A 144,179-nucleotide genomic window follows, 5' to 3' on the forward strand; every position below is an offset into this window, starting at 1 on the left:
GATGGATGTGGAATAAATTACAATAACTAAAAAGTCATTTATGGCCACACAAAAATTACAAGCATTTAATGTATCATACATCTGATGAAGAAGATGTGATGGGGGTACAAGGTGACTTATGTTGAGATTGCCATGTAATAGCTTTTGGGAAGAATGTTTATATGATGTGACAAGTTTGGTTTGTGTTCCTTCAAGTACAAATTTGGTGAGGGTTCTTCATTGTCTCTATCAAATTCCTGTACAAGTGTAAGAGATGGAGGCCTCTTTTGCTCTTACCTACACAAAATGACAAAACCCTTTTAGTGGACAAATTGGGAAAATAAGATTAGAGAAAATATTTATTTTATTGAAAAAAGGTTCACAAAGAGAATTTCAATCATTCCAGGAGACATGCTATATCAAGTGAAGAATCGTCACAAAATAAACACAAACATCTACCTCATGATCATGGTATGGGCATTGTAGCTGGGAGAAGACACAACTATTGTCAAATTGGTCATGGAGACAATCATTCCATGGGAGGCTCTTGGAGTCTTAGATGAGATTTTGGATAAGTTTATTCTAGGAATTGAAATAAATTTGGGAGAGAAACGGGGTGGCCTCCCAAAAATTGAGGGTACAAATTACATGTCCTTTGTGTGGCACTTCAATGAAAGGTTGAGAAATTGATAGTTTAGATTGGACAAAAATGGTGGTTTTCTTTGAAACTTGTGTATTGATTCACTTTCTAGATGTTGACATTGAAAGGATGGAGCAAAATGTTGGATGTATAGAGGAAGATGAGGCCATGTTTTAGGAAAAATGAAGACAGAAGGTGAAAGTTTGAATATGTGAAGAAGATTTTCTAGAGGAAAAATTCAATTTTCTAATGCGGGACTGAATTGGCCAACTGATGCAAGGTAGGGTTACTTCAAGGTGAGAACCCCAAGCTACCCTTGCTAATAGTAACACATGTAAAATTCATCAATTACAAAACAAGGAACGCGAGGTCATATACAACAATTTAATAGGTGTAAATTTAACTTCACATAATAAAACAACAACATGCCTAGTTGTGAGGCCTTCCGGGTTGTGGCCTTCTACAAAATAGGAATTACAATTCAAAGTCCTAGCTTTCATCTTCTATCTCTAGATCTAAATTTTCTACTTGAATATACCATCCTACATCTAGCCAAGCATCTTATATAGTCAACTAAGCCACAAGTAGTCTAGTCAAGCATTTAATTACATTATAGGTCCGGTCTTGGAAGATTAAACCAAAACCCAAGAAAAGGACAACATAATATTGTGTGCACTTAAGGATAGGTCCACACAGGGGTTAGGAGTCGACTCCCAACTACGCAAAATGCCACATCATCACTAAATATTATGTGAACAAAAACATCGTGTCGAGCGTTGGATGGAAATTGCAAGAAATAGAGATCACAAAGAATGTCACAAAACTTGAAGAATGACAAGCATCAAAATGTGTGCACTTAGGAAAAGGATCTGGGATAGGTCCTTGACATGATGTGAACTACGTACAACTTGAAACCAAGAGAAATAATGACTACTTTGTGAACAACATACATGTACAAAAAATAAGATATATATATACACATGTGCATATATATACATGTACATATATATATATATATATATATATATATATATATATATATATATATATATATATATATATATATATGTGTGTGTGTGTGTATGTACATGTGTATATATATATATGACATGTATATATATATACACACACATGTACATATACATATATATGTACATCTATATATATATGTACATGTGTATGTATATACATACATGTACAAAAAATAAGATATATATATATATATATATATACACATATGTACATGTGTATATATATGTACATATATGTATATATGTACATGTACATATATGTATATGTACATGTACATATATGTATATATGTACATGTACATATATGTATATGTACATGTACATATATGTATATGTACATGTGTATATATATATGACATGTATATATATACACACATGTACATATACATATATATATGTACATCTATATATATGTACATGTGTATGTATATATATACATGGACATATATATACATGTACATATATATATATATGTACATGTATACATGTACATATATATATATATGTACATGTGTATGTATATATATACATGGACATATATATACATGTACATATATATATATGTACATGTATACATGTATATATATATATATATGTATATATATATGTATATATATATATATGTATATGTACATGTATATATACATGTATATATATACATACATATATATATATATATATATACATGTACATATGCATATATATATATATACATGTACATATGCATATATATATACATGTACATATACATATATATATACATGTACATATACATATATATATACATGTACATATACATATATATATACATGTACATATACATATATATACATGTACATATACATGTACATATACATATATATATATATATATATATATATATATATGTACATGTATATATGTACATGTGTATATATATATATACATGTACATATATATATACACATGTACATATACATCTATATATGTACATATATACATATATGTACATGTATATATCTATGTACATGTATACTTTGTGAACAACATACATGTACAGAAAATAGGATATATATATATATATATATATATAGAGAGAGAGAGAGAGAGAGCAATAATGACTACTTTATGAACAACATACATGTACAGAAAATAAGATATATATATACATGTGTGTGTGTGTGTGTGTGTGTGTGTGTGTGTGTGTGTGTGTGTGTGTGTGTGTGTGTGTGTGTGTGTGTGTGTATGTATGTATGTATATGTATATATATATACATGTATATACACATATACATATACATATATATACATATACATGTATATATACATTGTATATAGATATACATATACATGTATATGTGTACATATATACATACATGTATATCTATATACAATGTATATGTATATATACATCTAGATATATGTATACATATACATATATATATATACATTGTATATAGATATACATGTATATGTATATATATACATACACACACATGTGTGAGTGTGTATATATATGTTGATACAAGATTTTTCATTATCTCAAGATGCTCCTACATCAAACACGTTGGGTAAGAAGAGAATTAATGTTCACATCATGACTCAGGAGTGTTTTGACCTGAGTCGTAAGATCTAGCTCAACCTATGATATCTTTGAACTATTTTCCACTGAACAAGGTATTCCATGTAGTCCCTTCCTTTGGTGCTTCTGCTTATTCTAGTATTCAAGATCTATTCCATTCCTTCTTCTTTCTTCTTTAGATAATCTAGGTCATTAGTCATCTCACTTTTAGGCTCATGGTACTCAAAGATATTACAAGTGTTGATAATTAGTGAAATATCCATATCTTCAGGAAACTCCACTTCAAAAGCATCCTGCTAGCAAAATTTCTCAAAATTTTACAAGGTCCAACCTTCTTTATCTTCAATTTGCTATATACTCCAACTGGAAATCTATATTTCTTCAAATGAACCATTACCTGATCACATTCATTGAAATATTTATGCCTTCTCCCTAGATCAACTCGCTATTTATATTTATGAGTATTGTGTTGCATTAAGGCATCTCTTACATCATCATGCAAATCCTTTATGAAACTCACAAAATCTTCAACATCAACACTACTCTTTTCTTCCTTACTCAAGTCTCTGAGCTATGAAGTTCCTCTAGGATATAATACTTTTATGATATCAAAAGGTAGCTTCTTAATACATATGTTCACAGAGTTGTATGCAAATTCAGCTTGTGTCAAGACCAACTCCTAATCTGTAGGCTTACTTCCAATGAAACATCTCAACAGATTACCCAAGCATTTATTCACAACTTCAGTTCATCCATTAGTTTGAGGATGAAATGTAGAACTAAACTTAAACTTAGTACCCGATTTCTTCCAAAGTTTCTTCCAAAAGTATCAAGTGAACTTAGTATCTCTATCGGAAATAATTATCTTCAACAATCCATGCAATCTCACTGTCTCTTTGAAAAATAGTTCTGCTATATATACTACATTAGAAGTTTTCTTTCAAGGTATGAAATGTGTCATTTTAAAAAAAAAATTCACTACCGCAAAGATAGGATCAAAACCTCTCCAAGTTCTAGGAAATCCAAGTACACAATCCGTGCTTATATCTTCCTAAGGTCTGCTAGGAATAGGAAAAGGTGAATACAAACCCAAAGTTTGACTTGTTCCTTTTGCTACTTGACAATCTCCATAGCTTTTCAAAAAAATTTGAACATCCTTATACATCTGAGACCAATAGTATCTTTTAGCAATCAACTTCAGTGTCTTGTCAATGCCAAAATGTCTAACAAGTCCATCATTATGCTTCTCTTTAATGATGTTACTCCTCATTGATCCTTTAGGTATGCAAAGTTGAGTTCCCTTGAACAACATGTCATCCTAATTGAAATAATCAATCCACTTATCCTATTCAACTATCAAATGATACTTACAAGCTTTCCACAGTTCAAGGTTAGTTTCATACAAAGTCTTCAAATCATCAAAACCAAGTACTTCAACCTTCATTTATGTTAGCAAATACCTTCTTCTACTCAAAGCATCAACAAATTTGTTTGATTTTCCAGTTCTATGCTTCAACACAAAGGTGAAATTATGCAAATATTCTACCCACTTCATATGTCTCTAATTCAATTTGTTTTGACTTCCAATATACTACAAGGCCTTATGATCCGTATGCAAGACAAATTTCTTAGGTACCAAATAATGTCTTCACTTCTTCAAAGCTTGAACAATAGCATAAAATTCCTCATTATAAATTGGGTATTTCCTTCTAGCATCATTTAATTTCTCTCTAAATAAATCTATAGGTCTTCCTTCTTGAATAAAAACAACTCCAATTGTGTTCCCGTGAGTATTGCAATCTACTTGAAAAACCTTAGTGAAATCAGGCAAAGTAAGTGTAGGCAATTCTACAACATTTTTGTTTTAATGTTTCAAAATTCCTATTTGCTCCTTGTGTCCACTTGAAATCCTTTTTATCTCCTCTCATAGTCTTTGTAATAGGATTACATACTAAGCTGAAATTTTTGATAAACTTTCTGTAAAAAACTTGTCAACACATGAAATGCTCTAACTTCTCAAATAGTCTTAGGTGTAGGCCATTCCAATATAGCTGTTACCTTCTCAGGGTCCATCTTCAAACCTTTGGCTGAAATAAAAAAACCAAGATATACTAGCTACTCTTTCATAAAATAACATTTTTTTCAAGTTAATCAATAACTTTTCCTCTTTTGATCTCTATAACACTTGTCTGATATGCTCAACATGTTCATGTTTGGTCTTACTAAAAATCAATATGTCATCAAGGTATACAATAAAAAATTTCCCCAAAAAATAATTCAAAACTCCATTCATCATTCTCATGAAAGAACTAAGTGCATTAGTCAAACAAAAAGGCATAACAAACCATTCATACAAACCTTCATTAGCCTTAGTAGTATTCCATTCATCTCTTTCTCTAATTTTGATATGATGATATCCACTTTTCAAATCAATTTTGGGAAAGTATCTATCTCCACTCAAACAATCCATGATGTCATCAATCATAGGCAAAGGAAAACTATACTTTATTGTGATCTTATTTATAGCTCTAGAATCAGTGCACATTCTCCAGTCTTCATTCTTCTTAAGTGCCAAAATAATGGGTATTACACAAAGACTCAATATTTCTCTCATCAAACCTCTCTCAATAAGCTCTTGCACTTGTCTATTCAACTCAACATTCTCTATAGGGGTTAGTCTGTGTGTTTCTTTATTTGGTAAGATAGCTCCATGTATCAAATCCATACAGTGACTAATACTTCTCATAGGAGGAAATCTATCAAGTACATCCTTAGAAATAACATCTCAAAATTCATCCAACAAAGCTTTTATCTTAGTTGCATGCTCAAGTTCATCTTGTGTTTTTTAGTCTTCCTAGGAATCAAGGAAAGGCATATGTTTTGTTCCTTCAGTTCTTTAACAAATTGATTTCCATCCACCAAATAAACTCTTACTTCTATACAGTGTTTCTCATCAATTTTCTCAATCAAAGGTAATAAAATATGTTTCTTCTCATTTTCCCAAATAGTATACTGATCCAATCTACCATCATGTAATGCTTGTCTATCATATTGCTAAAGTCTACCCAATAGAATGTGACAATAATTTATAGGCATAATATCACACAAGACTTCATCATATTAATTTCTAATTTTGAATTTTTACAAGGCATTCTTCACTCACTAGCAATTTATGCTCATCCTGAATCCAAACAACATGATAAGGGTTCAGATGTCTCAACCTCTGCAACTTTAACTTGATAAGTAGGAGATATTTTCCACAACAAGTCAAATTTTGATATTACTATTAGGATTTAACTATGTAGTTTTTGAGTCAAACTCATTGACCCATGTTCCATGAGTAGTGATTCACATGTAGTTTCTGAGTCAAAAACTCATTAACCTGTGTTTCATGAGTAGCAATTCACATGAATGTGTTACACTACTCATGAAACACGGGTCAATGAGTTTGACTCAAAAACTACATAGTTAATGTGAATCACTACTCATGAAACATGGGTCAATGAGTTTTACTCAAAAAATACACAGTTAAATCTTGATAGCAATATCACAACTTCAACTTGTTTACTAGTTCCTTAGAAGCCAAGTTATTTGAATTACCACTATCAATGATCACTTTAGAGTACTTACAATCAATTTTATATCTAGTTTTGAATAGACTTCTCATCAAAATAAGTCCATCTAATTTCTCATTTCACAAAAACCTTCTCATCATCAAATTCTCACCATTCTAAAGTTCATTAGGTGTTTTAACAACTTCTTCACAAGACACAACATTTATGCCACTTCCTTGAACCTTATTACCATAATTAGTACATTCAAAAGCTCCATGTCCTTCTTCACAACATTTATAATAAGTACCTTTAAACTTAGACATTTCATCCCTCTTACCATTATCACTATTCCTAGAGTAACCAATATAGCTATGTCTAGTGTAGATACTTCTCTTTCCAATATTATCATCTTTCCAATCAGATTTTCCTTTCTCTTGCACTTCATATTTCTGCTACTTGTTAGAATCTGATAAGATTAATAACCCAGAAAACTAGTGCAAAGAATAAATATCTAAACTATGAATGCAAATGATACAAAATCAAAATAGCATCATAGAGTTAGTCTCCAAGAGAGTAATGCAAATGCTGGAAGCAAAATAGCATTAAGAGGATGCCAAAAATAAGAGATGCAAATACAAGCCAGGTAGCATGCTTATATAGGCTAGGAAGAGGGAGGAGGTGGCAACACCAACCAATGAGGAGCAACCATCTATCGGACTAAAGATAGCAAAGTATCTTCCCAAGATAGCTAATGGATGCTCACATGTAGGAAGGTGACACCTCACAACCATTCACCTAATAAGACATGCTTTATTAACCTAAGCGAGATTATTAAAAGTGTAGGAAAAACCTAGCAAAATAGGAAAAATAAAAAACTACACTAACACTACTTTCTTGAAAGGTTCTACCTTAATTTCTTTGAAATATGCCATCTTTTCCTCTATTTCTTTGATAATGTTTCTCTGCCAATCTTTCTTCACCCTTCAAAGTGCAACGATATGCCTCTTCCATATTGTCCATCTTAACATAATTGATCTCATCTTGAATTGATGTCCACAAATCATCCAGGTATCTAGACACTTTCTCAACTTCATCATCCACATGTCCAGATCTGATATCCAGCTTGTAGAATTACTCAGTATATTCTCTCACACTCATGTCCTTTTGTCTCAAGTTTTACATTTTCCTCAATAGGTTAACTTAGTAATATGTATGGAGAAACTTCTTCATTTTCCCAATTATTTTCGCCCATGTCTTGATCTTTTCTTTTCCTCTCTTCTATCTTTCACTTTACAAATGATCCCATCAAAGTAAAGCGCGACCCTTTGAATTTGTGACTTCTATCTTGAAACCTTCTTGTTATCCAATCAAGTACAATATTAGTCTCAAGTCTTTAATCATAGCAAGCTACTCCAACTATAGGTATAGCGTTCACCCTAGACAAAACTCTCAAAAGTATTTCTTCACCATGTTCATTCCTAGGTTTAGGATTATGATTAGGTGCTACTTCTTCATCATCACTAACATCTTCAAGATGTACTACCCTTCTCTGTATTGTCTCAACAACTTCAAGTCTCACTGCAATCTACCTCAACATGTCCATAATAACATTATTAGTATTTCCTCTACCATGAACAATCTCAACAATAGTTCATGCAAGATTGTAACCTTCTGCCAGTTATAGGTCATTATATCTACCACCCTACAACTAAATTCAAAAAGGTTCTCCACAATCCAAGCCTCAATAAAGAACTAGGCTCTGATACCACCTGACGCAAGGCATGATTAGTTCAAGGAGAGAACTCCAAGATACACTTGCTAATAGTAATACACATAAGCTTAATTAATTGCATAAAAAGGAACATGAGGCCATATACAAAAATTAAATAGGTGTAATTATTTAACTTCACATAATAAAAAACAACATGCCCAATTGTGAGGCCTTCTGAGTTGTGGCCTAAAATAAGATAGGAATTACAATTCATAGTCCAAGCTCACATCTTCTATCTCTAGATCTAAATCTCCTATCTGAATATACCTTCCTACATCTAACCAAGCTTCTCGTAATAAATGATTTTTTTAAACTAAAAGATTAGGGCTAAAAAATGATTTCAAATAAATATGAAAGTAATACTTCAACTATATAACTGAAATAAAATAGGTTTAATTCTATTTCATGAGATAATAATTGAAATAACATTCAACTAAAATAATTGCCAACTAAAATAACTATTTCCTATCATCTTTACTAAAGCAATTTAAAATATTACCATTCATACTATGATATTAAATATTCACAAAATAAAGTAAATGCATATCTAAGGATAAAGGAAGAAACAAACAAAGCTAATTGGAGAGTCTTGAACTGGTTGTGCAAGCCTTGGCTTCTGGATAAGAGGAGAAGAATTAGCTCATGCTTAATGTCCCAACCATGAACCATATCCATCCCTACACAATATTTTGACAATAAAGGCCCTCCCTATCCTGGGGCTAGGCCTGAGGCACTACTAGTCCATCCATCCGAGCAATATCGGTGTCTAGAATATCTACGCAATTATGAATGGACATGTTTGAATAACTGGAGCTACCGACATCATATGATCTTTAGAAGGAAAGCATTTGTTTAATGACCTTGGCCAAGGTTTTTGGATGAGTTTCTAATATGCAATCACCACCGCTTGACTTGACAACAAGGTAAATTGAGTGGACATGCATGAGCTAGTTAATGATTCTTTTAAAAGTAATATATTTATTGTATCACTTTTGATTTTGTTTTCATGTTCTTGTAGATTTTTCTCTTACCTCTTCACCCTCTTTCTTGGTCATCCAGTCGGGTGAGTCCTAGGTGTCAAATCTCAGAATAATTCAACTCTTTTGCTGAGCCTCAACTGGTGTAAAACTATTACAATACTGTCACAATACAATTCTTAAGACCCAAGAACTTCTCTTTAAGGACTTACAAAGAAATAGCTAAAACTTGGAATCCAATTGAAATAAGAGACATCTTAGCATGACATATACAATTGATTCAGACTCAACATTGAGAGATGTACTCTTTGAATGTACAATTCAATATTACAGTAAAACAAAGAATTCATTGACACAATTCTTACTTTTGTGTATTTGAATACATACATATAACAAATATGAATTGAGAAAGTTGACCACATAACTCGATCAAGAGGACGTAGAGCCTAGGCTTGTCTCTGTACAGTTGGCTCTTAGAAGTGCGTATTCTAAAATTAGATAAAGCAATGACTCAGCTTTGTCCTCAATCAATTGCAACAATAAGGATGAGAGAAAGTAAGGGAGTAGAGGTATAAATATAGAACTTAGGTTTTTAGTTCTCTCAACCTGTATTCAAAAGAAGAGATTAGAAGAAAATATAAAGGCTTCAAAGAAGTTGTGACTCTTGGAGCTCAGTTATAAAAAGAAGAAAACTAACTTCTTGAACCACTGATAAATAAAAGATGCAAAGTGTTCATTCTTGTCTCTTATAAAGAAAAAATAAATATGATGAAGAATTCGAAGGTTACTAAATCAAAATAAATAAATTATAAAGTCACGCACACACACACACACACACACACACACACATATTTGCACATATATATGTTATTTTGAATGGTGACATTATATTATTATCATTTGTCCAAGGTTATACCTACTAAGGTATGCATATCCAAATACGTGTATTACTTGGAAGATTATTTTATCTTTATATCTTCTCAAGGTAAACACATATTAGGTATACTTAATTTAATAGATATTAGCTTGTATAAATTAATACTATGATGACACCATACTTTTATACCTATGTGTACGCACTTATTTATATATTATTTGAAGTGATGAGAATGTCAATATAAACCATTAAAGGTATGTACTTGGATTAAGTTAAAATATTTAATGTTTTAATGATTGTCCAATAGCTCATGTGTGTCCAATGATTTTACCCTATTATGCAAGTAGCTAGGTCCTTACCAAGATAGCTAAAGGTCATACCTATCAATCACATAAATGGAATAAGGTAGTACCCCATTCTATAGATCCCATTAAGCAATGCTTCTCCCCTTCATCTACTCCTACAATCACCTATGCAACATTTTCCACAATAATAACAAGTTCCCAAGATAAATCCATATTAACAATTAACATAGATAATAATAAAGAAATTAGTTAATAACCATAATTCTGAAACCAAGCAACTACTAACTACTATCATCAACATATGATAAGTAATGGTTAACAACCATTATTAGTAAGTGGTTATATATAATAATTGATAACAACCAATTTCATAGGAAACAATGGTTACATTAACTACCCTTTTTCACATGAATAGGAAAGAAAAATCCATTCAACTCAATGGCTATAATAATTTTAATTAGGTCAAAATTTTGGGATGTAACATACCCTTCCCCTTATATTTTTATTGTCCTCGATGAATATCACAACAAAACTTAAAAGTAATATTTTTCTAAAACATTACAATTATAAAAGAATCGAAATAAAAAGTTTAGGCTCTAGCCTTGGAGAAAAGATGGGGGCATTTTTGGAAAATCTCATTGTAGTCTTCCCAAGTAGCATTATCTTCTACATACTGATCCCATTGGACCTTTCATTGAGTCACATCTCAATTTTGTAAGTGTAGCTTATGTACCTCAAGTATTCTGAGTGGTTATATTTCCACCACCCTTGGATCTCATACTTGCAATAGGTTCCAGTCAATTATATGATCATGATGAGTGATCTATTTATTAAGATATGACACATGAAAGATGTCATGCATCCTGACAAGAGCTGAAGGTAGGGAAATTCTATAGGCTATAGGGTTCATTATTTCCAATATTTCAAAGGGTCCCACATACCTTGGGGCTAACTTGGCATTCTTACCAAACTTGATGGTACTCTTTTGGGGTTTTACTTTTAGTAGCACCTTTTCTCCTACTAAGAATTCTCTAGGTGTCCTTTTTGCATCTACATAATGTTTTTGTCTATTGTTGGCTTCTTTCAATCTTTGACAAATTTGTATTATCTATTCTTCCATCTCCATGAGCATTTTGGGTCCAACAATTATTCTGTCCTTTACTCGATTCCAACTTACAAGACTTCTACATTTGTGACCATATAAAGCCTCAAAGGGGGCCATTTTAATGGCAGTTTGATAGGAATTATTATAAGAAAATTCCACCAATGGTAGATACATTTCCCACTGGTACTATCGCTCGATATAGTAAACTCTTAAAAGATCCTCCAAAACCCAGTGTACTCTTTCTGTCTGACAATCAGTCTTAGGTTAATAAGCCGAGCTAATATTTAACTTAGTTTCCAATGCTATTAATAATGTTTGCCAAAATGTGGAGATTATCCTAGCATCCCTGTCTAAGATAATTTTCTCTGGAATTCCATGAAGTTAAAAAATCTCTTTCATGAACTTGTGAGCGATTTTTGGTGCTCCATCAGCTAGGTTTCCTGGTATAAAGTGAGCAACTTTAGTCAATCTATCCACCACTACTAGGATGGTGTTGTGTTTGTTTCATGTCATAGGTAATCCTCGTACAAAATCCATGGAAATTATCTACCATTTCCACTCTAGCACTTCATTTGGGTGTAAGAGGCGAGCTGGATAACAATGTTTTGCTTTTACTCTTTGACATTCTAGGCATCCTGCCACACAATCTGTTATCTCTCTTTTCATTCCTTTCCAAAAATATAGTGGTTTTATGTCTAACAACATTTTAGTCACTCTAGGATGTCCCGAATAAGGTGCTAAGTGGAATTCCTCTAGAATCACTCTTCAAAGTTCGAGTTTGTTGGGTAAGTAAATCATGTCATGATATCTTAACAATCCATCTTCTTCCATTCTAAATTCTGAGTACCTAGGATCTTGTGGGTCTCTATTGAGAGCTTGGTTGATCTCTGCATAAAATTTATCATGCTCTAGATGTTTAGTACTTGGTCCCTTAATCTGAAATTTATGATGACCATCATAGAAATATGTCTCCTTCTACTTAAGGCATCTGCTACCTTGTTTTCCTTACCCTTAATATAGTTAATTTCAAATTTGTAATCTGCTAGGAATTCCAACCATCTCCTCTGTTTGGCATTCAGGTTGGGTTGAGTAAAGATATATTTTAGACCACGGTGATTAGATCAAAGATCGAAAGGTTTCCCAATCAAATAGTGTCTCCACATTTGGAGGGCATGGACTATAGTTGCTAATTCCATATCATGAGGAGTGTAATTTTTCTCATAATTCTTTAACTTCCTTTACTCATATGCAATCACCTATTCATCCTGCATTAGTTCACCTCCTACTCCTTCCCTTGATGCATCCGTTATGACTACAAATGTCTTTTGAGGGTTGGGTACTCTTAGTATAGGTGCAGTAGTTAAATTTTCTTTCAAATACTCAAAAGATGAAATTGACATTTTTCAATCCACAAAAATTTCTTTCCCTTCCTTTAAAGTGAAGTGATCAGGTAAGCTATTTTGGAGAAATTTTTGACAAACTTCTTATAGCATCCTACCAATCTTATGAAATTCTTGACTTCTGTCATATTCTTAGGTATAGGTCATTCCCTAATTGCTTTGATTTTTGAAGGATCTACAATTAGTGCTTGGGCTGATATAATATGTCCTAAATATTGGATTTCTTTATGATAAAAAGTGCATTTAGACAACTTCCTGTATAATTTATGTTCTTTTAGCCTTTGTAGGACTTTTTCTAGATGCTCTTGATGTTCTTTTTCATTTTTTTTGAATAGATTAGGATATCATCTATGAAGATCAATACAAAATTATCCAAACAATCTTGAAATATGTTGTTCATCAAATTCATAAAAGTTGCTAGAGTGTTGGTTAACCCAAAGGGTAATACCATTAACTCATAATGCCCATTCTAGTTCTGAATGCAATTTTGTGAATGTTTTCATCCTTGATGTGGAGCTGATGATAACCCGACCTAAAATGAATCTTTGAAAATATTTTAGCACCTTTCATTTGATCAAAGTGGCCATCTATTTTGGGAAGTGGGTATCAGTTCTTGATGGTGACCTTATTGAGCATCCTATGATCTATGCACAACCTCATAGTTTCGTCCTTCTTCCTGATGAACAATAATGGGGCTCCCCAGGGTGAAATGTTAGGTCAAATAAGTTTCTTATTTAACATATCCTGCAATTGTAATTGTAACTCCATTAATTTTGTGGTGGTAATTCGATAAGGAGCTCGAGAAATTGGTTCTACTCTGGGTACCAAATCTATAGTAAATTAAAAACTCAAGATGGAGGTAGTTTGGGGAGTTCTTCGAGAAACACATCTTGGAATTTCTTTAGGTAAGGATATTTCTCTTCGAAAGATTCCTTCAATTTTCCTCTAACTTCTTCGTCTCCATGCGTGGCATCCACTATTTTTCTCAAATCCTCGATCCTTAGTACAAAGATCTCACAATCTTTTCTTCCACATTTCTTGAGTTGCATAGTGGATATCTATCTTGATTTAATTTCATGTATAACTCCCTTAATTCCTACAAGTTTTCCTTGGTCATCCAAATATTCTGCAGTTTTAACAAGATAATCAACCTTGGCCTTGTGCTTACTAAGCCAGTTAATGCCTATAATAATGTTGTAAGACCCCATAGGTGCTACATACAAGTTTGATTCAGTGGAGAAGTTTGGAAAATCAACTCGAGCCTTAAACATGCACTGTTCTACCTTAGCCCTTTACTAGTTTGCATACTCGACTATCCATGGTTTTTCCATAAAACTAGATCTCTTTAGAAATCTACTTAACAGTTTAGGTGATATAAAGCATTTAGAAGCTCTAGTATCAATTAATATAGAAACAGGGTCCCCATAGATCTTACTCAGAGTTTAGAATAGGCCTATCTATTTTTTTGCTTGTTGATTGTCAAGTGATGCGTGAATCCTTTGCTGGTAAATATGCTACTATGGTGGTCAGGATGGCTAATTAGTGTTGGTCTTAATAGGGTATTTGTTAGCATAGTGATCTCCTTCGCAAGTGTAGCATCCTGAAGGCGGCTCCTATCTTGAAGGTGACCCCTTCTTCTCACTGCCATTTCCATTCTTAATTACATTGGGGTTACTTTTAAAATCATTTATACCATTCCCTCTTGGTTCTGCCTTGTTAAATTTGTAATCCTTAGAACTATTTCTTCTGGGACCCAATATCTGTACCTTCTGTATTCTAATTCATTTTCCTTTTGTTATCCCAGATAGAATCATCTCTCTTGATTATATATTCCTGATGAACAACTTTTTCTAGAGCTTCTTCCATTGTTTGAGAAGTGAGAACATTAGCTACCCCTTTGATCCTATTATTCATCCCCATGATAAATTTCCTCACCTTTAGGTTCCTATCTTGTTGGTATGGAGGTACATATTTCAGCAGTTGGGATAATTTCTCCCAATACTTATGTATGATCATATCTCCTTGCTTGAGATTTTGAAAATCCAATAGCTTTTGGTCATAGAAGGTTTGGGGTAACCAGCGGTTTCTAAAGATGGTTACAAACTTCTCCCAAGTAATCTCAGTTGTTTTAATGTTTAGCTCAACCTTGGGGTTTCCCCACCATGTAGCAACTTCTCCTATAAAATGGTATATTCCCTAAACCACCTTTGAGGTCTCTAAAAAATTCCTAATTTCAAAATATTATTCCATTTCTATTAACTAGGCCTCCGCATCCTCTTCGGATTCAGAACCATAATACTTGGGTGGTTTGATCTTCTTAATGTTTGTAGACAGGTCGCTTACTATTTCAAGTTTCTTCTATTTTTTGATTTGGGAAAGTGGGGCTTGAGGGGTTCTCTTGTTGTGTTCAAAGATTTCTGTTTCGGTTCTAGGAGGGGATGAGGATTGCATTTCCTCTTGGTTTTGCCCCATTTGGGCTATCATTTTGTTCATTGTTTTTTCCATATTGTCTAACTTCATTTACATTTCTTACAAAATCTGAAGTAGCAAATCAGTAGGAGGTTGTGGGTTATTCTCATGGACCGTGTGGTGGCTTGCAATGTTCTCGTCGCTGCTCATATTTCCTAATTATTTGATGTGATTTTTTTTTTGCAATATTCTTATGTTAATTTTATTATTATTTTTTAACATGTTTACAATAAAATAATGAGATTGCGAGTAGATGAAACAAATGTATAGACTAATTTATTTAATCAATTTTAATACTTCTATGTTGTATTTACAACAACCTTTATTTACAAAAGATTCCTCTTCGGAGGATGTTTACATTATAGATTCAGTCATTTTGAAATTTTATTTTTAGCATCCTATTCAGTTTCGATTTTGTAAATATCTCACAACATGCAAGATCTATGGAAGTGCATAAGAGGGTTGGCTTGGTGGGTGTTCCAAGTTTGAATCAGTTTGTTTCTGTAGGGTGCTTTTGGGCAGGAGCCCACTTGGCTCTCTCCTTCCTCATTCATTGCAGAGCTTGTTTTAAGGTTTTGTTGTCTTGAGACATGGAACAACAAGTGTAATCATAGTTCAACATGTTCCTAATCAAGTATGGAAAGATGAGATGTCGTGATTTCTTGTAAGGTATCTTACGTACTTGTATCTTGTTACATTTAATCTAAGAAAATATCAGGTTTACTAATCCTACTTACGTATTATGCCCAAGGTTCAGTGTCAAACCCAATGCTCTGATACCATATGTAACAAACAAATTTTCTTAACTAAAAGATGAGGGCTAAAAACTAATTTTAAATAAATATCAAAGTAATACTTCAACTATATAACTGAAATAAAACATCTTTAATTCCATTTCATGAGATAATAATTGAAATAACTATCAACTAAAATAACTGCCGACTGAAATAATTGTTTCCTATCATCTTTATTGGAGCAATTTAAAACATTACCATCTATACTATGATATTCAATATTCACAAAACAAAGTAAATGCATAGCTAAGGATAAAGGAAGAAACATACAAAGCTATTTGGAGAGTCTTGAACTGGTTGTGCAAGTCTTGGCTTTCAGATAAGAGGAGAAGCATCAGCTAAGGCTTAACCTACCAACCATGAACCATATCCATCCCCAAACAATCTTTTGAAAAGAAAGGTCCTCCCTACCCCAGGGCTAGGTTTGGGGCACTACTAGTCCAATCATCCAAGCAATATTGGTGAACTTAGAGTCTCCACATAGTTATGGACATACATGTTTGAATAACTGGCCCTAATAACATCATGTGATCTTTAGAAGGAAAGAATTCCTTTAACAACCTTGACCAAGGTTTTTGGATGAGTTTTTAATATCACCACCGCTTGACTTAACAATAGGGTAAATTGAGTGAACATGCATGAGCTATTTAATGATTCTTTTAAAAGTAATAAATTTATTGTATCACTTCTAATTCTGTTTTCATGTTCTTCTAGATTTTTCTCTTACCTCTTCACCCTCTTTCTTGGCCATCTAGCTGGGTGAGTTCTAGGGGTCAAATCTCAGGTTAATTCAACTCTTTGGCTGAGCCTCAGCTGGTGTAAAGAATATTATAAATTTAGTACTGTCATAATACAATTCTTAACACCCAAGAACTTCTCTTTAAGGACTTACAAAGAAATAGCTAAAATATGGAATCTGATTGAAACAAGAGACGTCTTAGCATGACTTATACAATCGATTCAAACTCAGCATGGAGAGATGGACTCTTCCAATGTACAATTTGATATTATAGTCAAACATAGAATTCATTGACACAATTCTTGCTTCTATATTTTTGAATGCATACATATAACAAATATGAATTAAGAAAGTTGATCGCATAACCTAATGAAGAGGATGTGGAGCTTGGGCTTGTCTATGTACAACTAACTCTTGGAAGTGTGTATTCCAAAATTAGAGAAAGCAACTACTTGACTTTGTCCTCAATCAATTACAACAATAAGGATGAGAGAAAGTAAGGGAGCAGAGGTATAAATGCAAAATTCAGGTTTTTAGAAAGAAGACATTCAAAGAAAATATAAAGGCTTCAAAGAAGTCATGTCTCTTGGAGCAATTATAAAAAGAAGAAAACTGACTTCTTGAAGCACCGATAAATAAAAGATGCCAAGTGTTTATTCTCATCTCTTATAAAGACAAAATAAATATGAGGAAGAATTCAAAGGTTACTAAATCAAAAAGGATAAATTATAAAGTTATACATACATAAATACACACACACACATACATACACACATATCTATATCTATATCTATATCTATATATATTTATTTGCACACACACACACACACACACACACACACACACACACACACACACACACACAGTAATGTCCCCTTTTTAGCATTCATAGCATGATGTTGTCATTAGCCTATTTCCCCACAGTCCCGTAGGCTAACTAGGACATTAAAGGGGCTTAGAGGCCATTTGGCCTAGATAGTTTCAGTTGCAGGTCTTTCTGAGGGGTTCTAGGGCAACTTTGGGCATACTTACTATTTATAGTAAGCATCTTGGACATGGCCGGACATTCAGTCACAGTGGTATGTCGATGGTAATTGTTTAAAATCGACAGGAAAACTTATTTATCATTGATAAGATTTGTTATGCATTGATAAAGCCATTTTATAAAGTTAATTTTAAATATTTAACTTTATTAATGTAAATATTTAACTTTATTAATGCATAGACTATAGTTTGTGGGAAATATTTAAATTAAAAGAGTTCCCTTTATTTTTATAACACATTGGAGATATAAGGTACATAAAGGGAGTTATGTTTTATCCCACATTGAGAAAACGAAGGATTGAGCTCTTGTGAGAACACTATAAAAGAAATGGAAGAGTTTTTTTTTTTTGTATCCTTGGATGAAGATTAATGTTATGTTGCTGGATATCTGATTATCGAGCTTGGAGGACGAAATCCCTCTTTGCTAGCATTCTCTTCGCTGTTGGAAGACACAGTCAGGAGGATCAAGGGTGTTTTCACTTCAGGAAACACGCTGGGTTTCATTTGGGGCGTTCGCATAAAGAAATTTACAAGGGTTTGAGATGCAGATTTGAAGTTAGTTATTGCTATAGTGCCGCATGAACAGTATTTTGCTACAGTCGACATGAACAGTATTTTGCTACAGTATGGTGTGAATAGTGTTGGTATCAAGTTTACTTGTTTTTCTGGCTGATTAGAAGTTTGGAGGGCTGCCGACTACATCTGCAAAATACTACGGCAACTAATTCCAGGTTTCTTCTGTCAAATTTTGATACTTTGCATAATAATTGTTGAATACAAGTTTGAATAGTTGTTGCAGTCTTTAAGGCAGCTGTAAGTGCACATCTACATTTAAAAATCACCCTTTATCAGCAGATTGAAAGAGTTTCCAGATTTTTCATATACTGTTGAATGTGTGCCAAGTGTTTGTGAAAATGTTATGATGTGTATTATGCATTTTAATGTCACTTCATAGTTGTTCGTAAATCTACTCATTGGAAAGCAATTTATTGAGGAAATCAGCTTTATGAGTTTGCATACAAAGTGTTTGACAATATTCCTTAAGTTAAATTTCTACAAGTCAAAGTTCAAATCAGGGGAGGATATTACAAACACACACACACACACACAATTTTGAATGGTGATATTATATTATTATCATTTGTCCAAGCTTATACCTACTAAGGTATGCATATCCAAATACACGTATTACTTGGAATATTATTTTATCTTCACATCTTCTCAAGGTAAACACATATTTAGGTATAAGTATTTTAATAGACACGAGCTTGTATAAATTAATACTATGACGGCACCATACTTTTATACCATGTGCACATACATATTTATGTATTATTTGAAGTGATGAGAATGTCAATATAAACCATTAAAGGTATGTACTTTGATTAAGTTAAAATATTTAATGTTTTAATGATTGTCCAATAGCTCATGTGTGTCCAATGATTGTACCCTATTATGCAAGTCACTAGGTCCTTACCAAGATAGTTAGAGGTCATACCTATCAATCAAATAAATGGACTAAGGTAGTACCCCATTTTGTAGATCTCGTTAAGTAATGCTTCTTCTCTTCGTTTGCTCCTGCAATCACCCATGCAACATTTTCCACAATAATAAAAAGTTCCCAAGACAAATGCATATTAACAATTAACATAGATAATAGTAAAGAAATTGGTTAATAACCTAAATTTTGAAACTAAGCAACTGTTAACTACTATCATCAACATATGACAAGTAACAATTAACGACCATCATCATTAAACCGTTATACATAATAATTGATAACAACCAATTTCATAGGAAACAACAGTTACATTTAACTACCCTTTTTCACATGAACAGAAAGAAAAATTCATTCAACTGAATGACTATAATAATTTTAATTAGGTCAAAATTTTGGGATGTAGCACTTCTTATATAGCCAACTAGGCCACTAGTCAACTAGTCAAGCATTTAGTTACATTATAGGTCTAGTCTTGGAAGAGTAAACCAAAAGCCAAGCAAAGGACAACATAAGATCACACACACTTAAGGATAGGTCCACACGAGGGTTAGGAGTTGGCTCCCAATTGTGCAAGATGACACATCATCACCAAAAATTGCATGAATAGAAACAACATGCCTTGTTGGATAAAAATTGTAGGAAACAAAGATCACAAAGAATGACACAAAACTCGAAGAATAACAAACATTAGAATGCGCACAATTAGGACAAGGATCTAGGATATGTCCTCAACATGATGCGAATTGTGCACAAGCTAAAACCAAGAGCAGCAATGACTACTTCACAAACAACAGACAGGTACAAAAAACAAGAAATATAAATAAATAAATACATAGACACAGACACAGACACACACAGACACACACAAACAGACACACACACACACACACACACACACACACACACACACACACACACAAACAAAGAGAGAGAGGTTAATGCAAGATTACTTGTTAACCCAAGATTCTCTTGCACCACCAACAACAATAGTGGCTTCTAGTGGTACATAACCTTTTCCCTCTCTTTTTTCTCTAGGGGTTTCACATCTCCGTGTTGATGTTTATGTGTACTTGTTTCCTCTTCGAGCTTTTTGGAATGAACTTATTTCCATGCATTTGGATGTGCATGAAAAATACAAAAAAGTTTTTGAAGTTGCACATTTCAAATTTTAAACTATGGTTTTTATTGGTGCAATGAATTGTGGTAGGCACCCGGTTGTTTGGTCTTTTGGGCAGTTTTCAATGGGGGGTTGCCAATTAAACTCAATGTGGTATCTATGTTTTTTTTCTTGATAGTGTGGTTTATGTTTCAACATTCACAAGTTGCAGTCGTACGAGATGCTACAAAGCAGATGCTAGACATCCTTTTTTGTTTCTCTTGTAAATTTGGTTCCTTTTAACTTTTATGTTATAATGAAATACAATTGTAAATCTCCTGTGGGGTTTGGACACTCTTCTTGCAATCTTGTTGTGAAGAACAAATCACATTTCTATAAGTTTTGATTAATATAGGTATGGATTAAGGGTTTCTAATAAATTTCTTTATAGATCCTTATGTTATAATAGGAAGTCTATGACTTTGGAAAGTTTTTTGATGTTTGAAGTAGTTATGAAACCTTTATTGTAGTTACTCTTTATTAATTTAAATAAACAAATTATTATTGAGAAATAAATAATAATAAAATATGACATTATTAAAAGATATTTAAAAATAAAGTATAACTTTTTTTACATGTATTATTTTTCTTGATAATAATATTTAAATATGCATACTTTCAATTTTATGAAGAATTCAAAATTATTATAATTATTTTGTATGGTAAAATTTATACACTATAAAAAGTGGAAAAAAACTTTTTAAATTTATTTTTATAATTTTAAAAATAAATCTATAATATGAAACAATTTAAAAAAAAAACCTATGTACTTAATTATACATATAAATATTCAGAATATAGATATTCAAAATGGACTGAACTAAATAAAATACATACACATGCTATTTAAGAAAAACATGCATTTTAAAAAATCATACTCAATAAATCGCTCAAACAAAAGAAATACTTAAATTGAAAAAAACAATCCATTCAACTGAAAAAATAAATCATACGGGCAGATCATAAATTCTCTATTTGTTGGGCTTATGAATGCAACTCATGAGCAGCCTTGTTGAGCAAGCGAAAATAAATCAAGAAAGTCAGTCATCAATCCAAGCGCCCAGTGAATGAATGCAAGTGATTAGGTAGCAGCCTTGTTGACCAAGTAAAAATTAATCGCTTAAATTGCATTTTCCTACAAATCATGGTGGCCAAAGACCCAGTCCCCTGAACTAAATCGATAGGCTACGTGGCCTTCATCATGCCCTTCAACTTTTATCGCTCATCTTCTCATCTTCCTATGAAAAAAACAATCATGCAGTGATTCCTGCGTTCGACACTATCATCACAGATCATCTATTTTAGAAAATTCTTGGCATAAACCTTTCTGCAGATCATTGCAGAGTTCATGTTATTAATGCAATCTTACCCTCCACTGATAATTGTGAACCTACAAGTATCATCACGGCTTTGCACGGGCAATCACGCTTTTCTCTGAGAAAATCAGAAAATTTATGCAATATCAAAGGAATTTCTAAGTATTGGCTGTCTTCTCCGAAATTTCACGGTGGTCGCGGTGCTCTGCCTTCTGCGGGTGGGCATCCGGCTGATCTCACCTGTTTGGCCGGCGGAGGTCGTTATTTTGGCGGGTACCATTTCTCTGGCTGAAATATGGTGGACATGAGAGCCCCTTCTGACGAATTAGCCGGAGAAAACATGCAGAGAGAGAAGCTAAGAGGTTTGGACTGTTTTTCTTTAAATACCTATTGTTTTTTAATGGTAAATCTAGTACAACTGAATTTTATTTATTTGTATGTCCATTCGTCTTGTTAATTTGGTCTAGTTTATACCCAGTCTTAGTTAATGTTGAGTTAATGTTAAATTTGGTGAAATTGAATTCGGTTCTTTTTACGCCCCATTGGATTTCATGGCGTGGGAAATAAATAAAATTTTGATTTGTTTTGTAGCCAACCTGATTTAGTGGCTACTTTGCTTATATTTAATCTGATTTAGTGTATATAGTGGCGAATTTTATTTGATTGATCTATTCAAATTTTATTTGATTGATCTAACAGCAATTTTAAAAATATTTTATATATTTTTAATCGGTAAAAGATATTTTTGTAATCGGTAGAAAGACTTCAACCTTACAACCCGATAGTACCATTCAGAAACCAGTAGCAACACAGCAACCAGTTACACAAAATGGGGTCAAAATTTATCCCAAACCCCCCTATCCAGCATCTCAATAAATTGCAGTTGTTCATCATAAATCCAAAACCCACCACCTGCCCACCTGCAGATATCTACACAGACACAAAGAGTATCATTTACATTTTTCATAGAAAAGGACGGGGCGGAGGCAAGGGTGATGAATTATCCATTGTGCCTGCACCACCACCACCACCACCACCACCACAACCACCTGATGACTCACCAATCTCCAAAATACCACTACCCTGCCCCATTCGGATAGGAGAAGTTCCAGAAGCTTCAGAAACCTCAGAATGGTGACCACCAGCACCCGGTCCAGTGGTACTCCATGCCCACGAGCCTGGTTCCTGCAAGGAGCTCGTCCACAGTGTTGAGCCTTCCCTTGTCTGCTGCATCCACGATATTGTCCTCTTCCTCCAATGTCACCACTCCTGCCTCAACCTTGGCTTGCCCATCTCCATTCCCTGCTCTGGTTTTCCATGTCTTTCCATGCACCCTTTAGACGTAGCACTCCACGCCCACCAGCCTGGTTCCTGCGAGGAGCTTGTCCACAGCATTGAGCTCTCACTTGTCCGCTGCATCCATGATATCGTCCTTTTCCTCCAATCTCGACACTCCTGTCTCAACCTTGCCTTGCCCTTCTCCATTCCCTGCTCTGGTTTTCCATGTCTTTCCATGCACCCTTTAGACGTAGCCAGAATAGGTCCGGATTCATCCTGTTCCTGGGAATACCGGCAGCCAGCTCTAGGCCCCAGTCATGCACGAAATCCACTAACATGGTCCATGTTCTCCTTGCATAATTCTTCCTTGCGAGAAAATATCCCAAACTCCTGCATGGGGCTGAAGCTAGGAAAACCTACCCAATCTTCATAAGCTGCAATGAATCCCTGCCCAGGCATTGTCTAATTGAGAATTTTGTCAAGCCGAACTTGCCAATTTGGTTTCACACATCTCAACACCATGTGCTTTACTTGCTCTTTGAGGCTGAAATGTAACCCCCCAGCACAAAAGAGGTAGGTGATGTTGGCATTTGTCTGCCTTTTGAAATCAGAGACAACATTTTCAAATCGCAGTACTAACCTAATGGCATTGACGAAAAATGAATGGGTCGAGCTGAAAATATTCCTCAACCATTCTTCAGTTGCTGGCCCTTTGAAAGCAATCTATTGCTTCAGGGCCCCGAAGGCTAAGTTTGCCTCCATTTCTCCATCTGTTTCCCTTTCTAATGTCTTTATTCCATTTTCACAAACCACACAAATGCCATCAAAATGCAAAAAAGGTGGAGTATGTAGATCAATTCTTATGTGTGTGATGCAGGACAATTGAATTTGCTTGTGTCATGTTCCAATAAAATTAATTGCTCAATCTGTCCTTTGTTGTCTATCGACGTGTCTGCCAACTCAACAAGTCACATCAAATCTCCTTATAACAATTGCCATGATGTCACTGTACTGCTCCTGCTATGTCACTGCCACATCGGCTGCCAACTTGGATAATGAATCAGCAAGTGTATTTCCCTCTCAATAGATGTGTGGTATTTTAAAAATTTGAATTTGGCTTAGTTTTCTGCAATGCCATTTATAGCAATCTGAAAATCCCCCTCCAAATGCAAGTTTTCAACATGTAGCCTTTGCGAGAAATTAAACCCTAGCAAGGCCACTTGGACTTCTGGTTTATTGTTGGTTCCTACTCCTCCTGTTTTCTTCTTTGTAGCTATAATATTGCCATAGGTACCCTTGCCTTGCACCCCACACTTGCAGGACCTGGATTGCCTTTGGCAGCTCTGTCAAAATTCACTTTTGTGCATCCCCCATCTGAAGCACTCCATTAAACCTCTTCCCTATGCCCTTTTTGAAGATCAGCCTTCACACACCTGTTAATGGGTAAAAAATAATTATGTATTTTTCAACAGAAAAATCTATTGAAAACTGGAGTTAAAGTTTACAGCAAGATCCTTAAAGGAAAAAATGGTGGCATGGGATTAAACCCTAATTTAGATCTGCAAAACCCCAAAAAAATAAACAATAGAAAATAACATGTGGCCCCAAGAATGGAAGTAGGAGTTTTAAAATTTCTATTGAACTGATAATTTGACATTATTTAAAATATAAGTTATGAGTTCAGCATTTTTGCTTTGAAAGCATACCATAGATAGAAGAGTTCTGCAGAAAACTTGGCTCATCACCTAGGACATTGTGCAAAATAAATGGTTAATGCCTTAGAGATTGGAAAATTAAAAAATCAGAAATCCATTTTGAGCATGAGCAGGAGTCCAAAAGAAACTAAGAATGGTTTCTAGCTGCCCAAAACAAAAACATCTTTGATTAGACAAACCAAGATGTATTTAACGGATGCCAATAAGAAGGCCTCTAAAGCAAACCCTAGGTAAATTGGGTCACATTGGGCTTCACAATTTATTTCCAAACAATTTTAAAACACACAGCCTGGATAAAATTAGATGACTGAAGAGGCCACTTGATATTCAACTTCTGAACCATTGGAATGTGTAAGTCACCTATATTCTTTTTGAGTATCTTAATTATAGAAAATGGCTTTAACATACCATTTCTTGTTTTTCCACCAAGGCCTAGTGGAGCACATGGATACTGCAATGTCCCCAATGGGAATATTCCTGATTTCTATGCCTGTGAACAATAGCTATCAACAAATGTCAAAAACTGATATTAAGAATATAAAAGATCAAGATATCATATGATAATATTCAAATCAATGCATCATAGCATTGTTAATATATGGATCAATACATCATAGCGTCATTAATGTTTGGTTAGATACATCATAACATATTCCTCGCAGCCAAACACACCATGATTTCCTTAGAAACACCTGTAAATGGCAATTATCAAGGCTGGGCGCCCTTGACTTGCTGTGAGCACGGAAGGTGGGCTGACCTTTGTCATACCCCACCAAAGATAAATCAGTTTGCTGGCAGACTCCTTAAAGAAAGTCCCTCTTAAAGAAATTAAAAATAAATTTAAATAGGGGCTGACCTGTGTACGGTTTTATAATAATTTAATTAATTAAAGAGGCTGACCCCACCTTAGAGTTGCACCTTTTGTGTATGGTATAAAAGGGGGATTGGAAGAGGAAGGACGGGGGAAAATACAGAAAAATGTTCATGGATAAAATAGCATATGTAAGCAAAGGTAAAATTCAAGGGCAGTGAGTTAACTGTCAGCAGGGGCAATAATAAATTAGACAGCAATTCTATTTTAGGAAGGAGCAATGATTAGTGTGAACAATGATAAGTTATACTGACAGCAAATAGACCAATAGGATTAGGGTACTTAAATGTAGTGATGGATCTGGAATCTGGATTATAAAAGGATATGGTTAAGAAAGATAGTGGCCATCCCTTAAGAACAGCAACCTGAAGAGCTGTCCCCTTCCAAGAGACATGAAGTTCAAGAAGCAGAGAAGATCATGATGGAAGAACAGCAGGAAAGATGGAAGTACCTACAGCAGTAAGAAAGCATGGAAGACCATTAAGAGAGATGAAGTATATACAGCAGTTGGTGATCTAGTAAAGATTGTGGCACTCAAAGCAAGGAGAGGCATTGAACAGAATAAAAAATAATTGGTTAATGAGATCTGATCTGAATAAGAAATATTCAGGCCATACAGAGGCTAAGCTATCTGCAAGTACTTTGTATAATTTAAATGTGGGGACATTACACCCTTTCATTTGTCAGCTCACCATGAAGTCTTGCTGTCCCCCTTGATCAAACCCAAGAACATGGAAGGCTGGACATTCTTCCAACTCCTGTTCAACTTCATAAGAGCATGAAAGAGGGGTCAACCTTTCATCTCTCATGAACTTGGATGGAATTTCGTCCTTCCTATTTGTAAGACACTTCCACAAATTCAAAATTGATTTCTCAAAGAATTTACCAGATTATTGCTAACTTTGTGACTCTTGTTGAATTAACAGGTTTATTCTTAAATGGCTGCAACCAGCTATTTTCTGCTGTGTCTACTTGTTTTTTATAATCTGAATTTTATTTATTAACTGATGAACTGAATTCTTCTCTGAGTTGATTTTCTTTTCAAATGAAATTTCCCTGTTTTATATCTTACATTTGAAGGGAGACATGTAATGTCCCCATCCTTTTTAGCATCTCAGTGGAGTTCTTAGCCTTGACATTCTCCAAAGGCTAAGTGGAGAAATAAGGAGAAATTGATTAAATTAATTTCTTATAAAGTCATTAAATAAATTAAAAAAAAAAAGGTGACTTTATATTTAATTAATTTAATTAATTGAGAGTGCATTAATTATTGGAAGGGGCAAACTTCTAGTAATTTAATTTTCTAGAAGCATAATTAATTATTGTATTGCAAGAGAGAAGCTTCTAGCGAGTGCATTAATTATTGGAAGGGGAAAACTTCTAGTAATTTAATTTCCTAAAAGCACATTAATTATTGGAAAGGGAGAAACTTCTAGAGAATGCAATTATTAAATATTTTATCTCCTTCTAGAAGGGTGAAGGAAAAGTATAAATAGAGGTGAGAGCTTCATCGTTTATCATCCGATTATTGTGAATTGCATTTGATATTAAGTTGGAAGAAGAAACTAAGGTTTCCGATTTTAGTTAGCCATTGGAGAACGTCAACTCTTCAATGTTGCAACCATTTGAGGTGGTGAAATATCCATTGAATTTAGTATTTAGGAGAGCTTCAATTTAGGAGTTCTATTTGTGCAATTGGAGAATAGATTTTGGCTGCTACAGTACGCATGCACGATGCAGCGCTGTAGTATCTTTGTTTGATTCATTTCCATTCTTGGGCATCACTATTATCAGGTTCCTCTTGTAACTATTAGTAGTTATCATTGTACTTCATAAGCATATGATTTTGCTGTGATAATTCATAATCAAATTTTGGCATTAGTATAGTCATTAATGTATGTCAATTGTTTGTCAAAATGTTAGTTGGCTGTAGGTATGCATTTCATATCTAGTTTCCATGTATTTGCATTGAAAATACCAAAAGAATTGCACTTGCATATTAGTTCATTGTAAGAAGATATTACATTGGTATCAACACTTGCTTGAAAAGTGTTTGACAATGTCAAACAATTGAACTAGAGAAGATTTTGGTGTTTGAAGAAGTTATAACCTATTGGGGTTATTACAGGACACTTCTTTATAAGACCTATTGCTTTTACAAGAATTGTACCCCTTGAGCGCTGCCTTTTTATTTAGTTTTCATTCAATTAGATCATCTCTGCCCAATAAGTAAATCCCATTTGGCCTCCTTTAAATAAATCACTAGTATTTTAATTCCTTGAATCTTGGTCAGCCTCTTACAATGAAATTGTTGAATTTTCAAGAACCAGAATAGCATAAATAAACAACACTTGCACGTAAAGGAGGTGCTTTGGTTGTGCCAATACAATATATGTTGAATAATATATTATAGTCAATAAATGTTGAATAATATATTAAATAGCATACAATATAATTGTACAGTTGAGCTTGTGATTATGACCATACTTAGAAATTAGAATAGTAGATAAAACTCAAAACTTAAGCAAATTCTAAGCCTAGCATAACACACATTAACTCGAACCATAATATTAACCCTTATTCTAATATTAATTGAATCCTAACCCTCACACTATCTTTAATCTATGTTATATGCATATACTCCAAATTGAATTCTATAATTGATCCCTAATGTTAATTCTAACCCAAATTTAATTGCGCTCCTAAATCCCAAACTTTATCTTACAATAGTAATTATAGAACGTAACAAGATATGCTTTGTGTAATATTTTCAAGGGTATAGAAAAAGTTGAAAACAAATAATATACCTAATTTGATGTATTGAGGTTGAAGGGTATAGAAAAGTTGAAAACAAATAATATACCTTATCATTACCTTTATGCTTATCCCTCTTCAGTATGTTATTCTTCTCCTTCTATTGTTGCTTCTCCTTTTTCTCCTCCATCTTCTCCTTCTTCATTGTCTTCTCCTTCTTTTGTTGCTTCCCCTGCTTCTTCTCACTTTCCTTCGTCTTCTCCTCCTTCTAAGCATCAAGTACAAGTGTTGAATACCATTATCACTGAACTGGCAGCCACTGTGAAGAATAAAAAAAATATACCACATCAACTCAATATATATTGTGCATCAAAAAACACCAAAAACCCTAAAACTCATGTTTATGATCCAACATTTTGTTTAAATGTTTTGAAATCATAAGGTCATATCCACTGTCACAATGGAATGCAAAACATATAAGATGCAAGATTCTAATGGAATGAGAAGCAAAGTACAAATACTTACACTTTTCTTTACATACAAATGATTATCTCGTAAGACATAAACCTTGCCATGACTCTACAACCTCAGGGCCACAACACGCATCAACACATATATATGGACTTAAGTAGTTTTGTAGTTAGATAAATCTCCTGAGGCACCCATTTAACAAATTGATCTTAGACATCTAGATACTAATATTCAAAACATATAGACTTAGACTAATATAATTACACCATATATTTAAATCAAGAATCAAAAAGAGCCACTACATACCACTTCTTTTAGACCACAATAATGTCATCAAGTGAATCTTCATACTATATTCTTCATCTATGAATATTAGCAGAACTACTCTCAAAACATAAACTTGCATCACCAAACACATTAGTGTACTCTATAGATACTTAATTTATCTCCTTAGTAAAAATAACATTATTAGACATTACATTGACATCAATGATAGCACATATTGCCAACATATATTTCTTATGGAAAATTACATGGTAAATCAATTGAACCCAACTAAATGAAATATTAGATTCAAGTCAGTGCATGTAAATAATAAAGGAATTATTAATAAAATAAATTAGTTACCTATTCTAATGTTCCTTCTATTAGAATATTTCTAATAATGCTCTATCTATCCGTATCGTATGTAGATAGTTTTAATTTTCTATATTTCCATTTTGTATATATGAGCTTGTAAGCTCTTTGTAATTCATTCATTGATTATTTAATACACAAGATAATCGTTTGATTATTTTATGGTATCAGAGCAAATTCTTCAAATTTTTTTCGAAAAATTTATAATTTCTATTGAAATTATTTGTTAAGATTTTTTGAAACTAGTTTTGAGCTTTCACAAACAACTCAACTAGGGTTTCTGCAAATCGTGGTCCAATTTCTACAAATCATAGTCAAATATGAAAAATTTGTTTTTTTTGGCATTCGACATTGGAAAAACGCGGGTTTTGTTTGAAAAATCATGGCCATAAATCAAGCCCAGTCCATGCGATCTGAGGTTCTGTTGGTATTTGATCCCATCCATGTCCATTTCCGTGGAGATTTTCATGCCTAGCTTGCAGAAATCACAATTTCTTGGTGACATTTTTCATAAAAACGGGTCTGTCTATTTTTTTTGCTCTGAGCCTGCATGTTTGTGCTTTATTGAATGTTCTTCACAACCCACCACATGTCTAAGTTCACAAGAAGTTCTTTGTGAGCACAAACCAGTCATTTTCTGTCTGGAAAAACTTCATTTTTTTGTAGATTCGACCTTTCCAGCAGACGAGTAGGGTTTTGCTTGAAATCGTATTTTTTTGGTCCAAATTTTTTTTTGATTGTAGATTGTTGGTGGGTTTTTCGAGAGCTCAATTAGGTTGTCATTCATTTTTCTGGGTGCCTCAATTTTCATGCCTTAATTTTCGGGCCAGCGGATCCAGAAATCATAAGCATATTCCTTCTGGGTTTTCTGAGCTCTCTTCGGGGTCACTCTCTAATTCTTCTGGGTCTTGTCATTATTTTTGGGTCAGCCTAAACATTGCCTTGAACTTCGTGCAAATGGCATCCTTGACCAACTTGATGCTGGAAAACAGTCAACGGTTTAATGGCACCAATTACAACCATTGGAAGCAGCGCATGTTAACCATCTTTGAGTATCGTCGTTTGGATGCACTTGTTCTAGGTACAAAAACTCGTCCTGCATCCATTGGCACGCCTAATGGGACCTCCGTTACAACAGATTAGGATAAGTTTGATGATCGGAATCATGAAGCTGTTATGCTTCTCAAGCTCTTTGTCAAAGATGATCAACTACCTCAGATTCCCTCTAGCAAGTTGGCGGCAGACATCTGAAAATATTTAAAGGAGCTGCATGAAACATCTGACAAGAGTCGAGCATTCTTTCTGAAGAATCAGTTGTTTTCCATTATGATGGATGAACGTATGTCCTTATAGAAACATCTCACGAAGATTAAGGACATTCATGATCAGCTTGAAGCCATTGGTCGGACAATGGAGGAAGAAGATATGGTAGTTATTACCCTAAAAAGCTTACCAACATCTTATGAGCATTTCATAGAGACTCTCAACATTACCTCAACTAATGTTGATATGAAATTCCTAGAGTTGTGCACCAAACTCCTACAGCAGGATCGCTGGAAGCGGCAGTTTGCCAGCCGTGCTTCCTAACCCTTGTCAGAACAAGCATTTGCAGCTAAGTTTCAGCCATCTCAGTCATCTCCATAGGGTAGTTCGCATCAATCCTTAGGCAGTTTTCAGCAGAAGAGTGTTCAGTGTCATTACTGCCGTAAGTACAGCCACATGAAGAAAGATTGTCATCAGTGACTTGCTTTCGAACAGAAGAAGCTAGGAGGGTCCAATCAGCAGACTGGGATGGGAGGGTCCAATTAGGAGGCCAATGTTGCTGAACATTCTAAGACAAAGGAGTCTGTGTTTTGTTGGTGTTTTTCAACTATTGAATAACAAAGGCTCAATACCAAGATAATAATACTCACAAATCTAAGGATTAGCTACGTCCTATTAACAATTAAGTTTGCATATTATTTGGAACCAATTTCAACAAAACCAAGATTGGCTTTCTACTCTTTAGGCTCTGCAAAATCAAGGTGGGTATACCTAAGGGATAATTCAGAATGAATGCTGTTGTACGAGAATTTTATTAATTTCATTTTGATTCTCATCTTATAATGCTGACACGTATATAGTTTATCCGTTTCTTGACACTTTCAGATGATATACATCCCTTATAAGCAGATTTGGTCACAATTCTTCTCAGATTTGCAAGTATTTTTAACCATAGCAGCCAACTAAAGCTAAAATGTTACATGCAAACAAGTGTTGACCATCTTTGAAACTCTTCAAACAGTAAAATAAAGTTGATGTTGATTTTAAACTTGATGCTTATTTATGATCTACCTATCTGCAGATTGGATTAACTAGATTAGTGCCTATTCCATTGGGATTTAGAGTTTACTCCAATTTAAAGATCTGATTTGTTGCTTTACAACAAATATTATCAGCAATTCTTATTGGAACTCATTCTTATAGACATCCTTTCTATTACCATAGCAATCCCATCAAATTCACAAAAACATTTACTTAATTCATTGAATCAATAGCAATAATGAATTGACGTACAATAAGTGAATTGCATTCAAGTGGACAAGCTTTGCTCATGCAATATCAAAATAACTAGGTAATAACAATGAAGACAAAATTCAGCAAGAACAAATATGGGAATGGGTCAAACTTGTATTAACTTTCTTTGGAAATTGTATACAATTGTAATAAAACTCAGAATTACTCTAGAAAAAGACACACGGATCACATAACAACAATGTATTCTCAGAAAATTTGCAGAGAAGATACATCGTAAAATTTGCTACAATAACTGGACCGAATCATACTCAATATAGACTCAAATTGTATTAGAAATCAGACCCTCCTCTAGCCTTGGAATCTCACTTATGTAATGTGAGATGCAACAAGATCCAGGCATAGAGAACTGACAAATGTCCTTTTACAAATGGTATTTACATACAGCTGTCACAAAAAGACAAAATTGTGTGTAACAGAAAGACTTATACATCATAATATTCTTTTGGTAGGCCCCTCTTCTGTTACATCTTTTGGAATACTATAAACTCCATGATTTGATCCTTTATTAATTTGATTCTTTGGAATAGGTGGCTATCAAGCTTAAAAGCAACGTGTCCTGTTCTGTTGCCTGCAAGCTCACCTCAACTCGGGGGTTCTCACTGTCTTCATCATGAACTGTTAGAGTAACAGTTACATCTGCATCTTCTTCTACCCCATTATCTTCTGCCATCTGTTTTGCAGACAAAAATTGTTCCTTCCATTCGTTGAAAGCAGTGTCATCAGGCCAATCAAAATTTAGGATTTCCCTTTGTAGCGTTATCATAGAATTTCCAACTGCTTCCATCTCAACAAGGTCCTTTTTGATGGCTTTATAAAATAACTGAACTTTAACCAACTCTTCATTGGTCATTGCCCATAGTAAATGCCCATTTTCATTTACAACATTATTCATTCTTTGGCAGAATATTTCATCCAATTCCTTTTTCCACTCTTCCTTTTCCTTTATTCTATCAACCTTTTTTAGAGCACTAGGAAAAAGGTCAAACTTCTCAGCTATGTACTTGGAGAAACAAATTGTCATTCTTTTTTGAATAAAATCCTGTTTGTCATCAAAACCCTCTAGCTTATTTAGCAAATAAAAAATCTTTTCTATTTGGTGACATGGCAGCTGGATGACAGATATGCACATAGCAGTAATATCATTATTTCTTTCAGTCCATTTCTGTACGATAGGTATCAATTTACCTTCATCTCCTTTTATTTCATCCCTAATTGCTGCAATTCTTGCTAACTGATCATAAAATGCTGGCTATTCAATTCTATCTATTAAGTACATTATAGCTTGCCTTATTTTTTCTTCATACTGATTATTCAATTCTACATGCATTGCGTATAATTTATTCTTTTCTTCTTCAAATTCCTCTACAGTGTAGAATTCAGGCCTCTGCGGGGTGTCTGGTATCTCAATAATGGGAGTGGATTTGAATGGTTCAATTGGTGGCCGGGGATATGGTGATATACAATTTTTTGGCTTGCTGGATTCTCCCATCTTTCTCTTCCCCAGTTGCTTGTCCATTTGTGCTACCTGACTTTCTAGCAACTGTATTTGTTTGCCCCTTTCCTCATATGCCTTCAGAACTTCTTCAAATTTAGCATTGAGTTCTAAGAACTTATCCTGTTCTTTTCCAAACACCACATTCCCAAGTTTTACTATTTCTGAAGCCATTCCAAATTTTTTTTGACTACTTAGTTCACCAGCCCTATATACTACAAGAGCACCAGTATGTTCTGCACTAGAAATTTCTTGCATCCTAGTTTTGTCTCTCTTCTCAATTGACCAGATTACTAGGGCTTGGTGGTCATCGCTGAATTTAATTCCCCTATGTGCCTGCAGTATCTCTTCCTCAGTTTTATATTGCACATTTTTCTCTTTCCTAATTGAGTCAAAGATCATAGCATTAGCTATATCCCACTCAAGCAAAATTAGGACCCCTGACTCCTTAACTAACTGCCTCGCGGACTCAGGTTTTAACTGGGAAAAATCACTCAAAAATTTGGATTTTACCTCTTCCTTAATAACAGAGTCTATTGCCAAGTTGCTTCGCTTTTATTTTCTCACATGCTTTCTCAAAATTTCCTATATTTTTACTCCACAAAATTTGTGCAAATGCCCTAGATTTAACAAAATGTTCATTATCAATAAATTTCTGTGAAGCTTGAGCTATAATTGGGTCTATCTCCTTACCTTGATAATCAACAATTGTAAGGTCTAAGGAGGGTATAGGAGGCTCTTGAGGCACTTCTCTTTCCATGTCTGCAGTGGTAACAATTACATCCCCTTTTTTCACCAATCTGTCTCAGCTGCTCCCTTAAGGATGCTTCATCATCTATTCTGATTGGGGTTTGACTTGGGGAGTACTCTTCTACATGAGAAGAGGATCCTTGTTCCAACTTTTGCCTCTTTGGGGCACTAGCTGCAGGTGAACTTTCTGGCCTTGGTCTTCCATGAGGGGGAACCTATTGTGTGTTTTGAACTATCACATACCCAACCCTCTTCTGCAATGTATACTGACCAGGAGCAACTATCATTTTGTTGTTTATTCTTCTCTGTACCTCTGCAACTCTGTCAGGATAGGCTTTGACACATGTAGCCTTCTTCTCATTCATGGTTTGCATTATTGCAGCAAAGTTATTCATCAACACATGCATTTTGGCTCCCCAATATTTTTTATCTTTTAGAGGATCATAGTTAGAGTCAAAAGCATTAATGAATTCCAAAGTTTTATTGAATACTACCCATTTCTCTTTCCTCACCTCTTGTTCCTGTAAAGAAAAAATATTCCTAATAATATCTTCAGGAAAATACACCTGCTGTGTCATATGGGTAGCTTTTGTCCTTTCTCTTAGAAGATCAAAGAATCCCTCTGGGTCAATATACCTTGCATGGGATTCTGCCATGTTGTACTTGTTCAAAAATAAATTGAGATGTCTCCATCCTTTTCTTACAAAAACAAAATCATGTGCCAGAGTAACAATTGGGAAGAAAGTGCCCTTACCTTTACCAATCATATCTCTTTCCTCAATAGTCCCAATCTGCCACAATAATTCTGCTATCCCTATCTTCAATGGCACATGGAAAGGTAGGACATGGGGCTTCCCCAAAAAACCGTATACTCTGATCACTGTAGAAACATTCTATGGGATTAGATCCCCCCAATTGTGACTAACCAAAAGCCCTTTTGCATGGTCCTTGGGTCTGACCAATTCTAATAGTGATTGCGGGATTCTAGGGCTATCCCCTTTCAAAAGCACTCTAAGCCTAGATGCAAAATACTTGTCAAATCTTACAAAACTGGCATTCCTGGCCTCCCAAGTCATATCAACACTCCACAATTGGACTGGATTCTTTTCACTATCCCTTGTCAATTCCAATTCAATACCTTTAGAGAAAAAGGTGACTCCCTTAAAAAGACATACATGCACGAGTAGGGAGTACCAACAAAAAGGTTTGTTTACCTCCCCTTTTGATATTCCTACTAGTCCATTGTGAATTTCTCCTGCTAGGAGAGAGGCAAAATCCAAAATATTGCTCATTCCAAACTATAATGTTTGAGCCATGGTAAGGACCATAGAGCCTGGGATGTGTTCCCCTTCATCCATCCCAAAGACATGGCAGACGGAAAAACATAAAGCTTGAGCCCTAGGATTAAAGTATTTCCTCATCAATGGCTCTGGAGTACTGGGTGTGACCAAGGATAGTGTACTAATCCTGGTGAAATGTTGTTGTAGAGGCCCTGTTCTTAGGTACACCCTTTGTGCATCATACCATGCTTGAAGGTCATCCATGTCAATGATCTCATGCACAACACGGTTAGGGTTGAGGTTGAAAACCTCCCTAATCAATTCAGGAGAAACCCTAAAAAGATTTTCTCCAGCATAGTTCTTCACAAATCTAATAATGTGATCATATTTCTTGGCTAGGTCAACCAATAGATTACTGTCAAAGAAAACCCCTGGGACTACTAACATTCCAATGTTGAACTCGCAGACATTACTTAAAAGGGTATCTAGTTTTCTTTCAAAAAACCATTTTTTGAACCATTCTAAACCTCCCATGGAAATCTGGGCATCTCTGTAATTATTTGCCTTATCATAGGAACCCTCTGCAACTATTAACCTAGAGTCCTTCGGAATGAACTCCCTTCCTGCTATTATTTCATGCACAGATGGGGGAAATTGCTCAAGAAAATCATCATGAACAGACCTCTTAAGATAGTATGTCTAGAAAATTCCTTTCGTGGAGGCATTTTCAAAACCCTAAGCTCTACACAACACTAAATCCTTGATTTTCAGAAGTTGCAAGGTACTTACCCGCTGAATTGTGCCTCTTTTCTGTAGAATTTTCGCTGCAATTCACTGAATCACCTAGTAAAAGTGTGTGCCCTAGTTCTGGAAATTCTTTGCACTCTAATAACCTTTCACGATTTCGTGGTTCAATAATGATGAATTCGTGAATTATATTCATGCATGGAGATCACACGAATGAGCTCTGAGCGACATTAACTTCCATTAGCCGTTATTTCCATGTTGCATTCAAATTTGAATCTTATCTGTCGATTTCATTACATCGGACAACCCTATTTCAAAAAACAAAATTGCTTTATAGCTTTAAAGATTCGGCCATGTGTGCCAATAGTGGCATGTTGTGATGGTTAAGTTGTTGAGTTGTTATCCTTGCCATCAAGGTTCAAATCTAATGGGGATGAGCTCCCCCATTTGTGGCTTCATTGGTTCATAGCTCCAGGTCAAAGCGTTTACCCCTCTTTAAAAAAAAAAAAAGATCCGGCCATGTGTCGAATAGGCGCTTCCCTGCATTATTTAAATTTCTTGCATTTTGATAATGTGGGCAAGCGCCGACTGTTGATCTTCCCTCAGATCAACAGTCAGGAAAATAAAGCACTTTACGACAACATGTGAGAAAAATGATCCAATTGGCGCAATAACTCTTCCAGCCTGTCACACATCAGCAAACCTTGGTTGCAACTGGTCCCACTTTGCCATGTGTCAAGTTAGCGCTTCCCCGCATTGCTTAAATTCTTGCATCTTGAAAATGCAGGCAAGCGCCAACCCCTGATCTTGGTTAAATCGACGATCATACAATTTTGTACTGCTATAACACCCAGTCAACTTCATCAACCAATAGAAAATCTCCACGTGAAGCAGTACATTCTAACAAACTCCACGCAAGCAGGTTCCTTATTATCTTCTAAAAAGGTGGGTTCCTTGATGTCACATTTGCCACGTGTCAGGCTGGCGCTTCCCCGCTTTATCTAACTATTGAGCACTTTCATAATATAGGCAAGCACCAGGCGTCGATCTTTGAAAGATAAACGGTGGCATAACCTGAACATTTTGACAATCTGAGATAGAAGCGATGACATCATTAAGGACACGTCACTAAGGTGCTTACCCGTTTTATTTATCTGTCGTGCAACTTCACCAAGCGGGAAAGCGCTGTTCGTTGATCGAGTCAAGATCAACGGTGGAGCCAAGCGATGTTATAGGAAACCATGTCAGCATAAATAGCTAATGGAATTTTGACACCTGTGATACCGAAGGAGAATAGCTGTCAGCAGTGTTGGTTTATCTCATGAAACGCAGTGCTGACATGATTGTGTGCTTCCCCGCATTGTTTAAAATTTGAGCATCTTGATAATGCGGGCAAGTGCTGGCCTTTGATTTTGCACAAATTAACTATCACACAAACTTGTATCCTTATATCATCTAGTTAGCTAACTTGACCAATAAGATGTCACCTTTTAAATGAACGTGCTTTGACAAGTCTGACAGTGGCATAGATTGCATTATTAATTTTGAGAATCTCCGCACCCATGACATCATTTCCAACTTGGCATATACATGTCATGTTCCACCAATGAATGCGTTCCACTTAATCAAGACTTTACAACTTGGTGTGACTCAACAACCTTCTCAAAGCTTGGTCCTACTATGCCACGCGGTGCATTGGCACTTGCCCGCATTATTTAAAGTTTGATCATTTTCTTAATGCAGGGAAGCGCTCTCCGTCGATCTTACAAAGATCGACGGTGAGTCAAAATCTTTGCCCATTAGGATCCAATGAGCAATGTCGACCAATGAAATACGTTCTCTATGCTCTAGCTCATCTAACAATTGCCATGAAGAAATGTCATTATTGCCTTTGACACAGTGGGTCCATGACATCACTATGTGCTACGTGTCTTGTTGGCGCTTCCCCGATTTGTGTAACTGTCGTGCACCTTCTTAATGCGGGGAAGCGCTCTCCGTTGACCTTACAAAGATTGACGGTGCATCATAATTGATGACAAAATGATAATTTCATTAAAGAGCCAACTAATAACATTGCAGGAAAATTGAACATGCGCTGACAGGCACTGACAATTCTACACATGGGTTTGAGAAATTTGACAGTCTATGATTTTGTGGCGCACTGAGGTTCCAACATTAGCAAGGGCTATTTGGCGCAAAGGCGCTTGCCTGCATTATTTAACGTTCTTGCATGTTCTTAATGCAAGGAAGCGCTAGCCTTTGATCTTACAAGATCAACGGTTAATCAAGATCTTGTTGCAGTTAAGGTTCTTAAATAAACAATTCAAAATAGTAATTGTGATTAAAAACTGGGTTAGCAAGGGTTTATCATGCAAATTTGTATAGTAATGCTTGCAACATGAAACTTTAGGTCAAATTTGTCTCGCCAAATGTTTTTTGAAATATTATTTTCAGAAAATTTCAAGAGCTAGAGCAAAATTGAATAAGGCTTTAGGGTTTTCTCATGAATCTTACCTAGGGGCTTGGTCAAAATTCAAGACTTTAAAACACACACTTAGGGTTTTTGACTGTTGAATGCAACACAGCAAGAATGGTGAAAAACTAGGCCAACATGTTCTACGCTTTTACGGCTAAAAGCCCTTCCGACTCAGCCCGATCCTCTGCTTGGTATATTGACTCTAGTGCTTTACGTCATTTCTCTCATCGGCGTGATTGGTTTACAGATTTCTATGCATATAGCAATTCAATTGTGTTTGGTGGAGGAGAGGAGTTCAAAATTATTGGCAGAGGAAATGGTCAGATACAATTTGGTGTGTGTCAACTCATCTTTCTCAATGTTTGCTACGTTCATGGTATGACACTCAATCTTCTCTCTGTGAGTCAGATCATCAGAAATTCTCCTTAGTTGGATGTGGTGTTCAGTGCCCACAAATGCTCTGCTATTGATTGAGAGACTCGTCTTATTATTGCTACTGGTCTAGAGGATCATGGCCTATATTGGCTTACGGATACTGGTGATTCTCCTGAAATAGCTATGGCAGCTCGTGATTTATCTCTCAACACTTTGTGGCATCAGAGATATGGACATCTCAACATCCAGTATCTCTCTCAGCTATCTCGGGAGGTACTTGTTTCTGGATTACCACTGATTCAGCCGCAACATCTTGGAGTATGTGACGCCTATCAAGCTGGCAAACAACATCAGACTCCCTTCAAAGATGGAGATTCTTGGCGCGCCTCTCAGGTACTTCAATTACTTCATGCTGATATTTGTGGTCCTATGAATACATCTTCAGTTATTGGTTGCAAGTATTTTTTGCTTATCGTTGATGATTTTGGTAGAAAAATGTGGGTGTACTTTCTTAAGCAAAAATTAGATGCACTTAGTACATTTCAGAATTTTAAGTTGTTGGTTGAAAACAATAATGGCTGCAGTATCATTTCGCTTAGAATAGATAATGGGGGGTAATTTTATTTTCATGCATTCTTCGGTTTTTGTGATGAACATGGCATCAAGTGCCAATTCACCACACCTCACACTCCTCAGCAAAACAGTGTTGTTGAGTGTTGCAATCATACGATTGTTGAGATGGCTCGTTTTATGTTACAACACAGGAGTGTTCCTAATAAGTATTGGGCAGAAGCAGTGTTTATTGTTGTTTACCTTTTGAATCGTTCTCCTACTCAGGCTGTCAAGAACAAAACTCCTGAAGAATTGTGCTCTAGTCGTAAGCCCAAGATCAACCACTTAAAGATTTTTGGCTCTCTTGCCTATGTTTGGATTCTTGATGCTAAATGTTCCAAATTAGATTCCAAGATTTAGAGACTCATGATGATAGGGAATAGTGACAACCATAAGGCCTACAGATTGATAGATATCGACACCGATCATCTTATCTTTAGTCGTGATGTTTTTGATGAAACTCGAGGACTGTTTCTGTCCTCTTCTAAGCAATGTTTTGAGGAACAACCTCACAGTGTTTCCCTTCCTTTAGCACCATCTGACGGGCATAATGATATAGATAATGCCTGCTCTGGGACACTTGATGTTGATCCTGTTGAGATTCCTGCGAATGATTCTATTGTTGTTGTTGCTCCTGAACCTCTTCTAGCTCCTCCGGAGTTCAGCTCTTCTACTCTCTGATCCAAATGGTTGGTTAAAACTATTAGTGATCTAAGGGATGATGAGCTCATCGAAGGTAGAGTTTCTCGAAATAAGCACAAACAAACAGTTAACTTTTCTCTTATGGCTAACATTCATAGTGTTTATGAGGCTCAGACTTATTCCAAGGCTAAAGGTATTCTTGAGTGGGAATAGGCTATGGAAGCTGAACTTCAAAGCGTTTACAGAAATCAAACTTGGGTTCTTTTTGATTTTCCTATAGGGAAGTAGCTCGTTAGCTGCAAATGGGTATACAAGATCAAATATAAAGCTGATGGCACCTTAGACAAGTATAAGGCTTGTCTTTTTGCTCAAGGGTTCTCACAAAGGGAAGGTATTGACTATGAGGAGACTTTTTCTCCTACAGTTAAAATGAGTACCATACGGCTTGTTCTTGCTCTAGTAGCTCAGTTCGGTTGGAAAGTTCATTAGATGGATGTCAAGAGGTATTTTTTGAATGGTGACTTAAAGGAAGAGGTCTACATGACACAACCTTCTAGATTTAAGGTTGCTGGTCAGGAATACAAAGTTTGTAAACTTGTCAAAGCTCTCTATGGTCTGAAACAAGCTCCTCGGGCTTGGTACATGAAAATTGATAAATATTTAACCGAGCATGGTTTTCAGTAGAGTCCATCGGATTCAAATCTATATATCAAACATGTAGGTGATGATGTCTTGTTTATCGTTGTTTATGTCGATGATTTGATCATCACTAGAAGTTTAACACATTTGACTGCGGAAATCAAACAGGATTTGTGCAACACTTTTGATATGACAGATTTGGGACTCTTGCACTATTGTCTAGGAATTGAGGTTTGGCAGACTGAACATGGTATCTTTCTTTCTTAGTACAAGTATGCTAGAAGTCTTCTAGATAGGTTCAGAATGCAGGATTGCAAACCTACTCTCTCTCCTATGGAACTCGGGCCCAAATTATCCGCTCAGTCTGTTTCACCTGTTGTAGATGAATCCTTGTTTAGACAACTAGTGGGTAGTCTCATTTTTCTTATTGCCACCGGACCTGACATTAGTTTTGTTGTAAGCTATATCTCCCTGTAATGTCCCTAGTGGACTAGCTTAGATTGTCTCCTCAAACTTGAATGGATCCAATAATGCAAACAATAGGTTATTTCTAAAAGTTACATAAATTTATGTAATTGGTTATAGAAATTTGTTAGACAACTCTAGGGTTTGTCCGAATTCCTTTATAATAAACTTAGTTGCTGGACTTCTTATAGAGGGAAAGCAATATTAAACAGATCTTGTGAATACCCCAATTTGATATGGTTGATGGCAATTATCGATGAGATTGTGAAGTTGTTATTCTAAATGAGTTCTTGATTGGTACTTGTATGAATGCTCTTTTTCTATTTAAATATTTATATTCTCTGATGGTATACTGACAACTAGTCTGGACAATATCCCAATTAATAATTATTCTCCACGTTGTTTTAGTATTCTATTTGTTTGACTGCCAGTTTAGACCACTTTTCCAAGCACGGTAGAAGAAGATATTGATTCGGGTATGGATAATATGAAGACCTATTCTGATATCTAGAGGATCCGACTGGTTTAGAAATGGATTCAATGCATTGTTAATACCTTGGTTGTTGATTATGAAATACTAGTCGATTGTAAAACTTGATAATGGAGTGTGAGTCATAACTATGTGTCATCTACTACGACATATCTGTGCGACCAACTCTAGCTTCTCCGATGTTTGAAGAGTTAGTTTCCTCTTCCTTGTATTTCGTTGATCCAATTTTGTTGTCACTGCTGAATATTGATTATTGCTACATATGCCATTGCACTTGACCTCTTAGCGGAAATTATATTCTGTTTCTACCGACTTTCCTCTATGTTCGGTGCCCAATAGATCGTGCTCTATTTTAATTGCCTTCTTTATCGCTTGGATATCTTTTATTTGGTGATTCTCTTATGTGCATTGAAGCTGCCCGTATTGATTTTCTGAAACTGTCTAATAATCCCCTATCATACTTGTATGATCCTCTAATATATGTGTGAGCTATGAATGGAGAGGTGTGATAAATAGATGTGTCCCTCTATCCCTTCGTATACTCATAATGATGATTGTCGTTAGTGATATACAACTTGTATCGCATTGTAATGTTCCTTTGTCCGCATTTTGAATTGGATATTTTGTTTGCCAACATCGTGCTTTTGATATGCGATTCCACAACATTGACTCTTCTTGCTGAAAACAAGATTTTTCAATATACTCTACACCATGATTATAATATAATATCAGGATTATTATTATATTTTCTTTTATTGATTACATAATGTTGTTCCTTGTAACTGTAGTCTTATTATATTGTTATTCATATTACTATATTGGTTGACATTATAAATTATGTTATAATATTAAAATATTATATTATTTTATAATGACATTAAAATTGTATTCGAATAATGAGTTTAGCTATAATATTGATATTTTTAATTATTTATCTATATTATTTAAAGTATATTTTATTGATAATATTGTAAAACATTATCTTTGTTATATGCTAATCATATCTTATCAATTTTTTAATTAATAATTGGTCATAAAGATATATTTAGTTGTAAGGATATAAATTTATTATATTATATTATATCATATTATTGCTATTTATTAATCATTTAGATATTATATTTATTATTTAAATATTATATTGTGTCCTTCAATTAATTTGACCTCGAAGATTGGGGATATCACAGTCCATCCCACCCGAAATTGCTTGTCCTCAAGCAATTTAAATCTTCAATATGAGAGATTGTGTGCTATGTGGATATCCACTTTGATGATCTTGCAACAATAATTTTAACTCGAGATTAGAATGACGTATATTAAAAAATAAAAATAAAATAAATAAATTATATTACAAATTACTAAGAATATTTCAAAGAAAAGAAAAACTTATCTTGGATGTATTAGGTATTTCCTGCTCCTCCTTTGGTCCATGACAAGCCTTGACGAGTAACCCTTATAAATTTTGGTAGAGTCTTTATCTCTTCCCAAAATCTCTAAAATATTTTCTTTGTAGTGGGGTGCCTTAGTGGTTCTCCCATAATCATAGTGTAGTAGGGTGCCCTATTAGCAGTTCTTGTTTCACTATCACTATGATAGAGTGCCCTCAACGGTTCTCCCTCAACTATTCCTGTGATAGGGTGCTCTAGTGGTTCTCCCTTGATTACAGACTAATAGGGTGTCCTAACCATGGTTCTCCCTACATACCTCTGCAATAGGGTGCCCTAGCTATCCTCCCTTAATTAATTCTGCAATAGGGTGCTCTAGCGGTTCTCCCTTAATTAAAGAGCAATAGGGTGTCCTGACCACGGTTCTTCGTACATACTGCTGCAATAGGGTGCCTTAGCTATTCTCCCTTATTGTCCTCTTAGGAAGGTGCTAACAATAGGGTGTCATTAGCAATTCTCCCTTAATTGCCACTCTTTCCTTTTATTTAATTTAAATACTAAACTTTTATTAATAATCATAAAAATATGTACATATATGTATTGTTTGATATTTACCCTTCCTAAAAAGTTGAGCTTCCTCGAAGCTTCAATGATTCTCTAGTTCCACATCCTCTTTTGATCACTGTTCACACTCTTGCTTTGAAGCCTCTTCATTATTTATTTTGTGCATTGCTTCTATTTGATGGAGTTGACTTTTCTTGTCACATTTATGTCCAGGTCCCCAAGGGCCTTTGCATCTAAAACATATGCTTTTCTTCAATTTATCCTCCTTTTGCTTTTTAGCCTCCTTACTCTGGCATTGGTGTCCTCTGCTCCATTTCTCTTTGCAAAAATAACATTTTTTCTCCTTTTGGTCTTTGCGCGAGTCTTCATTTTTATGCTTCGTCTTAGTCGAGAAATTCTTAGATCTTTCTTTTGATGAATTAGATTCCACTTTTCTAGCCTTCTGAATGGCTTCTTCCATCATTTGAGGTTCTAATGGGTTAACTATATTTTTGATAGAATCCTTTAGGCCTTCAACAAATAAGTATGTACGCCTCTTTTGAGATAAATCTGGAACCATGACTGCAAGTTTTTGGAATTCATTAGAGAATTCTTCCACTTTTCCGTACTGCTTTAAATGATTAGTTCTTTGAAGTACCATTCAGGTTCAATTGGGCTGAATCATTTGATAAGTTTTTGGGAGAATTCCTGATATGAGTTTATGTTTTGATGTCCTAAGGAGAGAAACCCATTGTGCCACCATTCATGTGCCGTGCCTTCTAAGTGGAGCATAGCAAATTGGAGTGCGTCTTCTTCCGTCATTGGGCTAAGAGTAAAATATGTGTTAAATTTTTGAAGCCAAGCATGGGCTGTCATTTTTCTTGACCCATTAAAGTTGGGCAATATCACTTTGTTTACCTTGTGTTTCAGATCTTTATTAACATATCTTCTTGTTCTTTTAGGAACTTCATGTTTGTGACCCTCACAAAACTCTGCAAAAGTTATGAGTTCCCTAATTTCAGGTTCAAGGTTTGCATAGGCTCTTGCATTCTCCACTGTGCTATTGGTAGGTTGGTTTATTCCCTCCTCTTCCCTTTGAGTTTCTTCTCTAGGTAAGAAGGAAGGTCTCGGAATTCTAGATGATGATGATTCGTTAACATCTGGTTCATTTGAACTCATATGTTTCTCGTGGGAAGAGTTATTCCTTAGATTATTAATGGAGTTCCCCATGTTCTGTAATGCTTGCAGGAGGGCTTGATTTGATTTCTCCATTTGATTCAATATAGTTTGTTTGATCTGGTTGGTTTGCTCCATATATGTTCTCACTTCATTTGCTAAGTCGTTCATTGTAGTTTTATTTGTCCTTCTCTCGTAAGTTTCCATAAGCCTTCACTCACAGGATGGCAAGATTGATTCTCTGATACCACTGTAATGTCCCCAATGGACTAGCTTAGATTGCCTCCTCAAACTTGAATAGATCCAATAATGCAAACAATAGGTTATTTCTAAAAGGTACATAAATTTATGTAATTGGTTATAGAAATTTGTTAGACCACTCTAGGGTTTGTCTGAAATTCCTTTATAATAAATTAGTTGCTAGACTTCTTATAGAGGGAAAGCAATATTAAACAGATCTTGTGAATACCCCAATCTGATATGGTTGATGGCAATTATCGATGAGATTGTGAAGTTGTTGTTCTAAATGAGTTCTTTATTGGTACTTGTCTGAATGCTCTTTTTCTATTTAAATATTTATATGCTGTGATGGTTTACTGACAACTAGTCTGTACAATATCCTAATTAATAATTCTTCTCCACGTTGTTTTAGTATTCAATTTGTTTGACTGCTAGTTCAGACCACTTTTCCAAGCACGGCAGAAGAAGATATTGATTTAGGTATGGATAATATGAAGACCTATTCTGATATCTGGAGGATCCGATTGGTTTAGAAATGGATTGAACGTATTGTTAATACCTTGGTTGTTGATTATGAAATACTAGTCGATTGTAAAACTTGATAATGGAGTGTGAGTCATAACTATGTGTCATCTACTATGACATATTTGTGCGACCAACTCTAGCTTCTCCGATGTTTGAAGAGTTAGTTTCCTCTTCCTTGTATTTCGCTGATCCAATTTTGTTGTCACTGCTGAATATTGATTATTGCTGCATATGCCATTGCACTTGACCTCTGAGCGGAAATTATATTCTATTTCTTTACCGACTTTCCTCTCTGTTGGGTGCCCAACAGAGTGTGCTATATTTTAATTGCCTTCTTTATTGCTCGAATATCTTTTATTTGTTGATTCTCTTATGTGCCTTGAAGCTGCCTGTATTGATTTTCTGAAACTGTCTATTATATCCCTTATCATACTCCTATGATCCTCTAAAATATGTGTGAGCTGTGAATGGAGAGGTGTGATAAATAGACGTGTCTGTATCCTGTCGTATACTCATAATGATGATTGTCGTTAGTGATATACAACTTGTATCGCATTGTAACGTTCCTTCTTCCGCATTTTGAATTGGGTATTTCGTTTGCCAACATTGTGCTTTTGATATGCGATTCCACAACGTTGACTCTTCTTGCTGAAAACAAGATTATCAATATACTCTACGCCATGATTATAATATAATATCAGGATTATTATTATATTTTCTTTTACTGATTACATAATGTTGTCCCTGTAACTGTCGTCTTATTATATTGTTATTCATATTACTATATTGGTTGACATTATAAATTATGTTATAATATTAAAATATTATATTATTTTATAATGAGATTACAATTGTATTCAAATAATGAGTTTAGCTATAATATTGATATTTTTAATTATTTATCTATATTATTTAAAGTATATTTTATTGATAATATTGTAAAACATTATCTTTGTTATATGCTAATCATATCTTATCAATTTTTTATTAATAATTGGTCATAGAGATATATTTAGTTGTAAGGATATAAATATATTGTTATATTATATTATATCATATTATTGCTATTTATTAATCATTTAGAGATTATATTTATTATTTAAATATTATATTGTGTCCTTTAATTAATTTGACCTCTAAGATTGGGGATATCATACTCCCGCTTTATGACAGCACCCAGACTGATAATTGGACAGCTGCAAAGCGTGTCCTATGACATGTGAGTGGTATTCTTGATTATGGTCTATACACTCAGAAGTCTTATTCTAGACTATGTGGCTACATAGATTCAGATTGGGTCGGCTCTGTTGATGATTGTAAGTCTACTACCGGATATGTGTTTAATTTAGGATCTGCTGCTGTGACATGGACGAGTAAGAAGCAATAGGTAGTGGCCCTATGTTCGACTAAAGCAGAGTATCGGGGAGCAATTAAGGCAGCTTGTGAGGCAATTTGGCTTCGGTGGATGCTTGCAGATATGCATGTTCCTCAATCAGAACCGACTCCTATATTCTATGATAATCAGGGAGTACTCAAACTGGCAAAGAATCCTTTCTTCCATGAGCGAACCAAGCATGTCGAAACATATTGTCATTACATTCGTCAGCTGGTTGAAGACAAATCTATTCAGTTGCGGTATGTTGCCACCTTAGAGTAGTCTGCTGATATCTTCACCAAGTCTCTCATTTATGATAAATTTGTAAAATTCAGGGAGGCTATTGCTGTTATTGATAGAGTAAGCATTATGGGAGGGTATTAGAATATTTCTAATAATGCTCTATCTATCGTATCTAGATAGTTTCTATTTTTTGTATTTCCATTTTGTATATATGAGCTTGTAAGCTCGTTGTAATTCATTCATTGATTATTCAATACACAAGATAATCTTTCGATTATTTTACCTTCTTGGCCATTGATATTGTTGCATCCTTGTAGATATAGGGTAGATATTTGATTTGTAACCATAATTTTGGGACACACTATGACAATATTTTTTATTTTTTCGATTATACAAGATAAAATTATGTCCATGATCCATTCTATTTCCATAACTTTATTCTACACATGCAATCCCAACTTTTATACATGAAATGTTAGATTCTAATATCCTAAAAAAATTTGATATCAAGACCATTAGTTATCTATTAACCTTATTTTTAACTACTCTATTATTCTCTTATTTTTGGCTTGGTAATCATATTAGTCTCATAATTCGGTAATAGTTTCGTCTAATTTTTTACTGCCTATATGATTATGTCAATTTTATTTTAATATAGTCAGATTTTAAATGGCTCACTTTTGTGTTTTAATTTGATTTCAAAATTTCAAAATTGTTTTTCATATTGAGTATCTCATCTAATTTTCTTAGTATCATATTTTACTTTGTTGATTTCCCTTTCCAATATATCATTGGAGCCAATATCTAGATTCTTGTCTTATTTATTTTCTCCTAATTTACTCCTTGAATGATTGAATTCTTGCTAGATTCTTTATTTATTTTCTCACATTAATTTATGGCTTGAATAATTTTATCATTGCCATATTCTTTTTTCACTTATTGGATATCTTAACCAGTGTAGAATCAAATTTTTTTCTTTCCACTAAACCATGTTTAACCTTAGTTACTAGATTCGTGCCCTAGAGGCTGGATCCGGATTCATGCTGATCCGGGCAGGATCCTTGTTTTACACAGTGGATAGAGTCCACTGTGTAAAACAAGGATCCTGCGCGAATCAGCATGAATCCATCATGAATCTGGCACGAATCCTCAATGATCAACAAACAAGCGATGGTTTTATGTCAGTCTAACTTTAATATGACTATTATAATAGTTTTTTGCTTTCTAATCCTAAAGTGACCCTTTTATTTCACATCCAAAAACAATTCACCTCAAATTTGCTCTCTATTTCGCTCTCATTATATATTTCTCTTATACATACATACATACATACATATATATATATATATATATTCATGAATCCTCCATGAATCCTAACTGGGAATTTTTTTTTGGGAATCCACTGATCCGATTCACGTGCCCGAATCGGTAACTAAGTGTTTAACATTGTAAACTCCAACTTGTCCATGCGCAACAACTCATGAAAATATTAATGGCTGAGCCGTCTACATAAGGAGTTTCACACAATTCTGCTACCTAATAGTAAACCCATCAATCCGGACTGGGAATCATCGTCCAGACCATTCTGCTATTTGTCAGCAGAGGAGAGTGTCAGTCAGTCTGCTTGCTCTGACAGTGACAATGACGATGGCAACTACAGTAGCTCCAATTGTTCGTCAGAAGACAGAATCTGTGAATCCGACATGGTTCCAATGGATGTCGTGGAGGATCTGTGGATGGCGAAGAGTGGGCATGTGAGGGGATGTATTCAAATCTTTGTAGTCATCAGAAAATCCAATTTCCTCGGCAGCACACTTTTTTCCCAGTGCTGTAAAATTAAATTCTGGTGTGAGATATGAGGAATCTGATGGGAGGTCATTCCTACATAAAATAGCCTATCGGCTAATAGTAGGAAAGTCAAAACACATTAACTCCTGAGAAACCAAGATTTATCTTGGGAAAACCCTCCAACTTGAGGGAAAAACGTAGCCACACTGGAAATTGATCCTTTTATTCAAGATTGAAAGTTCTGAACAAAGATCTCAAGCTTGAATGGAAGATCAAAACAATTCAGATATTACTAACTCCTTGAGAGTTCAAGTGTAGCTTGCTTAACTCCTACAATACAATCAATACAAATAGTATCTCACACATATTAAATAATATATAGACACAAGAAGAATGATCAAGAACTGATCATACAAATAATATAGAAATTTGCTGAAGCACAAGTACGATGATCAGATTCATATATGATAATCATAGTTGTAGTATATCTGCCTCCTGAATATTACTGATGTAAAATACTCCTCAGTCACACCAATATAAATACCTTTTTCTATGCTGAGGTTACATTCCAGTTTTCTAATACCAAAAATCATCTCTGCTCAAAATCATGAGTCAACTAGACATATTATCATTTTTGAGGAGCTGGCAACTGAAGAGTCATTACCGTTACCATAAAATGAGTCGGTGACAGTTAAATTCAAGAGACTTAAGAGTTCCCCCAGGGATGTACGTGAGCATGAAGAGAAACTCATACATGGCACATTCACCTGAGATAAATGCTATGTGACACTTGTTCATTGACTTACAATATGTGAGTGGTGATAGTTATAAGAATAGCGAATTCACCTTCAAAGCATACAAAGTCTGACATATATTGACCATGAGATGAATCGCAAAGGCATCTGAGGTGGCAGTGATGAGACAGATTGGTTCCATGATAGGCTAATGCAGAACTTTGAAGAGAACAGAGTGATTGAACTTAAACAAAGGAGCCAATTAGAGACATCTGTGATCAACAAATCTGAACTGAGCATCAACCTGGAAGACAAAAGGTCCAACTCAGGTAAGAATAATATCTCCTGCAGCTACAAACATTAACAGAAATGTTAGAACCTTGAATATTGGTTGGCCTCTCACAGTGAAATGATATTATATTTTATTTCACTGCATAGATTTATTTAGGAAGCTGATATCTTTATTATGAAGGTGGCGGTGGCATGCCAAATACTTTGCGCAGATACAAAGAGTGCATGACCTCAATTTTATCGTTGAAGGTTCCATTGTTATATGGGTTAAATAAAGCTCCACTTTGGCTTCATGCCAAGAAAACAATTTGGAATTAACCTTGGAGTATAGATCCTAAAGGTGCATGACCCTTTTGGAGAACTTAAGGGAGTATCCAAAGAGTAGTTGCTAGTGCCTTATCTTGAAACAAGACGGCGAGAGACCTATTAGAAAGTACATGTAATCAATAAGTGCAACAACCACAACAAGATAACCATACGAAATAACACCAGATTTGTTAACTAGGGAAACCCTTGATCAGAGGGAAAACCCCGGTGGGGATGGTACTCACAAAATGATGTACTAATATATAAGTTCCTTGTAAGAGGATGGACCCCATTAGGAGTTAATGTAATACATTCAATACATATCAGTCCTTGTTAGGAGACTCCAACCCTATTAGGAGTTGTGCCAACCTTGTTAGGAGTTGTGGAAGTTAGAAAGATCCATTGTCCAAACAACTTCAGGGGCAAGATCACCAAACTCACTATCCAATTGGCCTTCGTACTATTCTTTGCAGAATAATACAAATAAATAATTGTCCACAACATCCTCTTTGACAAATATAGTCTCTTTGTCAGCTTGCCATGCCTTACTTGCACCAAACACTTCTCTCTTCAACAAATATTCAATATCAGGTTCATTGCATATTACATCCAAGTTTGCATACTTGCATTACATAGAATCTCTTAAATCACACACTTACTATAAGGAAAACAACTTTCCCTTATACCAAGTCCTCAAACTAATTATTGAGTCAGTCTTGGGGCTTTCTCAATTTACAAATAAAATATAGGACCACAATAAGATAATAGAGTACACATTACATTACATCTTTACATCTTTTTTTAATTACAACCAAACTATCGGCTCACAGTTTTCATAACTCTTCACATGTGCAACATTAGGATGTGCGCGTTCTACCTCTATACAATTGTGCGTAACCAAATTCTATCTCTGTTAGGAGATATAATCAAAACATCAATAACTGCTTCTCAGGAACTCTGTCTTCAATAAATCTCGAATAACATCATTTGTCTTTATAGTTCTGTATGTACACTTAACCATGTCATCAGGACACTTTGTAAATTACTTCCTCAACTGCACATAGCCTCATCTGCAATCCTTGAACCGCGTGACCTCAATCTTTGTCTGCTGCTCTGTCGATCTTCTATAGAATAACATGTATGTTGACATCAATGACAAACACAATCATGAAAGCAACATATGATCACTGTATCGTCTCTCTAGCAATGCTAGCAGACTCCATGGGAATATCATCAACATTTATTCTAACAAAACCACCTTATAGATTGTTGGTTGATGGATAATCCATTGCTAAACAGCCAAGGTTTAATAGTTTCTTAGCCTTTTGAATACATTTTGCCACAAAAGTGCCATTGATTTAAATAGGCATGGAGGGAATTACAAGGGAATGGAAATCCAAGGTCATTCTAGGCTGGGATGCTATTTAATGAGCCAAAAGCAATGCACAATATTCAACAGATTTTTTTGGGCTTTATTGCTATTCCAAGATTTGACAATCCACTTAGTACATAAAGTAATGCTTTGTTTGGTAAAATCAATAAGGCCTTGCCTGCTACAATCTCTTAGAAGGCAATAAGGGGGTACCAAGTCACATGATTAAAACCTTCATTGCAGTCTATTATAGGCCATACCTATTCTCAGAGAAGCTTGTCAAGCTTGTTTCTAACCATCTTGATCAAATTTGAAAATTATTGACAATAGAAGGAAGTTTGGTAATCCAATATGCAAGCTTATTCTTGATTTTTTCAATCACATATTGCCACAACTTGGATTAATTAGTTTGAAATGCAAAGAGATTGCCCATTAATTTAAAGATTTCCTTGTGGTTAGTGAGTTTCTAGCAAAAGTTATGAAGGCAACTAGAAGGCTGGGAAAATAATTGCTTGTAGCACTATCTCTTATTTTGTTGAATACTAGATCCTAAAGCTAAATAGAAAGTGAAAGACATTTGAGAGTTTATTTGATGTTGTTTTCATTTTCAAAGAGCATAAGGAAGGAATCATTTGAAAGGTGATCATTGACCACTTGTTGAGAAATGGATCTAGGAAGGGATATTTGTACCCATAGCCGTGAGATGGCTTCAGCAAGAACATAGACACACCCTTTATCAGCTAATACATAGTGAGGGTGCAAGAGAAGAGTCTTGCTTTATGGATTGAAAAGGAAATTCAACATCATTAAATAGCAAGGCAGGCAAAAGCATCTGCAAAAGGTGACCGGACCAACTGGAAATCAAGATGAGACCAGATCTAAGAGACTTGGGCATAGCTAATGTGAAATACCATTTAATTATAATATAATTTAGAGGTTTTTTCAAAATCAATTTTGATAATGCAAGCTTGTTGATTAGATTAATGTGGCATTCCACACTTCCCTAGACAACAATGACATTTTTATTCATATATATGCTTCGAATAAACTTAATTTGTTTAAGTTTAACCACAATGAGGAGGAGATGTCTCATCTGCATGCATGGTGATTGTTATGGAAATAATTTGTAGGATTCATTCAAGAGATTAATGGCTCTCCAATTACAAATTAGCATTGAATCTCCGAACTTTAGTTATCAATTTGTTATTTCCTTTGTCGGTGATAGGTGCTAAAGATGCTATACGATAAGCTTCTAGATAGACCTTGAATAAATCATGGCCAATATCATTACAGAATTCACAACTAAAAATTTGCAGCCAAGTGCTTTGTTATTGGCCATGCCAAATGCATTCTAGTAAAGCTTCTCTTGGGATAGAAGTTTGTTGGAAGTTAGAATTTGATATCTGGTAAGCCTATGAGGGAATGTATCTAGGCAAGTCTTAGGTATCTCATCCTTTTCAAAGGAGGATGCCTAAGCCTAGAAGACTTTGCTATAGTGCTGGATAAGGCATGCAAGACATCAAGAAATGTAGAGAAGCATTGCTTAACTTCTTTGATGCACTTGATTTTTTGAGCTGAAATTTTAGGTGCAAGGTGTTCCATGAGGTATGCTTTTGCTAACACTTTTGATGTTACTTGTTTGGTTCTAGAATTTGATAGTGCCTGGAAATGGTTGAAGCAGTTATGTTTTTGTTAAGTGTTTTAGCTATATATCATTTGAAAACAGGCCTTGTAAGTAGGTTAGCATTGCATGGGTTCTACATGGGATTAAGATAATACCCAAAGCTTAACCAACTTTTTCCTTTTCTGTCTTACAAAAGCTAACCTCGTGGACATAATCCTCTGTCATGGCCCCCTACTCTTTTCTCTATTAGCCTTTTCTCCCCAATCAATAGACTTTGTTGTGTTCAATGAACAAGCTCTCAAAGTTTTTGTATAGGTTGAATTTCCTTCTTTGCCTCTGCCTTTTTTGGTCATTCCTCAACCATATTGCCTCCTCCTTTTGGAGGGTAGTTTGTTTTGAATGCAAAATATCATCTTCGATTTGATTGTAACACCAATTCTATGTGAAAATGCTCAATTTTGTTTTGGTGAAATTGCTGAGATTTTATTTGATTTTGTAGTCCAAAAATTAACCAAAGGTGTTTTGCTTGTTCACTTTGCGGAAGTTAACCATGGGTATGTAGTGCTTCACCATGACCCCCTACTATTTCTGTATTGATTTTTTCTCCCTAAACAATAGATTTATCATTTGTTGTGTTTGATGGTTGACAAATAAGCTCTAAAAGTTCTTGTTTAGGTTGAGTTGAGGTTGCCTTTGACTTCTTGACCTTTTATCAGCCATATTGCCTCCTCCTTTGGGAGGGTTGTCTTTATTGAATCCAAAAGTTTTATTTGGCTAAAGTGCAACATGGAGTTTGTGTGGAAATATCCAATTTGATTTTGTGGTGAAATTAGTGAGATTTGATTTGATTTATGTAATATGCAATTTGATTTTAAGGAGAGTTCTGATAGATGTAATTTTGTTTATTTTTGTACCCAATTTAATTGTATGATCTATTTTTGATTTTGCAGGGTATTTACATAAATGTTATTTATTCTGTACCATTTATTCATATTATGGTGAATTTGATGCATTTGAATTTGATTCCAGTGCTCTCAAATGACTGCATATTTTTTTACAAGTTTTTTGAACGTTTAAGCAGAAACTGCAGTGCCATTTAACATCTCTTTTTGAGAAATACTAATCAAAGAAAACTTGATGCTAATTTAAAAAAAAAATAGAGCAAACCTGTTTTCATTTTTATTATAGCCAATTTGATGCTATAGCGAGTTCAAAGCATTGAAGTTGGTAACTTGGTTGGATTGTTTGTATTCTATTAACATTTCATGTTATGGGGAATTTACTATTTGGCAAAACAAGAGATTATTAAGTCAATGTCTTCAGCAGACTTCTTGGTTTTTAACAAAATTTTGAACTTTGATTTTTGAATTTTGATTTGAGAGGACAATATAGTGGGGCATTCAGGACATAGATTTGGAATAATGGAAATAGAAGTGAAGGGGGATGGTCTAATTCCCTTTCCTAGCCTTTCTAAATCATACTGATTGATCAGATTAGTGGCCAGGAGAGACAAAACCAATTTGGCAAGGTAATCAGTCACATGAATTTTTATGAGCTTTGTAATTAACTTGGATACTTTTAAAGGTTCTTATGAGGCTATGAATTCCATTAACAATCCGTAGTAGCTATCAGGACTTTTTGGAAGGCCATCAACCCTGGTACTACTCTATCTCAAGTGTGCTTAATAATGGGGTTTCTGCCAAGTTTGAGATCCTCTTAGCTTGCTACCCCATTTGCAAAACCTTCAGCAAGTATGATATTTTGTGCGGTTGAATCCTAGATAAAACATCATACTTTTCATTTGTTTTTCCTATATTGTATTGTAAATCTTTTGATGTAAGAATGTAAAAGTAGAAGAGTAGAAGCTTTATAATCCCAAACAATGGAATGTACTTTGCAGCATTGCACCTCTAATGTGTCTTTCAAAAGCTTGGCTATATTTCTCTTTGGAACAGTTACTTGTTTTTAATTAAGAGAAAAGAGCTCAACTTGTCATTTAACAAATTAAATACAAGTTTTACAATCATCATGTTTGAGAGCTAGGTTTGCATGGCAGAAGTGGCATGATCTTACAATTTTGCTGATTGCCTTTGAATTCAAAGGTTCTTGAGGAAAGTCTGGATTTTTGAACATGAAAGTCCAATTCCACTCTTCTAGTGGTTACTAACTCCTTCCTTGTTATTCCATTTATAGATGAGTTTATGTTCTTCTCACAAGGACCTATGCATTTCCTCTTAGAGGTTTGTCTCTTGGCCTGTCAGGAATATCCTTTTCTAATTATTGGAATTGTTTCTATTGTCTTTTCTTATTGCATAATTGTAAACCATGTTTCCAGCCTTAGAAAAAGAGGGGGACAACTCTAGGGTCAAGAAAGCCCCAATTATTAGTGCAATAAACCAAGTGCAAATAAGCACAAAGTTGGAGCTGTTGATTTGAAATGGTTGCTAATTTTACCATGACCATGGGCAATGAGATCAATTCAAAAATGTTAAAGCATGCATATATGGGGGGACACCTAAGATAGTGGTGCGCCTGGGAAATGCCTAGGTGTGGGTGTTGTTGCTTACTGGTGTGTCGATGCTTTTGGGTGCTGCGTTGGTGCACCCAAGAGGCATGTCCAACCACTGTGGGTGCGCTTGGAATGCTTCCAAGAGCATCAAGACAGCACCTAGACAGCACCCGAGCGCATTTGGAGAGAACTTGCGATTTTTTGGTTGCCTAGTCACTTAAGTGACTTAATATGTATGTGTTTAATTGATTTTTTTAATTCTATTTTCGCTCGTTAGCCCTTAAATGGTCCTAAAAGAGGCCATTCATTGCTCATTTTTCTCATTTTGTTTGCTGCTGGGCTGTCTTCTCATTTAGTCTCCATTTTGGCATTTTGAAAGCAAGGTCATTATTTTTGAAGAGGATCATTAGTAGGGTGTCAAATAGCATCTACAAAGGACTTCTAAGCATCAAAGGTAACCATTTGATCCCCTTCACGAGATCTTTTACTGATTTTTTTTTAGGTGATGAATTTTAAAAGTTTTGGAAGAATTTTACAATTTTATTATTATTTTTTTTTAAAGAAATGAAGGAACAAGTTCAAGTATCTTTTTTAATATTTTTGTATCGTATTTTTGCACTTGTATGTTTGATGTTCATATTTTATTTAATTATTTCTAATTTAATTTAAATATTTTCTAACTAGATTCATAGTTTGTATTGTGTGCAAGAATGGCAATTACTGGTAGTCAAAGTTCGGCAGTAGGGCAAGGTGAACGAATTGATAACTTCAATATTGATGTAGTATTTCCATTATGGAGACATACCACAAAATTATCACAGGTCTCAGGATGTGGGTTATACATTTGGAAATGCAATGTATGTCATAGAAAGCTATTCAACAACTCATATTATTGGGTCAAAGCTCATTTTATGGGCCCCACTAGTAAAGGAGTAGCAATGTGCAAAAGAAGCAAAAACGAAAAAAGGATGAGCAATGCACAATTAGAAGGATTTATTTGTCATGCCCAAAATATAAGGCTAAAAACGCGCACAATTTTTTTTTTTGTTATAAGAACAATAATTAAAATCTCTAAGGTTAATGCGTTAACTCATGGTTAAGTATAGGTTCTTTGCATAACATCTTAAGTTTTAGATCTTGAGGACGAATAAATCGTTAATTTTATGACATCAGGCATAATACATCATCTATCGATACCTTTAAACTAACATGCTAATAGAATGACATCTCCCTCTTAATTACATAATCTAGTTTAGATACAGTTAATTACGAGAAATATGCCACTAACCCTAAAATGATCTAATTATCTAGTTCCTTTCATATACTGATACTTTGAACGTCATAACAATTTATATCATTTAACAGTAGGAGAATTCAAAGCTCTAGATGATCAAGTAAATTTAACTATGCAACGCATACTAATTACGTTTAAATTGTCTAATCAATCAATTTATTAATTTTAACATTTACAATTAAAATTGAAAACTAGTCTTATTCCAATTAGATCGATAAGTAAATCTAAACTTTATTCTAAACTATTGTGAGATTTAAGTTTAACGTTACAATACCAATATTACGATTAATCTAACTAATTCTCAATAGTATAAAACTTAGTTAATAAAATGCTCAAGTTATTTTAATTAGAATATACATATTTCAAATTAAAACTTTTAAAAAGAACTAATGAAAAATCTAACATCTAAGTTACTATTCTATCCTAACAATAATTAAACACTAGATTTAAAACTTAGCTAAGCAAACTTAAGTAGTTATATATAAAACAATAATCACTAAACTTCAAAGCACAAATAACATTACTACTAACTATGCATACTAACTACTACTAACAAATTTCACTACAAATAAAAATATTAATAAACAACTACACTACACAAATTAACAATTTAATATCCATAAATATTAACCCTACACTAACCTAGACTACAAACTATTCATCACCCTAAGCTAACCCACATGAAACAAATCTAACACCCATACAAATAAATAAAACAAAATGCTAAAACAACTATCCTACACCCCCTCCTTCCCTTAAGACAAGAGGTCTGCCCTAGCTCGTGTGGGCCCCACTTTCCCAAGGGTCTTCGCGCTGCTCAAGATCTGCGTGCTGCAGACCTTGTTCCCCCCCCCCTTCACATCCACCTTGCGTGCCTCCAAACTCAAGCAAGGATAGCACTGGAGAGAAGAAGGGAATGGGGTTGGGTGAAAGGTTAATGAGCTAAGATTTTTATAAACATTACTTTTTGCCCCCCCACCCTTACATGATATGACATGTCTGAATGACATGAGGTGGCAGCAGTCCCTTGGCTCACACCTAGCCTTTAAATGGGATAGGTAAATAAAGAATAAAGTAAAGAGAATGGGGGTAGATAATTAGTGGGTAGCTTAAATAATTAATTTTTTTCTGATTTATAGTTTAAATTACATGAAGTCCTAAACAAGTACTTGCCTATTGTCACATGGGATTTAATGTTAAAGAGGACTGCGCCCAAATTGGTAGAGGAGATTTGAAACTTGTTTTAGTGGAGGCTAGGTGGCTAGGAGAGTTAATGCATAAAGTTATATGGTTGAGGGAAGGCACTAAGAAATGCCACAACAATTGCATTAGGAGATATATATATATATATATATATATATATATTAATGTATTGAAGTTATATTGTTAAAAGAATTAGCAATAATTTTAATTAAAATTCCACTAGAATAACTTAGGGAATATTCTCTGTGGTCTCGGGGAAATAAAATTTCTCTCCATACATTTTCCAGAGAGCTTTTGCCCTTGGAGGTGCACAATTTTTTTTTTTGAAGCCCTTTTTTTTGTCTAAGTAAAAATTTTCTCATTAAGCTATAATGTTTTGTTGTTGTCTAATTAGTGCACTCTATCCTTGTTGTAGCCTTGATTTCTTCTTAACAAGCATAATAATACAAGGGTATAAGTAAGGTTGTAATCTTTTTGTCTTTCCTCCTAAAATTTATGTTTTATTAATCATTATATAACAAAGAATATGATCCTATATTCAGAACTCAGGGTGATGCATAATTCTTGATCGAATTGATTGTGTCACTTATGAAACTTAACAATGAGAGAATTAACTTGTGCTCACAATGTAGGATTTCCATTTCCTCTTAATACTTATAACATCAAATTGAAAACTTTAACATATCCAATTGCTTTTCATTACATGATTGAAAACTTGGAAATTCAGAATTGTAAGGCATTATCTATCATTCTATTTTCTCCTAAACACATGCAAAACTTGAAATCACATGAGAGCAATAGAAGGAGGTTTTCATAATCTCTTTTTTTTTCTTCTCTATTATTCATCCTGGTTCAAGGCTCCATCGGAAAAGAACCAGTAAGAAAACCCGATGTCTTTGCCAATACATCAAAATTCAAATATATTTTACATAATATTACAATTCAATTGAAATTTCTTCAAGGGCTTTCACAAGAGAACTTCTTCAATGTCTTCAATGCATCAAAGAAACCATGGGAGAGACAAGAACCAACATGGAGGTAAAACAACACAATGAGATGAACAATTTAAGCATGCATCCCAACCCGGTTTTGCACAATAGGTTCAACAATGAACCAAAATAGGGGGGGAGGTGGATTTTCTCAATAGGAGATGTCAATCACCATACCATAACATAACCCTTTTGGGGCTAAAACTTCAAGAACTTCCATTCTTTTACAAGGCCCTTTCGAGGCTATTTTCACAAGGATTTTCATTCCTTTCCATATTCAAGAATTCTCAATAACAACAAGGTATGGGATGACAAGTAGGGGCTCATACACCCTACTTTCTTTCTCTTCTCTCACCATGAGAGGAGACTCTACACTATTGAGGTCCAACTAAGGCCCTTCCCCCAAACATGGCCACTTCTTCCCTCTCCAAGGGTGAGTGATGCCAAAACAATCCCCATGAAATCCTCTCAAAAACACAAAACATCAAGCAAGCATGGAAATAACATCAAAAGAAAATAAGATAAGTTCCCTCCCAATCAACCCCAACACACAAGCAAGCAATACATAAACAACACAAAACCTTATGCAAGATTCAAACATGATTCAAGCATGAGCACATGAAGAACAACTCAAAGGAGTGAAGAACTCCTACCTTCACAAAGAGTGATGGCAAATGGTGGGTTGAGAAGAGCTTTCCCTTTTCTTCTTTCAATCTTCAAACTTCATCTAAAACTAAAGGTTTGGGTGACAAAAACCAAAACTACTCCAAAATGCCTCTAAGTATGATCCTTAACTCAACTAGACTTCAAGTAACCTCAAGATGGAGTTTTGGTTCACCAACTCAAGTAAAGAGACAATCCATTTTCGCAATCAACCAAAAATAGGGTTTTTGAGTGACCCTAAAAGTCAACCAAGGAGGCTAAAGGGTTGGAAAGTACTCTCCACCCATACCCTTACCCCTAGGGTACTTAAATCTAATGTTTTTAGGCCTTAAAGACTTAATAGGAACAATTAAAAGCTAGGAGGATGGTAAAACCAAATAACAACCTTTAAAGAATTACAATGCAAGATAGCACAAAATTAACAAGTGATTTAGTCCTGCCTTTCCATTGAGTTTTCTTGGCTAATTTTCCTGCACACTCATTGCACACATCAGTAGATCAAGAAGTCACATGCATTATGTAAATTACGTTTTAGAAAAAAATCATATAAATTAAATCATCCATTTTCTAATAATCAATTGTTTATTCAATTCTACTCATATTTTCGACCATTAGAATTGCATAATTCAAGTGTTAGTTTTGCATTCATTTCATCATTATACATGTTCATAAAACATTAAATGACGAAATCAAATAACTGAAGTAGAGCATCACACATCGTAAAATAGCATAATAATGTTCAGTGCATCAAATAATGTTCTGACATCTCGAGTCATGAGTATCAAAATAATAATGTATCATCGGTGCTAGGATGGGTCGGGGTGAGGCCTCACATTATTAAAGAACAAAAAGCTGCTGATAGTTATATTGGAAGTTTTCCAAGAAGTTCTGATTGGTTGAAGAGCTTTGTCTATATAAATTTTTTTTGTTGTTGCAAAAGAGTAGTACATACCTTTTCAAACCTAGGACTAGTGTAAATTGTCGACGCTTTAAGGATAGCTGCAACCATTTCTTTCCAATATGGCAATCTTACCAAGTTGTAAGGAAGACCATTGGAATCAACAAGCTCTTTTGCCTCCATTTTGAGTGCTTGATTCAACAAGCCTCTTTTGTGGGTAATAACTTCTACTTCTTCCTCTTCCTCTCCGACTTCCAAGAATGGATGGTTGGAGGATACAACATGATTAGTGGGAAAATTCACTTTGCTCTTTCTGGGTAAAGGTTGATATAAAACTTGTTTTTGATTTGTTAACTAAATGATCAACAACTTCTTCTTGTTTTATAAATCTTGCTCATTATGCATTGCTCATCCTTTTTCTGTCTTTGCGTCCTTTGCACATTACTAATTCTTTACCAGTATGGCCCATAAAATGAGCTTTGACCCAATAATATAAGTTGTCGAATGGTTTACTATGATATACTGTTGTGAGGTTTTCACATCATTGCCCCAAAATTTTTTGAGGACCCCCTTTTCGGGCAAGCCTTGGCAATTTTTGCGGGTGTTTGAAATTTTTTCATAGTTACACCGCCCTGGGAGACGGGGGGACGGGGGGACAAGTTTTCGAGACGAGGGGACAGAGGGGCCTTGATTTGGGGATGGCAGGGGGGCAGCAGCGGGGGATGGCGGAAGGAGCAGGCGTGTATATACTATACATATGGTATAGCATATAACATATCAATTGGAATATCATGATTCATGATCAAATAACAAACAAACAATGAATATTAAACATTGAACATCAACAAATAATAAATATTAGTCTAAACTCTATATATTAGCCTTCACATCAATAGTATGAGTATCTAGATTCTACTATCTAATAGTAATCAATGATCATATGAGTCATGACATAAAGATGATTACAATAAGTATCATGTGCCATGAATCATGATATCAAAATAAGTATATAATGCAAACAAAAACTACAAGTCTCCAAGAGTCCAAATCAAAATGTCAAATCAATGGAGACTCCTTGGCGTCCCCCCACAATGAAGGAGACTTTTTGGCGTCCCCACTCAATGAAAGAGACTCCTTAGTGTCCCCCTGCACCCCCACACTCGGAGACCTATCGCCGTCTCGAAGACCTCTAGCCGTCTCGGAGATGTCTCCCCGTCTCCAGTGGCGGTGGCGCTCTAAGTGGCGCCGCCCGAAACGTCGAGACGCCGTCCCCCCGTCCTGGGGACGTCCTCGTCTCCGAAACGGCCCAGTTTGGGGGGGGGACGTGTCCCCGTGTTACACTGAATTTTTTCAGTTGCCTTGGTGAATTTGGAGTTGTCCAAAGGTTTCAAATTGATAATTTTACACCTTGGATGCCTTCGGGCTAGGAGAGGGATTTGATTTGTTTTCACCTGGTGTGAAACTTGATTTTCAGGAACATGTAATTTTATCCTTAGGCCAAACAGATTCAACAACATTTTTTTCGATGGTTAAAATAATATTTGGCATGATAAATTTGCAAATTTTGGACCTAGATGAATTATGAAAATTTGATATAATTGTATAAGCTTGAGCATTTTCAAAATGAAATTTTTAGATTTAGTCATTTTGGAAAATCTTGAATTTTTTTGGTCTAAAGGAAATTTTTGATAGTGAAATTGAAATGGAGTATGAATTTTGACTATTAGGAAAAGGAAAGGATTTATTCTGTAAAAAAAAATTGAAATTGTATTGTGAAATTGAAATTGGATTATATTGCAAAATCTCATTAATTTGGTTGACATTTTGCCTAGAGGATTTTAGAAATGTTAAAGGAAATTGGTAATTTGGAATTTAAAATTGACTATGGCTTGCTAGACTCGATTTTAATGATATTTAATTGCCAATACGTTGTTAAATGAAAATTTTGACATCTCTTAGGCTTACCTTGTTTCTATTTTGCAAATCCAGATCAAATTGGCAATTAAATGGGCTACTTTCACTATAGGGCTAAGTAATTTTAATGTTGAATTTAAATTTGGGCCATTAATTGAGGGGCTAATTTAATTTTGTTTCCCTCCAGGCAGGTCGGCCCGCTCAGGGAGGCAAAAGTTTGGTATAAGAAGGGGCTTCACCCCTCTTATTTCCTCATTCGTTCTTTCCACCTCCTCTTGCAAGTTGGAGCAATTTCTTCTAGGGAGCGAATTTCCAGCTAAGGCAATTTTGAAGTCTGATTTTTCCATTGATTGGCAGCAATTTTTTTCTTGGTTGGGTGTTTTCTGCCCTAGGTCAAATTTGTGGTGAAGAGGTCTGATTTTTGTGGGATTGGCAACAATTTTAAGTCTGATTTTTCCCCCTAGGGCTTCAATTTTCTTCCTCCAGCTATGGTGATTTTATTTGGTGAAGAGGCAAGACAATTTAAGGTCTGAAATTTGGCAATTTTGGGCGAATTTGGAGAACTGAAATTCTGATTTAGAGCAGAATTTTCTGCCCTAGGGCAGCGATCTCCTTCATTTTGGGCGATTTTGGCAAGAAGGTCAAAATTCAGTGGCATGAGAAGATTTTGGCAAGGTTGATGAATTCTGATTTTTGCTAGGGCATCATATTTTAGAAGAGGATTGAATTTCCGAGATCTGATCTAAATGTGAAGAAACTCGGTTATTGGTAAAGGCAGATTTAAGGTAAAATTCTCATTCATTTTAGAGGTGAAGATTAGTTTTAAAGGCGGATTCTATTCCTTGTTCTTGTTTGGTTCATTTCTCTTATCTTCTTCTTGCACTTTTCATCCACCACTTCATCATTTCCATTGATAGGCTGAAGTTGGGAGATATAAGCGTAGATTTTATGATAGGACACTTGGAGAGGCAGAAATAAGCTAGACCACCCCAGGATTTAAGTTTGAAGATTGATAACTGTAGTCCATCCTAAGGTAATGAAGAGGCAGAAATAAGTGGTAGTCCCATCCCCAGGAAAGAAGTTTGGGAGATATATAAGTGTAGAGATAGGATTTGGAGAGGTAGAAATAAGCGAGATTCCATCGATAGAAAGAAGCTTGGAGATTGATAAGTGTAGTCCATATCATTTAGAATGAAGGGTAGAAATAAGTGTTTAGGATAGTAAATGTTAGTGCAAGCAAGAACCCAAAGGGAACAAATACCAAAAAAGACAAGGTAAACATCAGCACGATAAACATGGTACAATTGAATACTAGGTTGAAGGAAGGACAATCCCCCATGGCGAAGATCTACAAGAGCCGAATTGTACACACGGGGGCTTTCCCTCCTACTTTACCTTGTCCGGAATTGGTAATGGAATGTGCATCCTAGTTTGATATTGTGACCAAGTCCATTTTTTTTGATGAAAGGAAGAGAGTGTTGGCTAACATTAGCAGACAAGTGGTCGAAGAAGTATTTAATATTCTCCAAAATAGAGGCATGATAGCGGTAACGATGGATCAAACAACCAAGTTCTTTCAGGGTAACCAGGAGGCCTACTTCATTCATCTAAAGCAAAATTGGTTACACGAAGGCAGGAAGGGAGTTACCAAGTTGTCAAAGCTCACTAGGTCAGATTTCAAGTCAAAGTATGGCGACCTTATTGTGCTTCTCAGCCGAATCATGGGCGTGGCTCAAGGTATGCAATTTGAGAATTGGATGTATTATTTTATTGATGAAATTGAAAATGGAAAGAGAAAATTTGATTGGGCTAAAATTATAAGTGAAATTTTAGAGTTGCAACTAAGGACAATACAAATTCAAAAGCAATTCTACACGGGATCCTATCTTTTCTATTTGATTGCGAGATTATATGAAAATCCTGGGCTTTAGGCCTTAGGAGTGATTGACAATGGGCCGGGGCAATGTTTGGTGCATGAGTGCTATCCACAGCTTCGATTGCACAACAACAAAGATTATAAGATGTTTAATGACGCTTTTGCCATGAAGTTGGTAAGGATATTACAAAGGACACCTATTGGGAGGCTCTCAACGGAAGCGGAAGTAAAAGTTAAGAAGTATGAGAGTTGGTTCATCCAATTTCCGCAATTCACATATATTAGAGTAGCAGGAAGTACAGTTTGCCCTGAGAGACTTCCAAGGTACCCACCCGACAAGATAGTTTTGGTGGAGCTGGCTAGGCAACTTGAGCATTATGACAAGATGATGAAACTTAAGGATGAGACAAGGATTACCTTCTCATTTGGAATAGGCAATGATACTTTCCCTAATCTTTTTGCCTTTGCAGCTGTAGAGAAAGAGTTAGAGCAATATCATCTAGGATGGTATTGAGCAAAGTAGGGATTCAACCCTAATGGTCTTATCAAGGCATCTCATGAAAACATGTATAAACATATTCCTACTATAGAAGATTTTTGGGCCAATTCACAGGATGGCTTTCATGTGAGAAAGCTAGCTTTCTCAAGATTGTCAGTGGGCATGATGAGGGCAATCAGATGGAGAGGCCTTGATATTCCCGATCAACTGGAAGATGATGAAAATGTGCTAAGAGAAGATTATGATACAGGAGATGGAACAAAATTGGGTCCAATTGATTGGGATGATCATCAGGATCCTTCCTTAGAGGTAGTTACAAAGACAGTTGATCTACACACTGAGTCATGGTACATTGAGAAGTTAAGGCAATTACAAGGTTGGAAGGTACGCCTTATGAGAAGATGAAATTGGAGGAAGTTCCAGTGGAGTCAGTTGGATAGAAAGGTGTGGGCAGTAGCTAGCAACAAAGAGCAATTAAGAGCAAGAAGAGAAATTTGGAGGTTGATAAAAGTAAAGAACATCAGGAACTTCCAACAAAGAGAGAGAATGCAGCACCGTCAAGGGAGAGCATAATTGAGGCTAGGAGCCAAGGGGATAATACAAGTGGACAAAGGGTCGTAGTAGAGGTGAGCTTTGATTCGAAATCAAGCGATTACAATGACAGTACCGAGTACTCTCCCCTCTCGAAAAACTAACATGGAGATGATGTGACAGTCACTAGTGAAGAAGAAGATAGGCCAATTGATATTGAAGAAATAAGCTAGGCACTTGAGGCCGTTGGTGATGTTTTGCTAGTCGAACCGAATCCAAATTTGGGGAGATGCACTGCACCACTATGGTTAAGGTAAATGCTTATGCCAAGAGGTGAGGTGGTGACTATCTTAATAGTTGAAGATATTCAAGGGTTAGTTGAAAAGGAAGATAGTGAGAAACAGAAACAAATTGCAAAAATGGTGGCAAAGATAATAAGGAGTGATGATGAGGGTCACTCAAAAGTTCAGATTGCTATACCAAAAGTTAGCAAGGCAACGGATCAGATTATAGCCCAGGAGTATAATATAGTAGAGCATAATTTGGGAAGAATCACGGATGACAAAGAATATGAGAAAGATCATGAGAAGACACTGCAAGCAGCAATCAACATGATGAATTTAGCTGAGCTCAAGATGAAGCACACGCCTTGCCCTCCCACGAAGTCAACGACATGCCAGCCAAGTTCATTGCCTTGGCTAAGAAGATGAAAGAAAATGGGAGAATTATATTAGAGGATCATTTGATGTAAGTCGAAGTGGCAAATTCTCCTTCTTCTTGGGTAGGATAGGTGTCTGATTCTGATTGGCTACCATTTTGGTGCCTTCTCATTGGTTGCCACTTTTCTTTTTTTTCATTGGTCCATTGATGAGGTGGCGTCTTCTCATTAGCTGATGGGGTGGCAACCCTAATTAGGGTTTCTGGGATTCAATTTGGATCGTTGATTTTGCCTCTTAATCTCTACTGTCAGTTGTAATTTTGGCCCCTATATAAGGTCATTTGCTCTCACTTATAAAGGGTTGAAGAAAATTGTTGCTTAAGATAATACCAAAATTGCTTCTCTTTATCATTGTTGTGACTTGCATAGTGATTAAGAACACTTGGTGTTATTGCATGGTTTCTACTTCTAATAGTTAGAGTTAAATTTCATTGAAGTTGTTAAAGTAGATTTCATTTCAAGAAAGTTGTTAAGCAGGAGTAAGAGTGGATGGATAGTTGTATGGTGATATTAGTGGATGTTTGATAGGGATCTATTAATTAGGCCACTAGCATCCTAGTGGCTGGTTAGGAAGACTTGCGTGGTAAACTAGTCTTTTTTCCCTTGAATCATTGCATCTATGGAGGTAGAGCTGCTGGTAAGCTTTCATTAGATTTGATCCCCATCCATTTGCTAATCTTTCCATTCATAGGAGTAGAGATAAAGCAACAAGTAGTCTAGTAGTTGGAGTTCATTCAAGAAGAGAGTTAGAAAATCAAAAGCATCATTGGCAGACATACCCTCCATCACCATCACCATCACCATCAACATCATTTGGCGCTAGTATACATTGCAAAGCTAGATTCATCACCATCATAGTAAAAGTCGATCATCCTTGAATGAATAACGTAAGCCCGCCTACGTGATTAACCAGTGAATCACATTAATATAACTGAGTTAGTATCCACAAGTGTAAGGAACCTTGGAGTTTTTCTGATGTTCTTCATGAGTATTTACTTTTCAAGAGAGGGATTGAGTGTTTGATATTTCATATCAAGTATACAATTGCTATATGTTATGTAGTGGTACAAAACTGACATCAATACATACATTGCATTTCCAAATGTGTGACCCACTTCCCGAAACTTGAGATAATCATGTGACATGCCTCCATAATGGAGATGCCACAACAATATTGAAGTTATCACTTCGTTCACCTTGCCCTATTGCTGAACTTTGACTACCAGTAGTGGCCATTCTTGCACAATTTAAACTATGAATCTAGTAAGAAAACAAGAAAATAAAATTAGAAACAATCAAATGAACTATGAATGTCAGACATACAAGTGCAAAAATACAACACAATTTTTTTACAAATGACTTAGGTTTCTCCTTACAATTCGTGGGGTTGGCTTCTCCTATATCTAGTGGATGTGTTTCTTCTGAAGGGAGAAATATTGTTTGCAGGCAATAGATCATGTTTTTTTTCTTCAGGCATTCATCTTTGGCACAAGAGCTACTTCATTTGGGAATTTCCTATCCTCATGTTTTCTCTCTTCCGAGAAGATATTCATTGTACTACTGTGAAAAATGTACTTCAGGGAGGTGGATCACATTCAGTCATTCCCATCTTTTGGTAGTATAGTTATTGTTTTTTCTGTTTTTGGAGAGTTTTCTCCCTTGGGTTTTTTCTCATTTGCTCCATTTATGAGAGGTTGCATTCATTGTAGATGGTATCTAATTAGGTCTTGTTGCCAAGACCAATTCATTCTTGCATTTCATGCGTAGATGTTTTTGCTTCTTGCTAAGTTTTACTTGGGGAGTGTATTAAAGCATGCATATATGTTGCTTACATATAGTTTTTGCATCATGCACATTTGCATTGTTGTATTTCATAATTGTGCACATGTTCAAAGAATATTCTCACACGTACTCATGCATAATTAAGTACGATTTGCTCATGCATGCCTAGTTTAAGATCATTTAGTTGAGCTTAATTTAGTTTAGTGCAATCTAGTCGGGCTCTACTTTGCATATTACACACCTCTAGCTTGAACACCATGCACTTAAGGTTGTATAGTTAGCTCCATTTAAAAAAAATGAGTGCTTTTTCCCTAATATTAGGGCTATTGCTTTTAATGAAAGCAATTCATCTATGTATTGTAATTTATCTAGGAGGTCGAGAGAGCACCTACATCATGTAAGGAGGCCAAAAGAGCACGGATACAAGCTAGGGTTGTTGCACCAAAAGATCAACTGGTCAATGCTCGATACAACCACTAGACTTATAGAACACATTAGGTGGTTAAGCCATTTCACGAATTTCAAAGGGGAATGTTGGTGCTTAGTCCAACTATCCCCCCTTCAACATCACCGGAGGAGATTCAAACCTCTGACCAAGCTTAGATACCTCTTGTTACAAGCTAGGGTTGCTATTGTACCAAAAGATTGACCTGTCAATGCCTAATACAACCAGTAGACTTATAGAACACAAGTAAACAAGGGACCGTGGTAGAGGTGAGCTCTAATTCAGAATCAAGTGTTTACAGTGATAGCACCGAGTACTCTCCTCTCTCAAAGAATCAGCATGGAGACGACATGGCAGGTACTAATGGAGAAGAAGATGGGCCAGTTGATACTGAGGAAATGAGTTAGGTGCCTGAGATCGTTGGTGATGCTTTGCTAGTCGAACTGAATCCAGATTTGGGGAGATGCACCGCACCACTATGGTTAAGGAAAATGCTTATGCCAAGAGGCGACTTAGTAATTGCCTGAACAGTTTGAAGACATCCAAGGATTAATGGAAAAGGGTGATAGCGAGAACTAGAAACAAATGGAAAAAATAGTGGCAAAGGTGATTAGGAGCGATAGTGATGGTCACCGAAAGGTTTAGATTGCTATACCAACAGTTAACAAGGCATTGGATGAGATTGCAACTCAGGAATATGAAATAGTAGAGCATAACTTGGGAAGAAACACAGATGACATGGAATGTGAGGAGATCCAAGAGGATATAGTTTCAATCAGAGAAAGGTTTAGGAAGGCAAATGAAAGGATCATGAAGTTGGAGGCCAAGAACAAATATTGGAGAGATTGCCAGCCTATCCAACAGTTGCACTAGGCAGCCCTTCCTCAAGACAGCGGGAGCAACATAGAAGAGATATCGGCTCAGCTGCATGAAGTCAAGGATTGGATCTGTGATACAAATCCAAGACGAGCGAAATTTCACTAAAATCACAAAACATAGTTAACTAGTTTTGTACAGAGAGGACACCGAATTGAATGAAGCTTCATAGAACACCATTGAAATGTATTTTCTATATCCAAAAATGTATTATGAGATCTGAAAATGACCTACACAAGTACAAATAATGACTTCTTACATCAAGATCTCTTCATAATCCACAAAATTATGACAAATCTGGATCACCCAATTGACTCAACACCCCAAAATGAAATAGCTTTATTCCCAAGTGGAAAAACTGACATATAAATCGGATTAGAACAATAATAACAGAAGAAGACTGCTGTAGCACTTCTACAAGACTAAACACACTAAACACATCCAACCATGAACATAAATACGCTTTGAAGAACTCTCAATCTACAACCGAAGAACACCTTCACATTGGAAAAAAAGAAACTAACAATCTTAAAAATTTCCATCAGCCCAAATGCAATGTTTGAGAGAGAATGTTTTCTGCAAACAATGAGTTTTCATCCTCTGATCACCAAATGCTCCTGGGCTTTTGTCCTAAAGCCTTCTCCTTAAACAAGATTTTCTCCACTGATGAAGCCTTTGGCAAAATCTGCAAATGTGGGAAAGTATGTATAATCAGCATCCCCACAGATGACCCATACTGCCATATTTATAACCATTCAACAAGAGTTGGGTGCCCAAAATGACTCTTCAGTTTCCTAGAAGACCGACCCATTTGTAATACTCGCTTCTTTGTTAACTTGTTGCTTCATAACTGAAAGGACACAAGTTCCAACATCAGTTGAGCTCCATAAATGCTAAATTTAATATTTAATTGTTCTCTTGGTACTGCAAAGACGGGGACAACAACACATATAAAATGAATTACTCTTCTTATGCTTGCCCATTTAATGCACAGAAGAATAAAACGGGTTAAAATGTAATGTTGACGAAGATCCAATTTTATTTAATTGTTCTCTTGGTATTGCAAAGACATGGACACCAATAAATATTAAATGAATTACTTTTTTTATGCTTTCCCAATTAATCCACAGAAGAGTAACTTGGGTTAATTTTGACCAAATCCAATTTTTAATAAAAGGGGACATGACTATTAATAATTTCCCTCGATGCTTAGGGCCTTGAACAGTAAGGAGAAGCATAAGAATTCATCCACTCCCCTTAGCAACTTCACAATTGTCGCTAGTAGATTGGATTTTGTTTTAAAGAATAGGTTCTGAAGATTTGTCCAATGGTGAAGATGATTTATGTAACTGTGTATTAGTCTTTAATTGTGAACTGAGAAAGTGATATTTATCTATGTGTCCATATTTTAAAACATTATAGAAAGCAATCTAGGATGATTTCTGACTTGAATCCTTTGTACCACTGCCTGTACTGATGCTCTTAAAAATATGATTACCAATATCTTTATTGCACAAAATCATTAGGAATATCAATCAGTAGCTCTTAGTTGGAATCAACTATAAAGTTACATATGGATAGCAACAGATCCTTCCAAATGCCGTCTTTCTCAGATTTTGGAACTTGACCTATGTGCTTAGAAAAACACTACCAAGCACGTGCTTCATGATCCCAAAGAGTACCTTCACAATGACTTGTTTGATGTTGCTTGATAATCAAGCTTAATGCTAATATCCATAAGCTCAATTTAGGTATCTAAGAATTTCATAAGCATAATGTTAACATCCATGCTATATAAGCTCAGTAAAGGGTACCTAAAGATATTCATACTGCTCCTTTGGCATGTCATCTAGGGACCTGAGCTGAATCTGATGCTGCTGTGTTCTATGATTGTTTTGGATTCATATGTTATTGTGCGTTGTTACAATCAAAGCTATTGAACTTGAGAATACTTGGTTTGGAGGGTTTTCTACGAGGATGCATTTTTCTATACGCACTTTTCACAATGCTAGTAAGCAGCATGTTAGTGTGTGCTTAGTCAACATGTGCCTAGATAAGGGGCTCTAAAATGACCCATCAAATCACTTACACTTATAAAATAATAGGATAAGTGACCGCATTCAAGAGATATCTTTGAAATTACTAGAGAAAATATGGGGGGAAACTGTATTCACTGGTGGATATAAATGACCGATTCACCACTGGTTTGACTAGTAATGGCTCTATGTAGGCTAAATATGATTCAGTTTCTCAAATCTCAAATCGCTAATTGTGAATAGTAAATACAGCATGTTCTTAATTTCATGCACATCATGGCTTATATTCTTTAAGTGTACTCAACATACATTCATGTTGAAACTACAACCAAAGTAATATAGAGGATGACTAGAAATTAGAAATAAACAATCTTTGAAAAGCATAGAATTTGTCTTCTAGAAACCCAACAAGAAAAAAAGTGTCTAGCTTCCATTTGAGATCCTTCCTATTGCTCTCATAACAAGGATGATTTGCAAGAGTAGTTTTGCTAATTAGTAGAGACTTTTTCCCTCTCAGCTCCATTCTAATCTACTTTTATGCTCTTGAACAATGGCAATGGAAGAGACCAACACTCAGCTATCCCTGCAGACCTCCAATCATTTACCATTGTTAAGTTTTGAAGCAGAATATATAGATTGCAATCAACTGGAATCACAATAACAGAGAACACAAATATTATCCTAGGAAAATCCTCCACTGGAGGGTGAAAATCCCAGCCCCACAAAATATAGATCCTTTTTTGCACGCTCAACACAATTACAATGTTTTTCTGCTTATGGTTGATAAGTCTTTTCTGTCAATCAGTAAGTCCTTTTACAGTTCGATCAATTTAGCTGTGTAAATACAAAGATATCAGGAGCTATAAGCATCTCACAGATCTTTTTGACAACAAGGATGTCTCTTTTACAATTATCACACATGATCACATACAGAGCAATTCTGAAACATGAGTTGCACAGCCTAGGGCAGATTAGTTTACTTAACAAGTGAATCACAAATTCTACATATGCAGAGCTCATGCAATTCTGTAGCAAATATATTGCCATTATTATCAAAGTTGGGCAAATGCTTCAACACCTCAAAGAAACTTTAACTGCAAGCTCTGAGATCACGGAAATTCTGAGAATGCACATACACGATTGCCTCTATCTTCAATACTCCCATTTTGAGTCTTTCTCACAGACATATGATAGCATGACTAAAAACTTGGCACACAGCCACATTGTCAGCTCTTGATACACAACCACACAAACAGCTTGTAATCCCCCACATACACACAGAGAGGCTCTGATCAGTTTGCTCTGTCGTCAGACACTCAATCAGCAAATTCATGATCATACAGAACTACCCGAGAGAGCATGCATCATAATGAAGAGTTTTCCTTAGCAAAATAAATTAACACTGGAATCGCCAGCATCACCAAGTAACTGCCATGACACATGAGCAATACCAACGGATGGCAGTTACAAAGCTTTGAACCCATTGCATAATCTTGAACGGTGATTGCATACTCATGGTGACGAACAGATAGCATTGAACGGAGATTACATCCATGTAGCTTTGGATGGATATCATTGGACGGTGATAACATCCACGTAGCAAAGAATGTATAGCTTTGAAGAGCAATATATGATTCCTTGAAGAACAGATTTCTATGAATGCTGCCCAGTTATAATGCATGATGCTCATCCATAACACACGATGCTTATTCTTAATGGTGAATAGGAACAGCTGAATCATAACAACACCGCTCGAACTCAATACATATGTTGCTAGAAAACAATACAACATAGATACAACTTGAGCCCAGCAAATCTCTGATGGAGCCAATAACAGAAGGTATAAAAACTCTTGCAGAATAGGCTGCTGCTCTCAAACCAAGCAGAGAACATGAAGCACAGGAGAACAAAAGAGGTATGAATAATATCTATCACTGCTACCAGAACTTCAACAACCACAATCATGGAGTTATTGGTGTTTTTGGCTGCTTTCATCCCTAAATGACGTCACTTCATTATTTGAGTTGAGAGAGACATGGATAGAAAACTCTGCAAGTACTCACTGAGTTGCTGAGTACTCGTGGATTTTTCAGCTGGGTGAGTTCACTTGAGTTAACTTGCAAGATATTGCAGAAGAAAAATCATCGGATTTAAGACGAAACTCATATTTCATGCAATTCGAAGTTAAAAAATTGTGACACGGGATGAAACCTGCTAATGTGGGTTGAAATGCATCAGGGCAGGTTGAAGCGTAGGTTAAAATGCATATTTCACAAGGTTTCTTTTCATAGAAGTTTAAAATCCTTTATTCCCCCCTCCAATATATCGTTGATTTTGCCTAGGCTTTGTTCAATTTTGACAATTTTCTGCCGAATTGGAAATTTTTGGTTTTCCAGTACTCTCCGAGTGGGAGTCTGCAAACTATGGTGAGAGATGATTTTTGGTCGAAGTTGAGCAGATAGACTTGCTAACTCTTTGTAGCTGTTCAAGTTCAAACTTACAAATAAAACTTTGACTTGGCCCAATACAAGTTACATCACCCTCTTAGTTGCACAATAGATTCTTTATGGAGGAGACAGAGAACTGGCCATCAACCATAGCATCCAAGAATTCTACCTCTTCCTTTTAAAAATTTGATACCCCTTGATATCGGCTTGCAACTGTTCTTGTTTGCCATGTTCTCAATTGAAACCTGGTTTTCCATTATATGCATTGGCAATAAATTTTTGTTGATTGTTGGTCAATTGATATTGGTTATTCTGCCTCACAAAGATGGCCTCTCATCCATGGGTTGTGTCTTGAATGGTTGCATTTCAGAGTTATTATTGATGTTCTAGTTTTTGTATATACCTTGCCATTTGGTTAATTGTTATCTCCAGCCGAAACTCATTTATATTCTAAGAATCATTATGGGTATTGCCAATCTGTCAAGCATCCTACTCCTCTTCCCTTTTTTCTGCTCTCCCAGTCCATCATTTTCTTCAAACCTTAGCTGAGGTCTGCACTGTTGTTGATGAAGCTAGTGCCTTTTCATCTTATATGTTGTCTTACAATCTGAACTTTGATCTATTTTTTGGCTCAAGAGTTTTGCAATTCCTATGGAAGAGCATTAAAAGAATTTAGAATTTTATTCAATAGAATGACTTAAAGTTAAATACTGCAGCTTGACCGATCACTCATCTGAACTTGCATTTTTTACTGAGTCGATGTCATTCACTGAGCAAAGTTAAATTTAGATATATCTGCCACAGTTTCTCATACTATCTTTTATGTTGAATTTCCTTCTCGTAACCTGCTTTCATGAGTTAAGCCTTTAAGTTAAAACTGTTTTGTCTCTGCAAAATTAGATATTTATTCACGTTTGCTATTCTGTCTGTTGTTGATGAATCTGCAGATCATGAGCTTCCTCTCTACAAACTTGGAAAAAGATTACGTACTAATCGACCAGGTGTTGGAATTCAATCAGCTTGTCATGTTAATGAGAGTCAGATTGACTTGGACATGCTGCTTCTTGCCCAGGTCACTATGCTTATATTTTGTAGGGGGAATAAAGATTCATTTGTTAGTAACATGTTATTTTTGAGCTTTGATCTTAGATTACTGTACTCTTAAAACATCGTTACAAATCACAGTGGGAGGATCGAGCAAGCCAGGGTCTGTTGAAATATGATGTAACTGCATGTGAAACAAAGGTGATACTTTATTGAGTCGAATTTTCTCATTTTTGAACATCTATTGCACATTTTTAATTTACTAAAAGTAGTTAACAAGGACTGTATCATCTGTGCTAAACTGTGCTTATGTGCCTCTTACCAGATCATTCCAGGCCGTTTTGGGTTCATCGCTCAATTAAATGAAGAGTGGCATTTAAAGAAACAACCAGCAGAATTGCAAGCTAAGCAGGTGCTTCAGCGTTTTGATCCATCAAAATTTAATTTCACAAAGGTTGGGCATGATGAGCTACTTTTCTCAATCAAAACGAGTAAAGACGAGAATTGTGAACTCATTCCCAAAGCATCTGTCAAGAATGATGACAGTCTGATTATCATTAATGTAAGTTTATTTCTAAGATTTTTATTGTTGGCTATATGTTTTTCACTTTAAACATATGTTGTTTCATTCTAAATATTAACAGTGCTCAATGGTTTGCTATTGGTAATGGTCAACAGCTGCATCCTGTTGAATATGGACATGTGCTTTTGGTACCTCATGCACTTCGTTACCTTCCACAAATGATTGACATCAGCTCTTTTGAATTGGCTATTGAAATGGCTGCTGCAGTGAATAACTGTTTCTTTCGTATTGGTTATAATAGTCTTTGTGCTTTTGCCACCATAAATCATTTACATTTCCAGGTGAGATATGGTGGAATTAAGATATGCAAATTTTATTTATTTGCTACCGTGCTATGTTTTTTATATAGTTGTCATTTTATTGAGCATGTTAAAACTTTTCCAGTGTTGATATTGGAGAATAAATACAGGCATATTATTTGGCGAACCCCCTTCCAGTTGAGGTTGCTTGCACCCAGCTCATTCCTGGTGATTGGCAAAGAAGTGGGTTGAAGATCTTTGAGCTTGTTGACTACCCTGTCAAAGGATTACTGTTTGAAGTAGGCCAAAACTTGGGACAAATGGCTGAAATAGTTGCAACTTTGTGTTGCTCATTACAGAACAAAAACGTGCCTTTCAATATTCTGATATCTGATTGTGGAACTCGGATATTTCTTTTTCCCCAGGTAACTACCTTTCGATAAATATTGCATCTTCAACATTTAATATTGTATCACCCAGATCTAATGAGTGGTAAGTGTTCAATGAGAGATGGACTTGTGTGAATCACTACTCATTAAATCCTGATAGCAATATCACAATTTAGCTTGCTGTGGAAAATATCTCCTACTTATCAAACTTAATACATTTTTAATAAGCTGATTTAGCATTGCCTTTTCTCCCTTCAGTGCTTTGCAGATGAGTGTACACATGGGATGATTAAAGATAAATTTCTGCAGACAAAGGTTAATCCTTCTGTCTGGGAAATTGGCGGACATATTGTGTTTAACAGGAATGTTGATTATAACCATGCTACAGAGCAGTTTGTAAGAGATTTTCTTGCCGTTGCATCTCTCAATCATGAAGAATTTGAGGGAGTGAAATGCCTGTGTGTTGGCATTGCAGAAGATATTTGCTGCCAGTATTGATTCGATAAAGTCATTTATTGCTGATTTTTATAATTTCGTTAGAAAAAACCATGAGAAATAAAATGGGGATAATTCTGTGGGGATTATGTAACTTTGAAGATCCTTTATCGTACTTGCTTGGTGGAGGTTTGATATTTGAGAAACCATTTTATAAAAAAAATTTATATGTATGGTACACATACGGTCTTGGTTGTGACTGTCTCAGATAGTTTGCTTGAACTTTAATAATTCTTTATACTCGGTGGAGGTGTGGTCTTTGTGAAACCCATTGTGATCTTTGAGAAATCCATCGTACCGTTTTATAGATAGATTTATGTAGTAAAATGCTGTATAGCTTAAGCGCATTTGTTTATATTAATTTATAATAAAAATAATTGCATATAAGGAAAATTAGGACGGCACAATGTTAGTCCTCAATTGATAAAACTGCTTTCTGAGGCATTCTGGAGTTGAATATGGGTGTGAGAACCCATGTATGTAATTACTAAAAAATAATTGATGCAGTTTTTTTTTTAATATAAAAATAAAAATAGCAGTTAAAGATTTTTTTGGGAAGAATTTAATTATTTTTTTGTTTTATATTTATGACATAATATTAAAAAATAGAATAAGCTTATCTAATTATACTTTCGAATATATTTTACGAATATACAATTTCTATAAAAGAAAAAAAAGAGAGACAATGATATAATTGTATTTATTTTAGAAAAAGGTGTATGAAATTATTACAAATCAAATTTTGAATAATTATTATGTGTTAAAAGGTAATATTTTGTTTAATTTGAATAAATATTTTGAAGGGGACATTGTTTGTTAATGTCTTTACAATTAGAGACTTGTCTTATACATTTGTTACATTTGTATGGAAGTGATTTAAATACCAATGAATAATAATTTGTGGAGTGCAAATTCTCAATGTATGGATATATGTTAGTGGATCATTGGTTTATTTGGAGAAGTTGTATGGTTTTAGGTAAGTCTATTGGGGATCAAGTTTTGGTGAGTGGAAAGTTCGAACATCATAACTGACGAGTCCGGGATAGCGACCCAGGTGACATTATGATACCCCTCAACTATTGACTCTTAGCCAAAGATGTTTCAACCTATAGGCTTGTGCTTTTATATTAGGTAACAAAAATTCTTTGAGATGGCCCTTGCTAGATTGGCTTTGCTTGGAGGCTTTGTGTTTAGTTTATGTTGGATAGTCTTGTTCGTAAATTTGAACCTCCATAAGAAAATGTAGAACTACATGCCCCAATCTTGGACTTTGTAACTATTTGTATTAAAACATTCAACATTACCTAGCTTGCATTTCAATCTTATTTGAGTGTGCCTTTCTTTTTCCATATTCTGACCCTAATTAAAGATTTGGAAGATAAACCCTCGCATTGGGTCTGAAGCCCTCTAAAGGACGAATCCTTGGGATCTAAGCTAAATTAGTTGACCTAGTCTCGAGATACTTTTTCAAGTTTTGTGTAGAACTTAGGGGTGTGCAACAAGGGGTGATGAAAGTCTCAACCCACTAGGAAATCAAGGCAAATGGTGAAATCCAAAAGTGCAAGTAAAGGTCTTAGGTGGAAGATGAATTATGTGATAGCTGGAAAAAAAGGAGAAATCATGCATAGAAGCTAGAGCCATTCTTGAGTTTTGAACAAAGAATGTTGATTAAAGGATGTAAAAATTCTAGAATAATGTGAAGTCAAAGTCAAATAACATACATGCTAATTGAACACCTAACAAATGTTCTTACTTTAAGGATGGTAAAAGTTCAAAAAATCTCAATCTAAATTACAATTTGATCTATTTGTGATGAAGAAAGGTATGCAAAACTACTTATGCTAAATCCTAAAGAGAGTGTTGTACACAACCAATATAATCTGAACTTATAATAGAAAGTAGAGAAATGAACCTTAAATAGATAAAGTACCATAATAGTGATTTACCCAAGAGAAATCTTTTTCAGATGAAAAATTCACACTAAAATCTACATGATGTATTATTATATATTTTTAATGCAAGTGTTTCGGGGACTATTTTTCTACAATATATTTGAAAGACTTTTAACAACATTTCAACAATAGTTGTGAACCTAGAAGAAAATATCACATTTTGAATATACGAAGAATGAGTAAAGCATATAGAACAAAGAAGAAGGGAAAGATGGAGATGAATATGGGGAACTAAACACAAAAGATGATCCCAAGGATGATTGGAACATTTTTTTGGACGATGAAGAAGAGGTGTATCTCATAGATTTGTTGGCAATCAATTTTGTTGTGTTTCTATTCTCCTTGTTATACTATTATATTGTGTATTTTAGCATTGCTTAGCCTTGTATATATAATTAATATGAGATATTCCAAATGAGTTTCCTTGGGTCAAGGTATTGCATAGGTGTGGTCCTCTATCCCCCCTTGTGCTTATTTGTATTTCAGAAGTTGAAAAAAGGCATTATTTTGTAAGTATTGGGAGTCTAGTGGTTATTTCTCTAAAATATTTGAGAGTTGTCAAACTTTTAGATTTTAACTACAAGTCATACCTTTCTACCCATGTCTACTTTATACCCCCCCCCACCCTGCTTTTTTTCTTTAAGAGTTCTGGTGTATTATTGACAATCACGTCTTTCACTTGAACCATGCCCTTATATTTTTCTCTTAGTTTTGTTAATTAATTTTGGCATTGGAGCTATAGGCATCTCCTTCATAGAGTAAAAAAATCTTATTACCCTCATAATTTGATCCATGATTAATTTTTGTTAAGTCCTTATTGGATTGAAGGTTTAGGATTGTCCTTACCTAGTACCTCTTATGAAGCATCCTTGGTGCCCAAGCCTAACACAAAAAAATCTTAAGGTTCACTAAGTCTTAGAGATCACAAGATTTGGGAGTTCATGAATGTAGTAAAAATGCAATATAATTTTCCTGGTAAAAAATGTGCAAAAAGGTTGAGAAAATAGATGTGAAGGAAAAAAATAAAGAAGAACAAGTGTAGAAGCAAAGTTCAAAATGTCACAAAGTTCTTAAGTACACAAGGTTTGTAAAAATGTGGGCATGATTTCATAATTCCTTCTTCATGTAAAACAATATGACAAATTGAAGAGAATGAAAGAAGGTAAGAGTGACAGAATGACAATTTTTCTTATGTTGTAAAGTTTGCGAGTTCTTGGACAAGATAAAAGTGTAATGTTGTTTTCTTGGTAAAAAAAGTTGTGTTCATTAGAAGGGATACATGTAGAAGAAGAAATAAAATAATCTTCATACCTTGGTTGATATATATAAAGACTACAATAGTAGTGAAAAGAAGAGGAGAATAGGAAAATATAAAGGAATACAAAGAAGATCATGGAATTTAGTGCTTATTTGGTCTTAGTGAAGGCATGGATGAAGATGTGTTTGGAGAAGAGATGCAAAAAGTAAAGGAGAAACATGATAGAGTAGAAAAGATTGAGTAATCTTTGGAGGACATAAATTAAGTGTTGAGTAATTATCTAACTATTTTTTAAAAATACAAACAATAAATTGTGTTATATTTCCTAAGAAGAATACACAAAATACATTTGTACGGTTAAATATACATTAAATATTTTGTAGCTATCTATAAGCTTTTAAAATGTATTTGTACTCTCTCAACATAAGATATAAAAGGAGAGCTGATTTGAAAGGGAGGAGAGAAGGGAAGTGAAAAGAGAATGTGATCGAAGAAAGAATTGAAAATAATAAGAAGTGACTTCTTCAAGAAAAGTTTATGAAGAGTTGTGATTCTTTCAAAAGGATTGAAATTATGAAAGGTTGTAATTTTTAAAAGGGAATGATGACAGCTTATGACCTCACAAAAGATTATAACTAAAAAAAAGTTGCGGACTCTCACACAAGAAAGAAACAATAAAATTTAGGACTCTTAGAAAGAAGGTAAAATAATAAAAAAAGTTGCGGACTCTCACACAAGAAAGAAACAATAAAATTTAGGACTCTTAGAAAGAAGGTAAAATAATAAAATTGAATATGTTTGTTGTATTGGGCCGGATATATGCATTTTCCCAACCAATTACTCCAATTTGGCTCACAATTCCCTCCACGTGGAAGCTTGTCATGGGCTATATGCTGGACATTACAAACTCCGCCATCAGCAATGCCCATAAACTGACATGAACAAGCGACTGCAACCCCGAAGCTGGAATACGCACACAGAGAAAGCGATTAAAACTAGAAACCCCGAAGCTGGAATATTTAACTTTTCAAATAAAATGCTTCACAGGATTTCCGTCAATCTTCAAGGAAATACCCAGTTCAGAAACCCAAGCTCCTATAAATTCACATTCAAATCCAAGGCTAACATCATTGTTTACTTGCAACATATACCTAGGCCTTCCAAGGAGGATTTTGGAAACCCTCCAAATTCTTAGTATATGTTTTCCCAGTCCAATTGGATTAGAAATTGTTTCTTAGTTTTTTCTGTATGCTTTTTTGTTAGGCATTCAGATCACGCTTCAAATTACAAGAAACATACTCAGTTCAGAAACTGAATTGCTCGTAAATGAATTCAAATCGAAGGTTAGTATCATTCTTATCTCTGCTTTGGGCTCTGAATTCAATTTGCAATCTTCCGTTGGTCCATATACCCAGGCATTCCAAATAGAAGTTTGGAACATTTCAAGACAAGTTTGCCTCAGTAAATCTTTTGTAAGAGTTATTTCTAGATTTGCTATGTATGTTTTTCCAGATGCACATTTCAGATCACATCTCAAATTGCAAGAAAAGATGCTCTAGTTAACCTATTTGGATTATCATCTTAACCACGATAAGTGAATACTCACAAAGCCATCTGTAGGATTGTTATCTTAACCACTAGAAATACCCAATTCAACTCGCAAGTTTCTAGTAAGTGAACAGTGAATATCCACAAAGCCAATATGCACTTGATTGTGAATATCCAATTCAACTCACAAATCTTTACAACCACTTACATATTACAAACTAAGGTTTGATTCTTAAATTAAAATTGTTAAATAGTCAAAGTTGATTTATTTTTCTAATCTTAATTTCCTCTCTTGCAGGTGAACATTGAGTACTCACAAAGTCATATCCAGAATCAAGAAATGCTCCAAATCATAACAAGAATCATCCTAGCCTTGTGAATAGAAAAAGCCCAATTGTCTCAAAAATGGCTTCCATACTGCGAGGTTCAGACTATATTATAGTCATAGTAGTTCTTCTTCTACATGCATCTTATGAATCTGTAGGCCAAACTCATCCTCCATCTCCTTCTCCATCTCCATCACCATCTCCAACGCCTAAGCCTTCTCCATCTCCATCTCCATCTCCATCATCATCGCCTTCACCATCTCCATCGCCATCGCCATCTCCATCTCCATCTCCATCTCCATCTCCATTTGCCCTTGGAAATAACATTCCGAATTCTAAGTCTTCAAAGGGAATGAGTTCTGGTCAAAAGGCTGGAGTAACTATTGGAGTTCTATTAGTAGTGGCTTTTGGTGGATTGGGATTTTTTATCTACAAGAAGAGGAGGAATAATATAAGAAGAGGAATGTTTGAGTATAGAGGTCAAGAAGTGGAGCTTTGATGAGCTATCTTTTACAAACTGCTTGATTTCCTGCTAGTTTTTCACTTGTCTAGTACTTGGTGCGTTTATAGTGATTAAAGAATATAGTGATGGGTTTATGGTGATTGAAGAATATAGGTCTATTTTGTTGAACTTGAAGTAGAAGAGGAGATTACTGGTTATGTTCATATAATTGCTCTTTTGATGAATCCTTGTCACGTGACTTTTTGTAAGGCTCTTATTTAGCCCCCCAAAAAATAATTAAAAATAGTTGTGTTTGTCTTTTTTATTTATAAGGATTGAGATTACTCATAGGATTGTAAAGTTTATTTTGCTGTCTATTGGTCTCAGTTACAAAGTGATTGATTTTCTCTAGTTTTTCAGTTGTTTGGTGGTGGGTTTATTATAGTGACTAAAGACTATGGTGGTGGATTTATGGTGATTAAAGAACATGGGTCTATTTGTTGAACTTGAATTGAAGAGGAGATGATGGTTATGCTCATATGGTTATGTTGAACTTGAATTTGCATAATCGTTAGGAAGCGATTTCGCGCACCTTACAGTTGGTAATTGAAATGAATATGTAGTTAGCCTGTCTTACATTGTAGAATTTTTCATTAGCAAGTTTCCATGGGCGAACAATTTTTTGATGTTAGTTTCTGTTTCTGGTCCTTTCCTTAACCAAATTTGGTAGGTATATGAGAATTAGAAATATATTTGCATTTAAATAATAAAAAAGATCATGGTTTCATAGTTGATGGACATGTGCAACTAATGACTTCTTTGTCATTGGTCTACCATCCTCTGTAAAGTCAGAGAACATTATTATTTCATGCTAATGCATTTATTAATATTTTGTATTGAAAACAATGTGTGCATGTCTATATTAATATTTTGTAAGCTATTGCAACTAAGAATATTTGTGTTGTAGTTGTTAATGTAGAGAAATGATTTGTTGAACAAGTCATATGAATTTTTTACGAAATAAAATTGAAAGACGTAATGTCATTCCTCTATATATGTTGCTAACATTGTCATTCCCCAAGCCATAATGAAAGCATCAGAACAAGGTATATATCATCTATGTAAGTATCTAGAGTTTTAACATCATATATTTATGTATGAAATGCATTATATATACGACTGCAAAATGTGGTGGTATAGATGATGCCTTATCTGTAGATTTGCATCAATAAAAAAATTAAGGAGTAAATCTTTGATTAAATGATGCACTCTAGAATAAAAGAGGAAGATACTAGATAGAGGGCTTTCATTTGACAATTCTATTATTTCAAAATCTGTTGTTCACTTTTTCTTGGTTGGGTTGAGATGTTTTTTATCATGTATTTTTTTTTGGGAAAAATCTTCTATATTCACAAAGAATATAGATGGTTTTCATATTCATCTTTAAGAATTTTGACTTTGTTTCAATATATTGTGAGAATATTTTTTTTTTGGGTTATTTAATAAAACTTCTCTAAAAAATATTCCATAATAAATTCCCATGTTAAACTAGTCTTTAATTCAATGAATTCCTTTCATAGTTTGGTTGCATGCAAAAACATCAGTATGTATTTACATTTTAGAGTAAAATATTGCTAAGAGTCTTTTATTTCCAAAAAAGTTAGCTTTCATAACCTCTATAAAAATCACAAAGTTACTAAGTTCTTTTTCTTTATTTCAAAGTTTTGTTCCCATTTAGTTAACTTTGTTTTCTAAAATAAAAATAAAAATATCTCATTTTGTTCTTGACTTTAGAATACAATATTTGTAAAGTTTATTTTAACTATCTACGACTAAGGATTATTGGAAAATATTTAAATTTAATAGGATTGCATAATCTTCAAATGTTATAACCATAAAAAATTGTTAAAAAACCTTTTGTTATTTGCAAAAATCAGCTTTCATAATCTTTATATTTTTGTTCACTTCAAAGTTTTTCTCCTACTTAGTTAACTTTGTTTTTTAAAATAGAAATAAAAACATCTCATTTATTTTATATATCCACTATTTATACTCATTAACTTTTCTAAATTTTATTTTCTAAAATAGAAATAAAAACATCTTATTTTGTTTTATATATCCACTGTTTAAACTGTTAACTTTTCTTAATACTATGTAATGATTGTTGGGGTTTCAGGTCTTGTATAAAACCTATTATATCCCTTAATTGAAAACAACATCTTATATTAAAAACAATACTCTAACATTTCCCAAGAGATTGGATAAATCCAATGGTGGAATGTTATGTTAGGGTCATTAGAATCCAAAACCCTCATTTTGACTAGTTTCTTGAACATCGCTTTACAAAACTTGATGGAACTCCTTCCAATTAATACTAAATGAATTTGAATAAAATTTAGAAGAAATATATCTCATAAAACTAAGTGTCCATGGCCCTAGATTATGTGGTGCAATCAAATTGAATCCATACAAGTACAATTAACAATGAGTAATACAAGAAAACACAATATTCAACAAAGCAACACCTTCACATTCATGCAAAACTTCACCATCACATCATAAATTGAATTAGTAGGCCTTAAACATACTTCCTCCAACATATCTAACAAAAAAATTTAAGTATTGGATCATTGAGTTATAATAATCAAAGTTGTCAAGAAAGTTGTAAGAGTTGTTATAAGTTTCTGCATTTTTTTCATTTGTCACATGAAAGTGACTCAAAACCCTTAATAAAATTCTAAAAGGACCTTTTTGGACCCAAATACACCATCTTGCAGGGATCTACCTACTTTGACCATAGTTGTCCGATTAGGGCTTTTACATCCAATTTGGCCATTATGACCTTATTAGGGAGAGTGAGGATAAAATCCTTATCCTTTAACATGATTTATTATAATCAAAATACAAAAATGACCAAGTGATCCCTAATCACCCTTTGACTAGGATAGGTGCTTCTACACCATCATTTTTCTAGTGGCTCCCTTAATTATTTTATTCTTCCTCTCAACCACACCATTATACTATGGTTTTCTAGAGTGGACAAGTGCCTCTTTGTAGAAAGTGTTAAATTATTGAAATGTATATCCTCGTCCTTTATTATCCCATAATCATTCAAGTCTTAAATTTGTTTCATTTTTAACCATAGTCTTGAATAAAACTTTTATAGAGGGGCGAATGCACCAAGTTGTGGTGCCAAAAAGATGACACACAACTTCAATTTTTAAAATTCTAAAAGAGTGCATGTGCTGTAGTGTGCAATTGCTTGGGCTCTACAAGCCTTAGGCTTGTGAAGCCCAATCCAAAGTGCATACATGCTATAGCACGTGCACACTTTTAAAACCTAAAACTTTTTATATATGGGTTGCAAACTCATGACCCATTCCATTTGATCTTATTTCTTTTTGCTTCTACCTTGTTTCCCCTCAATAGCACACATGCGATTTGTAGAAGTTGAAGAATTTGTTCACTGTCCTCAAAATGCCTCCTCGTTGCTAGAGATCAAGATTAGGATCATGTAGTATGTTTTCTACTCTTGTTTTTGCATTGTTTTGTAAGCTTTTTTAGTTTTAATTCAAATTTGTTTATTTATTTAAGATGCAATTGGTTTCTTATAGGGAAATGTGAATAATCAACCACCACATCCCCAACCTGATCAACAAAATCAAAATGAAAACCCTCCACAAGATTAAAATAAACTTTCGCAACCTCTGTCGATTCAAATACCTCCTCTTGGCACCCAAGATAATATAATGAATAAAATAGAAAGAGGGAAAAATGAATTAGAAGCAATCATTGGTAGGTTGAAAGCTTGTGGGAATATTAATCCTATGAGAGCACAATTGGCATCCTCTCTTCAATCCATTATGAGCTATGTAGCTTCTGTTAGTGGTTAGTTAGATATTTGACATGTTAAGAGAGAAGAACAAAGAAGATATTATGCAAACAAATTATCCTATAAAGATGTAAGCAAAAAAGAAATAGAAAAAGCTAGCATATGTGCATTGTTTAAAAAACTCAGAGAACAAGACACTGTTAAACATACAACTAAAAGGTTCCCCATCCAGTGGTGAGTACATGATGATATTAGAAATAATTTTTGGGATAGATGGTGGATGGTCTTTGATGCCCCTCCCTACAATAATCATGAAGTTCCAATGTATTTCTTAAAGAAATTGTATTGTTGATGTAGGGTGCTCGCCTTAATACCATAAACTCATAACATAAAAAAAGAAACAACAAAAAATGCCAGAACAAAATATTGACTTCTTAATTGTACCACAAATGCAAAATTACAAAATTCATAAGTACAATATGCTAACCCACATGGGTACCTTTAGTACAATAATTTGCAAGACAAGCTACAAACTATCACCCAAAGCTGTCCTAGACAATGTTCAGGCCTTTCTTAAATAGGTAGTTTTATGCCGCCTGGGAAGGTTCTAGATGCTCAAACTTAATACGTAGGGCTGATAGACCCTAACAAAACATATAGAGTTGGCCAAATACATTTTTGATAATTATTTTAAAAGTTTCGCGAAAGCCCAACTTTGGAAGACCATAACTCATGAACCGTTGCTCCGCTTGGCTATTATAACCAATTTTAAGAAACCCCAACTCTTGATCTACAGGCTCAAAACTACACTAGTGCGCTTCCATCGAGCTTTCAGACCTCATTTGGGCACTCTAAAGCCTCTAATAGTGAGCCTAAAGATTTTTCTACAAATTGTTCCACCAAAAATTTGCAATAACTTATCCGATACTTAAGCTGGAGCAATGAGATTTTTATGGTAGGCTTATATCTCTAAAATGAACCTTCCTGTAAAAAATGAGAACATTCCGAGCTCATATGAAAAACTTACTAAAAATAGCAAGTTCCCATAAATAGTAACCACCCTGTCTACTAGTCCTTATTAAAATAGAAAAGATTGAAAATAAAATATTTTTAGGTGATGCAAGATTTCTCTTACACCTAGGATGCTCTTGCATTAGACACTCAGGGTAATTTGAGAAGTGACCCTATTACATCTCAGGTGTTCAGAGGAAAACCAAGACAATTAACCTCCTTTTTTGCTAGCCATGATGAATCTCAACTAGCCTCCCTTTTCATTTGACCAAATATTCCTCATAAGTTTTGTTTTTGGTACTTTACCAATACGACGATCTAGTATCTCCTCAATCTCTTGTGTAATTGAACTAGCTACTGGAATACTCCACTGCACTTTTGCAACTTCATCTCCATCACCTCCTTCATAATACTTTGTCAAATCCGAAATATTAAATACTGGTGAAATATTCAATTCAGTAGGCAACTCCACTTCATATGCATTTCTAGAATCATGCCTTTTCACTATCTTGCATGGTCCAAACTTTTTCATCTTCAGCTTATTATACGTACCCACTAGAAAACGCTCCTTTCTCAAATGAACCATGATTTCATCTCCAATCTGAATTCCTTATATCTCCTTTGCACATTTTCCTTAGCCTTATACTGTGTATTCATATTTGTGATGTGCTTCCTTACTTCCTCATAGACATTCTTCAAATGTTTAGCAAAATCTTCTACTTCAACACTACTTATCTCTCCTTTATCCAACTGCCTCAATTTAGAAGTATTTCCTGGACTACTCCCATATACAATCTGGAATGTTGATTTACCAGTACTACTATTGAAAAAATTATTATATGTAAATTCTGCCTATGGTAAAATCATATCCCATCCTTTTGGTTTATCTCCAACCAAGCATCTCAGCAAGTTTCCCAAACTGCAATTCATAGCTTCAGTCTGTCCATCAGTCTGTGGATGATGTGATGAACTGAACTTCAAATCTATCTTCAGCTTCTTCCACAATGTACGCTAGAAATACCCAACAAATTTGGTATTTCAATCTGAAACAAAACTCTTCGGTAGACCATGTAATCTCACCACTTCTTTGAAAAACAACTCTGCTACATGAACAACATCACTAGTCTTCTTGCAAGGAATAAAATGTGCCATCTTTGAAAACCCGTCAACCACCACAAAAATAGAATCATATCCATGCTGTGTCCTCAGTAATCCAAGAACAAAATCCATGCTAACATCCTCCCATGGCTTCTTTGGTACAAGTAATGGCTAATAGAACCCTGTATTCTGCTTCACTCATTTCACCATCTAACATACTTGACAACTTTGAACAAACTTTTTCATATCTTACTGTAACTGTGGCCAGTAATAATTTTCAGCAACCAAAACTATAGTTTTATTTCTGCCAAAAATGTCCATCCAATCCTCCATTATGCTTCTCCTTGATGAGGTTCTCTCTCATTGAACTTCTAGGAATGCACAATTGGCTTCCTTTGAACAACATACTATCCTGGATCATAAAATCCAACCACTTTGTGATATCAAGTGTAATAGGTTATGTACAAGCCTGCCATGCTTCACCAAAATCAGGATCATTTGGATACAAAGTACTGAGTTCCTTGAACCCAACCACCTCTATCTGAATTTTTGTTAGCAAAAGTTGTCTTCTACTAAGAGCATCTACAACTTTGTTAGACTTCCCACTCTTGTGTTTCAAAACAAATGTATAGCTCTGCAAAAACTCAACCCACTTTAAATGCCTTTGGTTCAATTTTTCTTGACTATTCAAATATTGCAAAGCTTGATGATCAGTATACAAAACAAACTCCTTGGGAAGAAGATAGTGAATCCACTTCTTAATGCTTGAACTATAGCATACAATTCCTGATATAAACATAATATTTTCTTTTTGCATCATTCAACTTCTCACTGAAATAAGCAACAAGGCTACCTTCTTGACTCAAAACAACTCCTATTGCAGTACCACTAGCATCACAGTCTACTTGAAACACCTTGTTAAATTTAGGAGGTGCTAAAAAAAGCTGCTCAGTAACTTTCTATTTCAACAAATTAAAACTCTTATCTGCTCCTACAGTCCACTTAAACTCTTTCCTATCCCCTCTCATTTTTTCAGTCAAGGGTCCACACATACTGCTAAAACTTCTTATGAGCTTTCTGTAAAATGTAGCTAGTTCATGAAAAGATCTTACTTTTGTCGCACTCCTTGGAGTAGGCCATTCAAGGATAGCCTTCACTTTCTTTGGGTCCATTTTTAGACCTTCTCCTGAGACTACAAATCCCAAATACACTAATTCTTTCTTTACAAAACTACACTTCTTCAAGTTTATCAACAACTTTTCTGCCCTCAACTTATCAAACAACTTGCGAATATGAAGCAGATGCTCCTCCAATGTCTTACTAAAGATCAATATATCATCTAGGTAAACAATGATAAACTTACCTAGAAACTCCTTTAGTACCTCATTCATGAGCCTCATGAAAGTGCTTAGTGTATTAGTTAGCCCAAAAGGCATGACTAACCACTCATACAATCCTTCCCTTGTCTTGATAGAAGTCTTCCACTCATCACCTTCTCTGATAGGAATCTGATGGTGCCCACTCTTCAGATCTATCTTTGTGAAATACTGAGCTCCACTCAAACAATCCATAATATCATCCATCCTGGGGAAAGGAAATATATACTTGATGGTGATCTTGTTGATAGCATGAGAATCTATGCACATCTTCCATTCTCCATTCTTCTTTGGTGCTAACACTGCTGGTATAGCACATGGACTCAAACTCTCTCGGATCAACCCCTTCTGCAACAACTCATGAACTTGCCTGTTCAACTCTTCACTTTCTGCTAGTATCATTTTGTGCGTTGCCCTTTTTGGAAAGCTAGCTCCTAGAACCAAATCCATCTGGTGATAGATCTTCCTCATTGGGGGCAATCCATCAAGTACATTATCTGATACAATATCAAAAAACTCTCCTAAAATATCTGCAACTTCTACAGGTACCTCTTTCACTTCTTCTTTACTATATTTAGGAATTATAGTAAAACACATATGCTTATGCTTCATACCTTTAAGAAACTCTTTTCCATCAACAAAACATATTTTGGCAACACTAGATACCTTTTCTTCTTTATCCTTCAACGGCTTCAACTTATGTTTCACTCCAATATGCTTACTCAGAGTGTAGGTATTTGCTTGTCCATCATGTACAACATGCTTGTCAAACTGCCATGACCTAGCCAAAAACATATGACATATGTCCATAGTTATGATATCACATAGTACCTCATCTTGGTAGCTTCCAATCTTGAACTTCACTAAGCACTGCTCATTGACCATGACCTTGTGGTCATCTTGCTCCCAAACAATATGGTATGGATGTGGGTGTTTCTACCTCTTCAATTTCAACTTGGTGACCATCATTTCTAACACTAGATTGTTAGCACTTCCACCATCAATGATCACATCACAACACTTGTCTTCACATCTGCATCTTGTGCGAAACAAGCTCCTTCTTTGCTCAGGTTCATTATCACCACTCAACAGGACACTCTTCAGTCAACTAGGACTTCTCCTCTTTCAACATTTTTACAATGTGAGGATTTGACATCTTCATCAACATGTGCAACTCTAGCTTGGCTTTTTGTTCCTCGAATTTTCCTTCCTTGGTGCTGGGTACATTCAAATGCTCTATGCCCTTCTTCTCCATAGTGAAAACATTTTCCACAGAAGCCTACTCTTCCAAATCCTTATCCTCCACCTCTTCCTCTTTGATCTCTATTGTTTTGGCCATGGAAACGATTGAAATTGTTTCCCCTTTGGTTCTAATTGCTACTTGCAACCTCATCCTTTTTCTTTTAATCATCATTGCGACCACCATAAAATTGTCCATCGCAACCTCTTCCATTGTTCTTATTGTCAAAATTCTTGCTCATTTTCTCCCCGAATCTTAGGGAAAATTGGTATGCCTCCTCAATGCTGCTCACTCGAACTCGACTCAGGTCATCCTAAATGTAAGGCCTTAACCCATTAAGATAACAGGAGACTTTCTCCTTATCAGCTTCTGCATGGCTGGTTCTAATGAGAACTCAGCAGAACTCTTTGGTATACTCTTGAATAGATTTTCTCACTTGCTTCGACCCTTGCATCTTCTTCAACATATTAAGCTCATAATCCACAGGAATGAATTGTCACTTCAGTTTATCTTTCATCTGATCCCATTTGGTGATTTTGTCCTTTCCCTTTCTATTTCGCTCCAGCTGAACCTCCTGCCACCATATCTTCACATGTCCCTTCAATTTTGCCTTCTCAAACTTGACCCTATGAGGATCATCAATATCTTCATGCTCAAAGTACTCCTCTAGTTCATTGATCCAATCAATCAGCTCCTCTAGATTAAGATTTCTTGAAAAATGTGGGAACCTCAAAATTAGGTCTTTTTCCAATATTGGAGATGGCCCTAAAAAGCCTCTCTTCCTTTAGATTTAGAACTGCCTCTACTTCGGCATTTTCTTCTACTTCGTCCTCATCCTCACTTTCATCTCTTATAGGAAGATTTATTCCTCTTAGCATTTGTTCTCCCAATGCTTGTATTTTCCTTTGGAGGGCTTGAAAACTCTCACGTGTAACACCTACAACTCTTTTTCCATGCTCTCTTCATGGAGGCATTTTTATGCTTCTGCTGAAACCCTAGTACAAACTACCTCACAATTGATGATTTTTCTACGCACTCAACCCAAATCACGGTCCTAGTGCTAACTACCTCACAATCGGTGATCCATCTACACACTTAAGAAATCTAGCTTTGATACCACTTGATGCAGGGTGTTCCCCTTAATACCATAAACTCATAACAGAAACAAAGAAACAACAAAAAATGTGAGAAGAAATTTGGAATTACAAAATTCATAAGTACACTTTGCTAACCCACATGGGCCCCTTTAGTACAATAATTTTCAAGACAAGCTGTGAACTATCATCTAGAGCTTGTCTTTAAAATTATTGTCTTGAACTTAATACCTAGGGCCAACAGACCCTAACAAAACATATAGAGTCGTCCAAATACATCTTTGACAATTATTTTAGAAGTTTTAGGTAGCCCAACTTCAGAAGGCCATAACTCACAAACCATTGCTCTAATTGGGTATTAAAACCTCTTTTCAAAAATGCTAGCTCTTGATCTATAGGCTTAGAACTGTGCTAACACCCTTCCATCGAGTTTTTGGACCTCATCTGGGCACTCTATGGCCTCGAATAGTGAGCTTGAAGATTTTTCTACAAATTGTTTCACTAAAAATCTATAATAACTTCTTCGATACTTAAGCTGGATCAATGAGATTTTTATGGTAGGTTTAAATCTCCAAAATGAACCTTCCTGTAGAAGATGAGAACATTCTGAGCTCATATTAAAAAAGTACTTAAAATGGAAAGTTCCCATAAATAGTAATCACCCTGTTTACTAGTCCATATTAAAATAGAAAAGACTTAAAATATTTTTTTTTTGGGTGATGCAAGATTGCTCTTACACTTAGGATGCTCTTGCATCAATTGTGAATTTTCCCTTTGGGATATCCCCAATCATTTTGATATGTTAGATTCTCAGGGTAGAGGTGGGGGGTCATCATTTGAGAGGCTAGGGGCACGTCATGACCCTGATGTAAATAGGGTACCTGTTGTCAAGCCACATGGTGAGCATGTGATTATTCCTTTGGTTGTGAAGGAACATGTAGGGACCAATACTCTAGGGACTATCAATGCTTTGGCACAAACTCTCATTCATTGTGCCAGTCCATTAGTTGAGGATAAGCCTTCTTTGTGTCGGGGTCACATCTGCACATCATGTGGATTCTTATGCACATTTGGCAGTCATGTTGGAGATATTATAGATGATGGGCTAGTCACTAATGAGTTCCTGAGTGACACATTTGGCATTGACACATAGGTAAATCGCAATTCTAATAAACTAATTTGATCAGATTTCATATGTATAGTGAATGACTAATTAATTAGCATGTCTTGACACTGTTTAAAATTCAAGGTAAGAGGGTTGATGGTCCTAATACAAATTCCTCGGCCCCATTTTATGTCCCATCAACAAGTCGAGAGGTATGTATCAATTTAATCATTTAAATTAATACATATATTTATTAAGTAATCATATGAAGGATTGACAATTTTTCTTTTATCCATGTGCATTAGTTCTCTACTAGACCATTGACATTCACAAGGGACTTTGAGCCTAGGCATGATAAGAGCTTCGTAGAGGTACATTTGTTTCATGTTAATTTAATTCATTTGATTATATTTGTTTCATGTTTCATGTTACATGTAAATTGTAGTGTATGATTTGTAGTTGTTGACGTCTGAGACTCTTCCTTATCTTCACTAGTCCATCGATCGTGGAGTTACTATTGTGATGGCTAGTTCAGAGCCATTGATAAATAGTTTTCATAGTTTTAGTTGTTAGTTATAATAGTTATTATTAAAATTTAAAATGGTATTTATAAGTATTATTGAGTGATTATATTGATTGAATTGTTGTAGGGATTTGTTACTCCTGATCATCTGCGAGCCTTTGAGGTGGATGTACAGAGTGACTACTTGATGGTAGTAAGAAAATAATTAATTTTGTGTGTACCTATATTTAATTTCAATATATAATAATTATTGATTCATATATACTTTGTTTGTATGAGCTCTTAGAGAGTATCCTAAACAAGAGGATGAGGGAGCATGTGAGGAAGACACCATCATACCCATAATCTCCGTCCATGCAATGACCAAAGGCCTCTAGGGATTTTTTTCCTTCCCCTCACGGGAAGGAGAAGATATAGGGATAAAAACACATGTATATGCATTAGTGGACATATATCTTGGATTTTATGTTAGTGGACATATTTGACATACATTTGATGTATATATGACATTTTATATTTGATGTATGACATATATTTGATGCATGACATTATTGGTTATCATAATATATATCTTATTTTTCTTGTTCAAGTTTTAATTACATTTCATGTATTTCATTTTAATTTAATTTGCATCTAAAATGATGTAGAGTGCTCACACCAAAAGCTAGTGGATTCCCAACAAGAACACTTTTAAGGAAAAATACCTTTTCCACCTTCCTAAGTGACTTCAAAGACTCTTTCCAAATTGGTTACAACACTAAACAAACTTCTACCCAACTTCACCAAACTACTTGATCACTTTCCCTATTCAAGACTTGGGAAGCAATAAGGGAAAAATGAGCAAATTTGAGAAATGGATCATAATCAACTTCTTGCTTCAAACTAACACCTTATACACTTCAAGGAGCACCTAATGATGAGGTTTCTATAATTGGTTTACTCTCCTAACATGTATTTTGAAAAATTGCTCTCAATAGGCCTAATTTCCCTTATAGCCTTTTTTGTGGTTTTCAGACAACTTTGTTTTTCTCCACTAAACTTGGCAAACAAAATAGGTATTTGGATATTGATGCAAAAATGAGGTGGTGATACTACATTTTTATTACCAAATTCTCATCACTAGGCTTATTTTGAGCCTACCAAACATATTACCATAAGTCCCCGAGGACTCTTCCAAGGCTAGAGATCAGGTGGTTATTCTATTCCTTATGCCACCCTCGCCTATTCCAAATGTCTCTACCTAAACCTTCACAAACTCAACCAAATACCTCTCACAATATCGAACACCTCCACTACCTTACACCCTCCAAGATCTTTCACAACACCATGCCCCAATAAGCTTCCAAAAGGCTTAACTCATTTCCATTTAAGTGGTTTCAACATTCATAAGGTGCTATACACCTTAGTGGTCTTCAAAACATCAATTCTCACAAAAAAAACTAAAGAGGCTCTTTCTTATATCCCTACCTTTAGGGTTTTAAGGTAGGAAATCAAAATCTCTCCAAACAACTACCAAAACTAATGAGGGATTAAGATACCCAATACTAAGCTTGACTAAATTCCAAAAACATAGACTCCCAACTGTTCAATAAAGCATATAACTTGCAGGTCCAAGTCTAGAATTTTTGGCCTAAAACATACCTTCTAACTCCCAACTCATTAAAATTTCAAATAAAAATAACAAATGAAATTGTTTATAGTTTTACCTTACCAAGATCTTACAATCTTCTGACTTTCAAATTCCTAACTATTAAGGAGATATACAAACCTCCAAACCCTTGTTATAATTAGGGTTTCCTTGCTAAATAAGGTAACTATCTCACAAACTTCAGTCTATCATCTATTACATCCTTCCAAGAGATTATTCAACATCCTATGAGTGAAAACAATCTTCCAACATCTCATGACTATATTTTCTTTGCAAGTAATTTGTTGATTTTCGGCCAACTCTTCACAAATGCAAGTGATTATGTTTCAAACCCATGAGATGGCTATTAAGACAACCAAGAAGATCCTTAACATCTTCCACTAACTACATTTAGTGATAACATGCAGCTAAAGTGGTATTTAATTCTAACAAAGTATAGATTTGCTGTTCTAAAACATGGAGTAATGATATTTGACAATAACTCAATGATCTTATATACAAGTTTAACATCAACAGTGATTCCTTGCCATATAAAAAGAAATTAATAATAACCAACACCTTATGCATCCTCTAACTTCATAGAGGTTATTTTAATCATTTGACATCCATTCCAATCAATTACTAGTTGGTTTGATTAGTTACAAGGTAAATTTCAACATTTTTTTTAAAAATTGCTAAAACTGCCAAAAAGTTGTTAGCAACTTTTATTGAGAAATGCAATTTTTGCACTAACTTTTTCTAGAACTTAACCAAGTGGTTTTTGGTAACACATAGGACCTATATAAGTTGTAATGAATTTCAAAGCACTTCTTGAGTCGACTTATTAACAAAAAAAATAAAAAAGCAAAAATCCTTAGGACTAAGGCCACTTGGGTTTATAGGTGACCTCAAGTTCCTTGACCTTACAAACAAGGATTGCCTTACTACTAAAAAAAAAAAAATGTTCAAAATGAGGTGTATGATCACCCCTTTAGTTTCTATCACGAGTCTCCATCATTAGATGAGATGACATATCTAGTTGCCACTTAGGTGTCCTGCACCATAAGTTTCAACATCACTTGAGATGGGGCTGCAAAATCAAAATGGAATCCAATATCAAAAAATAGAGAGAGGTTATTGTAGGTGTCAAAAACATGATCATGTAGCACCCAAATTGCATCTATAGCTTGCATGAGCTTTGAGATAAGCCTCGTGAAAGATCGCTGCTCTATGCCATTTAATGACTCTTAGGGTCAATTTAGTTTAGTGTGCCCGATAACATTCGAGCAGTCAACAAGATGGGACAAGCTTGGAACTAGGGTTTACCCAACCACTTAAAGCTAACTAAATAGATAGTTTGATCCCATAATGAATGGTTAGAGAGATTGACCAGCTGATGACTTTGTACTGGCCAACACTACAAGTTTCAACATCACCTGAGATGGAGCCACAAAAGCAAAATGAAATCCAATATCCAAAAAGAAGGAGAGGTTATTGTAGGTGTCAGCAATACAATCCTATAATACCTAGAATTGCATCCATACCTTGCATGAGCTCTGAGATATACCCCATCAAAGATCGCTGCCCTATGACATTTAATGACTATTAGGGTTAATTTGGCTCGACATTCCTGAGAAAGTTTGAGTGGTCAATGGGATGTGAAAAGCTTGGAACTAGGGTTTACCCATCCACTTGGAGCTAATGAAATAGATAGTTTAATCCCATGATGAATGGTTGGAGAGATTCACCAGTTGGCGACTTTGTACTAACCAACACTACAAGTTTCAGCATCACTTGAGATGGGGCCGCAAAATCAAAATAGAATCCAATATCCAAAAAGAGAGAGAGGTTATTGTAGGTGTTGACAACATGATCATGTAGCACTCAGAATTGCATCCATACCTTGCACGAGTTTCAAGATATGCTCCATCAAAGATCTCTGTCCTGACATTTAATGACTCCTTAGGGTCAATTCGATTTGGTGTGCCTGAGAATGTTAGAGTGGTCAATGAGACATGATGAGCTTGGAACTAGGGTTTATCCAACCACCTAGAGCTAATGAAACAAATAGTTTGATCCCACGATGAATGGTTGGAGAGATTCACTAGTTGGTAATTTTGTACTGGCCAACACTACAAGTTTCAACATCACTCGAGATGGGGCTGCAAAATCAAAACATAATTCAATCTCCAAAAATTGAGAGAGGTTATTGTAGGTGTTGGCAACACAATCCTGTAGAACCCAAAATTTCATCCATTCCTTGCACGAGCTCTGAGATATTCCCCATCAAAGATCGCTACCTTATGGAATTTAATGACTCTTAGGGTCAATTTGGTTTGACATGCTTGAAAACATTTGAGCATTCAACGGGATAGTATGATCTAAAAAATAAGGTTTACCCAACCACCTAGAGCTAATAGAATAGACAATTCGATCCCACAACAAATGGTTGGAGAGATTCATCAATTGGTGATTTTGTACTGGCCAACACTACAAGTTTCGACATCACTTGAGATGGGGCTGCAAAATCAAAATAGAATCCAATCTTTGAAAAGTGTGAGTTTATTGTAGGTATCAGCAACATGATCCTGTCACACTTAGAATTGCATCCATACTTTGTACGAGATTTGAGATATGTCCCATCAAATATTGCTGTCCTATGACATTTAATGACTCTTAGGGTCAATTTAGTTTGGCTTGCTTGAGAATGTTTGATTGGTTGACATGATGAGATGAGATTGGAACTAGGGTTTACCTAGCCACCCAGAGCTAATAGAATAGATAGTTCGATCCCACGACGAATGGTTGGAGTGATTCATCTGTTGGCAAATTTGTACTAGCTAACACTACAAGTTTTAGCATCACCTGAGATGGGGCTGCAAACTCAAAATGGAATCCAATCTCCAAAAAGAGAGAGAGATTATTTTAGGTGTTGGAAAACATGATCTTGTAGCACCCATAATTGCATCCATACCTTGCACGAGCTCCAAGATATGCCCTATCAATGATCGATGCCCTATGGCATTTAATGACTCCTAGGGTCAATTTGGTTTAGCATGCTCGAGAATTCTTGAGTGGTCAATAGGATGGGATGAGCTTGGAACTAGGGTTTATCTAGCCACCTAGAGCTAATAGAATAGACAGTTTGATCCCACGATGAATGGTTGGAGAGATTCACTAGTTGGCGACTCTATATTGGCCAACACTACAAGTTTCAGCATCACCTGAGATGAGGTCATAAAATCAAAATGGAATCGAATCTCTAAAAAGTGAGAGAGTTTATTGTAGGTGTTAGAAAAAAAATCTTGTAGCACCTAGAATTTCATCCATACCTCGCACGAGCTCCGAGATATGCCCCGTCAAAGATTGCTACCCTATGGCATTTAATGACTCTTAGGGTCAATTTGGTTTGGTGTGCCCAAGAATGCTGGAGCAGTCAATAGGATGGGATGAGCTTGGAACTAGGGTTTACCTAGCCACCTAGAGCTAACGGAATAGACAGTTCAATCCCATGATAAATGTTGCGAGAGATGTGAGCAAGATATGTATGCCTAGGCCACTTTGTGCAAGATATGAGCAAAAGTTGCTAGTTAGGCAAAATTGGGTCTTTTAGAGTTTTTGGTAAAGATAGCCTAGGATTAGGTGTTTTAAGTTGTTTTTTAATAAATTAGAACCTTTTCCAAGTCATCGAAGTGAAACCTAGTGAACTTTGCAAAAGTTGTACTTTTAGTGCAAAATTTCAAAAGTTGTAAAAGTTGCTAAAAAATGCGACTTGGTTGGAAAGGAGTATAAATTTTGACTGGAAACCTTCTAACCTTCCAAAATATTTTTCTCATGCTCATATACTCGAGCATGGGTAGTTACAACTTCCCAAACATCCATTTGCAACTTTTTCCAAAAATTGCAAAAGTTGCTCAAGCAACTTTGCAACTTTTGAGCAATTTTTGCTCTTTACATCTTTTGGTCAAATGGGTCCATCTAGGACTATTCTAGGACCCTAGTTAAGATTCTTAGGACCTATAAGGTAACTAAATACCTTAGTTGCCCATCCTTAACAACTTTTAAGCTATTGAGCAACTTTTGACCAACCTAGGAATTTGAGTGCTTCCCCCTGCTAAAAACCTTCTAACCTTCCAAAATATGCTTCCCCATACTCAAATACCCAACCATGGGTAGTTACAAATTTCAAAACTATCATTTTCAACTTTTGGAAAAAATTGCAAAAGTTGCTCAAGCAGCTTTTTGAGCAACTTTGCAACTTTTTAGCAATTTTTGCTCTTTACATCTTTTGGTCAAATGGGTCCACCTAGGACTATTCTAGGACCCTATTTAAGATTCCTAGGACTTATAAGGTAACCAAATACCTTAGTTTCCCATCCCTAACAACTTTAAACCTATTGAGCAACTTTTGACCAACTTAGGAATTTGAGTGCTTCCCCATGCTAAAAAACTTCTAACCTTCCAAAATATGCTTCTCCATGCTCAAATACCTAACCATGGGTAGTTAAAACTTCCTAAACTATCATTTCTAGAATTGCAAAAGTTGTAAAAGTTGCTCAAAAATGCAACTTGGTTGGAAAGGAGTGCAAAATCTGTTTGGAAACCTTCTAACCTTCCAAAATATGTTTCTAATGCTCATATACCCAAGCATGGGTAGTTATAACATCTTAAACTATCATTTTCAACTTTTTGCAAAAATTGCAAAAGTTGCTCAAGCAATTTTGCAACTTCTAAACAATTTTTGCTTTTTACATCTTTTGATCAAATGGGTCCATCTAGGACCATTCTAGGACCCTAGTTAGGATTCCTAGGACCTCTTAGGTAACCAAATACCTTAGTTTCCTAAACCTAACAGAAATTTACCTTAGGATTCCATGTTTTTGTAATTATATTCAATCTAATGAACCAATTGGATCTGCTCTACATTTTAATGTCTCAAGTATTGCCTCGTGGTCTGACTCGTGAACCTTCCAAAGAGTCTTATTATGTGATTTTCCACCATATTTTATCAAGTGAACATTTGACACAACAACAAGTTTCAAATAATGAAGAATCTTTCTCTCCATTTGCCAATCCTTGAATAACCACAAGTTAGGGTTCTTCATAGAATATCATCTAAGCCATGTACTGTTTACAACCACCACACCTATATGGTACTCTAAACCTTCACCATCTATAATCAAGTAATCCAATTTTTTTGGCTTAGAAACAATGACACAAATAATAATCTGTTCCTTCTTCATTGTCTTAAGGTGCAATAACAACAAAAATATGGCCTGCTGTAGGGCCCATTTTTCGTTGCACCAAAAGCCATGACTGTTAGTGAACATGGAACACCACATAATTAACCACATGTGGGAAGGGGAGTGCATCACATCGCCCAACAATCTCCCCCTTGACGTGCATACTAGGTGCTTACGCAGGTTGGGAAGGCACCGAGGAGATTTGAACCCATGACCAGGCCAAAACCAGGCTCTGATACCAATTGTAGGGCCCATTTTTCGTTGCACCAAAAGCCATGACTGTTAGTGAACATGGAACACCACATAATTAACCACCTATGGGTAGGGGAGCGCGTCGCATCGCCTAAAACCTGCAATGATAAATGTACAAAATGCGGTCATTAATTCAACAAATACTTAGGTAAAAATTAGTTACATATTGAATTTACAAAGATATATATATATATATATATATATATATATATATATATATATATATATATATATATAAAACCAGGTTGCACTAGATCAGGAAAGTGATCAAAGTCAATGGATGAATCCATCTCTACCATTTCCAGTGCTTGTAGGGGATGATAGGTGTCAATAGGGTCCAAAACTTGTATATCCCATTTGTCCACCCATTCAATTGATTCACACTCATCCCAATTTTTCTCTGCACATGATGGACAATAGCATGCCATTTTTCATGTGTGGATACTCCATGATCATGTATTAGAGCTTCTAAAAGAGTGCAACTCACTTGATCCTGTTACTATGCAACAATCCTCATATGGTGCAATGTTAGTATTATCTATCAACCAAAAACATCCACTAATCATAGAATCACCTTCCTTACTTGGATCCATTGTAGTGTTACACCACTGGATGATGAATTTTGCATCTATCAATATTGTTCCATCTTTGTACTTTAGTTCTTCACAAGCTAAGGCTCTTTTGATGCATGCGCCTAGACTATCATGCTCTCCCTTTCCATGACTACGTTTTGTGAAATTCCACATATATTGAATTCTAGACAACATGTGCATCCTACTCAACCAATAGAATATCCGTGCATTCTTGAATTGAGATGTGTAATTGTCTGACCAAATAATGTGCTAGCAATATGGTATGCCCCTGTTAGCCAAATCTTCATAAAATAGTTGAAAACAACCATGTACAAACTCCGTAGAATGTGATCGATCATTGTTGATGTAAAAATGGTACTCCCTCAATATCTTCTTGTCATCCTTTGTACTTGTAGGTGAATACATGAATATTATGTGAAAAAATATGGAAACCTATTGAGAAGTATAATACTTTGCTTGCATTTCATTTTGTGATTGTAGTGTGTAGTTCTCTATGAGGTCTACAACTGAAACAATGGTATCAAGTGAAAATGTATCCTTGCACAATTTGAATTGAAAATCAAGCCATCGAGCTCTATGTGTATGCCTTGCATACTTGTAAATAATCTTTTCACAAAAAATCTTCATGAACTCATACACTGGAATCTTTTCAATGACTACATGACATCTTTTACCCTGTTTTCCATCTTTTAGAGCATATGTCACTATCTTATATTTTTCATAATCTACAATTTTATTTTCAATTGCATGTGTACTATCCATATATTCATGAGTTGATAAAAGCTGCAAAGAACCACAAAATAAGCATGTACCATCCAAGCATGACGTCTTGTAAAATTGTTGATCGTCCCCTATTTCACATAAAATGTTGGATATGAATTTCCTTGAATATTTAGGTGGTTAATTCATGTCACAATCCTACAAAACAAACTTGGAATACAAAAACACACATATATGACTAAAAACATCAAAATGGTTAGGAAATTCAATATGTATCTTACAACAAAAAGTTGTGTGTGTATGTGATTTATCTTCACATAAAAAGGTTTACCCATCTCAAAAAATAGTTGACTTATTGGAATTTGAGGATACCTACCAATAAATTTTGTAAAAAAATGTGTTTGAGTTAAGTCCAAAACATGTTTCACATATGGGTTGCAATTTTAGCTACCAATCCTCCTTCTTACAACATCTCTTTGATTAGGGGAAACAAGTGTGTTATTTGTCCAAAAATATTCAATCAATGATTTCAAAGCTTCACTAATTTCTTTATCATTTCATGGTAGTCTACTGCTAAATGTCCATAACTCATTTTTTGTTGGATCTTCCAACCTCTCATGCCTTACCATGGCTCTCCTTAGAGTACCTTTATCAATTTTTAATATTTTTCTTGTGTTTCTCATGAGTTGAGCTTTCTTCATTTGGGTACTTACTTTTGTCGATGTAAGTATGTTTCTTGTATATTACTATCTTTGGTTCGTGATTTAGAACCCACTTTGTCATATGCACTCATTAGATTCTTAACAATGCTTTTTTCATTTAAATCTTCCGTCATTCTTAGCCCAAGAATCTTCATGATGGGCCTAAATTTAAAATTCCTCACCATTTCAACAAATAATTGGCATTGACTTGTAATATTTAATTTTTCAAACAATAATCTCCACATATGATTAACTTTTCTTTGACAAGTACGCTTGCTAATCTTGTTAGGCATTGATTTCAAAATGTTAGTATCAATATCAATTAAATATTTTTGTCTTCTAAAATGAATTCTAGAAGGTGTTATAATCTCTTCCATTCCATCAACATTTTGAACATCAACATAAGGTTGAGTGTTTTGCCTACCTTGAACTGAAGATGATGTGCCTTGTAATAAGATGCAAGAGATGGAATATCACCTACTTGATATGTTGATGTTGTGCCTTCAACATGACATGATGGAGTGTGTGCATCGTCGAACGTAAAAATTAGTGTCTTTTCAACATGAGATGATGATATGACTCCAACTTTGGAAGATGGTGTAGCTTCACAATTCAATTGTCTTCTTGAGCGTAAGAGTCTCATTCATTCTCTTTGTCTTTCCAATTCTTCCTCTTTGCTTTTTTGTATCAGTGGTTCTTTTTCCTCTTCGAAAGACAATTCCTCATTATTGCATTACAATTCTCTTTGTTCAGGTAGTAGTTTCATTTTATCTCTTTTAATTGCCAAATCTCTGTCCCTCTCTTTTGTTGTTTGAGTTTTTGGTTTCTTCCTTGGCATGATGATGATTTCTATATGTCAAATTATTCAAACATTTGAATTACTTCAATTTGTAAATTAAAAATCATTCAAATACATATACAAATTACAATTATTTTAATGAATACACAATATATATTGAACAACTTGTCAAATTTCTAGCCATTTCCAAATACCAATTCATTGAAACATACAAATTTCAACGAATTCACTATATATTAAACAACTTGTCAAATTATAATGAAATTTGTCTCTACAGTAACAAATAATATTTAAAAAGGATTGCACTAACCTTTTCTATAGAATTCTAATTTGTTAAAAAAGCCTTCAAATAGTGTATCCAATGATTGAATTTGGTGTTTGCTATCTTCCAATAGCATGAAAGAATGTTCAAAAGGCCTTCAAATAGTGTATCCAATGATTTAATTTGGTGTTTGATAACTTCCAATAGCATGAAACTTGTGTTTTTTGTTGGAACAACAGAACACACAACAAACAAAAAATAGTTAATGGGTCAGTAGGGACCCAAAATTTCATTATAACCATTTTTTGGTGTTTTCATATAGTGTGTATGCACTATAGTGCATGCACACTATGAAGCACACATGCACTATGTGAAAAAATCTATCTCTTCCTATCCCACCCTCTCCTATTCCCTACTCTCTCATCCCCTACTCTCTCTCCCATCCCTACTCTCTCTCTCTCTCTCTCTCTCTCTCTCTCCCTTATCCCACCCTCTCCCATCCCCTAGTCTCTCTCTCTCACCCCCTACTCTCTCTCCCCTATCCCACCCTCTCTCATCCCCTACTCTCTCTCTCTCTCTCTCTCTCTCTCTCTCTCTCTCCTAGCCTCTCCCATCCCCTACTCTCTCCATCTCTATCTCTTCCCCCCCCTCTCTCTCTCTCTAAATATATATTTTCATGTATATCTTGATCTTTATCTCCATATTTCTCTAGCTAAATCTCTCTCCCACTCCTCTCTTTTACTATATATCTCTCTCACACACATTTCTTTCTCTCCCCCTATCACACCCTCTCCCATCCCCTACTCTCTCTCTCTCTCTCTCTCTCTCTCTCTCTCTCTCTCTCTCTCTCTCTCTCTCCGTCCCTCTCTCCCTATTCCACCTTCTCTCGTCCCCTACTCTCTCTCTATTTCTCCCTTCCTCTCTCCCTATCCCACCCTCTCCCATCTCCTACTCTCTCCCAATCCTCTACTCTCTCTCATTCTCTACCCTCTCTCCCTCTCTCCTTCCCTCTCTATTGAAATTCATGCTTACAGAGTGTGTGTGCACTATAGCGTGTATGCACTATGTAAGCCTGAATTAAAAAATGCTTTAAATAGATCTATAGCGCACACATGCTATTTAAATAATTGGATTCTACCAAGCCTAGGGCTTAGTTTTTCCATGGGGATCCAACCCAAAGGTTTGGAGTCTCTAAACGGGTCTTAGACATGTTTTGTAACAAACATACAAAAAATGATTGATTTTTCTTGTGTGCTCTCCTTCAAGTTTCCTCATGGTTGAGCATTGATAAAATCAGGTTACATGACACTGTAGATCTCTGTGTTAGCTATATAACCATATAATTTATTTTTATTTTGAACTATTTCAAGCCTTTCAATTATAATTTCTTTTGAATGTATGTTCATTTTTTGTCAAAAGCCAACATGTACTAATTGGGGTGTAGACTTTAGCTCGCTCATCAAATTTTGCAAGAACTTAGTTCTTTAGAAACTAGAATCTATTCTACACACTTTGAAAAAAACAAATTTTGATTTTAGATTAGTTTTCAATCATTTCTAGGGGGAGCACACAAATATTTCACATTTTTGGGATGTGTCCAATTAAAAAATTCATTAAAAAAATACACATTATAAAATTACCCAAAAAAGCTAGGATAAACTACATGACGTTAGGTAACTTTTGACCAAAGCAATTAAATAATTTGACAATTTTTTTTTTTTTTTTAGGGAGGCCACACTTTGCACTATGTTACGTTTTTTCTGAAAATACAATACCACTTTCTGTGGCCCTATTTTTTGAGGACCTAAAACTAAACCATTTTGAAAAAAAATAGTAGTTTAGAAACTAAATTCAAAGGACTACTACTTTTTTTTTTGTCATATCTTAAAACTTTGAGCATAACTATCTTCAAATTCTTGTTGAAGTTTAAAAATTGTTGATTTCAGAAAAAAAAAGTGGCCACTTATACCCCCCTTTTGGCACCACAACTTGGTGCACTTACTTAGAGCGTCTAATTTTTATTTTAAGAAAGTAACTCAAGTCATTCTAAAAACCATCAATTAAAATTATAAAGTACATGCCACTTTTTTTACTTCTTGTTCTAGTTGGATGAAAAATATTCATTTGTAACAATTGCAACAATTTGGTAGAATAACATTTGTTATTCTTAAAGGTATTGATTGTGAGTATGTGCAAGATCATGATGCTATGCCAAAAAGGGGCAACATGAAAAAGGTGTAGTTTTAAAACATCTAAAAGTGTTTGAAAATTCATTTTGACTTTTTTCCCACCCATCCTAATACCAAAGTAAAAAGGTAATAACTTACCTTATTGGGTACCTGATGTCATATTGGGTACCTAATACTTGCATGTAGAAAATAAAAACTTAAAAACCCAAATGCTATTTTTCATTGTTTACTTGCATGTGTATGAGCCTCCGTTCATGTATATGATCTTTTTTACTATTAGATCCACATTTACCTTCAATCCACCATTTACATCAAAGGTAAGTTCAATTTTTTGGTTTTTTTTATTGTTTTGATTATTGTTTTAATTTTAAATTAGGTTTTTTAATAGAAATAGCTGGTTTTTTCTCATTTTAATTAAAAATTATGAATAGAATTAGTAAATTTTGAATTCTTTTCAATTTAATAGGCATGGCTGAATTTAATGAAGTTGATAACACTGAGCCACAAAAACCTCTGCCAAATGTTCCACAACCTTGTCAAAATCCTCAAACTCCACTAAATGATCCACACCCCCTCAAAACCCTCCTTGAATTGAAGATTTGATACAAAATTATCTTAACAAACTGAGGGGTTTACAAAACAAATATAAAAATATACCTACATTGGCTCCCATGCTATCCACGTTAAACACCATTGTGGATAACATTCATATAATTTTCAAGAAAAATAATGCTTTTCTTCACTAGCCTGATGATATGTATTCTCTATTTGATGACGGGTTAGACTATTATGATGTTGTGACCCTTAACATAACCAAAGATGATATATTTGACCTATTTGTGAACCCAAAAATTGGTAAAAAAGTGGATAGCAAAAAAACCCTAATTATCAATTAAATGATGCACAAATGAGGCTATGTGTGAGAACTTTTGGGATCACTGGTGGATGGTTTTTGACAAACCACTACACAACGATATGGAGGTCCCATTTTATTTCATTAAAACATTGTATGCTAAATTTTTGTTGGGGTTCAAAGTGGACAACTAGAGCATGAGGCCCAACATGGTCATAGGAGGAGGAGCTTCCCATAATAGATCATTTTCCCAGTGAAATAATTCTAGCACTTATGTCCCCCTATTGAGGTCTCCCCCCTCCTCCAATGCAACATCCTAATATCATTGTAGAGGCTAGATCTCAAACTATTAGAGCCATCCATAGATTGAGTAGCTTATTGATCTCCTAGACTAGGTGAGTGTTGCTTCCCCATGTTGATGATGTTGGTGCGAGTTTCATCATCGACAAGCACATCACATGTTTGTGTGTCCCATACTGGCATTATGTGCAAAAATTAATGTCTGGGTCCCATTGGGAATTCTCAATATCAATCTATATTTGGGGAGGAGGATAGACCACACCTGAATATAGTGACTATAGACCCTAATGTGAGAGAGGAGGAGGGGTGTGCAAAGCCATAGAGTCCTTCTATATTGGTAACTATATACATTTTTTTTGTTGTCGTAAATTTAAAATAAATCTTTATAGTAAAATAATTTTAACAACTGCACAATTATACATGTATGTGATCTTCATTCATATTTAGCTGATGACTGAGGAGGAGCTTAGATAGGTTGATGATGTCACACTCTCGACTATTTTATTTGGGCTTGAGATGTCTACTATACATTATGTTGCATTATCATTGCTTTTCTATCTGATACTGGAATATACAAGGTCTCTCATCCTTCTTTTCTCTTGTAGGTATCACCTGTTAGTGGGGGACAGAATGTGGGGGGTGAGCCACCACACATTGAGAAGGGAAAAATAATTAGGTATATTTTAAAGTGATTAAATATAGATGCATACTTGTAGCTTGTGTGTACCAACAAAATATTATTACATTATTTATTGTATAAGGCATGGCCACTAGTGATGACTCCAGGTAGATTCAACATCCTAGACCCCTCAACGTTTCTATTCATAGTGAGAGCCCCATTGTATGTGTATTTATCATTTATTTGTTATTTTTGTTATTTTCATAAATTTTTAGAAAACTATTTGCTGATAGTAACAACTATGCTTTTGACTCTCATAGGAAATATTAGTGCCTAGAAGGCTGGAAGTTAGAGTTATGTATCTTTGCTGACACAAATGATGCTTGCAAAGGAGGGATCGACAGAGGTAAGTTTTAGTTTGAATTCTTGATTATGCTATAAACTTAGTAAGCTATCACTTATAATGTTACGATTTAAATCGTAGATCCATCTCACAACCATACAAACATATATAAGCTAGAGCTAACGAGGTTCATTCATTGCTGATGACATATGAGAGGAACCCTGACCACCACATGAGGTGGATGAGAGAGGTACATGATGAGAGTTTGAAACTATAAATATTCATAAAAAAATGATCATTGTGCATTTGAGTAAATTAATATTATACATGTACACTTATATACATTCAATAGTCCAGCTTTGGGTTTTCCTTTTTTGTTCATGTAAGAGGCATTCAATCCACATAGAACATCGAAGAGGCTGCATTTTGATGATCCATCAGAAACATAGGATAGTATAGTAGCTTAGAGATGCATCATGAGATATTTGGAGATGACACATACCACATTGTATACATAAACTCTCATATTATAGACATATTTCGATGGCATGATCAGCCACATTATGTATATATGGATATATCTATTTTGATATATATATATATATATATAATTGCACATGGATATACATTTTAATATATTATATTATTGTTTAGTTTATTGTGCATGTGTATTTTTCATGTTTATAGAATATCATTCATTTTGATCATGTTTAGTTCGATTAAAATGTACTTATTTGTGAAGAACATTTTATGAACCTTTAGTATGAAAATTTTATCCTATGTTTAATTTGAAGTAATGCAAAGGATAGGGTGGTGGAATGAAATCTCAAGGTTGATGGTAACACACTTAGGAAATTGCACCAATTTGGGTCTATTCACAATGACCTTCTTAATGTTTTCACTATGTTCAAATAGCCAAGTTCTGGAGTTATTCTCCACTATGATCTCCAAGGGTTCTAAAGGTATTAATACCCTCAAACTAATCCAAATAACTAGTACTCCAAGTCCCAAGTATTCATCTATCAAGCCAAACTTATTAGCCCTGCCTACTAGGCCTAGAAACTCAATTAGGCCTCAGGTGTTGTTTGCATCCCTTTTTCTCCACACTTTTCCAAATAGATTACATATTCTAGTACCATTTTTCTCCCCTAAAACATATAAAAAATTTAGATATGATTGTTTTGTAAACTACTTGCTATCCACACTAGGAGCCCTATTTTAGGCCTAGGAAAATGCTTCAACATCAAGTGTTTTTTCAAATGAAGTATGTGAAATATTGACTTCCTAACCTTTAAACCTCAAAAAATTCCCTTAATATGTCTCCAATTAGCCAAATACACAACTAATTTGGTCTTAGGCAACCATCTACTATGAAAACCCCATATTTGGCTTTAAACCCTCACCAAACCCTTGCAAAAAAGTAGGACCTCTTCAATCTACTCATTCTCATTAGGCATGAACTAAATGTTCCAAACATTAAATAGGGTCCTCCTTCAAGAAGATCTCTTGTTGCTATAACATACCCCTAAAATTGCCCTTAGTGCACCTTAGGGGATGCTTTGGTACGTGGTGGTTGTGAATGCTATAGGGGATCCATGGTGATGCAAGTGATTTTAGTGGCTTTCTAAGTAGGAACTTTTAGTAGTTTTAAAAAGCTTTTATTATTTTTCTTAGTTTTTAGAAAGTTGGTTTTTATAAATAACCTTGAAATATCACTTCTAATTTCGAATATTAGTTAGCAGTTCATCTTCTCTTAGTTTTAGGAAGCTTCACAAAAAAATTTAGCTTTTTTTGAGTTGTTTTAAAAATTTCCAAAAATGGCAAAAAAATAGTTTTACTAATTTTTTTTTTTTCCAAAAATGGTAATTTCAGATTTGTATTTAAAATTGTAATTTATCTCATTGTAGGATGGGGAGGATTTGGAAGAATAATAAAGAAGAAAATGGAGTTCTAATATTTATTTTTTTGTTTTTTCCCTTTTATGTTTATGTTAATTATTTGAGGAATTTTGGCTACATCATCTGGTGTCATAGCCCAGAAGGTCTGGGAAAAGGAGATCTTTGTGGTTGCATGGTTTTGAGTTTATGTTTATGAAGGTTGAGAAGAGGAACTAGTTTCCTGAAGACTAGGTAGAGAAGATAAAATACCTAGGTTGAGGCAAAGGCAAATCAGAAGCAAGGTTAATGGACTTGTTTGAAGAACTAGATTTATTGATGAAGTATTTGCATATGAGGAGAGAATAAAATAAAATAAAAGAGAAAGAGAGGAAGAGGAAGGAGGAAGAGATGAGGCAATTAGAGTTGAAAGAAATGTTAAGAAAATTACAAGAAAGTTGGCAACAATTAAGAAAGCTAATGGAATTAGAAATGCAAAAATAGTACCTACCAGTCAAGAAGAAGATCACATGGCCTGTTAAAAAGATTTTTTAGAAGAGGAAAATGCATGAAAGGAAAAATAGAGTATTGCAGGAGGAAGAGGTAGAAAATGAAATGGAAATTATACCTATGATTTTCTCGACATCAAGCACTGAAGAAGACATGGTAAACATAGCCGTAGAAGAGTCTTCCTATCATTCTCAAGTATTTGAATCTTATGTTCATAATGAGAAAGTGGAAGTGCATGTTTATAAGAAGGTTTCTAATGATGATGTTTCAAATTTGGTTTTTGATATGGAATGTATATATTTTCAAGGATATTATGAAAATTGTGGCAATGGAGAATATGTTGATATATTATGTGTTGAAGGCATAAATGATTATGGTGCAAAGGCTTATACAAAAGAAATGGAATTTTCGATTTTAAAGGCTAAGAAGATATTAAGTAGAATATGGATTAAGAAAAATAAGAGGAAGAGAGATCCAATGACAGATGCAAAGATGAATGAAAAATGTCAAAAAATTGGAAGACCAGAAAGAAGGAATAAACTTACATTCGTCCGAGTCAATAAAATCAATGTTTGATACAATGGACAGAAAAGTTCTAGAAAAGAAGTTATACACATTCAAAAAACAACTTGCAAGAGCAGCGTTCTTTTAACTAGAGGAGAATAATGCAGGAGATTTTAGTGGCTTTCTAAGCAAGAGGTTTTAGTAGTTTTTAAAAGCTTTTATTGTTTTTCTTAGTTTTTAGAAAGTTGGTTTTTATTCATAACCTCAAAATATCACTTCTAATTTCGAATATTAGTTGGCAGTTCATCTTTTCTTAGTTTTAGGAAGCTTCACAAAAAAATTTAGCTTTCTTCGAGTTGTTTAAAAATTACCAAAAATGACAAAAAAATAGTTTTATTAAAAAAACTGACAAAAATGGTAATTTCGGATTTGTATTTAAAATTGTAATTTATCTCATTGTAGGAAGGGGAGGATTTGGAAGAATAATAAAGAAGAAATTATAGTTCTAATGTTATTTTTTTTTGTTCTTTCCCTTTTATGTTTATGTTAATTATTTGAGGAATTTTGGTTGCATCACATGGTAAAACAAAAGGGGTTTCACTAAGGTTGAATAACCCATCTAGAGCTAACAAAACTCACAAATCAATGCCATGATCAATAGTTTGAAAGTTATGCAGTGACACACTAATGAACTGAGGCACACTGCAAGTTTTGGCATTAGGTGAGATCGTTGTGCCAAATTGAAATATAATTGGATCTCTTTGAATTGAGATATTTTTTTGTAGACAAAGAAGGAAAAGGGAAAGATGGAGATGAATATGGGGAAGTAAACACAAAAGATGATCCCAAGGATGATTGGAACATTTCCTTGGATGCTGAAGAAGAGGTGTGTCTCATAGATTTATTGGCAATCCATTTTGTTGTGTTTCTGTTGTCTTTGTTATACTATCATATTGTGTATTTTAGCATTACTCAACCTAGTATATATAATTAATATGACACATTTCAAATGAGTTTTCTTGGGTCAAGGTATTGCATAGGTGTGGTCCTCTATCCCCCCTTGTGCTTATTTGTATTTCAAAATTTGAAAAAAGCATTATTTTGTAAGTATTGGGAGTCTTGTGGTTATTTCTCTAAAATATTTGAGAGTTGTCAAACTTTTAGAGTTTAACTACAGGTCATACCTTTCTACCCAAGTCTACTTTATCCCCCCCTTTTTTCTTTAAGGGTTTTGTTGTATTATTGACAATCACATCTTTCACTTGAACCATGCCCTTATACTTTTCTCTTAGTTTTGTTAATTAATTTTGGTATTGGAGCTATAGGCATCTCCTTCATAGAGTAAAAAACACTTATTACCCTCAAAAGTTGGTCCATGATTATTTTTATTAAGTCCTTATTGGATTGAAGGTTTAGGGTTGTCCTTACCTAGTACCTCTTATGAAGCATCCTTGGTGCCCAAGCCTAACACAAAAAAATTCATAAGGTTCAATAAGTCTTAGAGATCATGAGATTTGGGAGTTCATGAATGTAGTGAAAATGAAATATAATTTTCCTAGCAAAAAATGTGTGGAAAAGTTGACAAAATAGACGTGAAGGGCAAAGAATAAAGAAGAATAAGTAAAAAACTAGCAAAGTTCAAAATGTCAAAAAGTTCTCAAGTACACGAGATTTGTAAAAATGTGGCATGATTTTATAATTCCCTCTTCATGCAAAACAATATGAAAAATTAAAGAGAACAAAAGAAAGAAAGAGTGACTAAATGACTATTTTTCTTATGTTGTAATATTTGTGAGTTCTTGAACCAGATAAAAGTGTAATGTTGTTTTCTTGATCAAAAAAGTTGTGTTCATTAGAAGGGATACATGTAGAAGAAGAAAGAAAATGATCTTCATACCTTGGTTGACATATATAGACTACAATAGGAGTGAAAAGAAGAGGAGAATAGGAAGATATAAAGGAATATAGAGAAGATCATGGAATTTAGTGCTTATTTGGTCTTAGTAAAGGCATGAGTGTATTTATAGATGAAGATGTGTGTGAAGAAGAGATGAAAAAAGTAAAGGAGAAACATGACAGAGTAGAAAAGATTGAGTATTCCTTGGAGGACATAAATTAAGTGTTGAGTAATAAAGGATGTAAAAGTTGGTCGTGGAATAAGGTGAAGTAGAGGATGACAAGATAGAATATTCTACAACAAAGGAAGTACAAATATATGGAAAGATAAAAGGTGGAAAAAAGAGGGGGGCAATTCTAAATATTGTAAGGTTTGTGAGTTTCCAATCCACTTGAAGGTTTGATATGGTTCGTGAAATGTAAGAATATTTCAAAAAAGATGACAATGGATAATAGCATGATGGTGATTCCAATGCACCTCACTTACTTCCCTACACTCTTAGACTTCTATAAATGACTTGATATATCCTTGTAACTCCTGTGGATGGGGGTTTTCACCTAGAAAAAATCGTCCACCAATTAATAAAGTTGCATGGCACTTCGATTATTTTGTATTCTCTTTCTCACCTATATTCTAAATTTAATAGTGTCATAAATGGGTAGGACTTTTGTTGATCAATGAATAATATTCCCCCATTCTTCCATGGTACATCTAAGTGGACTTTTTTTAGGCACTAGGTAAGGAAAATGATGCACCATTGAGCATTTGAATTCTTTGCATTGTAATAGTGGATTTGTAATATGATGCATCGTGAGTATGGGAGTTTTTTACATTGTAATAGTGGATTTGTACATTCATTGTATACTTGATTTTGCTCTTGATAACATTAAGGCCCAAATAATTCTCATTATTAGATGATGGAATAATATGAGAAAATAGAGAAGTATTGTAGAGATAATGAAGAGGCTTGGACTTTAGTTTTAAGATTTGGGTATTGTATTTTAGCTTTGTAAAAATCTAGGTTCATCCTATATTTATAGTAACATATTATAACCTTTTTAAATTAAAAAATTGGTGATCAAATATACATTGATTTGGTGTCTCATTGTATATGATGTATATTTTTAAATTGTCGATTAATTATCTATTTTTTTAAAATACTAACAATAAATTGTGATATATTTTCTAAGAAGAATACATCAAATATGTGTATGGTTAAATATTATTAATTATACGTTGAATAATTTGTACTATCTATACGTTCTAAAAATGTACGTGTACATCTTAAATTGGTTATACATTTTGAAAGAGATTCTTTTGTGATATCTTTATTATGGTATTACCTTTGTTTACATCTATGTAATGTTTGTTTTTGAAATAAGATTCAATAATAATAGATTTTATATAAAAATAAATAAATAAATAGTAGAAAATCTTATTTAAGCTAATTGAAAGGTCAAGAGATATGCAATAAAGAGTTGTGACTCCTTCAATATAAGATATAAAAGGAGAGCTGATTTGAAAGGGGAAAGAGGAGGGAAGTGAGAAAGGAATCTGATTCAAGAAAGAATAAAAAAGGATAAGAAGAAAGTAAGGAAGCCACGCTTCTTCCAAAGAATGAATTATGAAGGCTGTGACTCTTTCCTGATTCAAGAAAGAATAAAAAAAGATAAGAAGAAAGTAAGGAAGCCACGCTTCTTCCAAAGAATGAATTATGAAGGCTGTGACTCTTTCCTGATTCAAGAAAGAATAAAAAAGGATAAGAAGAAAGTAAGGAAGTCACGTTTCTTCCAAAGAATGAATTATGAAGGCTGTGACTCTTTCAAAGGTTTTGAAATTATGAGAAGTTGGGAACTAATGATGACGGTTTGTGGCCTCATGAAAGATGACAACTATAAAAAGTTAGCAACTCACACAAAAAAGGAAAAATAAAATTTGTCGCTCTTCCAAAGAAGGTAAAATAATAAAATAATAAAATTGGATATGTTTGTTGCATTGGGCCGGTTGTATGCATTGTCCCAAACGATTACTCCAATTTGGCTCAGAAAATGTACGTCCATTCTCTCCAACTGGAAGCTTATCATGGGCTTAGATCGACATTACAAACTCCGCCATCAGCAATTCCAATCCCAACGCCCATAAACCGACACGGACAAGCGACTGCTAGAAAAGCTTATAAAATACAAACAAAGAGAGCGATGAAAACTAGAAACCCCGAAGCTGGAATATTAAAATTTTCTAATAATAAATTTTCGCATAATTTCTATCAATCTTCAAGACACATACCCAATTCAGAAACCCAAGCTCCTATAAATTCACATTCAAATCCAAGGCTAACATCATTCTAGTCTGTATTGGGCTCTCAATAGAATTTGCAATCTTTACTTGCTAGATATACCTAGGCCTTCCAAGGAGGATTTTGGAAACCCTACAAATTCTTAGCATATGTTTTCCCCAGTCCAATTGGATTCAGATCACACTTCAAATTTTTAAGAAGCACGCTCAGTTCAGATATTGAATTGCTCATAATTGAATTCAAATCCAAGGTTAGAATCGTTCTTATCTCTGCTTTGGGCTCTGAATTCAATTTGCAATCTTCAGTTGGTCCATATACCCAGGCCTTCCAAAGAGAAGTTTAGAACATTTCAATATAAGCTTGCCTCAGTCCATCTTTTATAAGAAGTATTTCTAGATTTGTTATGTATGTTTTTCCTGACGCACATTTCAGATCACATCTCATATTGTAAGAAAAGATGCTCTAGTCAACCGATTTAGATTATCATCTCAACCACTAGAAATACCCAATTCAATACCCAATTCAATTCATAGTTTCTAGCATGTGACAAGTGAATACTCACAAAGCCATATGTAGGATTGTCATCTTAACCACTAGAAATATCCAATTCAATTCATAAGTCTGTCCAGAAAGTCAATCTGCATTTGATTGTGAATATTCAATTCAACTCACAAATCTTTAGGATGGCTTAAATATCACAAACTAAGGTTTGATTCTTAAGTTAAAAGTGTTAAATAGTCAAAGTTGACTTATTTTTTCGAATTTAATTTCCTCCCTTGCTGGTGAACAATGAATACCCATAGGATCAAGAAACACTCCAGATCATAACAAGAATCACCCCAACCTTGTGAACAACAAAAGCCTAATTGTCTCAAAAATGGCTTCCATATTGCGAGGTTCAAACTATATTATAGTCATAGCAGTGGGTGATCCCACAATAATGGGTTCCACTTTAGTGGGATGAACAAATTCAAAAAAGTTGCAAAATTTTCGCCATTTCAAACTTCATACGTTTGTGCGAACCTTTTTGATGTGTTTGCGCAAACATGTACCCGACATGAGTTCGTGCGAACCCGTTTACATATGTTCGCGCGAATGTACGTTTGCGCGAACCCATGGTGGATAGATTTTCGGCGCATAAAATCAATTTCTCATTTTTTTCAACTCACTTTTACGGTGACTACTATTCATTCAGAGCGTTTGGGCGAACCTGTCATTTGTGTTACTTCCGTCACCGTCATCCTGTCGCTTTCATTTTGATTCTCATCATCGGGTATGTCAAAATGTTTTTTATTTATTATTTTTTAATGTTTTAAAAGTATTTTTAAATGTTATTAAAGTAGATTTTAATGTTTTTAAAGCATATTTGAATGTTATTTACGTTTTTAATAGTTTTGAGAACATATCTAAATGTTAATTTAATATTTTTATTGTTTATTTATATTAAATTAGAAAACAAAAAAATATTATATAGAAAACATTAGAAACCATTAGAAAAAAAATTTAGAAAACAATTTTAGAAAACATTAGAAAACAATTTTAGAAAACATTAGAAAACAATTTTAGAAAACATTAGAAAAAATAATATAAAATTTAAGAAAAACATTAGAAAACAAATTTAGAAAAAACATTAAGAAAACATTAGAGAATTTATTATTTAATATAAAATTTCGAAAACAAACTTAAAAAACAAATTTAGAAAAAAAAAAAAATTAGAAAATTTAGAAAAAACATAACAAAAATATTAGAAAATTTAGAAAAAACATTAAAAAAAATTAGAAAATTTATAATTTAACATAAAATTTAGAAAACAAATTTATAAAAAAATATTTTAAAAAATTAGAAAATTTAGGAAAAAACATTTAAAAAAATTAAAAAATTAAGAAAAAATATTACAAAAATGTTAGAAAATTTAGAAAACAAATTTAGAAAAAATATTACAAAAATATTAGAGAATTTATAATTTAATATAAAATTTAGAAAAAATATTTTTAAAAAATTAAAAAATATATTTAGAAAAACATTTGAAAATTTATAATTTAATATAAAATTTAGAAAACAATTAAAAAAAAAAGCATTGCAAAAATATTAGAAAATTTAGAATTTAATATAAAATTTAGAAAAGACATTACAAAAATATTAGAAAATTTATAATTTAATATAAATTTTAGAAAAAAAATTTAGAAAAAATATTAGAAACATGTTAGAAATTTTATAATAATATAAATTTTAGAAAAAAAATTTAAAAAAAATTTAGAAAAATATTATAAAATTTATAATAATATAAATTTTAGAAAACAAATTAAAAAAAACATATATATATGTATATGTATATGGTAAATGTAGACATGTATGTTTTCAATATTAATGTTTATATATATATATATATATATATATATATATATATATATATATATATATATATATATATATATATATATATATATATATATATATATATATATATATGTCAAATTCACTTTAATGTTTTAATTTTAGAAGTTTAATTAAATGACATATCTTAAGGGTCTAGATCCTAAATTGTACATGTAAAAATATAGATTAGAACATGTATAATTTTTTATTTTGAACATAGATCTACATGTATATCTGTTCATGGTTAAAAGTAGATGAATGTACATGTTTTTAATAAATTCACATTTTTATATGTATAATTTGTGTATATGTTAACTATTGATCTTAATTTATCTTATAACTAAGTGTAATTAACTATATTTAATAACACATGTCTTAAGGAGAGATCTTAAATTATACATAAGAATGTAGATTAAAATGTATATTTTATTTCATAAATGTACATGTAAATATGTTCATGTGTTAGATATAGACGTGCATACATATGTTTTCAATATTCATTTTTAAATGTACATATGTTATTATTTTTAATGTCTTAATAATTAGAAGTATATAATTAACTATATAATTCAATGACATGTCTTAAGGGGAGATCCTAAATTATACATATATAAGAATGTAGATTAATTTGCATATCTAGGTGTGAATATAACATACATGCACATCCAAACCCTAACCCTAACCTAACCAAACCCTAACCTTAACCACTATCCATACCCTAACCTTAACCTTGATCTTAAAATTTAATTTCTAAACTCAAGATTATAAATGATAATAAATACATTAAATCATAATCTTGAACCAAATCATAAACTTCATATGCTAAGTTCCCTTATCCTAAATTCTTAACCATGAACCTTAATATTAACCCCTAAATTTAATGCTAGAAATTATGTAAGTTCATGTAAACCTTGACAATGTCATAAGGTCTTAAATCTTACCCTAAAATTGAGCCTAATTACACTAAAACCCTATTTCAAAATCTAATTGAAACCTAACTTACATAAAATTAAAACAAGTTGACCCTAATCCTAAATTGTTAAAAATTACATTTGAGATACATGCACATACATTCAAACACATGTACATACATGAAGTATGACCCTTGTTTTAAATGATCTATGTGTGACCCAACTTGAAACCTAAACCTCGAAACATTATCATTTAAGAGTAATTTAAATAATTTGTTACCTTTTAATTGAATTCTCTAATAATACCCCCCAAAGTATAATAAAATCTTAGAACAACAAATTAACTCTAACCATAACCAAACTCTCAACTTTAAAGTTATCTTATACTTATATGCAAATTAATCTAGGTCTGGATGTGTAATAGATTATCTAGGTTCATGATGTGTGATGTATGTTTAATTACATGTGTATAATTTTTTATATTAAAAATAAAAAATTGTGTATAGCAGGCAGTTTAGCTCTTCATACATTTCTACAGATATGGCTTCACACGATATGCTTGATGTGGCTTCTGGTGCGACACCTGATGTAGTTTTTGCTGTGACTCCTACTGCAGCATAGGTTGATGCGGTACCTATTGCAGCGCCTAATGCAGTTCCCGATATGGCTCCTCGTGCAGCTCGTGGTGGGGCTCGTGTTGCAGCTTCTAGTGGGGCTCGTCATGCACCTCGATGTAGGGCTCATTGTGCAACTCATGTTCCGGCTCCTGGTGGTGTAGGTCCTGCCATGGCTCCTGATGCAGCTCATGTTCCAGGTCAGGCTGCACCTGCAGCTCCCGCTGGAGGTCCTGCTGCACCACCTCCACGCATCGATATCGATGCTTTATTTGCATTTTCACAGCAGGAGGTTGCTAGACTGCAACACTCTATATTGACCTCTGATGATGGTATTTATAGAGACATATGTACTACAATATGTAGGAGTTTACAGGATTTGACAGCTAGGTTTAGAGCTCACCATTCATTTACTCCTTCCATATTAGCTTCCATATCTAGGGAGCTTAGGGCTGAGGTTTTAGGAGATGCATCATTCGATGACGTCAAGAGGGTAGCCCCCAAAGACGTCATCCAGAGAGAGCTCTTTCCAGCTTATGAGGGGACATAGGGTAGGGTGAGAGGCTAGAGAGTCACACAGTACAGAGACCCTATTATTGCTAGCATGATCTATCCATGATTTTTAGCTGCATATGGTCGTTATCCTAATAACGACCAGATACCCCTTTATTTTGCACAATAGTTGTACACTGAGTTTTGTATAGGGCTCAACGTCAACTACTTAGATATTGTTGATTATTGCAGATAGGGGCATGGTCAGATCACAAATCGTGACTAGTACTGCAGTGTAGATCGTCTGCCACCTGCAGATCTTAGACAGTTTGTTGGACCGAGGATGCCTCCTGTGATTCCTACACATGCGCCTATTGTAGATAGAGTCATCATTGCTTCCCAGAGGGAAGCAATTGACACTATTGGACACATTGCATCTGTGGCAGCTAGTATCACATCAAATTTTATTGGTTGTTATCTTCGTAGTCGACGTCCTCGTCCACTTGGTCGACCATCTTCATAGGCATCTAGTAGCACTTCAGGTACCTCCTCTGATGATGCATATAGAGCTGCTGGGCTACACTACCAGGCAATATTCGTGGTCCTTCAGGACATCAGACACATATGGATATGTCACTGTATTTTTTGGAGGATATGTTGCACTTTATTAGCTATATTTTTGATACACAAAGGATTCCAGTACATGCAGTGATGGATGTTATTAGACAGCATCAGAGCCCCGACACAGTTCCATAGACACAGGCCGCCACACCAGTGATAGATGATACACCTATTCGTAGCTCACAACATTCGGCACCAGACATATGAGACTCTACAAAGGACTCGAGCATACGAGTTGGAGATGTCCATATCACAGCTAAGGGCCTTCATGATTTTGGTGAGCAGTTACGAGGCTTGTTTGAGATTGATACTAGTTCGAGCCTAGGTATTTCATCGTACATGGACCTGTTGTTTAGACCTAACAACATTGATTCTACACCAAATGTACCCAGCCAGTTACACAGTCCAATTCACTCAGATTTACTAGCAGTTGGACATGGTGTTTCAGGCTTAGGTGCATCAATAGATGATACGATGGAGTCTGATAATCATCCTCCACCTCCGGAGACCCAGGTGCATATATAATTTATTTTTAATTTTAAATATATATGAAATTAAAAAATATGTTCATTTATTTAAAAATTTAGTTCAGATATATATATGTAGATATTTAATTTAATCTTTAACTCGTAATAAATCATGTAGGCATAGGTCGCTGAGCACATGATTACACATTTTGTTGGTTCAGAGCATCATGTACATGAGAGCTCATGATTCTATTGAGGCACCTGGTAGTGCTCAGGTACTTGAGTTTTAAATAATTTGTTTAAAGTTATTTAAATATTTTGAAAACTAGACATATATCTATATATATATGAAAATTTGTATTTAATTTGAATGTACATGTACATGATGCATGTATGTATATATATGTTTTAAAGATAGAACTCTAACACATGTATGTATATATATTTGCAGGACTTGGTTGATGCGCTTCGGTGAGAGGATGTACAGGAGACTTGATCAGAGGGTCGTTCTGTTCGTATGCATCTTGAGGGGTCCCTCTAGTAGTAGATCAGATTTATATATTTTTTGATGTATATATATTGGAGGTCTAGTTTACATGTATACATGTGTATTTCAGTTCCTTGATGACATGCATGTACTTTCACTATTTATTTGATTATTGAGTATTTCAGTAGTTAGATACCATCACATGTACGTATATATGACTCTTTATATTTTGCTACATACGTATATTTATTCGAGATTTACAATTTGCATTTCAGATACATAGAGATATTAGATCTGTAGATGTTTATTCTTGAGACGTGTATATGTGTACATATGTGTATTTTTTTGTGTTATAGCTATAGAACATGATCTTAAGACACGTGTGTACATGTATATTAATTATCAATTAGTAGGAAGTTAGAAAGATACATATTTCTTAAATTATCAATTACTAACCCGCTAAAGATAAATATTAGTTTTATGTGGATAAAAATATGTTAATTAGGTAAGCCAATACATTATTTTAGAGAACTTTTACAAAATATAATATTAAAAAAAAATTTAATTTAAACTAAATTAAACTTTAAGAGTACGTGAGCGTAGATGTAATAAAGTAACATTAAAATATATAATAAACTAACCTAAATGATAATTATGAACTTATAGTCTTAGAATTTTAAAAACACATACTTTAATTTTCACTTATGAAATTCAATCTAGTTTGAAAAAAAGTTGATATATGAATTTAAATTATTAAATTCATCCATAGTACAATTAATTTAAATTATTAAATTATAAAGTTTTTTAATAAACTAAATTTGATAATTAAGAACTTATGATTGCACAATTAAAAACACATTTAATTCAAGATGAAATTCAATAGTTTGAAAAAAAGTTGATATTTAAGAATTCTAACATTGATAATGAAATTGTAATATAGATAATGAAAGTGTTGAAGTATGAAAAATATATAGAGGGTATGCAAGACAAGCAAGCAATGTTTGAAGTATGTGATGCAGTCCTTAATTTGTGTCCCAATGAAGTAATTAGTTTTGGAATTCCTGGGAAACCTATTGGCTAGTGTTCAAAGAAAATCAATGCATTCATGCAAGGGCCACCTTTTTTCTACTATGAGAATGATGCTTTTGCATCGAAAGATATTTGGAAGACAATATCCAAACAATTTAATAGTGTTGAACCAGAGTTGGTGGACTCATGTTCTTTTCAGCTTTCAGAAGAGCAAGAGGGTATGTGCATAACCTTCCAATAGAAGAGCAATTTCAAGCAGAACCTCTCCCCCCATGACTATTCAGGAAGCACTTTCGCAAATAAAAAAGTATTGGCCTTCATGGGATCAGACGAAAAAATTGAATTCCATAGACTCAAGACAATGTGGCACTGTCCCTATTGATCAACTGAGAGTTATGATACAGAATTCACAAGGGCAACTGCAAGATAGTGTGCAAAAATATATACTTCAAAAGTGTGAAGAGTGGAATTTGGTACAAGGTGGGGCCAGGTGACCTCGTCCCTCTAGAGCTCCATGAGATAGAGCCTATATTAGGATTTGTTAGAGATCACACTCATGGAACTTCTTGTCTGAATGATTGCTTGTGTTGTTTGGGTAATTCATTCCAAACAGATACAATTCCATATCATTTATTAGTCTTGAAAGCATTATATCTTGATGGCGTCAGAGTACTTTCTCTCATTTCTAGTATTAGTGGAGCAAAATTTACTCTTCATCGATTTGGGATACATTTAAGTTGTGTTGCATCTGTTTTAAATTATGAGTTTCCTCGCATTGTGATCGAAGTGAGAGAAATAATGCACTCAAAAGCTTCAGCTAATAATTTTTCTTGATCAATGTGTAGGCTCATTTTTTTTGTAAATAACTCAACGTTAATAGACTACTTGAAAAATGAAAAATAATTTTAACCAGAATAGAATGTTCTCTACTTATTTTAAATTGTCAAACTAAAGGATTACATACCCTAACTAAGAATAGTAATTTTTTTCGTTTTCAAATTAATTTTATAAATGTCTACAATTAGAAAATACTTTTTTTTTTCTAAAATGAGAGTTCAATTTTCAGTCGTCCAACAAATTTCTTTGATGAAGGACGAGTGTTATCAATCCAAAATGATATGACTAATTTTTTTAATAACTCTTCAATTCTATCAGAATGAGGTGCTCTACTTGTCCAGTTGCCCTCCATAGTACTGTCATCCACAATTAATCTTCTCTTAACATATTGTCTCATTGTTTTCCTACTAAAACCCATTTCAGATGAAATTGAAGATAATTGTCTATTTTGAAACATAATTTTACTTACAACAGACATCAACATCACTTTTCTTGCCACAGACTTATCTTTAGTTTGAGAGTGTTTTCCTATGTTTCTCAAACCTTGTTTAACATTTTCAATCAAATCAGTTTGCATGCTAGAAAATCTTCTCTTCTTTGATGTTGTGTTTACACCTAACAATTTCAATGCCTCTTGCAACTTTTTTTGTGTAAGAAAAAGTGAAAGCAACTGAGCTTGTTCAAGTGTTTCAATGTTATCAAATTGAGTCATAATTTCTCTTATCTTCTTCTTCATTGAACTTCTCTTAGACAAACTTAATGGTTGAACACTAGCTGCAAGTTTTCTCAATTTATCTACATCCATTTTAAGTAAATGATCTAAATTCTTATGAGAAATACCATATTTTATAGATTGGACAATATTTAAGAGTTCATCCATACTAGTTCTTGCACTTGATCTCAACCCTTCTCTGATTTCTGTTACTGAAATTTCTACAGGGACCGATCTTGAGCCTTCTCCAACATCCATTGTTTGAGATTCAATAGGAAAAGATTCTGACCCTTCTCTGAATTTTGTTATTTGAACCTCTGTAGTGAGTGTTCCTGACCTCTCTCCCATATGCACTACTTTTACTTCTGTTGAGCCTTCTTCAACATTTCCTTCACCTTGTTTAATTTGATGATAACGTGCCATAGTCTTCTGAATATTTCTTTGTTCTGCTTCATCAGATCTTTTCCTTGCATATTTGTTTTGCCTTCCTTTCTTGTTTCCCATTATAAAATAATAATAATAATAATTTATCTCTTTCCTCAAGATAAATTTTGCACAATAACCAGATAAAAAAATCACTGTACAGATTTGTCTGTCGTTGTTGGTACTTTTAAATTGTTTGACAGAAATCAATAGAATGCAGTCATCTGCAAAAAAGCATAAATATTTTTCATTATATGACTAAAATCTGTGAGTCACATTCTTTACACGTGGTAAAGCAACAAATCCTTATCAAGCCATCATTGAATCACAAACAAATAACATGGTATGAATACTAGAATGTTTCTCCTAAAAAATAAATTGCTTTCCATTTTATGAAAAAATATCAATCTGTTTTTTCAAGAATAAATTTTTGCATAAAAGACAATGACATTGGCTATCAAAAGAAGCAAACATAATGATAGAAATCTTCTCTTTCATTTATAGCTCATATATCCTTCTTTCTTCTCCAAATGATGTAGCTCCAAATGATATGAGTCCTAAAATCAAGTCTTAATGTCCTTTAGGGATATTTAGGAATTGGTGGTATCTCATCAAACAAGGGATTAACATTGATGTGTTCAAATGTACCTTGGAGGATTTTGATGGTTGGTTCTTGATGAGATCTTATAGGTGCCATTATTGCATTTGACAACTCCAAAGGTTGTGTCTTAATGAGTGCTAGCATGATACCTCAAAATGTAGATGCAGTGGAGGGAAACTTAAATGAACTTTATGCCTTCCAAGTGCACACCTAGACTACCAACTACACACTTGAAGTGTGCAGTTGGTAAAAAAGGGTTGCAGTTGGTAAAATAGAGTTGCAGGGTGCCTAAAATGCAAATTTTGAGTGTTTTGAGTGATTTAGAGTGTTTTCTAAGGTCTTGAGATGCAATGCAAGGTGTGGAAGTGCAGATTAGGGTTCTAGAACCTAGAATGAAACACCTAATTACCAAGTGCACCCTAAAACTACCAACTGCGCCCTGAAACTACCAACTGCGCCCATGAAGTGTGCAGTTGGTAAAATAGAGTTGCAATTGGTAAAAAAGGTCAAAACTTGATAATTAAGATGTGGGTATGCAAGATATGAGTGTTTTAAAGATTTTTAAGTGTTTAGGGATGTTATGCAATGTGAGGAAATGCTAAATGACATAGGGTTTTGATATGCAAAGTGCAAATGTCCTAGGGATCTTATGCAAGTGCAAATGCAAGATGCCATTTTGAAGGTATGCAAGATGGAGATTATAATATGCAAAATGAAAGTTAGGGTTATGTTTTGGACTTGGTATGGATGCTAAAGGTAGGTGTACGCAAAGTGGACTATGCAAGGGATGGTTTCCTAGGGTTGATAATAACATTTAGGCTATTCAAAATGAGGATAGGTGGTCAAGAAGACAAGTTGGTTGATGGACAATTTGATAGGGTTTGATAGTGAAAATGATGCTAGGATTTGAACAATGCAATATGAGGGGGATATACCACTAAGATAAGTCAAAAATGACATTTAAGAATATGATTATGCTAATGATAGAGGTATACATAAGGTTTTTTGAACTTAGGTGAAATCTTGACGAGATTTTGACAATGTTTAATATTTTGACAAGGTTTTGCAAGTTTCCAAAGTGTAAATTTGAATGTTGGCTTTTATCTTGATTATGTTTTACACACACACAAGACACATTAAGACAAGAATAGCTATTGTTAAAAGTGAACAATCACACCACAACCTAGGCTTTAGGACTGTATCCACTGAATTCCTACTTGAACCAAAGTTCAACCACGCTTATCCAAAGCGGACAACTTAGGACCTTGGCACCATAGGCTCCCCCTTATAGCACACTCACTTCTCGGGGTTACCAAGATCCGTGTCTCAAGGGGCATGACTTCCCAAGGGACTGTTTTCTCTACTAAGGACCGTGAGAATGTAGGATTTCTTCACGGGCATGGGTGACCCCTTGAGCCAGTGGATAGAAAAGATTTTGGCCACTACAACATGGATTTTAGTAAGGGCATTCTGTTCAACAAGTGAGTGATAAACTTCCTCAGAAGGTCTCCCAGCCCCGAGAACTGGGGTTTGATGCACCATAAGGGTACTGGAGGAGAGCTATCACTCAGCAATACCGTTGACACGGCTTTCACCGTAATCGAGTTTTATATAGCAGTTGGAATGTTGACTTGGCTTTTGGCCCGTTACCGCTCTAAGGTCGTCCCTTGGCATACCCAATATCGAGTATCTTTGTCCAAGGCATGCCTCTTATAGAAGTTACATGGATTTCTCTTACACCCAAGATCCATGAATGGCGAGGGGAGAGGATACATCCAATGCAACTCTTAGGGATTTAAACATTGTAGACACACCAGACAGAAAATACAAAATTCATTTTAAGCACTAAATGAAGTGTTATTTAATCTAATAAATCCACACACATGATTTTGACAAACACATAATGGTCTTCGACAACGTCCTACAAAGCAAGCATTAGTAGTTTGTTATGATCATGTCTTCATCCCACAATTGCCACATGCTGCAAGGAGACCATTAGTAACACAATAAAAATATACATTTCTTAAAACCATTAATGCGTTACTAATTTTTAATTTAACTTCAATGCATCCGTTAAACAACTTCACTAATTAGAGAAATAAATAAATAATTTAGATGTAATTTTTTTTACCAAATCGACGCCTTCGATTTTGCAAAAAAAATTCATGACAAAGACGAATAATGCACTACTCAACGTTAGGTTGATGGCAAATAGTATTACAAATGACAAATAACTTTACAAATGGCAACATTTTCAAAATTTTTAACATGTTCGCACGAACACGTTAACATTGCACATGTTCGGGCGAACATGTGCCTATTTTTTTTCTGATGGCTAGAATATTTGGAGGCATGTTTTCCCGAACACACGTTCATGCGAAAATGGCAAGCATGTTCGCACAAACGTCATGTTCAGGAGAACATGCAAAATTCAAATTTTTTTGCCATTCTTTTTTTTGTTTTTTTTTGTTTTTTCGTCTTTTGACTTCCATAATTGCAAGAAAATGATCTCCTACTATAAAATAAAAAATTTCAAAATGTGCTGCTCAGAGCAAGCTTTCCAATGAATATAATTTTAATACATATTTTAATCGTTAAGACTTTCAAATATGAGTTTAACTCATGATAGGTTCATTACCGATTCATTACCGATTGAACATCAACCAACTTTGACACCTCGGGAAAATTAGTAAATTAGGTCAAAATATTTTTGAAAAATACGGAGGAACTAGATTATTGAGATACCTTTCTATTCAAAAAAAAAAAAATTGGTTTATGATAAATTGACTTCAAATTATCTGTGTCAAATTGAACGTATGTCTGAATTATGGTTCATGTCACTTCAAAACTTCATAAACTATACAATATTCAACCAAAATAAATCAAACCAAATGCATCCTCTAGATATTGATGTTACAAATCTAACATTGAAAGAATTACTTCATTATCATTTTTAGAAAAAAAGTTATGTGTGTCAAACAGACTGTCACTTTTTAAAATATTGAATTTTATTATGTACCACTTTTCGGAGGAGATAAAAAAAATTGACATAATTTTTTTTTTTTTTAGATTAAAAAATATAGTTACAAAGTAGGAACAAAGTACTCAAAATCACTAGTTTATGTCATCTTGAAATTATTTATAGTTTTGGAGATATAGTCACTTGAACGTGACATTTGTTGCAAAAATATTGATTTCAGTGTCAAAATTGGTAAAAAAGTGGAACCCATTATTGTGGGATCACCCCAATTCTTCTTTTATATGCATCTTATGAATTTGTAGGTCAAACTTTTCTTCCTCCTCCCGAGTTTGCCTCTTCCCCCCCCCTCCTGAGTCTACCCTCCTCCTCCTCCTGAGTCTCCCTCTCCACCTCCACCTCCACCTCCACCTCCATCTCGATCTCCTCTATCTATCATTTCAAATTCTAAGTCTTCAAAAGGAATGAGTTCTGGTCAAAGGTTGGAGTAACTATTGGAGTTCTATTAGTAGTGGCTTTGGGTAGATTGGGGTTCGTGATCTACAGGGAGAGGAGGAAGAATACAAGAAGAGGAAAGATTGGGTATAGAGGTCGTGAAGTGGAGTTTTGATGAGCTGTCTTTTACAAACTGCTTGATTTCCTACTTGTCTAGTGGTGCGTTTATAGTGATTAAAGAATATAGTGGTGGGTTTATGGTGATTGAAGAATATGGGTTTGTTTTGTTGAATTTGAAATAGAAGAGGAGATTACTAGTTATGTTCATATAGCTGCTTTTTTGATGAATCCATGTCATGTGACTTTTTTGTAAGGCTCTTATTTAGTTAAAAAAATAATAAAAAGTAGTTGTGTTTATCTTTTTTATTTATAAAGATTGAGATTACTCATAGGATTGTAAAGTTCATTTTGCTGTATTCCAAAGATGGATAATGAGATTAACAACAGCCCAAGTTGAGGACTTCAAAGTGATAATTTCACTATTCCCGGCTTCTCTACTCTAAATAATGCACTATTTTTTTCTATCTCTTACTTGACAATGTTTATGTTAAACAATTTAGAGAGAGAGAAATCAATAGCTTTGGGTATGGATGCCTCATGGACATGGTTGCATCCCATTGAGGCAACATATAATAAACATCTTCTAAAAATTGGATTCTATAAGTGGGCTACATTTACTATACCACATAGTCAATGCCACGATGATCTCTTTCATCACCACTATATATTTTGTGTTAGCACTCGGTAGTTTGTAACTAGCATTTGCAATTTGTACGGTGGAATCCACTCTTACAGTGTCATTCCTAAGTTGATTAGAAAAAAATTGAGTCACGATGATGGACAAGGAATTTTAATTTTAGGTTTCTACAAACTCTATATGGAAATTAAATTAACTTCTAATTTCTTATTGCATCATATTTGACACTCTCTTATTAAGGTAGGTTTAGTCCTTATATTAATATAACTTCGTCAAGATGTCTAAATTTTTTTATTTTTATTTTTTTAAACTAAGATGTCTATTTTTAAATTTTTTTTAATATTAATATGGATTTTGTCAAGATGTCTAAATTTTATTTATTTTTTATATTAATATGGTTTTGTCAAGATGTCAATTTTTAAAATTTTGTTTTATATTAATATGGTTTCTGTCAAGATGTCTAATTTTTTCTTAATTTTTATTTTTAATATTAAAATTAAAAAATTAAAAAATTTAGACAGTTGTGTTTATCCTTTGTATGTATTTATATGGATTTGTAGTTCATCTGGCTCATGACTAGTTAACTGCAAGAAATTGAAAACAAAAGAGTTAGAATGGTTAAAGAGAAATAAAAATTAACTAGTAGTCATGCAACAAGTGCGCTGATAGGAGATGGATGAGATTTAAGAGAAAAATATAGAATGAACATTAAATAATGTAAATATAGGGTTTTTAAAAATGAAAATGTAAAAATAAAAAAGTTGAAGATTAAAACATAGATATAAAATTTACAATATTTAAGAAATTTGAATATTGCTTAAGAAACGTGTTCAATAATTTCAAGATTTTATAATTAAATTAAATTTATCAAATATGAAAAAAATTATCATTTAAAAAAAATCCATCAAAAAATTTATTACGAAAAAATTAATAAGAGAAATACAAAAAAATATTATAAAAAATAGATACATCTTTAACAAATATTCTATTGACTAAATAAATTATAGAAACTAAAAAAACAATATTTAAAGAAAAACTAAACCAATAAAATAATAATAATTTAAAGTAATTTAAAAACTAAAACCTAAATCAATTTAAAAAATCAAAAGTTTAATAAATAGAGATATAACATAATCTAATGTGGAGATCACAATTAATTATTTTTTAAATAAATAAGAAAAGAAAAACAATAGTTAAAAGTGGATATTTAAAATATAATCTTATGTGAAAAAATTAGATTGTTAGTAATTTTTAATTTAAATAATATAATATTTACTAAAATATTTTAAATAGATTAATAAATATTATTTATTTAAATTAAATTTATCAAATATGAAAAAAGAAATTTTTTAAAAAAAGCCATCAAAAAATCTATTATGAAAAATTAATAAGAGAAATACCAAAAACAAAAAGTCTAACAAATATTCTATTAACTAAATAAATTATAGAAACTAAAAAAAAATATTTAAAGAAAAAAATTAAACTAATAAAAAAATAAAATTAAAACAATTTAAAAACTAAAATCCAAATCAATATTAAAAAATCAAAAGTTAAATGAATAGATTACGACATGAACTAATGTGGAGATCACAATTAATAAACAGAAAAATAAAAACTGTCAAAATTTTAATTTTCGGGAACAAAGTTTCCACAAATAGGCTATCGGCTAAATTATTTCATTTAAATATATATTTGGATTGTAGTCAGATTTAATAAATATTTGGTATTCATAAATTCTATAATAATAATATGTAGTGGAATGTGAGTTGTTCATAAATTTAATTGTTCATATATATCTAATTAGAGGAGAGACACTACAGTTACAATATAGACCCTTAATCTATAAAACTAAAAAAAAACCTTAAAATATTAAATATTTTGATAGGTTTTACCAAACCAAAACAATATTAATGAAAATTTGAGAATTATTATTTGGAATAGTAGTACTATAGTTTTCCATTGAAAGTTTTTGATTAGCATGTTTCAATGGGTGGATAGTTTTTTTAAAAAAATGTTAGTTTCTTTTTTTGGTCCTTTCTGTTAGTGTTTACTAATTCTAACATACCGTTCATACCATTCCCCAATGTTATTATCCATAATTTACGGATAAGAAGTTGTTTAAGTTCAGTTCGAATGGTGGATCATTGCCCACATGTGTAAGTCTTTGTTGAGAACAATAGATCAATCCTATATTCACTGCGACTTCTTAAATAATACGGTAGTTAATATTGTATGTGCATATGAATGAAGATTTGAAAGGGCCCATTTGCCGTTACACCAAAAGCCATGACTGTTAGTGAACATGGAACACCACATAATTAACCACCTGTGGGCAAGGGAGTGCGTCGCATCACCCAACAATCTCCCCCTCGACGCGCATACCAGGTGCTTACATAGGTCGGGAAGGCACCGGGGAGATTTGAACCCATGACCAGGCCAAAACCAGGCTTTGATACCAATTGAAAGGAAACTTGGCAATAAAGAATATAACCATTTCCACATAACCCGTAATAAATCTGAAATAAACATGGAATTAAAATCCACATGTAAGAGAATAGACAAAATACCCACAAAATTGTGACACAAGATATACCTTGGGAAACCCTCATTGAGGGAAAAAACCCAGCCTCCAAAAGCATCCATCATCATGTATTATTCAGCAAAAATTACCATTGCCATACAACCATGGAAGCCTTCATGGCCATAGCCACAACCGAGCAAACTATGTGAACAAGCATGAATCCACACATCCCATGCCATGTTTTCAACCTTCACAAATGCTCCCTTGGCTAACCTATCAAGCCTTGTCCCGCTCGACTCTTGCCTTCTGTCTTCTCCTTGTCACACTCTCTCTCTCTCACAACAACTACCCTTGTGGCTGCTTATATAGTAGCAAGTCTCACAAAACCACCAAGTGGTATTACATAAACCATGTGCTAAAACCATGTGCTATCTAACCCACTGACCCCACATTTAATATTGGGCATTTAATTCTTTTCCCCCAATATTAAATAATTACATGAAATATTATCACAATGTTACAATACAACTCATCAAGAATATTCCATGGGAATCTTTACATTTTGCACGTCCATCTAGGTACAACATTACATAATAAAAAATAAAATAATAAAATAACAATATTATGCAATGTGTGCAACACACATTATCTCAACAAGATTATGATTAAAATCAATGAGAAAGAGATTTTTTGTTTTAGTAGCTCTATTTACTTTTCTTTTCTGATCTACAATTTGGCTTCATTCTTAGAGCAGATTCTTAATTTATTTTGCAGCTTTAGGTTACAAAATCTTACATCGTATTAGAGTGTAGGGAGCTGGAAGAAGAAGTATCCATGTTATTTGTAGGTATTTCAGACTAGAGCTTGTTTAGAATGAAATATTTTCATTAGATTGGGGGTTGTTAATATTTTTCTTTTTGTTATCATGATTTGAGATAAAGTTCCATTTTTGGGGGAGATCAATAATGTCTAGTATTTATTTTCATCCTTTTCTTGTCAAGCTAACCTCAGAGAATTATTTGTCTTGGAAAAAGGGGATAGAGAATCACTGCCTTGAGCAAGAGCTTTTACCCTATCTCCTCAGACACATTTATGAGCCCAACGATTATGAATAGAAAATTGCATGGTTTAATAGTAATGATATTGTCTATGGACTAGCATGTCTTACTATTTCTGAGGATATTTTATATCATATAGAGCACACATAGTGCCCTTTCATTTCTTGGACTATCATCCAACAATTGTACAGAGACATTGACTCTTCATCTGAAAGTGATAATTCCTTGGATAACCAGGCTTCTATGGATGATGCTAAGATTTTAGTTGCCCCATCTTGCATGGACACATCCTTCATGGATGATCAATTTATTGATAACCCTAGTGCTCCTATTGTTTCTTCAAAGATTAGAGTTTCTTCATCAACAACTTCCAAAGTTTCTTTGCAGCAGGATCATTTGTGTCTTTTGGATTTAGTTCATTGGGATAGATTTCTATCAGACATATCATTTTTGTTTGTAGAATCCCTCATTTCAGATCTAGATGATAGTATTCATTTCATACATCTGCTCTTTGATGAAGGTGATTATTCTTTAGTTGTTGTGAGGGAATTCTTTGTCCCTCTTCTTCCTTCATTACATGGTCATTCTTCACAAATTCATATGTATTTTGATACATTTGCACAACAATTTGAGGAGATCTATTTGCCTTCTAAGGAGATAAATGTATCTTTTGATTATGTTATCCATTAGTTTCTAAAATATTCAAGCTATTTCAAGATCTACATGGAGACCATGTAGTAGTTTTCAAAGGGATCATACATTTTAAGATTTCTTCCTACATATTCCTTCCAGGATTGAGGAGACTTGATTCATACATCTTTAGCTTTGTTTCTTCCTAAAGGGAAGAATGCTATTCGAAGATCATGAACCACCTTCTGCACTCAGTTTTGAGTATCTACCATTGACTACACATTGCAGAGGGATCTTTCTTCTCTTCCATTTCCTTTTCTAGAGATCTTCTCAAGGTGAAATAAATTGTAGCATGGTAGTTTTATTGCTTTATTAGCATCTATTTTGAGGGGGTGGTTTATTCCTACTGGGTTTTCCCTCTTTCCTCTCTCTCTTGCTTAGATTTTTCTTTTCTCCTTAGTTAGAATTAAGTGGGGGTGTTAGTGTTTACTAATTCTAACATGCCATTCATACCATTCCCCAATGTTATTACCCATAATTTATGTATAAGAAGTTGTTTAACTTTAGTTCGAACAGTGGATCATTGCCCACATGTGTAAGTCTTTGTTGAGAAAAATAGATCAATCCTATATTCAATGTGACTTCTTAAATGATATGATAGTTAATATTGTATATATCATGCATATGAATGAAGATTATGATTAAAATCAATGAGAAAGATATTTTTTGTTTTAGCAGCTTTGTTTACTCTACTTTTTTGATCTGCAATTTGGCTTCATTCTCAGAGCAGATTCTTAATTTATTTTGTAGCTTTAGGTTGCAAAATCTTACACTTTCCTTAACCAAATTTGGTAGGTATATGACTTAATTAGAAACATATTTGTATATAAATAATAGAAAAGATCATAGTTTCATAGTTTATGGACATATACAACTAATGACTTCTTTGTCATTGGTCTACTATCCTCTATAAAGTCAAAAAATATTATTTATTATTTTGTGCTAATGTATTAATATTTTGTATTGAAAGAAATGTGTGCATGCCTATATTAATATTTTGTAAGCTACCACAACTGAGAATATTTGTGTGTTGTAGTTGTTAATGTAGATAAGTGATTTGTTGAACAAGTCATATGAATAATTTAGGAAAATACAATTGAAAGATGCAATGCCATTCCTCTATATAGTTTGCTAACATTGTAACACTCCCCAAGCCACAATGAAAGCATCAGAACAAGGTATATATAATCTATGTAGGTATATGTAGGGAGTTTTATCGTCAGATATTCCTTTATGAAATGCTTTATATATCCATTTGCAAAATGTGGTGGTACAGGTGATGTCATGGCTGTAGATTTGCATCAATAACACATTTAAGGAACAAGGGTTGCATGAGCAGTTAGAGTCCCTACTTGTGGGCAAGGGAAGTGTCGAAGGGGGAAAATGAATGTCTAAGGTGGATGGAAATCAAAGTATACAATGTCTTTATATATTAGTAAAATTATATATTTTGTATCTAACTTTCTAAAATTTTAAAATATAATATAATTTTATAGTATAATGTATATGTGTACCTAGACCATGATAATAGTACATGAAATTTGATGTTATTGAAAAATACTTATTTTACATGATATCAAATTTACCCAAAATAGTATGTATTATAATGTACCAACATTATAATTTAAAAATAAGAATATCATAAATATGTTATGATGTCATAACATTTATAATATACTTAATTATCCTTAACTTCAGATGTTTGTTAGAATAACACACTCACCCACAAAGGCAGATTAGCACCAACAGTGACTTCCAACACCCTAGATAGCTTAGGCATGCTGTAAAAGACTATTTAATTTAATTGACACCCACATGGACACCATACTGGTTGTAGTGGCACTGCCCTCCCTTCATGGTAGATTATTGTGGCTTTCCCAAAAAATCTTGGGTAAGAGATACATATATTCAAGAGTAGTTGATCGTTTTCTTGGAAGAAGAATGTCTATTTCTAGTTTGGGTTGATTCGACTATAGTTATCCACAAGCATAGAGAACTTGTGAACAATTGGTGTGTCCTGTTTTCTTGGACTTACTAATAGAAGGGAATGGTTGACCTTTTCTTATTCCTTGGTCTCAATAAAATTTAATCCATCGCTTCTGTGCTTTCTTCCTTCATTAATTGTGGTGATATCCTACCATTAATGGGTGCATGGCCTAGAATAAACCATAGAAAATAAAAGAATTGGATAGAACACACCACACATGATATTCGAGCTTTTCTTTGATGCTTAGCAATAAGTACTCGATTTTATCTACAAGAATTTTTACAAGGCAAAAGATATCTATCTAGACAAGCAGTTCTTAGAAAGTATCAAGCCAGTAACTTTTGTCAGAAGAAATGTGAAAACACTTGAAGTATTCGAAACTATCTTTAGCTAAAATATTTTACTGCAATCTTCTGTAATTCCCTCTCATATGTTTTAGTTCATTTCAACTTATTTTTACTATTTTCCTTATTTTTAACTAACACCTATACCAACAAGGAAATTTTTTTTATTCATATTGATGTAACATTTTTATAATTATTTTAGTTTTTAGTTTTTCTATTTTTCTTAAATTTGTGAAGCTAATCCCACTGCCTTATTTACAAAAGTTGCTAGATGAAAAAAAGATGTAATATATAATCAAGCCATTTTGTCAATGATAATAAGGGTTTTGATCAATTTGTTACAATAAAATAAAACATTTTGTCCAGAAGAATTAAAAAAAACCGGTTCCTACTATTACATTATAGGATAAATGTTCAAAACAAAAAATAAGAAGTTTCAATTTTCAAATCCAAATTTTAACTCCAAGCAGTGATTTTTAGTGGAATAGATTTGACTTGCATTGAAACAAATGCTAAGCATTGAAAATATAATTTAAGAAAAAAATTAAATTCATCAGATCCAAATATGCAATAGATACAACTTTAGGGGTTGAAAATCAATATGTGAAAAGTAGAAAAAATTCTCAAATCTGAAAAGGAAAATGAATGGCACCCATGTCAATAATAATGCCACAAAGCAAGCAATGAAAACGTATTGCAGACATCTATCCTCTTTTTGGTGTTTCCTGTATGTGCAATTGACACATCTGTTGAGAATAGCTCGAGGAAAATTATTTAAGGAGACTATTGAGAACATATTGATACACGTATGATCAATATGTTTCAATCATTGTTTTTTCGCTGATGTCAAACCTACTATTTTCTTGTAAGACAATTTTTTATATGATTTAAGTACTATCCGTTATAAAAAAGATGTAACAATAGCACCTAGAGGAAAGGTTGAGTTATGACTATGTAAAGGAGTATAAGAATCAACTAAGATAGTGATAACATGATATATTGATAATCTACTTAAGGTTACAAAGGCTAGTTACACTAAGAAAGTTTAGAAGAACAAGTTAAACAAAGTGTGTCTGCCAAGCTTGACCGAGAGGATATACTTAGGTGCCAAGAAAAGTCAGTGCAAGCTGAGTAGAAAATTAGTTGGAGCCGAGTAAAAGTCTATTCTAGTGTATGCTAAGAAAAATAGTGGATGCCAAGTAAAGTTTAGTTGATGTCAAGCACCAGTAAACTTTAGTTCGTCCTAAGTGATTTTATAGAGGATACCAAACAATGTAGTATGTGCCAAGCATAAGAAGAAAGTTAATGTTGAGTGGCTGCATTATTTGAAAGATCATGAATTCAATGGATTTGAGCTAACAAGTTTGTTTTCTTAGATTGTTTAAACCATGTGGAAGATAAGATTGATGAGCTGGTGGCACAAAATTTAAGGTAAACTATTTTGAGGAGGATTGAAGGAGAAGTTTCTAGAATAAATATAAAATGAGGGGTAGATTCATTGTTTCCTACCTAATCTGTCCTAACCCTAAATTGGATGATGGAGAATGAGTAGCAAAAGATTTTAATTTCCTATTTATAGGGATGGCTAGTTAGAAGTAAGGGTTGTCATGTGTGAGAACCTAAGGAAGACAAGGAGTCAAGGATTTTGCTTCATCAAGTGACCTAAGAGAAGAGTTTGCATTGGCGTGATAAGAAAGAAGGCTTAAGGGTATGATTTCTTGAAGGGTGGACAAGCTATTAGAGCTGAAATGTGTGAAGGCCAAGCATAATGGAGGACTGAAATAGAGATCTATAATTTGCAAATGGAGTTGCATTTTGTTATTAGATCAAGCCTTACTATTACTCTCTAATTATTATATCAATCTAGGGTATATCCTTTCGATTAAGGTTGATCTAACAATCATTTGTAAATCCTTTAACTAGGTGACATTCCAAGTGAATGGTCTAAAGTCCTCTAACAAGGCTCACTCCTAACAAGGTGATTAAAATCCTTTAACAGGGTCACATTTAATAGTGTGTATTGTAACTTTTAATAGGGCTGGCCTTTCATAGGGCATCACTTTAGAAGAGTGAAAAAGAGTAACATGTTATTGATGGTTTTTCCCAAATTGGGTTTCCACGCAAATCATTGTGTCAAATGTGTTGCTAAATCTATTATATTTCATGTTTACATTTTTGCAAATTGATTTGACAATAACCTACAAGTTTTAAGTGATTTCATAATCTAATGGATGCATGCATGATGATAAATGTTTTATGGGTTCACTAAGTTGTGAAGAGTTTTATTTATGCATCTAGACCTTGGATAACTGATTCACCCCCAGCTCAATTATTCTAAAAGTATTCCAACAACATCAAAGCCTCGTACACGATGTCCAAAAATTATGATAATTTCTCCCATGCACAATAGAAAAGACCACCAACATAAATCCTCATAACTAATGAAAAATTAAGAATTAAATAAGAAAATTTTTGCTTTAGTAAAAATATTGTCCAAAACATAGGATATAAAACATTGTGCACATTTTTCAATAGACAAACTAATAGATATAAGCACATGAAAACTTTAGTCTCTTGCCTTAATGGTAGGGACTAATAAATCTTTGATTTAACAATGCACTCTAGAACATGTTTGTGAATAGAATAGGAAGATAATGGATAGCGGGCCTTCATTTGACAATTTTACTGTCCCAAAATCTGTTTACTTTTTCTTGGTTGAGATATTTTTTTTCATGTTTTTTACTATTATAAAAAATCTTCTATATTCACATAGAATATAGAGGATTTTCATATTCATCTTTAAGAATTTTGACTTTGTTTTAAGATATTGTGAGGGTATTGTAAATATTTTTGGTTATGAGTCACTATAAAAGAATGGAAGAATGAAGGTATTAATAGATGAATACTATATGTAAAGTATATATTGTCACTTCCCTATGAGTTTCTCATGATGTGTAATTTATAAAAGGTTAAGTCTGTGGATCACATATATTCAATTTCTTAAATAAGATTTTCGATTGAAGAAAATAAAATAAACAAAAAAATAGAAGCAACTAGAAGTTAAGCAATCTATTTTCATTCTTTGAAAAACTTATATGTTGCTAAAATTTATAATAGTAATTAGCTGATTTGAAAATTGAGAATAATATATAATTTATTATTGACCCCAAGTCAAACCGTTAAATTCTGAGGAACAAACCCTAAGAAACAAAGAGGTGATACCTGTATATGAAATTATATTAATTTGAAACAAGAAAATGGCTATAATTTTTTTTCAACAAAGAAGCCCACATTTATGTCCTTGTAGCCCTTCAATACTAGAGAAAATGAGATTTTTTTTATTTAAGAACAAACAAATTGAAAATGTCATTCCAAACCAATTTGTATTTATTACAAAAACTTCTTTCAAAGAATTTTGTAATATGAATATATGTTTAAATATCAAATATCATATTTTAAATACCTTTATATACAAAAATGATAAATAAATTATATATATTCTTCCATACTTCCCAAAAATATTTTTCTAATCCATCTTATAAATTTAAAAGGGGGAAGTCACTTGTACACATAAAAATTTAAAAAAATGGAAAATCGCCCTATAAATACACACTAGTAGCGTATTTGTCTTATGTGAGGAGGTTTGAGTCATGTCTAGACAAGTAGTTAATGGTCCTCTACCATGTTTTATAAGGGAAGTTTGAAAATATAATTTACTAGAATTTAGTAAAGATATTGTTGTGTAAATAATAATACAATTTAATAAAATGATTCTAGACATTTGATATGTAGTTGGCCTTATAGAGAAAATTAAAATACAAAGAATAGTTAAATGTTTTTATAGGAATTTATTGTTCTTGTCGACTAAAAATAAGAATAAATATTTTTCTTGAAATTGTGAATAGTTGAATATTTTTGTAGAAACTTTAAAAAGAAATGCCTAATTCTTCTAGTAGTTCAATTGCATTTTTATGTCATATGTTTTCTATTACACTTCGTTGTTTATTGTTATACATACATGTACCTTCCAAAAGAGAATAAACTCTCCCTAATCCCCATGAAAAAAATAGTACTAGGTGCTAGTCACAAATAATTTTATTTTATGTTGTGTTAAACAATTGAAATTGCAAAATATTAATTTATAAATCAATGTCTACTTTTTTTTGCAATTTACCATTTTAGAAGTTTTCATTTGCAATATTTTCTCATTCACAACAATTAAAGTCAATGTGCTAGTTTAGGTAAATTTTTGTCTCAAGTTCCTAGAAATCACCTTCTTGCACCATGATATTATTAGTGAACCCACTTACAATTTCAAATATCAAGGCTTACTACATGACACTGACTCGACTTCTTCATCATCGAAGTTTCTTGATAATGATATATACCAAAACTACCTTTTTGAAGAGTGTTGTTTAAGGCATTATCATCCTTAAGAAGAAAGAGCTCAACCCTGTTATTACTGTTATAAGTAGCTTGAATCAATTCCAAACACAATATCTTGTAAATGAGTGTGTTATAATGAAAAATGAAATGTACCAATTCAAGACACAAAATAGATGATAAAATATCTTTGCACTTGATGTTAAATTTATTGTGAGAAGATTGAGAAATGTATGGCTTTCTTCAACAAAATTGTAGATCTTCACTACATGAATATTTAAATATGATCTATATATACAATATTAGGTCCAACACTATTATGATAACAAATATATTGTATAAGAAAAATGTTTGCAAGATGATTCATAGGCTTGTCTCTTGGATGATGACCTTAAAATTCCAAAACATCATATTTCCTTCACACCTCTTGATTAAATTATTCACATGACCAATAACTATCTTGTTTATATTATTGACAATATCGCTTGTATAGATCCAAACTCCATAATAAGGAGGGGTGATAGGATAAAAGTTCTTAGAAGAAGTATCAAGATAATAAATGTATCTTCATCTACTATAAATATAACTATATGGTGTCCAACCGTGTAGAAAGAAGGTACATGACTTGAAAAAATGTACCATTTACACAATGTGGTTGCTCTTCCAATTAAGATAGAAAACATCACAAATTAAAATAGAATGGTGATAAGCACTTTGTCACAAACTCACCTCTTTATAGACCCAAACACAAAGGAGGCACTAAAACTAAAATTATGGTTTATAATGAATAAAAAAATGTTACATGATCAACTACACAAGCTATAAATGACCCCTACAAATCACAAGGAAAAAAATGATAAAATTGAAGAACAAAAATGCATGCAACCCAACCTTCTCAACACATTGTAAAACTAATAATACAACTCATAAAATAAACTTTATTCTACTCTCCATCTTACCCCCTTCTATCAAATGGTAAACCATGTAAAAATAGGGTCAAACAAAATGTTGATGAGACGTGGATTTGTGCAAAATGTTGAAGCTACATTTATAGATTGTCTTTATAGATAGGTACTTCATCTTAAGCTAGAGGAGTATAAAAGAACATTATGGGTTGTTTTATTTGATGATCCAACCACATACTTTCTTGGAATATTTTCTCACAATTTATATATATTTCAATTCAACCAAGATATAAATTTTGATGTTGACGTAGTAACTAAACAAGGTTTTTTCATGCAATTCTTCTTCACCATCTTAGGCATATGACTCAAGTGGATAGTAAGGTCAGTTGAAGTCAACAATCACCAAAGCTCACATGTTGGATTTTGTTGAAGAAAGAACCTCCATTTTGGAAAGAATTAATAATACATGCAATAAGAAAAAAACTTTAATTAATATAGCTCCTTTGTTGATTCTAGGAATGAATATATTTAGTACATATAAATATTTATGGTTACATCTAATTTAATCCAATGATATTTTACAACTAGTAGACATTTTTTATTTTCCATTAAAAACATGTTTCAAATACTTTTCAACATCTTTTTTCTTAATGAAAAATGCTGCAAATAGTTACAACTATTTTCTTTGGATACGATGAGTCAACACCCCAACCCCACCCCCTCCTCAAAATTCTCAAACTAGATCCTCACAAAATGATGATAAAAAAATGCAATATTTTAAAAGATATTATTTTTCCATAAGGAAGAAATTAAAGACCAACATGACGTGCAACACAAAGGAAATAAGGAAAAACAACACTCAAATATAAAAAATAGCATTTAGATTAAAAAATATTCATACAAACCATCTCATACCACAAACCAATAGTGACTTTGTCATAGCTTCTAATCGATTCCACAATAGAATAGACGTATTAACAAACTTGTAAACATTCAAGATGTGCAATGAAAGAGACCCTGGAATGCATAACAATTCAACAAATAATGGTCTAATTTGTACTAGATGCTTCATGAAAAAACTTGTAGATATAGATTCTCAACATCTAATATTATAAGAAACATGAGATACATGAATATGATTTTCGCTTGATTGGGTTCATGATAATAGATTTGGAAGTCATCCAAGGTTAAAATATTTAGTTTTGAATCTTACTATGAGACATCATATCCAAAGACTTTTTTCTATTTTTGTGAAGAAAAACATAGAAGATTACATGCCTACAACCCTTGATAGTATTCACCTCCACTTACAAAAAATTACCAACAAAGAGTTAGGTAAAGACTTGATGCATTTTGGATCTTCTTTGAGGGGAACTCATTCCTATTTGAACAAATGTCATAGTGAACTTTCAAGCACGATCAACCTACTAGGATCCCCTGCTATTTTCTTTATGTTGTGTGAAATAGATACTAAAAATCCATATTTAAAACAACTATTTTCAAATGGAATGACATCTAGATGTATTGTCAAATCTATTAATAATAGAATAGATGCAACATGTAAATCTTTCTCAAATTGTAACTTTTGTTGTCACTCAACAATCACTATGTTCTTCTACTCAGTCAATATTGTGTAGGTCAACAATCACTATACTTTCTCATTTGGCATCAACATGCTCGCTCAGCCATTACTATGCTCATTCACAACTACAATTGTTTGGCAACTAACACTCAACTTGAACTATTTTGTTTGGGATCTACTTAAGTTCCTTAATATTATGCTTCAATTCCTTCATTGACTATGTAATACTAATACTTAGTCAATCTTATCGTTTTGTGTTGTTTCAAATCTTATCTTCATCCAACTATCTTCTATACTTCATCTATTAATTAAATAACACATTATCTTATTAATGACTAAGTTATCAAGTACCCAATGTATTTCCATAATACTTAACACATCTCAACTCAACCTTTCACTAGGTCATCTCATAACCTCTACTTTTCAAATCCTCTTCATCAATCAAATGATATGATACTCTACACTATTAGTAAATATCTCTCCAATAGGTTTGAAATTCTCTCTTACCAATAGGTTTGACATCAATGACAACATAACAATTGTTCCAATTGTAGTTTACAACACTAGAAAGTAACCTAACAAAGATCACATAAATAACATTATTGATAAATCACATACTACAACAATGTATTTGTATCAATGAGAAGGGATAACTGTAGTGGTGAATAAATGCCTAATGATAAATTTCACTCATCAAGGGCCTTCAATTTGGGAAAAAAAATTGCACTTTAGGGGTGGCCATGTCGCCCATGATTAGGCCAATCACCAATAGTGATACATAATTATTTTTATTTTGTTGATGACTTAGCCAATGTAATCTAATCTTTGCACATGATAAATTAAATATGTTTTCCTACAACTTCCAAGGCATGCCTTATTCGATGGTCACATTCGCTAATCTATGGTAAAAATCTAAGTCAGGTTATATGTACAAAGTACATAGGCTTGACAAGTGTCTCTATTCTAGAGACATTCCAACGAACTTTTTATCCTTCTAATCTTTTGCCTAAAATATATTTTACTATGGAAAAGTGTCATTATTCCAGAAAATTTCTTTGAAAC

At 34.1% G+C, this 144,179-nt stretch overlaps 2 protein-coding genes across 2 annotated transcripts; both read left to right on the forward strand.

Annotated features, from left to right (window-relative positions):
* The first annotated feature begins 21,848 nt into the window (after positions 1 to 21,848).
* Positions 21,849 to 77,788, forward strand: LOC149528696 (GDP-L-galactose phosphorylase 1-like). Its single transcript, XM_089808513.1, has 7 exons — positions 21,849 to 22,581; positions 75,719 to 75,843; positions 75,957 to 76,016; positions 76,141 to 76,377; positions 76,494 to 76,679; positions 76,808 to 77,062; positions 77,285 to 77,788. Exons 1-7 carry the CDS (start codon positions 22,515 to 22,517, stop codon positions 77,522 to 77,524), a joined length of 1,170 nt encoding a protein of 389 aa, XP_089664639.1. The 5' UTR covers positions 21,849 to 22,514; the 3' UTR covers positions 77,525 to 77,788.
* A 3,920-nt stretch (positions 77,789 to 81,708) lies between these two features.
* Positions 81,709 to 83,329, forward strand: LOC149528697 (uncharacterized). The gene is made up of 2 exons (XM_089811231.1): positions 81,709 to 82,074; positions 82,578 to 83,329. Exon 2 carries the CDS (start codon positions 82,685 to 82,687, stop codon positions 83,102 to 83,104), a length of 420 nt encoding a protein of 139 aa, XP_089667357.1. The 5' UTR covers positions 81,709 to 82,074; positions 82,578 to 82,684; the 3' UTR covers positions 83,105 to 83,329.
* Positions 83,330 to 144,179: the final 60,850 nt, after the last annotated feature.

This window comes from Cupressus sempervirens, chromosome 11 (genome assembly GCF_028749045.1).
Source record: "Cupressus sempervirens isolate cs-2001-9-10 chromosome 11, ASM2874904v1, whole genome shotgun sequence".
Lineage (NCBI taxonomy): Eukaryota > Viridiplantae > Streptophyta > Pinopsida > Cupressales > Cupressaceae > Cupressus > Cupressus sempervirens.

Coding starts and splice junctions, on each gene's coding strand:
- LOC149528696 (XM_089808513.1), top strand. CDS start 22,515: ATGGTGGACATGAGAGCCCCTTCTGACGAATTAGCCGGAGAAAACATG. Junction 76,017..76,140: donor TAACTGCATGTGAAACAAAG/GTGATACTTTAT, acceptor GCCTCTTACCAG/ATCATTCCAGGCCGTTTTGG. Junction 76,378..76,493: donor ACAGTCTGATTATCATTAAT/GTAAGTTTATTT, acceptor AATGGTCAACAG/CTGCATCCTGTTGAATATGG.
- LOC149528697 (XM_089811231.1), top strand. CDS start 82,685: ATGGCTTCCATACTGCGAGGTTCAGACTATATTATAGTCATAGTAGTT.